This window comes from Lithobates pipiens, unplaced genomic scaffold, assembly GCF_037356315.1.
Source record: "Lithobates pipiens isolate NorthernLeopardFrog02 unplaced genomic scaffold, aLitPip1_a1.2 Scaffold_16, whole genome shotgun sequence".
In the NCBI taxonomy this organism is placed as follows: domain Eukaryota; kingdom Metazoa; phylum Chordata; class Amphibia; order Anura; family Ranidae; genus Lithobates; species Lithobates pipiens.
This window is the reverse complement of record NW_027507748.1, coordinates 552,255,890-552,377,551: the sequence shown is the minus strand read 5'-3', so window position 1 is coordinate 552,377,551 and position 121,662 is coordinate 552,255,890. Positions and strand designations below refer to the sequence as shown.

The 121,662-nt window shown below is 42.9% G+C and overlaps 2 protein-coding genes across 2 annotated transcripts; both read left to right on the top strand.

Annotated features, from left to right (window-relative positions):
- Window positions 1–21,988: 21,988 nt before the first annotated feature.
- LOC143984183 (aquaporin-4-like) lies at window positions 21,989–61,249 on the top strand. Its single transcript, XM_077484479.1, has 5 exons — window positions 21,989–22,018; window positions 22,943–23,296; window positions 27,888–28,052; window positions 35,734–35,814; window positions 60,922–61,249. Exons 1-5 carry the CDS (start codon window positions 21,989–21,991, stop codon window positions 61,138–61,140), a joined length of 849 nt encoding a protein of 282 aa, XP_077340605.1. The 3' UTR covers window positions 61,141–61,249.
- Window positions 61,250–82,761: 21,512 nt separating this feature from the next.
- Window positions 82,762–103,255, top strand: MIP (major intrinsic protein of lens fiber). The gene is made up of 4 exons (XM_077483460.1): window positions 82,762–83,409; window positions 88,766–88,930; window positions 90,246–90,326; window positions 99,846–103,255. The coding sequence occupies exons 1-4, from the start codon at window positions 83,050–83,052 to the stop codon at window positions 100,029–100,031; spliced, it is 792 nt and encodes a 263-aa protein (XP_077339586.1). The 5' UTR covers window positions 82,762–83,049; the 3' UTR covers window positions 100,032–103,255.
- The last annotated feature ends 18,407 nt before the right edge of the window (window positions 103,256–121,662 follow it).

Here is a 121,662-nt window from a genome sequence, read left to right as displayed (position 1 = left end):
AAGACTGCAATGACAAGGCTGCAAATGACAAGGCTGCCTGCAAATGACACTGGGGCAAGGCTGCAAATGACAAGGCTACACTGACAAAGCTTCAAATGACACTGACAAGGCTGCAGATAGATGAGCAAGGCTGCAGATGGACACTGATAGGGCTGCATTGATGGGCATTTAAATGTAATCTTCCCTCCTAAACCTGGAGTGCGTGTTATATGCAGATAAATACGGTAATGTATAGAAGGTAGGGCCCAAAAGTGACTCAATCCCAGGGGCCCCTACCACCCTAATTCCTGCCCTGGAGGTCAGTGCATAGTTGATACAGTCCAGGGTCAGTTCACGTGAAAGGCAGAAACATGACGGATAAACAATGCAGATGGCAGGCAGAGGCATAGTTGAGAAACAGGCCATGGATCAGTTCACATGGAAGACAATGATATGGTTGGTTGAGGCATCAGGGACATATTCAGGACAGAAATCGAAAGTGGGAGAAATGGCAATCTATTAGAAATATGGGCTAATAGTTTACAAGAGTGTGATAGTGTTTGAAGCATTCTCCAATGCAAAGGCCAGGTTGGGAGGGACATTGGGGACAATGGAAACTGGTGTCTTTCCTAACTCCTCTTTTGGTGCACTTTTTTTGGCGTTGTCTTCCAGATGCTGAATGGAATATGGTAAGGAAAATGGCGCTCATGTAGTCTGCTGACACAATCAGAGCGAATGCTTTCTGGAGGGGATACATGTTGATAGATCAGGGCAGTGACAATGGCTTCAATAAACTTTAGAAAGGTTTTGGGTGTTTCCATCGATTTTTGGTAGATTATGAAAGAATTATACATGGCCAAATGAAAAAAGTAAATTGCGACTTTTTTGTACCAGAAGAGGGATTTTCGTGTTGATAGATAGGGCTACGACATTTGATCATTTAAATCTACCCCCCGCCACCCCCCCCCCCCCCCCATAAATTTATTTTACTCAAGGATACAGAAAGGTTTTCTGCGAAGTTCCACCGATATGTCATCATGGATGGTGGACATGATGAACACATCTTTCATATCCCTCCACTTCACAGCCAACACTTCCTCGTTCCTCAAGCTTGTCGATTCCTCCCTTTGTAACCTTGTGGGGACTAGACTCAGTGGAAAGCCCTTTCTGTTTTTCCTTGCTGTACGGCAGGCCAAAGTTTTTTTTAGGTATTGGTGATGGAAAAGGGGCAAACTGGTGTAGTAGTTGTCCATGTAAATGTGATACCCCTTTTGGAGTAGTGGGAATGCCAACTCCCAGACAATTTTTCCACTTATTCCCATGTACGATGGACACTCAGGGGGTTAGTGCTGGGAGTCTTTGCCTTCGTACATGCGGAATGAGTGCACATATCCCGTGGAGCTTTCACAGAGTTTATTGAGCTTCAACCCGTACCTCGCCCTCTTACTGGGGGTGTATTGCTTGATTCCCAGCCGGCCTGTGAAATGAACCAGGGATTCGTCCACAGAGATGTTCTTGTCAGGGATATAAAGTTCGGAAAACCTCTTGGAGAAAAAATCAATTAGTGGCCGAATTTTATATAATTTATCAAAGTTTGGTTTGGGGGGGCATTGTGAGTTATCACTGAAATGCAGGAAGCACATTATAATTTCATATGTGGACCTGGGCATGATAGAGGAGAAAATTGGCATGTGGTGGATAGGGTTGGTAGACCAATATGCATGCACTTCATTTTTCTCAAGTCGTCTTCCAGGACGGCACCCTGAGAGATGACTGGTCCACCTGACAGGAAACACAATCAAAGAGGTTAAAAGCCCCCGCCCCTCCCCGTGCTCCTCAGTTTTTGATTGTGTTTCCCCACAGCGAAACCGTTTGTTATTTTTTCCTAGACCCGAAGCCTGGGGCTGGTGGTCTCCCCCTGGGAGCCAGACCAAATGCCTGGGAAGCCTCTGGGTCTGGCAGGATGTTCTCATCCTTCCTGGGGGGTTCCCCTATATTTTCCTCAGGGGGGGCAGCAGAAACTGGAAGAGCCCCCCTGAGCGCTGAAGGACCCTGGGTACAGTGGTGTACCCAGAACTTCAGGGGCCAATTTTCCTCTCCTCTCCTTACCTGTGCGGTGGCCGTGCAGAAAAGGAGCCTGGTGTCCCTTTTGGCTCAGGGTATCTCTCTGAAGACTCCAGGTCCAGCAATCCAGAGGGTTCTTGGTGCAGCTGGAGGCAGTATCTCCCCTTTGCAGCAGAGGTGCTCAGCTTTCTGGGGAGGTTTGGCACCATCTTCCTGGAGCTTGGTGGAGGAATGACATCACTTCCTCCACAGAACAGGAAGTGAGCTCAGAGTTCGGGTCATTTCCTGTCTACAGCAAAATGGTGGCCGTATCAGCATGGAGGTAACCACAGCCTCAGCCTCACAGCTGATTTGCCAAATCGGGGACATAAATCCAGGAGGAGCAGGCGCCCACTTCTCCCACAGACCGGCTGCCTTCGCCTGTGTTAGCTGTCCGAAGAAGCTCACTGGTGCCAGCAGCATGGAACGTGAGGAGAGACCCGCAGGGTCCATGGCCATGGAGGAGACCACAGGGGGTGAGTCTGACCGGCCGCCGGAGGTTTAGATGGGGGAGGGTACCCCAACTCTTCTCCTCTGGGTGGTACAGTGCTGTATTGTAATGCCTGTATGTTTTTGTTTCAGGGGACGATGCCACTGCCCTTGGGGTTGCCAGCCGTCCCGTGAAATCTTCCACCCGCTCTAAGCGTTGTGGAAACTGTAATGCTAGATTACCCCCAGATCATCCTAAACCCTTCTGCTTTAAATGTATACAGAAGCTGACAGGGAAGGAAACTTCTCAGATAATGGAGAAGTTTCTCACAGTACAAACTGAGATGCTGTCCACTCTGAAAGCCTTTCAGTCCTCTCTTAAGTCTAGGGATTCAGAGGCTCACACCAGCAAGGACGCCTCCTCCTCAGGAGGGCTCCGCTTCCTCTAGGGGGTCTAGACGGCGGGCAGACAACCCAAGGTATCTCCAGTCTCAGGATTCAGAGGAGGAGGATGAGTCCGAATCCCATGGGCAGGGATTCTCGGACGAGGGTGTGTTGGACAGCCAGGAGGAGGATGAGGGGGAGGACTCCAGGTCTAGCAGGCATATCTTTTCAGCCGATGACATGGAGGGACTACTGAGGGCGGTTTACGCTTCTGAAGGGATTCAGGAGCCCACGGCACAGGTCTCTGCCAAAGACAAAATGTATAGGGGCTTAATTAAACCACAGACCAGGGTTCTTCCGGTACATCCTGCACTCAAAGATATTATCTTAAGGGAGTGGAAGGATCCGGAGAAGAGGCTCCTAAAGTACAAAACATGGAAGCGTAGATGCCCCTTTACTGAGGAGGATGAGGAGAAGTTTTTCAAGACTCCTAGGCTAGACTCCTCCCTGGCACAAGTTTCTAAACAATCCGATCTTTCCTTTGAAGACACTGGGAACATCAAGGATCAGATGGATCGGAGGGCAGAAACTATTTTGCGCAGGGCCTGGGAGGCCAACGCGTCGGCTATGAGCCCCGCGTTGGCCTCAGCCTGCATCACTAGAAATGCGGACATGTGGATCTCTAAGCTGATAGACCACATCTCCCAGACTTCCAAGTCTAAGGAGGTCTTAGATTCATTGGAGGTCGTAGGCAGCGCTGTTGCATACCTAGCGGATGCGGCCGTGGAGACGGTGCGCACAACCGCCAAGTCCGGTGCCTTACTAAACTCGGCTCGGCGAGCCCTATGGGTTAAAACTTGGGACGGGGATGGCTCATCTAAGACCCGTCTATGTGGCCTCCCTTTTGAGGGTTCCCTCCTTTTTGGTGCTGGCCTAGACCAAGCCCTTGCTAGGTCGACCGAAAAGGGGAAGAAATTCCCTACTAAACCGAGGAGGGATAGGAAGAGGTTTTTTCGTGGCCCCCAGGCAAAGAACCGCTTCTCGGAGAAAAAGGTCTCCCCTAATAGACGTTGGGGGGCTGGGAAGGACAAGCAGAAGTCAGGCATTCTCTTTTCCAGCCAGAAGTCAGGCGACAAGACCTCCAAATGACATTCCAGTGGGGGGAAGACTTTCCCACTTTGTCCCTCAGTGGGAAAGGGTCACTCAGAGCCCCCATATTCTACAGATCATAAAAGAGGGTTACAGATTAGAATTTCTTTCCCCTCCTCCCACCAAATTTCTCTTGACCCACCTTCCCAGGGATCCTGGCAAGGCAACAGGAGTCCTACAGAATATAGAAGAACTGGCCAGGCAGGAGGTCATAGTGCCTGTTCCAGAGGGCCAGCAGGGTCAGGGGTTCTACTCCCACATATTTGTGGTACCAAAGCCCTCAGGAAGATATCGCCTCATCATAAATCTAAGGCATCTCAACGTCTTCCTGCGGTACAAGAAGTTCCGCATGGAGAGTGTTTATTCTCTCAGGAGACACCTTCTCAGGGACGTGTTCATGGTAACCTTGGATTTAAAGGACGCCTACCTTCACGTCCCTATATTTCAGAACCATCAGGTCTTCCTAAGATTTGCAATTGCCTCTCCAGAGGGAGTTCAGCATTGGCAGTTTGCGGCCCTCCCCTTCGGGCTGGCATCCAGTCCAAGGGTTTTTACAAAGATCCTGGCAGAAGTAGTGGCCTTCCTGCATCTCCAGGAAGTAGCGCTGATTCCCTATTTGGACGACATTCTGATTTACAATCAGAATCGGGATCAGCTCCTTTTGGATCTAGCCAGGGTAGTGGAGACCTTAGAATCCCTGGGATGGATCATCAGCAAGGAAAAATCCTCACTGATTCCGGCCCAGACGAAAATGTATCTGGGATTCCTGGTGGATTCCGCGCAACAGAAGTTAGTTCTACCCCAGAGCAAGGTAGAGGGTATAATTTCAGCGGTCCTTTCTCTGTTAGAGGCAAAGACATCTCCATACAGAGGGATTATGAGGGTGCTGGGCCTGATGACGGCAGCTATCCCAGCAGTTCCTTGGGCACAGCTGCACTCCAGGACCCTCCAGCACTTCCTCCTTTCCTCTTGGGACAGGAAAGGGGTTTCTCTAGAAGTAGAAGTGGCCATTCCGATCGAGGTAAAGGATTCTCTTCACTGGTGGCTTCACCCTCAGAGTCTTCAGGGGGGTCTCCTTTGGAGTCAGCTTCAGCCGCTCAGGATAACAACAGACGCAAGTTCCTGGGGGTGGGGGGCCCACCTGGAGGATCTAACAGCCCAGGGTTCCTGGGACATGAGTCAGAGAAAGACATCCTCAAATTTTCGAGAACTTTTGGCCATCGGGGAGGCATTAAAGGCTTTCGAAAGGAGGATCAAGGACCAGGAAGTTCAGGTCCTATCAGACAACGCCACGGCAGTGGCATTTGTCAATCATCAGGGGGGCACCAGATCTCCAACTCTACTGGCTCTATCTTTAGAGATCATGGGCTGGGCGGAGCATCGGATTATCTCCATTTCTGCAGTCCACATAAAGGGGTCCCTGAATGTAGAGGCAGACTATCTCAGTTGTCAGCCGATTCTTCAGGGAGAATGGGAGTTGAATCCAGAGGTATTCTTCCTGGTATGTCGGCAGTTCGGCGATCCAGAGATAGATCTGTTCGCCCGCAGAAAGAACAGAAGGGTAAAGAGATTCTTTTCCCTTGCCCGAGAGGGGGGCTCAGAGGGGATAGACGCCTTGGCCCAGGTTTGGGACTTCCGGTTGGCCTATGCCTTCCCCCCCCCCCCGGGGCTAATTCCGAGGGTTCTTCAAAAGCTGTTTCTCTCGGAAGGCGCCCTGATTCTGATAGCCCCTTGGTGGCCCAAGAGAGCTTGGTTTCCAACCCTGCAGGGTTGGTCCATAGCCCCGCCTCTACACCTTCCTGTTCGGCGCGACCTTCTCCTTCAGGGTCCAGTTTGCCATCCAGACCCCAGCTTCTTCAGGCTGACGGCCTGGCTCTTGAAAGGCAGAACCTGCGGGAGAAGGGCCTGTCGGACAGAGTAGTGGATACTCTCCTCCTTTGTAGAAAGCCGGTCACAAGGCATATTTACGCTAAGACCTGGGGGATTTTTTCTCGCTGGTGTCAGGTGAGAGGGACTTCACAGCAAGAGATCCCGGCCATTCTGGAGTTTCTCCAGGATTAAGCAGAGCAGGGGTTGGCAACCAAGACACTTAAGGCACAGGTCGCAGCCTTATCCTGTTTTTTGGAGAGACGCTTGGCACTAGATCCTCTGATCAAGAGGTTCCTTTTGGTCAGAGAGAGGTTGTCCCCTGTCCAGGTGTCTAGGTTCCCACCATGGAATCTTACCTTGGTGTTAGAGGCCTTAACAAGGCCCCCCTTTGAACCAATAGACCAGATCCCCCTCAGGATTCTCACCTTTAAGTTGGCCTTTCTGCTTGCTATTACATCAGCCAGGAGAGTAGGCGATATTCAGGCTTTTTTCAGTCAAGGAACCATACTTTCGTTTATTTGAGGACAGGGTTATACTTAGGCAGGACCCCCTGTACCTCCCTAAGGTAGCATCCAGGTTCCATAGGACTCAAGAAGTAGTGCTACCTTCCTTTTGTTATAATCCCCAAAATGAGAGGGACATTTCTTTTCACTGTCTGGACGTCAGACGTTGTTTATTATCCTACTTAGAAAAAGTTAAGGAGTTTCGAAGGTCCAGCCATCTTTTAGTTAATTTTTCTGGCCAAAAGAAGGGCCAACAAGCCTCCAAAGCATCCATAGCTAGATGGATTAAGCATGCCATTGCTTTAGCCTATGAGCAGTCAGGTAATGCAGTTCCTAGGGACCTGAAAGCTCATTCCACGCGATCTCTGGCAACCTCTTGGGCAGAAAGGGCCAGAGCTTCAGTGGAGCAGATATGTAGAGCCGCTACATGGACAAGCCAGAACACCTTCCTGAGGCATTACAGGGTGGAGTTACTGTCCCCTCAGGATCTGGCATTTGGCAGGAAGGTCCTGCAAGCGGTTGTCCCACCCTAAGGTAGGCCTGAGCTACTTGCTCCTCTCTCAGGGTGCCGTCCTGGAAGACGACTTGAGAAAATGACCAGTTACACTTACCGGTAACTGTGTTTCTGGGAAGTCTTCCAGGACGGCAGGCCTACTTCCCACCCGTTCTCTTTAGGTATAAATTAAGGTATAGAGTGTGGTGGTGTGGTGTGGTTTTCTTCACTCTCGTGCACTGGTGTGGGTCAATACTTTGTCACAACTGAGGAGCACGGGGAGGGGCGGGGGCTTTTAACCTCTTTGATTGTGTTTCCTGTCAGGTGGACCAGTCATCTCTCAGGGTGCCGTCCTGGAAGACTTCCCAGAAACACAGTTACCGGTAAGTGTAACTGGTCATTTTTTTGTAAGCCCCATATTGAGCGTTAGGCCTAAAAACTATTTAAGCTCCACCACTGTTAGGGGGTCTTCATTCAAAAGGGCGGGCATAGCTTGAGCTGGGATTGTTTTCAATAAATTGTTGGGCAAAAAGATTGGTTTGGTCCGCGATGCCTTGAACTAATTTGTTAGGGAAAAATAAATGTAAAAAAATCAATTTCGGAAAAATCTTCAGCATGGGCAAAAACCTTCAGTGTGGGCCTGCACACCTGGCTGTGGCATAAAAGGGGGGGTCGTGGCTGACTCTGTGCTAGAAGGCAGCCACAATGGGTTTGCCAAAGCATCTGGTAGCTGGGTTTGGGCCCCAATTCTTTGGCGGGCAATTCCCGCACTTATACTCGGCCTTTCCTCCTGGGGTTTAGCAGCGCTTGTACTGATGACAGGTACTCTGATGGGTACTGATGACAGGTACTCTGATGGGTACTGATGACAGGTACTCTGATGGGTACTGATGACAGGTACTCTGATGGGTACTGATGACAGGTACTCGGATGGGTACTGATGGCAGCGCTTGTACTGATGACAGGTACTCTGATGGGTACTGATGACAGGCACTGATGATGGTTACTGATGGCAGGTACTGTGATGGGTACTGATCGCAGGTACTATTATTATTCAGGGGGGGCAATCTGGGCACAGTGAAATCACAGTAAATGTGTAACTGACTGTTAGGTTGCTCTCCTCCTCACATTGGATCGGTGTGTGAGGAGGAGAGTCTCACACAAGCAGGGCCACAGGGTGGTACCATTGAGCTCCCTGTAGGGGGCTTGGGCACACAGGGGGGTCCGCAAAGCAGGGGGATCTCTGTCCCTCCTTCCAGCAGCTGAAAGCCAGTTTCGACCCCCTCTCCCTGGCACCCGCTTTTAACAGATGGAGGGAGAGACACATACATAGTAAATTGTTCTGTAATTGTTCTTCTCTCCCGCTGTACCAATCCCCCTCCTACACTTGTCAGGATAGAAGAAAAATGGATGGGGCAAAATAAAATCAAATTCTCGAGGAAAATATACTGCCCACTGCCGGAAAGCTGTCAATGGGAAGAAAATTTACCTTCCAACATGAAAATGACCAAAATCCCACAGCAAAAATTATCACACTGGTTGAAGGAGAGAAAGGTAAATGTCCTTGCATGGCTTAGTCAGAGCCTAGACTAAAACCACATCGAAAGTCTGTGGAATGACTTAGAGACTGCAGTCCACAGAGTTTTTCTGACAGATAAAATAGTGTGTCTGTCCACAGACCTCCTTGACCGGCTGACATTTATCAAAATGTATCTGTCCTGGATTAGCAGCAGATATCAAACCACTGATGCCGATGTTGCTGATTAAATGTTTTTGGGATGTGAAACCTCTGCAAGACTGTCTAAGCTGCCTAGATATCTGGAAGAACATTTTTTTGGTATAGGTTTCATGGGCACAATTAACACCCAAGGACCAATTTTTCCGCACCTGTTCCGGGCAATATATTTGAAATGTTTTACAGCAAAGCCAATTCTTGCTTTCATCAAGAGTACCTCTATAGGGTTATGATGTGAAGGCACCACCAACACCCAAGGACCAATTTTTTCACACATGTTTGACCAGGGCATATAATTAGAATTTTTGACAGCAAGGTCAATTCTTGCTTTAATCAAGAGTACCGCTATAAGGTTGCGGTGTGAAAGCACCAACACCCAAAGCCCAATTTTTCAGCACCTGTGAGGCCGCGTACACACGCGGGGACTGTTCGCCCAACTTTGTCCGTCAAACAGTTTCGGCAAACAGTCCGCTCAAAATTAGCATGGACGGACATGGCCACACACGACGGACGAACAGTTTGCTGAAACTGTGCGCGATGACGTGAACGGCACGTACGACGGGACGAAAAATACGACGTCCTATACACTGCATTATAACTTTCGGCGTGTAAATCCTTTCTGAGCATGCGCGGAACTTAGTTTGACGAACAAGCCTACACACGAGGGGACTGTTCGCTGAAACAAGGTTTCAGCGGACAGTTTTTCGGAATTTCCGAAAAACCTTGTTCAGCGGACTGTTCGCTGAAACTGTCTGCTGAAAGCCCACACACGAGCGGACTGTTTGCCGAAACACTGTTCAGCGGACAAAGTTGGGCGAACAGTCCCCGCGTGTGTACGCGGCCTTACTTCTATCCAAAGCCAGCAAAACAGACACCAGAATTTATCCAAAAAAATCTCTAGTCTTGTGCAGGCTTGTATCAGCCTGAAATATAAAATAACCCTTGAATTGCTGAATCTCTTCAAAAGTCAGCACTATGAAGAGTGCCAACAGCACATTCGCCAACTTTGACATTAGCCAGTTATATACAGGACCATCTTTAATAATGATTGGATCCTGGGCAAACATTTTCTTGGGCCATCCTGAATCCACTTATCAACTATTTGGGGGCAGTGCAGGCTCAAGATGCAGCTGTTTTGGGCCCCACAGCAATTACTGGGTCCGGGGCAGCTGCTCCTCTTGCCCTGTGTTAAAGACGGCCCTGATCAAATATCTGTAATGTTTACCAGCTCACATGTAAATCTTTCAAAACGTAGCTAGTAAACCATGAAAGATCATAGAACTTCAGCCCTGGAGGATTTTACCCCCTTCCTGACCAGAGAACTTTTTGCGATTTGGCACTGCGTCAATTTAACTGACAGTTGCGCGGTCGTGCGACTTTGTACCCAAACAAAATTGACGTCCTTTTTTTCCCATAAATAGAGCTTTCTGTTCGTGGTATTTGATCGCCACTGTGGTTTTTATTTTTTGTGCTATAAACAAAAAAAGAGGGACAGTTTTGAAAAAAAATATCAATATTTTTTACTTTTTGCTATAATAAATATCCTCCAAAAATATATAAAAATGTTTTTTTCCTCAGTTTAGGTCGATATGTATTCTTCTACATATTTGGGGTAAAAAAATTGCAATAAGCATTTATTTTTTATGAATAATGGCGGCGATCTGCGATTTTTATCGGGACTGCGACATTATGGTGGACACATCAGACATTTTTGACACTATTTTGGGACCATTGTCATTTATACAGTGATCAATGCTATAAAAATTGATTACTGTTTAAATGACACTGGCAGTGAAGGGGTTAACCACTAGGGACAGTGAAGGGGTTAAGTGTGTCCTAGGAAGTGATTCTAACTGTTAGGGAGCTGGGCTTTAACACATAAGACAGTGATCACAGCTCCCCGATGACAGAGAGGTGTGATCACTGTCCTGTCACTAGGCAGAATGGGGAAATGCTTTGTTTACAAATACATCTCCCCGTTCTTCCTCTCCATGACATGATCACGGACACCCGGCGGACATCGAGTCAGCAGGACCCGCAGTCACTGAGACCGCGGCAAGGCACGCGCTCTTGCCGCCAGCCGTGGGGGTGCACCCATGACACCGCTTCTTAAAGGGGACGTACCTGTACGCCCTTCTGCCTACCAGCGCCATTCTGGCGATGTACATCAGCACGCGCTGGTCGGCAAGCGGTTAAATTACATCCTAGATGCACTTAAAATAATGCATCACAACAGAGATCTTGAAATTTGGCATAAGAGTTTTTTTTTGCAATCCTTTTCTTTCAATCTTAATGTTGCTTTGAAGGGGGCCAATTTGCATGAACTGCTCCCCTCCACGTTCCCACTGAAAAAAAGCCCTGGTTGGGACTAAGTACCAAGTACCAGTACTTAGTCAACAAGGGCTTTTTTCAGCGGGAACGTGGAGGGGAGCAGTTCCTGCACCTCCAGCACTGAATGTATGTTATAGCAAGGGTGTGGGTGTGCTGGAGGGTCTATTGATGCTGGCTGCTGGGAGATTGATTGTCACTGGTGGGGATCTGTTTTTTGTGTGAGGTTCTATTATTGCTGGTGGGGGATATATTGTTGCTGGGGGTCTTATGTTGCTGGTACGGATCTACTGTCGAGGTAGAGGTCTATTGTTGCTGGCCACTGAGGGTCTATTGATGCTGGCTGCTGGGGTTTAATATTGCTGAAGTGGATCTATTGTTGCTTGGTGTGTTTGTTTTTTTGGGTGATCCACTGTTGCTGGGTGGGGGTCTATTGTTGTGAGGGGGATCTTTTGTTGCTGAGGTGATGTCTATTGTTGTGTGGGGTCTATTGTTGCTGGGGTGGGACCTCCTGTTGCTGGGGTGGAGTCCATTGTGGCTGGGGTGCAGTCCCTAGTTTCTGGGGGAGCCTATTGTTGCTGGAGAGTCTATTGTTGCTGGCTGCAGGGGATCTATTTTACTGCTTTTTTTGTTATCATTAACCATTTCCCACCCGGCCACTGCTCTCTCCTTCTGAGCGGACATTCAGGAACGTCCCTCAGAAGAAGGTGGATCGCACATGCCCGTGCACCGGCGTGATCACGATGTGCTTGTGTCACACATCTCTGATCGGCAGGAGGGCTATGTTATTGGCCCTCCTGATCACATGACGGCCGTGTCCAATCACAGCCATCATGTGATGTAAACAGAGAGTCGGTTGCTAAGCGATTGGCCACACAGAAGTTGACATTAGAGCTTTCTTTTGATGGTATTTGATCACCTCTGCGTTTTTTATTTTTTGCGCTATAAACAAAAAGAGCGTAAATTTTGCAAAAAAATCTGTATTTTTTACTTGCTATAATAAATATCCCAAAAAATATATAAAAAAACAAATGTATTCCTCAGTTTAGGCCAATATGTGTTCTTCTACATATTTTTGGTAAAAAAAATTGCAATAAGCGTATATTGATTGGTTTGCACAAAAGTTATCACAATGTCCACTTTAAATATAATGCAACGTTTTAAGCTGAAAAAAATTATATATGAGGAAATACTCATTCTTATTAACATCAATTATGCAAAACCTTCATATTATTTTATTTCATCTTTAGATCTTTAGTTCAACCTATTTACTCTACAGGAAACAAAAAAGCCATAGTTGCCAACAGTCTCGATTTTCGATGAAAAATCATGGGAAATTGGCTTTGTCCCGATGTTTTGCTAGAGGTCCGAGGTCGGCACTGATGATTTGTTCTCCGTCCCCATTTTTACGAAAGACCAGCTCTCGTGAGGCTGAGGGGAAAAAACAAGAGGCGGAGCCCAGATGGCAATGAAAGCAGCTGCCGATAGAAATGGAGCTGCCACCAACCCCCCGCCCTGTGGTCTGCTGCATCTGGTGGCAAGTGACACAAGCTGCATCTGATGGCAAGTGACGTCCTGCATCTGGTGGCAACTGACGTGCTGCATCTGGTGGAAAGTGACTCGCTGCATCTTGTGGCAAGTGACACACTGCATCTGGTGACAAGTGATGCGCTGTATCTGGTGACAAGTGACATGTTGCATCTGGTGGCAAGTGATGCTCTGCATCTGGTGGCAAGTGACATGCTGCATCTGGCGATAAGTGACTTGCTGCATCTGGTGGTAAGTGACACGCTGCATCTGGTGGCAGACGACATGTCAAGTGACAAGCTGCATCTGGTAGCAGGCAACGTGGCAACTGACGCGCTGCATCTGGTGGCAGGCGATGGTGGCAAGTGACACACTCAGGGCTTCCACTGATTCTGCATTATGGTGAGTTGAACCACCGCCATTGCTCCAGAAAATCGGCTGTGGAGATCATGTGTATCATGTCCGCACCCTCTCTGACTGTCTCTTGTACCATGTCCGCACCCTCTCTGACCATCTCATGTACCATGTCCCATGTCCCCACCCTCTCTGACCATCTCCTGTATCATATCTGCACCCTCTCTGACCGTCTCCTGTATCATGTCTGCACCCTCTCTGACCATCTCCTGTATCATGTCCGCACCCTCTCTAATTGTCTCTTGCATCATGTCTGCTCACCTGTATCATGTCCGCACACTCTTTCACTATCTCCTGTATCACGCCTGCAGTCTCCGACCATCTCTTGTATCTGTTTGATGGGATGGTGTTTGGAGTATCTTTATCTGCTGATTGGTAAAATTTCTAGAATAAACATATTGATATTGTGGTGTAGGATCTGTGCTTGCTGTCCCTCCATCCCTCTTTCTTTGCTTCTTTCTTTCTTTCCTTCCTTCTCTCTCCTTCCCTCCCTATCTCTTTCACCTTTTCTTTCTCTCTCCCTTTTTCTCTGTTTCTATCTCCCTCCATCCCACTCTTCCTTATCCCTTCATCCCTCTTTCATCTCAGACTCTAACCACACCCCCTTTAAATCACACTCAATATTAAGTTTAAACCACACCCATTTTTCCGCTGCAGAGTGCTATGCAATGAATGCCCCACCCTTAATTATAATAAGATTCTGCCTACAAGCAAAAAAGTGTCCCTAAAATATTTTTGATAATGTTGGCAACCATGAAAAGGAGGAATTTTATGTATGATTTTTACTAAAATTGCTCATGCCAAAGTACAGTACATGCGTTAGTGATGAACAATATTAGATTCTACATGCTGATTATATTTGTAATTACTTTTTGTTCTGTATATGACACTTGCATTGCAATTGAGCTTCTAATTTTTGTGAGCTTCCAACATAAGTGGCCCACAGAATAATGTTAAGGATTCCCACAGTGAGCGCAATCTGCTAATGTAGGAAGATCGCTCAGGTACTAATAGCGCATGCAATGTTATGTACAGTCCATCAATACAGCACTAAAATATATCATGTTGCCTTCTGTTTTTGACATATCGCTTATGTGGCTTTATATTGGCTGATCAGATACTTTACTAGAGAACAGCAGAACATTTTATGCAAAAGCTAATGCATAAAATCAAGCTGCAAACAAGTACCTGTGTTTGAGGTAATTGTAACAGAGCCTGACGCATCACAAAATAAGGTAGAGTGTTTGCGAGCATGTTTAAACAGGAGTAGACTAATAGGGATTTTTAGATAGGTTTAATGCTTATAACAGTTTTCTGATTGTTCTGGGTGTTTTCTATTTAAGAACCCAATGCATCAGCATTATAAGCACAGAGCATTGCTGAAATACAATTAGAAACTCCACAGCTCTGGTCACACTCCCTCCCTTTCGGTTACCCTCTATGCCAGGACTGAATAATAGCTTTTCTCGCTGTATGGCTCATCCTAATGCTGGACCTGTTTTGTTTTGCTGATGCTTGTTGTTTGGCCTAAAGCTACATTCACATTCTGTGACCTGGACTACTTAACAAAGTGGAAAATAATATTAAGAGATGTAATAAGGCATCTAATTCTCCTGAGTTTATGGGTAAATATGAAAATCAAATGTAATGTTTAGTGTACTACAATTGTAAGGAAATTGGAAAAAACTAAATATATAATTTCCAGGATGCCTTTAAAATTAACCTGTACTGGGAAACAATAAGGAGACTGCTATTGCTGACCTTAAATACTTTGAGAGTTATGGAACCAGTACAAGTCAAAGTGAAGTCAGAAATGCTTATTTCTATACTTGTACCAGGTCAGTCAAACCTCACATTTTTCTGAGGTGGTATGTAAATATGTAGACAAAGACCACTGCCACATCCATTTACCACGGTGCATGAATAATTAACATGCATAAAAATAAATGGTTAAACCCACAAGTGCTTTTATTCACACTTTCCTTTAGACTGACTTTTCAAACTAACAAATGCAATAATTCAGAGGGCAGTGATGGTGAACCTTGGCACCCCAAATGTTTTAGAACTACATTTCCCATGATGCTCACCTACACTGCAGAGTGCATGAGCATAATGGGAAATGTATTTCCAAAACATCTGGAGTGCCAAGGTTTGTAATCACTGGTTTAGGGTTTTTCACCTTAATGCATTCTATAAAGGGGGCTAGCTCCAAGCCCCTGAAGGAGAGAGTAACTGGGGAAAACTGCCAAAATATAGCCTGTTACCCTGCTGGTGTGATCACCCCCTTTGGGGGGAAGGGAGGTGATAGGAGCCTAATTGGCCTTCCTGGAGAGGGTCCCAAGCCTGAGGAACTATGGACTTATGGCCGTTAATCATGGACTTACTGCATTTGTGGATTACTGCCAATCATAGACTCTAAGAGACTTGTAGTGACCCCTGTGGCTTATTGCCTAAATGGACTCTTGCCTTAAAGGAGAAGTCCTGCCTGAGCTTTTTAGGCTGGGTTTTTCCTCTGGGTCACAGTAGCGCAATTAGTTTTGCACTCCTGTGACCCATTTTCAGCAGAGAGCGGTCTGAAGTCCACTCTCCGTTGATGTCAGTGCCATCAGTCGAGGCAGCGCGTCATGCTGACTTCCAAAGTCTGGATCTACCAGCTTCCTTGACTGATGGTAGTCTCAGTGAACCAGGCAAAAAAAGAAAACCCATACTTCTCTTTTAAGAGGGGTTGCTTTGAGGACCTGCCTTCTGCATAACATATGCACACTCTTTGGACAGAGGATATGTATAGAAAGGCTAATGGTCACATGAGTACATGAAGTAAAAAAGTGCCACATCCCAGTTGAGAAATTTTAGAAGAAAAGGGGAAAAGAATAAAGGGTACTGGAGGGTAACCAACCCCCGGGACTTTCTTAACAGCACCAGATATGTACAAACAATAAGTAAAATCAATAAAGTTTTATTCAATGTACAAAAAACATTTCTCAGAAGAAAAAGACAATTTTGTCCATATACATACAAAGTGGAAAATATAAATATATAAAAGTTGGTACAGAAGCCTACTGGACTCCACAAATTACCACATTTATATACGATTTAGCCTGCATTGTTTCTTTCCTACATGTTTCGCTCTTCAGAGCTTCCTCAGGACAATTGCAGCATACAGCAATCAATAGAAAACTGAAAATATGCAAAAAAATAAACATAAATAATTCTGTACATACAAGAGACCCCTGGGGGGCACGAAAAATGTCCACCCAACAGCCTAACACAAACAATTAAATGAATCTGGTAATGGATTCATTCAAATCTGACATTCTACCCAGAAAAGAATGAATCGACCACCTCTACAGTGATAAAAAACAGGACATAATTTTTATATAAATACTCAATAACAAATTAGATTCAAATTAGACCCCCAGGGGTCTCTTGTATGTACAGAATTATTTATGTTTATTTTTTTGCATATTTTCAGTTTTCTATTGATTGCTGTATGCTGCAATTGTCCTGAGGAAGCTCTGAAGAGCGAAACATGTAGGAAAGAAACAATGCAGGCTAAATCGTATATAAATGTGGTAATTTGTGGAGTCCTGTAGGCTTCTGTACCAACTTTTATATATTTATATTTTCCACTTTGTATGTATATGGACAAAATTGTCTTTTTCTTCTGAGAAATGTTTTTTGTACATTGAATAAAACTTTATTGATTTTACTTATTGTTTGTACATATCTGGTGCCGTTAAGAAAGTCCTGGGGGTTGGTTACCCTCCAGTCCCCTTTATTCATTTTCCCTTTTCTTCTAAAATATGCACACTCTTTGGCATATTAGAAGAGCTCTGTACAGGAATTACCATATTTATTGGCATATAACACACACTTTTACCCCCTGAAAATGGGGAGCAAATCTTGTGTGCATGTTGTACGCCAATACCTGGCTGCCTTGAAGGAAAGGGGGAGGGCGAGCACTGCCGGATTACACAGAGCCAGGATCTCCTGTATACTCGATGCCCGCAGTCACACACGCACACAGTGTTAATTTTGTCGACTAAAACCACTAAAACAACTGAGATGACCAATATGCGACTAAGACTAAAATGGAACTAAAACAAAAATACCATTTTAGTCAAAAGACTAAGACTAAAACTAAACTGAAATTTGACTTCAAAATTAACACTGGTCTGTAGTGCATGTTCATACCTCAATACCATAAATAATAACATATTTGATCTTTCACTCCAGCAGTATATAAGGAGTTTGGAAATTGCAGAGAAATGTTAACTAATGCATTAGACAACTAAAATGTACTGGAGATTTAGTCAATTAAATACGACTAAAACTAAAACAATTGCAGAAGACTAAAATGGGACTAAAACTAAAATGCCATTTTAGTCCTAAGACTAAGGCCGCGTACACACGAGAGGATTGTCCGCCCAACTAAGTCCGTCAGACAATCCGACAGACAGTCCGTCCTACTTTTGAATGAACGGACTTGACCACACACGATGAACAGACAGTCCGCTGAAAGCTTGCGCGATGACGTGTACAGCACGTACGACGGGACTAGAAATACGACGTCCAATACACTGCAATGCAACCTTCGGCCGTGTAAATCCTTTCTGAGCATGCGCCATACTTAGTCCGTCCAACTAGCCTACTCACGAGCGGACTGTCCGCTGAAACCAAGTTTGGACGGACAATATTACGGAAATTCCGAAAGACTTAGTCCGCCAGACTGTCCGCCGAAAAAGTCTGCTGAAGCCCACACACGAGCGGATTGTCCGCTGAAACACGTTTCAGCGGACCAAGTCCGTCAGACAGTCCGCCCGTGTGTACGCGGCCTAAGACTTAAACTAAATAGAAATTTGCTGCCAAAATTAACACTACAAACACTGTCCCACCTCTTGGACCGGCTCCTAGCATAGACGTTGCATGTCCTGGCATTGGGCCAGTGTTCTGTCCATCATAGGGGCCACGAGGAGGGACTGTGTGTGACTGGGAGCGCCAAATACACTGGAGATCCCGGCTCTGTGTAATCCAGCACTGGTGAAGTTGCATTGATGGACAAAGGCGAGGGTGCAGATAGCCACTGATCAGGTTGCAATGATGGGCAATGGCAGGGCTGCAGATGGGCACTGATCACACTGTAATGGGGAGGCTGCAGATGGGCACTGATCAGACTGCATTGATGGGTAATGGCAAGCCTGCCTATGGGCACTGATCAGGCTGCAATGATGGGCAATGGCAAGACTGTAGATGGGAACTGATCAAGCTGCAATGGTGAGGCTGCCGATGGGCACTGATCAGGCTTCATTAATGGGCAATGGTAAGCCTGCAGATGGGCACTGATCAGGCTGCATTGATGGGCAATAGTGAGGCTGCATTGATGGGCACTGGTTTGGCTGCAGATGGGCATTGATAAGGCTGCATTGATGGACACTGACCCTTATCTTGCTTCAAAGTTCTTTATTTAAAATTACATTTTTTTTTTGCTGAAACTTCCCTCTTAAATTAAAGTGGTTGTAAACCCTTACAACACACTTTGGCCTACAGGGAAGCCTAGATTAAGGCTTACCTGTAGGTCCAAGAAATATCTCCTAAACCTACACGGTTTAGGAGATATTTGCCGAAAGACAGGCACCGCTGTCTACGGTGCATGCACCGTAGACAGCGGCGCGCAAGCGCACTGAGTGCGCCGCCGTCAACGGCGATATGCTGCGTGTGGTGGCTCCCGTGCGCATGCGCGGGAGTGACATCATCGCCGCTTCACAAAATGACAGCGGCGGAGCAGCGAGACCCACCGAGAAGATGGATGCGCCGGACTACAGGGGACAGCGGTGACTTCGCTAGCTCCTGTGTCAGGTAAGTGACACATAATGGACTACTATGCAATGCATAGTAGTCCATTATGCTTTACCTTTGCAGGGAATGAAAGAGGAAGAAAACTCATCAGGGTTTACTTCCTCTTTAAGGTGTGTGTTATACGCCAATAAATATGTATATTAAAACTTTTTTGTGGCGCTTTTTGAGAGCTATATTGTTATCAGCAACTACCTGAATAAAGGATTTTTATTTTTTTATTTGCTTTGCCTGGTTTGATGTCTCTTAAAAGACTGCATGCACAGCGTATCAAAAGGACAGGGCTTTCAACACAACACCGGGACTGAGCTAGAGGAAGATGCAATACATGGGTCTTATGCCGTGTACACACGCCCGGACTTTCCAGCAGGCTAAGTCCGACGGTCTTCCTGACGGACTTTCCCAACGAACGGGCTTGGCCACACACAATCACACCAAAGTCCGACGGATTCGACTATGATGACGTACGACCGGACTAGAATAAGGAAGTTGATAGCCAGTAGCCAATAGCTGTCCTAGCGTCGGTTTTCGTCCATCGGACTAGCATACAGACGAACTGATTTTTCGATCAGCCTTGAGTCCGTCGGAAAGATTTGAAACGTGTTCTAAATCTAAAGTCCATCTGATTTTTCGACAGCAAAGGTCCGATGAAGCCCATACAAGGTTGAATTGTCTGACGAATTTGTTCCGTCTGACCTTTGCTGTCAAAGTCCTGCCGTGTGTACATGGCATAACACACAGAGTGCTATCCAGTGGAAGTTAATCACTTGCCTACTGGGCACTTTTACCCCCTTCCTGCCCAGGCAAATTTTCAGCTTTCAGCACTGTCGCATTTTTGAATGGCAATTGCGCGGTCATGCAGCACTGTACCCATATGAAATTTTTATCATTTTAGTTTCTGTTATAAAACTTTGCAAACAGGTAATTCTGTCTCCTTTACTGATGTGCGCTGATAAGGGAGCACTGATGGGCACTATTAGTAGGTAGCACTTATAGCCTGCACCGATGAAGAGGCACTGATGAGACTGTACTGATATGCGACACTGATGGGCACTGATTAGCACTGACGGGCATTGTTGGGGCCGCACTGATGATCAGGACCCTGATGATCAGTGCCCTGATTATCAGTGCAGATGTCTCTTTTCACACTAGTCGGTTACCGGCTCTCTCTTCTCCTCACGCTGTGACAGCATGAGGAAAGGAATGCTGATAACTGGCAAGTGTTTTTTACATTGTGATCAGCTGTGATTGCACACAGCTAATCACTGTGATTGGCTCTTTACCCAGATTTGTGATCAGCTGTGTCCAGAGGACACAGCGATCACAGAGCATGCCACCTGCACACGCCGCATCGGACACAATCATGGGGGGACATTATATGATGCCTTACCAGAACTGGCCAACCGCACTGTGGCGGTTATTTTGCTATAGAGCGGTTAATGTGTTATTGCTAAAAATTACAGTGTTTGTGTCACATTCAAGGCAGCCAATCAGCAAGGAGAGGCAGAGGCAATGGTTCTTCTGGTAGTGGAGGGGGTTAAGTGCTTGGCACCTCCACTTGTTGGTTCCACACTCTTTGAGACTGGACCCATGGCACAGAGTGTCTAGAAGAGAGATGTATGAGGTACCTTGGGAGAATAAGAGCAAGCATGGTGGTTGAAGAGGGAGAAAGAGAGCGCTTCCTGTATCCCATCGCAACAACAGGATGGGTCACTGGGAAGGGGGTGACATGCATTGCTGGATTGGTGGAGCCTGGTACATCAAAATGCTGCACACCTAGAGAGTGTCCTCTATGCATAAGGTTATCTGAAGTGTACGAGTGTCATTAGTGTAATGGAGTTAGTACGAAGAGCATGGAGTTAATGTCATTGCAACTCACTTCTAAGTCCGGGAGACCTGCCTTAATGTTGGCTGTCACATAATCGCACCTCCCAGCCTGAAGCTCAGGCATTAGCACAATTAGTGCAATTTCACTTCTCTTGACATGGGTGCCTCACCCACACAGGACAGTGTAATTGCATTATTTGTGTGGGATACCTGTGGTTACTTATAGATCTTTATAATGTTCTGCTCTTTTTTGGCACAATTTTTGAAAGCATACCAAAGATGCAGCATGCAGGGCTTTTGTGTGCTTTTAGAAAACGAGGCAAAAACACAGAGCATAATAAAAGTCTATGGAAAACTGCAAGTAACCCAGAAGAAAACCGTGGGTACACCCTGCTGCAGTGTGAAATGGCCCTTGCAGTTAAGAGTTTTAAAATTTTGAGCACCATTCACTCAGTAGTGAAGTAAGGCAAAGAAAAGACAGACCTAACTATCTGATGAGGTGAAGTCAACCTGTGTTCACTCCCTTCACTTTAGACATTCAGTCTCATAAAGAAGCTCTTTTTTCCAATTTTTCATAGATAAATGGATGTTTAAAGTAAATAGAGATAAAGTTCATCTCACTTTATTAAGTCGGTCCTTTGTGTACACAGACTTTGAAGACTACATGTGATGATTTGGTTGTGCTTCATTTCAAATAAGTGTGCTTACTATTATGTTCACACTGTAGAGGTCTGCAAACTAAACAGATACTATACAGAAATGTATTTGCCTATTCTCAATATCTTCAGCTTTGGAATTGTTTGCCTTTGCCAATTGTGCAGTGTAGTGTGCTTAGCTAATCAGGGAGGGCATCTTGACCTCCTGATCACTGATGAGGTTTTCTGCTGCAGTAGTACATTCCCTAAATTTCTGCAGGTTCTGCTGCAATAAGGACACTTTTTCTTTCCGCCCACCCAAATGATCTATGATAGTGTTAACCAAAGCTGTGCATTTGTTTACAGCACACAGAATTTTTCCTGGTGTAGGTCATTTAGTGTCATCAGCAGCATCTATGTCTTCTAATGGGCTGTCATCTAGTCCAATTATAGTGATGGGGGGGGGGGGTCCAGCACCATTGGAATGTCCTGCAATTTATTCCTTGAGGCCTCAAATGTAGATTGCCCCTGAGAGCCCAGTAGATCTGAGCATAAAACAAAATATTCCTTGTGAGCTTCTTCCCTGTTGGGCACAGAAATGTATTTGGATGCAGTATGTAAGATATTTTGTTTTTAAACAATTCTACAGACATGCATTCTGTTAATGAACATGTACATGGCAAATAACTATTTAAATTTGCTTCTGTTTATGGATTTGTGCAATATGTATTCCTGAAGATGAAAGCAGCTCATCAAACGTATGACAATAGTCACCAAGGTAACTAAAGAGGTAAGACCTGGCCCATCCAGCTGCACTGCTTACCATCCTATTCACATTGAAATAGGGGTCCTATCACCACAGTAACTGAATCTTTTCCTAATGGTTTGCATCAAAGAAACACATTTCCAATTTTTCTGTTGATTTACAACAAGGAAACCAAATCAGTTTCTACAGGTTTCCCCTTAGGTTGGAGAACCTATATTGAGTTATACATATAGAGAGCAGATTGAACGAGTCTAGAGCTTCAGGTTGTCTATTCACTCAACGCCCCGAAGCACAGCAGCAGGATGGTTATCAAAGAGGTAGGAGGATGCAGTTCTTCGTTACTGTTATATGTTTTGCTAGTCAAGTCTTCATACATTTAACTTTTGTTCTTTTTTTATCTATTTCTTGATTAATTGATTGATTGTTGCTTAAACCTTTGCTGTCACCATCCTATTCTGTGTTTTTTCATTATGACAATTGGTAAACTTTCACTTTTTTTAAGTTGCACGTATATAATACCAACAACACATTTCATGGTTTGAGGATCCAATTTGTGAAATCCAGAATGGCGCGTGGAATAAAGCAATGAGTCACCCTTTCAATAGCTATTCTTTAACAAAAACCCAGGTGTTTTGTGTTCAATATCTGCATATAGTTTGCATAGACTTAATTTGATAAATTTTTCTTCCGTTTCTCTGGTTTCCTCCCACAACCTAGAATATAATGACAAATCAATTACTGTAAATTGTAACTAAGTTGTCCCTAGAGTGTGAAAATGTGTGTGATTTCATGGCTGTCATGGGTTTGTGACATGTGAATGGTTCTAGGTACTCTGAAATTTCCTGTTAGAAAAATAGTACTTTTAAAAATTGTTTGCATGGTGTTTTTTATTCTTTCTATACATTTGCAAAAATATAAGAATCAATATTTCTTTATTTCATTTTCTAGGAGTTGAGGAAACATCGATTCTGGCGCTCAGTGCTAGCAGAAGCTCTTGGAACTTTTATACTGGTGGTTGTAGTTCTAGGGTCCTCAAGCTTGCAAACAAGAGCATCTCAGACACATTCTATGGCCCCAGCTGTGGCTGCAGGTCTGTCAGTTGTCAGTCTGGTGCAGAGTTTTGGGGACATAAGTGGTGCACAGTTAAATCCAGCCATCACATCTGCTCTTGTTTGTGCACGAAGGTTGGATCTGCTTCATGGATTGGCCTTTGGTGTAGCTCAGATTCTTGGTGCTACTTGTGCCTCTGCTATTTTCTATCTCATCCTACCAGCTTCAGTCTTTATTCAGCTTGTAACTAGAGTAAGTGTACCACCCCAGAGTATGGTTATTGACTTGCCAATAACTAATAGTAGTAATCAAGTGAAAATTGTATGTATTGTAAACCCCTGCCAGTTGTAGCTCTATTTCATTTTCCAAATATAATTTTACTTATAGATTCAGAGCATTACAGTTTCTAAAGATGGTCATGTATTGGTAGAATTTCTATCTTCTCTCAGTATTTGTGCTTTTTGCTCCTGGCTCTTCATCGTACTTTGACAACCTTTAAAGCCGTATTCTGGGTTTACTTTCAGTTTAAATAGTTTGGGCCAAGCTGGCCCAAACAAACTATTTACAATGAAAGTAAACCTGGAACCCAGCTCTAAGTATACTGGTTATCTTTGGCACTACACAGTCATGCACATTCAAAGCCATGTCAAGAGGCCTACCCATTAATTTTTCTCTTGGGCATTCAGTCCTCTGCAAAAAATATGTCACCTTCATCTATCTCAAAAATACCATTGTGTTTGCCCTTTTCTTACTCACATCACAGAAATAATAATTATCATTAATTTCCTCCTTGACTACTGTCACACTAACTAAAACTATAAAAAAGAAAAAGCAGTCGTGCTAATCCATATAGGATTGTGTAGATAAGAGAACCAAAATGGAGTAGTCAGCATGGGTTCTAGGGAATGTTTTATAAAAGTAAAATTAGTGGACTGTCTAGCAATTTTGAAGTATAGAGTGTACAACACTAGTAGCTCACTATTTAAATTTGCCTTTTGCCTGAAGTTCATTTTTAGTATGTATTTCTTTAAAAGTGTATGTCAGACCATAATACAAAAAGCCTATGCAATACATGCACATTTACCCATGTTTTATGACTTTGAGGACCTTGCAAGTATGGAAAAATATTAGTTTGATCTGCTAGAAAATGCAGCTCCTACATTTTGGTTTGACAAAGCTGTTTTTTTATGAACTGAATGGTGTCAGCCCTGTCCAGTTTTCTTTTGCAAAACTACTCAGATCTTCCTTCTCTTCGATCTCCACATCATAAAGAGTAGTCATTCTGTAATCCCAATATAAGGACTGGGAGGGCTAAACTAGACTTCTAGAGAGAACACAGAAAGTGTGCACAAGGACAGCTCAGAATTTCTGACATGAGTACCAAGCAGATTTAACAAAACTCTTTCATTTCTACAGTATATTTAACAGACCGAATGGGAGCAAATAAGAATAAAATAATAAATTAAATGTTATGGCACACTTTTATATGCATCTAATTCTTCACATTGAAAGCCAAAATGTTTTTCTACTTTTGGGTGAAGTACAGAATGGTTAGAACCTCTGCTGCCTGTGAGCCTACTGGGGAACATTACTCTCTCCTCCGGAGACACAACAGAGGGTAAATGGTAATCTCTCCACAAATCCCACCACTGATAGTAGTCACCAGAACAGGTGATTATTCAAGGAGACTGACATTTTTCCTCCTGTTCTGTTGACACCTGTTACATTTTAGATCTCCCTTCACTTTCTATTCTATTAACAGTCATTAGAGCAGAAAGTAAGAGTGGATCTTCCAAACTTGTATAGAGGCAGCAATAACAATCTGAAAGCGATTCTAACACTTTCCCCACTCTACCTGTTTGGGCTGGAGCTTTACTTTAATTAACAAAGCACCCTACCACATAGATCATCAGATTATAATCTGGTTGCCATTCAACATTTCTCATTATCGTAAACCTTTATTTATTAAGAGCATCAGACTTTCTAAGTCTGTGTCTGCACAATCCATTCACTAATGCTAATCATATTTTTTCAGTACAATTGATACACTATACACAGTAAGCTTCTGCTCATTTTTTTCTTACTTTCCTTTAGCTAACATGCTAGGACTTTGTTCTTTATTTACGTGTGTTATGCCTTTATGTTATTATATTATATTATTTGATCTCCTAGTATCTGAAATAACTATTGAAAATATTTTAATTGTTGGCTGTATTGTGAAACCTTGATTATCCATTAAATCTTTACAGCAATTAGTGATCCTGGCAGGAGACCCCACTGCTCCCCCTAAGAGCTATGACAGGTCAAGCAAAGCTCTTCAGCCAACAATTCCAATGTTTCTGGTTGATTAACACCTGCAAAGAAAGAAATTCTTCAAAGAGGTTTATATACATAATTCAGCTAAAAAGCTGATCTCACACATCAACAGTGGCATTGGTGAGGATAGGGAAATATTTCTCTTCTGGGCTTTCAGAGAGCACTTGGTGGGAATCGCACCCTGCATTATGCCATGTTGAATGTAAATGCAGTGCTGTGAAAAAGTATTTACCCCTTTCCTGACTTTTTTTTTTTTGCATAATTGTCACACTTAACTGATTCAGATCCAGGGGCGGACTGACCATTGAGCCACTCGGGCACTGCCCGAGGGCCCCGGGCCACTGGGGGCCCCATCAGGGTTGCCAGCCTCAGTAAAACCAGGGACAGTATGTAAAAATCTGTGTTTTTTTTTTTACATCTGTCTCTGAAATGTCCCTTACTGACATCCTTTTGGTCTAAAAATCCAGAGATTATAGCTACCCCGCCCCTCCAGTACCTTTTCAGCCAATAGAAACATGTCTGTGTATACTGTGTGATTATATACCATGTGTGTGTGTTTGTGTATACTGTGTGGTCCCATAATCTCCTATTGCCTGGGGGCCCCATAATCTCCTATTGCCCGGGGGCCCCATGAGTTGTCAGTCCGCCCCTGTTCAGATCCTTACATTTTATCATTACACAAAGATAACCCAAGTAAATACAAAATGCAGTTTTTAAATGATGATTTCATTAAGGGAAAAACGCTGCCCAAAGCTGCCTGGCTTTATGTGAAAAAAGTAATTGCCCCCTAAATCTAATAACAGGTTGTGCCACCCTTGGTGGCAACAACTGCAATCAAGCATTTGTGATAACTGGCAATGAGTCTTTTACATCGCTGTGGAAGAATTTTGGCCTACTCTTCTTTGCAGAATTGTTTTAACTCAACCATGTTGGAATGTTTTTGAGCATTAACATCCCATTTAAGGTCACGCCACAGCATCTCAATCAGATTTAAGTCCAGACTTTGACTAGGCCACTCCAAAAGCTTAATTTTATTTTTTTGAGCCATTCAGAGATGGAATTTCTGGTGTGTTTCGGATCATTGTCCTGCTGCTTTAACCCAGATGCACTTTGAGCTTGAGGTCACAAACTGATGTCCTGATATTCTCTTTCAGGATTTTCTGGTAGAGCACAGAATTCATGGTTCCATCAATGACTGCAAGTTATCCAGTTCCGGAAGTTGCAAAGCAGCCCCAAACAATCACACTACTACCACCATGTTGGACTGTTGGTATGATGATCTTTTTAGGAAATGCAGTGTTTTACCCTAGATGTAACGGCATGCACACCTTCCATAGAGTTCAAATTTTGTCTCAGTCCACAGAATATTTGCCCAAAAGTCTTGGGGATAATCAAGATATTTTTGCAAATGAGAGATGAGCCTTTGTGTTCTTTTTGTCAGCAGTGGCTTTGGCCTTGGAATTCTCCCATGGATGTGATTTTTTTTTTTTGGCCAGTCTCTTTTTTATTGTTGAATTATAAACACTGCCCTTAAGTGAGGCAAATGATGCCTGCAGTTCTTTAGATGTTGTTCTGGGTTTTTTAACTTCCTGGATGAGTCGTCGTTGTGCTCTTGGAGTAATTTAAATAGGCTGGCCACTCCTGGAAAGGTTCACCACTGTTCCAAGTTTTCTCCATTTGTGGATAATAGGTGGTACACCATGGTTCACTGGAGTCCCAAAGCCTTAGGGCTCTTTCAGACGGGACAGATTTGTGATGATCCACCCCGTGGATATCTGCTTGCTCAGCAGGGATAGCTCCGTCCATCCCTGCTGAGCAGGAAGATAACAGGTCCGTCTCTGCACACTGTGCAGGGATGGACCTGTCAGAGTGCCGTTCTCACCTATGGGAGATCGTATGACAACGGACTGCAGAGTCCATGGTCACCCGATTCGCAGACGGATGGAAAAGTATGTTTTTCCACCGTCACACTTTTTTGGATCGGAGCAGGTCGGATGTCAGCGGACATGTCACCGCTGACATCCGATGCTCCATAGGTGTCTATGGAGCATCCGTTCAGGTCCACCTAAAAAACTGACAGGCGGACCTGAACGGATCAGTCATGTGAAAGAGGCCTTAGAAATGACTTTGTAACCCTTTCCAGACAGGTTCTATTTAAGTGATTTCTCATCAGGTCTGACAGTAGTGTGGGTGTGGCAAGTGAAATTTAACTCAGCTTTGCAAAAAAATTTGGTTAATCAGTTCATTTATGATTTAGCAAAGGGGCAATTACTTTTTCAAATAGAGCCAGGCAGGTTTAGACAGATTTTTTTCCCTTAATAAATGAAATCACAAATTAAAACTGAAGTATTTTTATCTTTGTGTAATATTAAAATTTGATGATCTAAATCATTTAAGTGTGACAAATATGAAAAAAAAAGAAAAAATCTGAAAGGGGGAAGATACTTTTTCACAGCACTATAATTCGTTTTGAATGGAGCTTTGACTGCCTTTGCAAATGTATTTACTACAGGTCTTTTATCCACAGGTGAGTAGTGAAGGAAATGCAGGACAGGCTGTGGGAATGGAGATCCTCTCAACATTCCAGTTAGCTTTTACAATCTTTGCTGTGGATGATCGAAGGCGCAGGGACATAGCAGAGCCAGGGAGTGTTGCTATCGGCTTTTCTCTGATAGCAGGTGCTTTAACAGCGGTAAGAAAAACATCCATCTCTTTAACTGACACTGATTAATTGAGGCATAAACTGTAGGAATAAAACTGCACTTCAGGTTACAGACACAACCTATCAAGATGTTCAGCACACATTTCTGATATAATGTAGTATATTTAAACACGGCAAGAAGACCATGGAGTTTTAAACCAAAGGATGCTAGTAGGCAAAATACACAAAACTTAAAGACAGGCATGTATTACTTTGTAGGGACAAGAATCATGATTCTGCTTTAAAAAAAATGGCTTGACCTACTACCTATGGAGCAAGAAAATTATGCCTCCTGCTCACACACTCAAGTGCCCTGTGCTGACATAGCTGAGTAACAGGCATAATCCTCACACATGCTTCCTCCCAATCTTGGGAAAGGAGTGTGTCTGACCATGTCTATTACATTACAGACAGCATTGGGTACTATTTTTTGGTCTTCCTTTATGAACCTTGAGGATGAATTGCTGCACAGTTTCTGCAGTTCCACACATCAGTTACTGCTTGTTCTAAATCTCAGTTACTGCTACTACTACTATTAAAGTGACAGTGGGGTTGATTTACTAAAACTGGAGAGTGAAAAATCTGGTGCAGCTGTACATGGTAGCCAATCAGCTTCTAACTTCAGCTTGTTCAAAGAAGCTTACTGTTCTTGAACTAAAATTGCTAATACGGTAAATGGTGCACCTTAAAAGTAGATCATACATTTCTAAAAGAGGGGTCTATGGGACTTTATATGAGGAGATGACCTTGTCATCAGCCTCCATCCCTATTAAAATATACAAAGGAGAACAAGGAAGCAGGACTTTTAAATAAGTACAGTTAATGGAGTTATAATTAACATATCTATAATATATGTAAAAAAGTAGGACATTTGTCTCATAATAATTCATATTCGATAGAAAATTGATATACTACATACATAAGTAAATACCTGCATAGAGTAAAAAACGTTATTTCATACATAAATAAGTACTTCGTAAATAATCCAAAAAAAAGGATAGCACAAGATACATAGAAAAGCCCCAAATTTTCATAAATATTCTCCCTCTGCCCACACTGAAACTGACTCTTCTGAAAGCATTGATTGCCTGATCCTCCGCTGTGCTCAGTGGTTACTTTTGCTTTCACAGATGCAGTAATAACATATATATCAGTGGAAGGAACCACCAAATGTAGCAGGGTGACCAGGACACTAAAACTCTGAGAAGTATCTGTCTAAAGAGACCTATGGCAGCGATTTCACTTCATTAGAGTGTCATTTGATGCAGTAGACAGCTGGAGAGTCAAGTATTGAAAATCTTCTATGCAGGTAAATTGTTATTTAGGAGGTTTCCATTGACCTCTGTAGCTGCATTGTGGAGCACTTTAAGGCTTATACACACTGGGACGAATATGGGCTTTTTTTAAATCTAAATGCAGACCTTTGTTTTTAATGTGCCAGTACACACAAACATACACTACGTATAGATGAGTAAAAAAATAAATAAAGAAGGAAATATGAGTTTCTAGTCAGGTATTTTATGTGTGCAAATATGCATGTACATGTGTAAAATGTTAATTTGAATAGGTTGAAATTTTATTCTGAGATCTAGAATTTATTTTAATTTGCGTACATGCGTATACACAAATACACACAAACTAAACACAATTTTGGCCAGGAAAACCGATGTTCAAACATCTATACTTTGTGCAAGTACAGAACGGCTGGCTTCTGTCAGACGAACTACAGCAGACACGGGCTGCCCAACATTCGACCCATGTGTACTGTAGACGCTACGACAGAAGCCTGTTTTTCGGCCGGTTTCTGTTGAAGGGGCACGATGGAAAAAGCTCTGCCGATCAGCGCTCACAGCCAATGGCTGAGAGCACCGACTAAATTGTTCTGGAAAAGGGGTCACTTCCCACTGTTGGAACACAATAGAACAGCAGGTCAGATCGCTGTACTAATGTCAGATAGTACAACAGCTCCTTCGGAGCTGTCAGTTTTTTTTCATTCAGCTCTGCTGGGTTGAATGAAAAAAAAAACTACTAGTGTGTACTAGGCTTTATACTCAAAATTCATCATAGAAGCATTGACATTGTTATCTCTTATCAGCTCAGCTACCTGCTCTGCCTCCCAGAGCACCTGCACTGTGTTTACATTAGGGCCCTTTCACACGGATGTGTCCGAGTATGGGCTCCACTTTGCTCAGCGTTGATCCCCGATGAGCAGGCAGATGACAGGTCTGTCTCCGCACACTGTGCAGGGACCAACCTGTCAGAGCGCTGCTCTCCTCTATGGGGGATGGGATGAAGACAGACCGTAGAGTCCGTTTTCATCCGATCCGATCTGCAGACGGATGGAAAAGTAAGGTTTTCCTCCATCATCAGAAATGGAGCATAGCAGAGACTGATGTCCCTATCCCATAGAGATACATGTATGTCCGTTTTTAATCCGAATGAAATACGGTCCATCCGTGTGGAAAGGGCCTTAGTGATTAGAAGACTAGAAGGCTGCCAACTCATTGCTCGAGGTGGGAAAGGGGAGATAAGGTGCTAAGAGAAGGATTGTACAGTGTTTATTTAGAGACATACATCAGACAACTTCACTGATTATGCTGTGAATTCTGAAGAGGAATTGCTCCACAGTGCCTGCAGCTTGCAAAGGTCTTTGTTTAAAAGCCAATTTCCTGACACAAAGCATGACAGCATACACAAATGGGATTGGCTCCGCCTCTCACCCAATCAGGACTGGTTATACTATATTTAAATAAGTCGCCTCCCCCAGGCGGCATTCTATTTTTTTTCCTTAAACGCTCAACTGGTTATAACTGTGAATTAATGAAAATTTTTATTTTTGCTCTCACCTGCCGGAATTCATCTGGCCAGCCCCACAGGTTCAGCCTCTTTCCTGTGATGAAGCCCCTCTGTTCGGTTGTAAAGCTTCCATATGAGGGAGACACCCCCCCCCCAGGTCCAAATACTGGGGGGCTGGGATACTGGTCTCTGGATGCAGGTAAAACAGTTCTGTCTTGTGGTTAGTTGAGACTGATCCAGTCTCTCCTCCCTGGTGAGTTGTGGCCCCACACACACATTTTGTTGTTAGTTTGGCTTTGGATATGTTGGTTTCCCTTGCAAAGATGCTGGAAGTTTTTTTGTGGTCAGGGCTGTCCCTTCCAAGGTGGCTCCTTGTCTGTTTCCTGTGGCTGGATGCGGCTTTCAGTCAGTAGGGAGCAGTGAGATGTTGGGGTAACTTCTGGCCCACTGTAGCAGTGGCCTGGAGCTCCAGGTGGCTGCCTGGGAATAGATTGGTGTCCACCTGTCAGGTATGGAGCCTCTCCCATCCCCCCCTTAGAGCCAGTCAAGGAAGGGTGTTGCACAGAACAGGTAATCTTTCCAAGGAAAGATTACCCCACATATGAGACTAGTCCCGTCAATGGTGGCTAGGGATAGTTAATCTTATCAACTTTCATAAACTTGCAAACGTAACAATCATTAAAGTCTATTCACCTCGGTGACCTCCTAGCTCAAGTCAATGACATAGGCCAGTGGAGGACAAAGTGTCTAACCACAGGGGTACAGTGAATCCCAAGTGGGGAAGTCGTTTTGGGCAACACAGCCTAGGAGGCAGGTATGCTCCAAACAGACGGCTATAGGTAATCTCCTATCGTCATGGCAAGAGGCATCTCCTATTCAGGTTTGCCAATGGTAAAACCTGTCTCATCTCATCGCTCTGTGTTCTGGTGTCTCACTCAGAACTTCCTGTCAGATACGGTAAAATACGAAGCCTTGGATGTCAAGGGTGGTCAATAGGAAGAATGTTCACCTTAAAAGGGTGCTCAGAATGCCACCCTTAGAGACAGCTAAAAATATATTTTGTGTCATGTTGCTGGCTTTGCGAAGTGATAATCAACCTTGAACTCTGTAGCCACCATCAAAAGGTAGTGCATCAGCCACAGCTCAAGGAACCCCTAGCAACCTCTGGAGGGACCCCAGGTGTCCATGGAACCCTGGTTGAGAATGGCTGCCCTATACCAACAAGCAGTTCAATGAATCTCAACCTGGTAGTAAACACAATGGTCAGGAATGGAAGTCATTCCTGCAAGAGGAGCTTCCCAGAAGTGGAAGCAGTGGATGTACTAACATCCAGCTGGGCCAGCAGGTTTGCCTGTATAACCACCAGACTTGTGATCTCTAAGCTCCTCGTCAGGATCATAGTGCATGGTTGGGCAGGTTGAAAAAGAACACAAGTCCGTCTAGTTCAACCAGGATCCGTAGTCATACAGCTGGGATAAGGAGAATGATCTGGTAACCTTACAGGCCATGGCGTCCTCAAAGTACAGTCTTTGGCACCAGTTCCTCCTATTTTAGTCTTCCTGAGATCTCAGACCTTGCACAGCAGGGCCAAGTGTATCCAAATTCAGCCACGTTACATCAAGCAACTGGAAGACCAAGTTAGAAAGGCTGATTGCAGGCTCTCGCCTTCATTATTTGAAACCTTGTGGAAGCCGGGGGAACTGGCGACAAACTCCAGGTATACTAGAACATGGAAAATCTTGCAGAATTTAAGGATGAATCCTCTGCTCCTGACTGCAACTAGGGTCATTCTTCTGAACAAGACTACCTCAATAGGTTCATTGACACCAAAGTAGTATTTCTTAAGGATATCACGTATTTGAGAACTCTTCTTCACCAGCACCAGAAGAAGGTCTGCATCTTTGCTTCTGGGTCAAGACATAACCCTTCCGGCATGTTCAAACTAAGATGCCAAGCATCACCACAAGCTGGAGTAATGGACTCTATGTGGAAGAAATACATGGAAGTAGTCCTTCTCTAGAAGGTCAGACAGTGGCCTCTTCAGGCCTGGCAGAACCAGAAGAAGACTTACACTGTCCGCTAAGACAATAGCATTATCTTGGGTCAGAGTAGCCTAAAGGGCTTATAGAAGGAAGAGGAATTCATCAATCTAGTTCAGAACTCACTTTATCAGATGGGGGAGCTCATGGGCAAAATTCAGAGGTCCAGACTTTTATAGGATATCAACCAGGTTCATATACTACAAACCATTTTTTTGCCTATTGCAAAGTCAATCAGGCAACATTGGAAGCAGGGGAATCGACTTCAGTTCTAAACTGATGCTATGTTATTTCAAACGCTTCACCATGGCCCCCCCTTATAGGTTTTGTGGGCGTGCTACATCCCATTCGTGTATGCTGTCAAGCTTTGTGTCAGGAAAACTGAAAATGTTATACTTACCTGATGGTAATTTTCCTTTCCTGATGCAAAGCATGACAGCATACAGGTCCCTTGTGCATTTTGCATTTGAGTATAGTTACGAGAATGCTGCCGAGTCCATTACTCAAGCTTGTGTTGTGACGCTTGGCATCTTAGTTTGGACATGCCGGAAGGGTTATGTCTTGACCCAGAAGCAAAGATGCAGATCTTCGTCTGGTGCTGGTGAAGAAGAGTTGATACAAACGCTTCAGCATGGCCCCCCCCCCCCTTATAGGTTTTGTGTGCGTGCCACATCCCATTCGTGTATGCTGTCATGCTTTGTGTAAAGAAAACTGAAAAATTTTATACTTACTTGACAGTAATTTTCCTTTCCTGATGCAAAGCATGACAGCATACTGGTCCCTCCCTTGTGCGTTTTGCATTTGAGTATAGTTACGAGAATGCTGCCTAGGGGGAGGCGACTTATTTAAATATAGTATAAGCAGTCCTTATTGGGTGAGAGGCGGAGCGTATCCAATTCGTGTATGCTGTCATGCTTTGCATCAGGAAAGGAAAGTTACCGTCAGGTAAGTATAAAAGTTTCCGTTTTACTACACGCTAAGAATATGTAAATACATGAATGTCCATATCCTGGTCACAGGTTCAGCTTAAGGTGTATTTATTGTCAAAATGTAAAATCATATATTTATTTCCACATTTTACTTCAATTAGTTCTAACCTACCCCTATTAATTTGAATGAGCATGAAGTTTCTAAAATTACCGTATTTATCGGCGTATAACACGCACTCCAAGTTTAGGAGGGAAGTTTAAGGGAAAAAAACTTACATTTAAATGCCCATCAATGCAGTCTTATCAGTGTCCATCTACAGCCTTGTCCATAATTGCACCCTTGTCAGTGTCATTTGCAGCCTTGTCAGTGTCATTTGCAGCCTTGTCCATCATTTGCAGCCTTGTCAATGTCATATGCAGCTTTGTCATGCAGCCTTGTCCATCATTGCACCCTTGTTAGTGTCATATGCAGCTTTGTCAGTGTCATATGCAGCTTTGTCATGCAGCCTTGTCCATGGTTGCTCCCTTGTCAGTGTCATTTGCAGCTTTGTCAATTTCATTTGCAGCTTTGCCTTTTAAAAATGGCGCCGCCGGGATACAGAGCCAGATGTCCTATGTATCTCGTTGGCGCTCGGTAGCTTTTGGCGGCTTTCAGCCACTCTCTCCCGTTCTCTGCGACCGAAAGCCGCCGAGAAGGGACAAAGGCGGCTGAAAGCTGCCTACAGGCTGACAACGGCAGGGGACCGACGTATAACACGCACCCACGATTTTCCCCTGATTTTAAAGGGGAAAAAATGCATGTTGTACGCCATAAATACAGTACTTTGTGAAGATCCCCACACATTTATATCCTTGAATTCTGTGACGCATATTCACTAAGCCATGTGATTAGCTACTGCTGTGTCACATATTTCACAGAGCCTGCCTTCTGGACTACAGGGGTGCTGACAGGAGTTTCAGGGAGTGGAGTCAGTACAGAAATCACTGCTTGTAGATAGGAAGGTACCATGGATAACATTGTTCTTAAAATTTGAAAGTAAACAGCAGAGGAGAAGATGCAAAGCATGCAGGTAACCCAGGAAGTTGTGGAAAGAAATGGCCATTAGACAGGCAGCATTCACATTTTTTTCTTGTAATCTTACATTGGATTGTCAAAAATAAAAATTGTTTGCACCGTTATTATAATGCTGATGTTATAAAATGTAAGTGTATGCTGTATATATAGATCTTCTTTAAGGATTTATGTAGATGGCCAAAATTAGCAAATTAGCACTCATTTGCTTTGCATTTGAAATAAGCTTCAAATGCTTCTGAGGTTCTTGAAATGTATTGGAGACCTCCTTACAAACTGCAGCGAATATTTGCCATTTCAGAGGAAAGCAATTATTTTACGACAGGTTTGCTTTCACCATTCACTTATAAAAATCAATTCATTCAATCATAAAAATGAAAAAACAAAACAAAAACTGATTCCTACCGAATTAATATTTCTCAAGATCAACCCTCCTAAAATATTACATAGGAAATTGAATTAATGCATTCAGGACTTTCATGGTACAGTCCTGAATGCCTCAATCCGATTTCCTATGTACTATTTCTACTTATAGGACGTGGGTACAGATATGTCTTTTATCAGCGTAGCACATACTATATACTACCTTCTAAAATATTATTGCCAAATTGGCGTCAGTAACTGCTAGTCTTCCTCTGTGAGATATTTCATCATGCGTGGTAATCATGCTTCTAAGTACACTGATGCCTAAAAACAAATACCCTAAATCCAAAATGATAAAAAAAAAAATGTATTTATGTATTTATTTTACTTAACAAGCATTTAGGATCGTCATTGGTTCTATTAATAACATTTTATTATATGTATCTACAAATTCTTGCCATCAAAAATGATAGGGGCCATTCTCAGGTGGAAGTATGAACCCAGCCAGATCGTTTGGACCAGCCTTGCTCACTGGGTTTTGGGAACATCACTGGGTGAGTTTCTAAAGACAAACCAAAAACATTTCTCACATTTTATTTTATTGTGTTTTCTGATTTTGTAAACGTTCCTCATGGCTTCATTTTGGGTTTAAAAATAGCTATGAAAGCTTTAATATTGTCATTAATCCCTTTTTTAGTTTAAAAAGAAAAAATTGAGTACTGCCCATGATACTTTTTTTATTTGCACTAACATATCATTTTTCATGGACGAGCTTTCAGGGTGTGAACCCTTCTTCAAGGTCTAAGCAGTAGTTTTAGCAGAAGTGCACTAACATAATTTTTCATGGACAATACAACTGCACTAATACAGCTACAATCACCATTAGTTTAAAAAGAAAACTGTTTTAGAATGAAAAATCTATAGCATATCTGCAGCAATATAAAGAAGACCTTTTTGAACTGTTTTACACAAATATATACAATTTTGAAGGCCCTGGAGCACCAGTACAGTGGCATTACCGACAAAATGACTCAATTTTGGAAAGCAAACATCCCAAAGGTATATTCTATGAGGCATAATAGGTCTTTTGAACATGTCATTTTTTTCCAAAACTTTTTGGAAGACGTGGAAAATGAGGAAAACTAGGAAAATGAAAACTTATTTTGTTTTAAACAATTTATTCAATTTTTATAACACATAGCATTTACATAGAAATTAAAAACCCCAAAATCTATTCTACTACTCCTCTTGAGTATGGCGATACTACATGTGTGAGACTTTTGCACAGCGTGGCCACATAGAAAGGTCCAACATGCAGGGAGCAGCATTGTAGAAGCATAAATTACACATTTCATTTCCTGACAACCTATCACATGTTTGAAGGGCCTGGAGCACTGGGACAGTGGAATTACCTACAAAATTACCCCATTTTGAAAAGAAAACACCCCAACTGGTGACAGGTACTCGGGTACTCTGATGGGCTGGTGACAGGTACTCGGGTACCCTCATGAGCTGGAGATAGCTTCTCAGGTACTCTGATGGGCTGGAGATAGGTACTCGGGCACTCTGATGGGCTGGTGACAAGTATTCGGGGTACTCTGATAAGATGAACATAGGTACTTGGGTACTCTGATGGGCTGGTGACAGGTACTCAGGCTTGTGACAGGTACTCTGGGGCTGGTGACAGGTACTCAGATGGGCTGCAATGGGTACTCTGATGCTGGTGACGGGTACTCTGGGGCTGGTGATGGGTACTCTGATGGGCTGTGACAGGTACATCACTGCACTTTTTCTTCCAGGTCTCCTACGCACACACTGAGGAGAAGAACCCGGAAAATGTGCTACATTTGTTGACATTTGTGACCAGCTGTGATTGGACACAGCCGGTCATGTGGTAAAGAGCCAATTTAATTGGCTTTTTACCCTGCCTGGGGATGGGCTGTGTCCCGAGGGACACACCCAATTCCCATGCTGTGAGCCCCCGGGGGCCCACAGTAGTGGCGAGAAGCAGAGGATGTCATATGACGCCTGCCCAGGATGGAAATGATCAAGTGTAAAATTAGTTAAGTCATTGCATGCCTAAAATGTGATTTTTCTCTCATGTTTTTGGGTGTGTCTAGCTGCTAAAATTTCTTAATGCACATGCTATACAAGAATACAACTGCATTAAAGTCACTCTGCTCTATTTTTAAACTCATAGTCAAAAGGCATGCCTAAGTAAGTACTGGAGAAAGGAACCACGGAGTTGGTATCGGCAGACCAGGCATCCAACACATCTAGGATAGTTTATGAAAAAAAAGCCTAGAATAAGGCTTACCTATAGGTACTGTAAATACCTCCTAAACGTGCGCAGCTCAGGAGATATTTACGGTTTACTGTGCCAATGATGTCATTGGCACATGCACTCTGAAGGAACGGCCACTGTGCCATTTCTTCAGGTAGTGTGCTGTGACCAGTTGCACCAGCATGCATGTGCGGGAGTGATGTCACATGGCTCTGGCCAGTCACAGAGCTGGAGTCCACGGCCCCAGAAGGAAGATGGGCGAAGATGGATGCAGCCTACAGTGGGGACAACGCAGGCTTCATTTGGAGGGAAGTGTCACATAATGTGCTAGTATGTGATGCATACTAGCACCTTATGCCTTTATTTTGCAGAGAAGAAAAAAGGAAAAAAAATACCAGGGTTTACTTCCTCTTTAAGCCTTTTCATTGTAGGCATACCTTTGATTGTAAAATAACCTAATTTTTAAAAACCTTTGTGAACCTTTCTGAGTGAGTATTGAACTGCAAATGCATGTATTTTTATGCAAAAGGAAGATGTTCAGACACCAGCCAGAGTTTGAGATTCCAAGATTCCATACCCAGGTGCTTGGAATGCAAATTCTTATACATGTGATGATGTTGTCCTACTATAGCGAGTTGGTCAAATTATTATTATTTTTATCTCAAAGAAGTTTCACTGAAAAACAAAACAAAAAAAAACATGTACATATTCCTGAAAGCATGTAGCATATCCAACTATTAAGAACTTCCAACAATGACACATTAGCACATAAGTTCAAGGCCACGACACTAGCAACACGGCAAGAGTCTATAATGGTAACTAGGGTTGAGCGAACCCGAACTGTAAAGTACCGGACTTTTGGGTTTTTGGGTCCCGGACAATTTACTGTATGTTCGGGTTTGGTAATGTAATGGCGCTTTTTTAACAGCTGCAGGGCAGCTAATTAACCCTTTCCCGCCGAGCGTACGCAGATATGCGTACTCGGCTTCCGGGGGTTATACCGGGATGATGCCCGCACCTGCAGGCATCATCCCGGTACCGTTTTTTGCAGCAGGCGATTGGCTATCCAGCCATAACAACCGATGTGGCTAAAAGCCGCTCGGCTGTTATGCCGGAGGAGCGGGAGGGGACGTACCCCCCTCCCGCCGCCTCTCGCCGCTGTTACCGGTGCTCCCGCTCGATCGGGAGCACCGATTCCTGATCCGACGCCTCCGGCTGCTGCGGAGGAACTGGAACGAAGCCGTAATCGGCTTCGTTCCAGTCTCCTCATCGTAAACACGGAAGCGACGTCATGACGTCACTTCCCGTTTACTCGGCTGCCAATGGCGCCGGTTTTAAAAAAATATCCGGTATTCAGAATCGCCGTTTTCGGCGATCTGAATACATTGAAGTGTAAAGGAGGGGTGGGGGGTCTTTTAGACCCCCGATCCCTCCATAAAGAGGACCTGTCACCACCTATTACTGTCACAAGGGATGTTTACATTCCTTGTGACAGCAATAAAAGTGATCAATTATTTTTTTTTTTTTTTTAAACAATTTAGTCATTTTTAAATAAATAAAATAAATAAAAAAAATAAAAAATTTTTTAAAGCGCCCGCCGTCCCTGCGAGCTCGCAAAGCAAAGAAAACGCATACGGAAGTCGTGCCCGCGTATGTAAACGGTGTTCAAATCACACATGTGAGGTATCGCCGCGATCGTCAGAGCGAGAGCAATAATTCTAGCACTAGACCTCCTCTGTAACGCTAACCTGGTAACCGTAAAAATTTTTTAAAGCGTCGCCTATTGAGATTTTTAGGTACCGTACTTTGTCGTCAATCTACAAGTGCGCGCAATTATAAAGTGTGACATGTTTGGTATCTATTTACTCGGCATAACATTATCTTTCACATTACGCAAAAAAATTGGGCTAATTTTACTGTTTTGTTTTTTTTTATTCATGAAAGTGTCCCTTTTCCCAAAAAGTTGCGTTTAAAACACCACTGCGCAAATACCGTGTGACATAAAATATTGCAACAATCGCCGTTTTATTCTCTAGAGTCTCTGCTAAAAAAATATATATAATGTTTGGGGGTTCCAAGTAATTTTCTAGCAAAAAATATGGATTTTAACTTGTAAACACCAAATTCCAAAAATAGGCTTAGTCATGAAAGGGTTAACATTGATTTAACTTGTGTGCCCTTAGAAGCCATCACAGCCATGCCTACTAATGGCATGGCTGTGAGCTAGAGGCACATAGCACAGCAAGTCACTCTGCTTTAGATAGTGTAGGGAAAGGTTGCTGCTGCTGCTTTGAGGGAGAGAATTAGATAGGAGTCCTGCTTCAGAAATCTAATTACTCAGCGATCTACCTTGATTTTCTTGTGTGGGTGCAGTGCACAATCTTTTTACACTGCACTGAGCCCAGTGCCAGAGAAAATATAACTTTTATCCATCTGTTAGTTAGGTTGGAGTCGGCGGGCATTTTATGCAAGCTCAGTGCACCAGCACTGCATATGTTACTGTGAGATACACCGTTTAGGTACTGTTGCTCTATTCTGCTATTCTAAAAAAAAAACATTTAGGGCAAAGCAAATATTTTACAGTGTTTCCTGCATATCTGTATGTGTGAGATACACACTTTAGATACTGTTCTTCTATTGTGCTATTCAAAAAAATAATAATCTAGGGCAAAAAAAATTATTTTTGAATAGCATTTTCTGCATAGCTGTATGTGTGAGATACACCGTTTATATACTGTTGCTTTATTCTGCTATTCTAAAAACACCCATTTAGGGCAAAAACAGATATTTTGCAGTGTTTCCTGCATATCTGTACGTGTGAGATACACACTTTAGATATTGTTCTTCTATTGTGCTATTCAAAAAAAGAACAATTTAGGGCAAAACATTTATTTTTTTTGAATAGCATTTTCTGCATATCTGTACGTGTGAGATACACGGTTTAGATACTGTTGCTCTATTCCTGCATCCTGGTATTTCCCTATCCACATTTGTTTGCAGAGCACTTGCCATGCTCTTAACAACATTTTGCCCTCTAGACCTTTCCATTACGTTTTTAGAGCCATTTTAGTCCTCAAAAGTTCGGGTCCCCATTGACTTCAATGGGGTTCGGGTCCCCATTGACTTCAATGGGGTTCGGGTCAAGTTCGGGTCCCGAACCCAAACTTTTTTGCGAAGTTCGGCCGAACTCGTCAAACCCAAACATCCAGGTCAACCCTAATGGTAACCCAATTATGTTTTTTATGTTTTTCATTGAAGTTGCACATAGAGTAAACAAAGGGAAAAAAATAAAGATATGACAAGAAAGAATAACATAGATGTCTAATTCAGTTCAAAACAGAAGCAAAATTAAATAGTGCATATAATATCACCAATTCAGAGCATACCAAGTTAGAATGTAGGTGCCAGAGCTGTGTAATAAGCACACAATAGATGAAGGGGGGGGGGGGGGGGGTTATAGTAGGTTATAAGGGATGAAACAGATGACATTAGGTGGTTTTTGAAAGAGGAAAGTCACCATATTCGAATTGATCCCAGGTCATCCAACATTTATTAAACTGTATAAGGGAGTCTGTAGCAGTAGCAGTAAGGAATTCCATTCTCCGAATGTGAGCCACAAGGTGTGTGTAAAAGTTGGGGTGTTGTAGACGGGTCAGTGAACAACTAACGGAGGGGGGTGGCTCTCGTAGTAGCTAATGTAGACGAATGTATGAGATCAAAAGCTTGGCTGATTTAGGGACACCGGGAAAAGGAAAACCTAGTAGATAATGAACAGGGTCCAAAGGAAAGGGCCTTTTGAAACAGATGTTGAAGTAATGACATAACATCATTCCAAAAGGATTGTAATCATGAACACTGCCAGAAAATATGATAGTGAGACCCCAGTTCAAGATTGCAGCGCCAACACAACGCAGAAAGCAAAGGGTCTTGGCGATGCAAAACCTCTGGGGTTCTGTACCAGAACATTACATTTTTTTAAAGCAGTCTCTCTCTGCGCCACACTTCTAGATGATTTGAAAGGTAATGAATTTGGCCTCTGAAGGACATATTCCCATTTGTGCATGTATGAATGGGTTTCCTTCATAAGGGGAGTTGTATCGTGAAGGATTTTATAAAGGGAGGAAATCAAATGGTGTTGATAAGGGCTTTGAGCACAGATATTTAAAATTAGTAGGTTTATTCAAAGTGAGGGAAGGGGATAGGGACCAAAAAAAAATGCTTAACCTGTAGGTAAAAGTAAAACATATGTTTGGGGAGATTATATTTTTCCTGTAGGGACCTCAAAGGTGCACAGCCTAGCTGAAAAGGGGAGGACTGCTCTCAAGGTGTCATACGGTCTAAAGATAGGCTGTCAGGCAGGGACAGGTTAAAAAGTATATTAGAAAGGATAGGTCATGGTGAGAGAGTACTTTTTACAACACTTTTTCCACATTGTTAGAGTATATGACAGAGGCAATACAAATGCGTTTTAAAAGAGCATCATTGCATCGTGAGGGCGACCACACCAGAGAACAAGGATGTACTGGTTAAATAGAGCTGTTGCAAAACTACCATTATGCCTTTGCCTGTTGGAGTCATGCTTGTAACTGTCAGCCTTGCACTGCCTCATGGGACTTGTAGTTTTGCAACAGCTGGAGGATCGCCAGTTTGAGAACTCTGGTTTTCAGGCTTTAACCACTTCCCGACCAGCGCACGCCAATGTACTTCAGCAGAATGGCATGGACAGGCAAATGGGCGTACCTGTACGTCCGTTTAAATTTGCCAGCGTGTATTTACACAGGAATCAGTGCATTTGTATAGCACTGTATAAATGACAATGGTCCCAAAAATATGTCAGAAATGTCCACCATAATGTCGCACTATAAAAATTACTGATCGCCGCTATTACTAGTAAAAAAATTTTTTACAAAAATGGCATAAAACTATCCCCTTATTTTGTAAAGGCTATAACTTTTGCTCAAACCAATCAAACACTTATTGTGATTTATTTTTACCAAAAATATGTACAAGAATACGTATCAGCCTAAACTGAGGTTTTTTTTATATATTTTTTGGGGATATTTATTATAGAAAAATGTAAAAAAATTATGCGTTTTTTTTTCAAAATTGTTGGTCTTTTTTTGTTTATAGCACAAAAAATCAAGACTGCAGCGGTGAAATAAAAACCACATGGGTGATCAAATACCACCAAAGGAAAGCTCAATTTGTGGGGAAAAAAGGATGTCAATTTTGTTTGGGAGCCAAGTCACACAACTGCGCAATTGTCAGTTAAAGTGATGCAGTGCCGAATCGCAAAAAGTGGTCTGGTCTTTGGCCAGCCAAGTGGTCTGGGGCTTAAGTGGTTAAAAAGGACCCTAGCTAGGGCCAGTTTAGTGATATCTTCCACTTGAAGATCATCTAGGATACATTATTTTTTATTCTTAGATCAAGTGTTAAGACAGGCAAGCCTTAGTGCACTTGATTGAAACAGAAGGCATATACGAGTTATTTGGGTGTTTAATACTGATGGAAAACTAGGACCCCAGTGTACACATTATTAGCTAGACAGATTCAGGGTTCACATTCATCGTACACACTTGAATCCAAGCTCTCAGCAAGACATCAATGCACATGAAGTATAGCAATTTATGTGTCTGCTATTTTATGATGAGGATATTTTTCTTATGCCCTGAATTAGTAAGGTCTGGTTCACACCTGTGCGCTTGTATGTGCTTTTTGCAGCGCATAAAAAAAATGCATTGATTCCAATGCAGCAGTTCCCATCTGCACTCTGTGTTGTAAAAAAATGAGGCATGTTCAATATTTTATGCATTTACCAGTGTTTTTCTGGTCCATTGAAGTCTATGGAGGCATATTAAAATGCTTGTAAAATGCATGAGTACATGAAAAACCCATGGAAAATGCATGTAAAAATGCAAATTAAATGCACTAAAATGCACATTTAAAACAAACAAAACATCAGGGAAAATTCATGATAGTGAAAGTGGAGAGATGTGACCCCAGCCTAAGAGCAGCCATACATGGATCGAAATTCATCTGGTTCACCAGAGACCAGCAACATTTTTATCCACATATAGGAAGGCTGGTTGAACAGAATTTGATTGACTGATTGATTTCTGTATAACCAACCAGTCGGGTTTTTCCAGAGCGATCAGTGCTATAGTTGGCACCACTGATAAGTGTATTCTGATGGTAAGGTAGTCTCCTCCCTGTCAGAACACAATAGTACAGTGGGAGTGATTCCCCCATTCACCTTGAATGTGTGGATGGGGAAATCGTGGCTTTTTTTTTTGTTCAAACTGCTGGTTGAAGGAAAAAAATGAATGGCCAGCTTAACCTCCCTGGCGGTATGATTATTTCAGATTTTAGGTGCTGAAAGCGGTACCATTATTTTGCATGGAAATTTGGCGTTTTATATTGCAGTCCTGTAATTCTTAGGAACTCACTTAAATCTGTCCAAACCAGAGTCTAGTATGATAAAGTTTGAAAATTGAAATCATAAATTATAATATAATAAATAATTATACCAAATAATAATATAAGAATAATAAAAATGATTCAATAATGTAATCAAATCAAAAACACAGAAATTTTCTCAGTTTCAGAATTGTCACTATCATTACTTTTCAGTATTTGATAACGGATCTCCCCACAAATCGTTATCGCTCAATTCTGCGAGTGATTCTAATTTATTATCGCTGTTTTCTAGCTGGTCTAAAACCATTTTTGATGTAAAGGGACAGTTTTGGTTGCTATGGACAATCTCCAGTTTCCAGTCATAAAGAACAGTTTTTATAATATAAAACTGCATGCAGGATACTGGAGAAATCACTAGGGACAAAGGGGATGTGAAATAATTACCTACAGCAAGGTAATCTGTAAGATTACATTATACTGTATGTAATGTGTGTGTTTTACTTTTTGAATTTGGCGCAGTTCTCCATACCCCCGCGGCGCAACGCTCGCAGGGAACCGCGCCAGGCGATGTGATGAATTGAGTGGAGGACGAGCCGCTCGCAGTGCGGGGGGACATCGCTGGATCCAGGGGACATGGTAAGTAAACTCATCCTGGATCCAGCGATGCAATCCCGAGTCTGGCTCGGGGTTACCGTTTTTGGTTCTGAATTTTCACCCCGAGCCAGACTCGGGAATACCGCCAGGGGGGTTAATACTCAAAGCATGTGGAATTAAGTCCTAAAAAGATGCACATTTAGAAAAAAACTTCCTTTTTGTGAGCTCATTAACCACTTCCCAGCCGGCCAATGTACATATACGGCTGGGTGGGAGCCGCCTCCTTCTGACTGGACGTTCAGGAACGTCCTTCAGAAGGAGGGGGATCGCACGCGCGTGCCCGCGCAGCGGCGCGATCCCGATGCGCTCGTGTCACCCGGACACGGCGCATCTCGGATCGGCAGGAGGGCTCTGTGATTGGCCCTCCTGATCACATGACGGCCGTGTCCAATCACGGCCATCATGTGATGTAAACAAACAGCCGGTTGCTAGGCAATCGGCTCTCCTCTCCTCATACGGAAGTCGTCGCTGAGGAGAGGAGAGCAGATCGCTGCAGCCGGCTAGTGATCAGTGAGTATGAGCTGTTTTTTACAGCTTTTTACAAACTGATCACCAGTCTAGTATAAACCTACATTGTAAAAACACATATGTCACAATACACATGTCACCACACATGTCCCCAAAACACACATGTCCCCAAATAAAAAAACACATGTCCCCCACATATGTCCCACTAAAATCACATGTTTCAATGATTATCTGCACACATATGTACGTGATCACCTGCACACATATGTACATGATCATTTGCGTACATATGTCCGTGATCACACAAATCAATTATTATACACTTAACGGAATTTTTTTTTACCAAAAACATGTAGCAGAATACATTTTGGCTTAAATTTATGCCAAAATTTGATTTTATTGGATTTCTTTTAAAATAGAAAAAAGAAAATATTGTTTTTTTTCCAAATTTCCGCTTTTTTTGCGCTTATATCGCAAAAAATTAAAAACGGAGTCGTGAATAAATACCACCAAAATAAAGCTCTATTTGTGCGAACAAAATGATTAAAATTTCATTTGGGTACAGTGTAGCATGACCGTGCAATTGTCATTGAAAGTGCGAGAGTGATGAAAGCTGAAAATTGGGCTGGGAAGGAAGGGGGCGAAAGTGCCCTGTATTGTAGTGGTTAAAATTAGCTTGCAATGAGTGGAAGAATACCTACATCACTGCCACTGCTTTCCCGCAGTACTGGATTTCTGGATTATGTAGATTCCCTGCACGTTCTCTCCTGTTTTATTAACATTAGAAGGAGTACCAAAGAAAATACTGCTAGAATAATACTGGTAGAATAATTGTCTTTAGCACTTTAGGCTGTTACTTACCATGCCAATCATTATTTACAAAAATATAACTATTCCCAGAAAATAATAATTTTATATCAAACAAAATAAACAGATAATAAATTGTAATTTTGTAAATTTTCAGGATTATAGATGACTGCCTACTTTTTAATGCTGTATATTTTTTTAACTATTACTCCAGTTTTATAAACCAAATTATGAACTGTTATAAAATGGTGATCTCAGTCTATTTACTATTCAGTTCCTTACCATTTACATATAAAATTCATCCAAAATCTAAAGACTCATGGACCGTATTTAAAGAGAGAATAGGTCTCCCCAAATCTGAGCCAGGGTCAAGGCGATCTAATCTTTCTGATCAAAGTTCCATGTTACAGAGATTCTTTCTGACGTGACACTGATCCCTTGACAGTCTATGTTTCACTGATTGTTGGTATTCAATGTAGGAATGTGCACCATCATTGGTGCCTGTGGGAGGAATTGTGCCCCATCATTGGTGCCTGTAGGAGGAATGGGGCTCCATCATTGGTGCCTGTGGGAGGAATATTGTCCCATCATTGATGTCTGTGGGAGGAATAGTGCCCTAATCTTTGGAGTTTGTGGTAGGAATGGTGCCCGTCATTGATGTCACTGGATAGCATGGTGCCCCAAGGGCCAATAAAGGCAAGCAAAGGGCTGTGGTTTGGAGACCACTGGTATAAAGCACAGAATGATTAGAACTTCTCTCACGTTTTTAATGTTGTCTATGTCCCAGAAATGGAGGTTGACCCTTCCCTATTTGTCATGGTGATCATCACTTACCCTTGGTTCCCACCTATGCGTTTTTTCGTGCATTTTGCAGTTTGCAGAAACACACCACAGTCCATTTAACATGGTTTCCTATAGTACATGTTCACATCTATGCGTTTTGCGGCTGGTATGTTTCTGGAAGGGGTCGGGGACTTTTTTCCATGTTTAAGAATTAAATGAAATTGCACCAGTGTTGTGTTAGTGCTGCGGGTCTAGTATGGATTCGGAAGAGATCTCCCCATGCCAAAGAAACAAAAACAAAAAAAAAAATTGTGTGTGGTCCCCCTCAAAGTCCATACCAGACCCTTATCCGAGCATGCAGTTTGACAGGTCAGGAAAGGGAGGGGATGAGTGAGCAGCCCCCCCCCCCCCCCCCGAACCATGGGGGATGGGTGCTTTGGGGAAAGGGCCTCTTTTCGACAATCCTGGGCTGTGGTTGTCCAGGTCTGTGGGCAGGGGGCTTATTGGAATATGCAAGCACCCTTTAACAAGGGGGCCCGCATATCCCAGCCCCCACCCATTCACTCGAAAAAGCAGTGAAATGTTAAAAAAACAAGAGCCGGTTTTTGACAAGTCCTTTATTAAAAAAGAAGCCCCAAGCGGTCTTCTCCCCATGCTGTCTTCTTCCTCACTGCCAGTTACCTGCTAAAAAAAAAAGCAGATCATCTTTTTTTTTTTTTTTTTTTTATAATTGAAATTTTTATTAATTTTCATAGCAAATACACTATAATAATAATAACATTAACAGTGATTACAGAAGACAGAGAATAAGGTCCACATATGCAGGCACAAGGGTGAACTACATATCCATATCTTAAACAGTGAGTAACAAGCAGTTTAAATAAACCAAAATGAATAATTCCGTTCAACAGAAGGTCTGAGGCCAGAGAAAGCCAAAGCAACCAAACAATTACATAGTCATTATGGTGAATCCCCGAAGGGGCTGAGTTACCTGGAGGATTATATGTTGGAAGATGGGAGAAGTAGCCAACAAGGAGGAGCTACGACCGTCAGCTGCGATCAAAGGGGTCTGCAAGTAGGGTGGAACCATATTCCGCCCGATCCCAGGGTTCCCACACTTTGTCAAACTGGGGAACCAAATCATGCACCGAGGCCGTCAGATACTCCATTCTCCGAATCTCAGACACCAATTGAAGAAATCTAGGCCAGGGAGGAGTTGCACCAGACAGCCAACACAATGGGACAAGCCTCTTAGCAGCTAATAAAATGTAGGAGACCAGCCGGTTGGTATTTTTAGGTAGGCCCGGAACAGGGAGACCCAACAAACAATATAAGGAATCGATCGGGAGGGGCACCCCCGTCACTTTCACTACCAATGACCCCACCACTGTCCAAAAAGGTCGTATCAGGGGGCATTTCCAAAAAATATGGAACAGTGACCCAACGTCAAGTCCACAACGCCAACAACATGGGGAGGCTGAGGCAGGGGCGGGCTGGGCTGGGGGGCAGGGTGGCAATTTCCCCCTAGGCTGCCCTTACAATATACACATAATGGCCGGCGGCCACTGCTCACGATTTTTTTTTCTTTTCGGATCAGGGCAGGGGCTGCAAGCTGAGGCAGAGGGAGGGGCGCGGAAACTCAAGAGGCACTCACACTCACTTATGTAGTGGAGGCCGCTCTGTTCCCACACCTCCCGTCGGTCGCGCTCACACTAATCCACTGACAGTGGAGTGAGAGCCAACCTGACCTGTCAGTTCGTGTGGGGGATTCCCCCCCCTCCTCTCCTCCTCCTCCTCTCCTCCGCACACTGCAGCCTGTGTGAGCGTCCACCCACTCTGTTCCCTCCCCTGCTTCATCATTGGTAGAGGGAGGGAGCCCATCAGAGCCTCCAGCAGCTGCAAAGCATCGTGGGGCATGTAGTCCCGGTGGCCTAATAGCAATTCCTGGGCGCAAAAAATTCCCTAGCCTGACCACAGGAAGAGAACAAACGAGAGGCTGCGGGGGAGCAGACTGTCACCCCATGAGGCTGATCCTGAGGACAGAGCACAGATAATGTAAGTTTTTTGGTGAATGTGTTTTTTTTTATTTTTTATTAAAAAGAAAAGTCTTACACTATGAAGATTTCTCACTTCTTTCCCATTGTTTCAAGCTGGGAGCTGATATTATTAACCCCTTCATGCCTAAACCTTTTTGACACTTGTTTACAAGTAACAAATCTTTTGTTAGAAAATTACTTAGAACCCCCATGCATTAAATATATATATATATATATATATATATATATATATATATATATATATATATATATATATATAATTTTTTTTTTTTTTTTTTTTAGCAGAGACTCTAGAGAATAAAATTGCAATTGTTGCAATATTTTATGTCACACTGTATTTATGTAGCTGTTTTTCAAATACAATTTTTTTTGGAAGAAATACACTTTCATTAATTTACCACTTCAATACCGGGCATTTTCATCCCTTCCTGCCCAGGTCAGTTTTTATTGTGCGGTCATGCAACATTGTACCCAAATTAATTTTTTCCCACAAATAGAGCTTTCTTTTGGAGGTATTTGATCACCTCTGCGGTTTTTATTATTTGCACTTTAAACAAAAAAAGAGTGCCAACTTTAACCACTTTACTGGCCAAAGACTAGACCACTTTTTGCGATTCGGCACTGCGTCGCTTTAACTGACAATTGCGTGGTCGTGCGACGTGGCTCCCAAACAAAATTGACGTCCTTTTTTTCCTACAAATGGTGCTTTCTTTTGGTGGTATTTGATCACCCCTGCGGTTTTTATTTTTTGCGATATAAACAAAAATAGAGCATTTTTTTACTTTTTGTTATAATAAATATCCCCCAAAAATATATAAAAAAAATTTTTTCCCTCAGTTTAGGCCAATACGTATTCTTCTACATATTTTTGTTAAAAAAATCGCAATAAGCGATTATTGATTGGTTTGCGCAAAAGTTATAGCGTTTACAAAATAGGGGATAGTTTTATGGCATTTTTAGTAATCATTTTTTTTTACTAGTAATGGCGGCGATCAGTGATTTTTATTGTGACTGCGACATTACGGCGGACACATCGGACATTTTTGACACATTTTTGGGACCATTGTCATTTATACAGCAATCACTGCTATACAAATGCAGTGATTCCTGTGTAAATGACACTGGCAGTGAAGGGGTTAACCAGGGGGTGGCAGTGTAGGGGTTAAGTGTTCCTAGGGGTGTGTTACTAACTGTGGGGGGGGGGGGCTGGGCTTTCATTTAGTGAACACTGATCTCTGCTCCAATCACATGTAGCAGAGATCAGCGTCATTTGTTGCTAGGCAGAACGGGGAGATGCTGTTTACAAGGGCATCTCTCCGTTCAGCCGCCCCGTAAGACGATCGCGGGTATGCCCGCGGTGATCGAGTCCGCGGGACCCGCGACCGGACTCACAGGGGTCCCGACCAGATTGGACGTACCTGTATGCCAATATGCCTGCCTGTGTCATTGTGCCGACGTACATCGGCGTGCGCTGGTCGGGAACTGGTTAAAAAAAACACAATATTTTTTACTTTTTGCTATAATATGCCAACTTAAGCCTTAACAGTTTAGGCTGATGTGTAATTTTCTACATATTTTTGGTAAAAAAAATTGCGATAAGCAGTAATAAGGTATAGCGTCTACAAAATAGGTTATTGATTTATGGAATTTTTATTATTTTTTTCTTTTGACTAGTAATGCTGCAATTTTTATTGTGACTGTGACATTGGGGTGGACAGATCGGACACTTTTGACACTATTTTGGGACCAGTGACTTTTATACAGCGATCAGTGCTATAAAAATGCACTGATTACTGTATAAATATCACTGGCAGGGAAGGGGTTAACACTAGGGGGCAATAAAGGGGTTAAATGTGTTACCTAGGGAGTGATTCTAACTGTGGGGGAGATGGGACTGACTAGGGAGGAGACCAATCCTATATACTAGGAACATACGATCTGTCTCCTCTCCCCTGACAGGATGTGGATCTGTGTATTTACACACACAGATCCACATTCCTGCTCTGTCATGAGCGATTGCAGGTGCACGGCAGACATCACAGCAACCGGGTACGTGCATCGGCTCCTCGGTGACGTGTACCTCAGTGTACCGCCAGGAAGCCAAGGATGTCCTATGATAAAGAGCACACTGGTGACATCTATCATAGAACCTGGTCCAGGAGGCACGACTTCATATGACAGAAGCCGCACTGGGTAAGCGGGAGATCTCCGCTCTGTGTTATCCAGCAGCTTTTCTCTCTCTAATCCCCATGCACTGAACAGACTGCATTGATGGGCTATGGTGAGGCTGCATTGATGGGCACTGGTGAGGCTGCATTGATGAGCACTGATGAGGCTGCATTGATAGACACTAGTAAGGCTGCATTGATGGGCATTGGTGAGGCTGCATTGATGGGCATTGGTGAGGCTGCATTGATGGGCACTGTTGATGGTGAGCTGATTCGTGGATTAATGGGCCACTTGACTAGACTTGCCCCCCAGGCCTAAGGCTGCCAGCCCTCCCCTGGGCTGAGGGGTCATATTTGTGGATGACATCGGGGGTCCTATACCAAAACATGAGGATTTTTATTGCCGTTTCCCTTTGTGTGACACACTTGGAGGATTTAAAGGTAGAGGTCCAAATCCTATCCCATGTCTGTAGGGTGATAGGTTTGTCCAAAAACTGAGACCATTTACCCATATATAGATGTGTAAGTTCCGTTAAAGGAGTCGACTCATGGAGGATTCGGTGAATAGAGGAAATTAAACGTAGTTGATGGGGGCCCTGAGCACAAAGGTGCTCAAAGGCCGTGGGACTGTCAAGGATTAAAGTTGGAAATTTGGAACTAAAGAAGTGTCTAACCTGTAGGTAAAAGTAAAACGAGTGCTTAGGGATGTTATATTTTTCACGTAAAGTCTCAAAAGCATGAAGTCTACGTGAAACAGGGTGTACCAGGTTTCTGAGTTGGAAAAGGGGGGGATCTAGCCACGGAGAAATCCTACCCAGAGACAGACCATCAGGAATGATAGGGTTAAACAAGACATTCGTAAGGGGGGGGCAGGCTGAGGAGAGGGAGTACTTTTTGTTGCACTTTTGCCACAGATCCAAGGTAAAGGACATTGGGGCCGTGCATTGACGTCTAAGGTTAGGGTGTAGTGGGGATGGAATTCCCCAGATCAAGGAGCACGGGTGAACCGGATATAGGACTCCCTTCTCAATAGCAGCCCACCAACTCGTGGCCCTAAGAGAGGACCAGGTAGCAATGATTCGTAAGTGGGTAGCATGATAGTATTTCACGATATCCGGAGCCCCCAATCTTCCCCGATCTCTAGGCGCAAACACCACTGAACTGGCAAAGCGATGAGACTTGTCAGCCCATATAAATTTCAGAAAACGCCTTTGAAAGAAGTTTAAGCTATGGGGTTGGGATGGCAACTGGCAGTGTCTCAAAGTGGTAGAGCAGTCTGGGCAAAAGTGACATTTTAAGAACCTTGATACTGCCCAGTAAGGACAAAGGGTATTTAGACCAGGTCAGAAGGGAATTATTTATATCCTGAAACAGGGCAGGGAAGTTTGCACGGAACAGGTGGGAATAAGAGGGAGTCAAAAAGACCCCCAGGTATTTGAGGGAGTCATTGCACCATCTATAGGGATACGTTTCTTTCAGTCTAGAGAGTTGTGTAGCGGGTATGTGAATGGGAAGGGCCTCAGTCTTGGAGGTGTTAACATTGTAACCAGAGATACCCTCAAAGGATGACAATAACTTATGCAATGAGGGGAGGGAAACCTGTGGATTGGTAATAGTTAGCAAGATGTGGTCCGCGAAGAGTGATAGTTTATACTCCCCCTATCGCATCACCACCCCACTAATATCTGGGTGGGATCGCATGGCCTCGGCTAAGGGCTCTAGGCATAAGATAAATAACAGTGGTGATAGAGGACACCCCTGCTGAGTACCGTTTATCAAGGGGAAGCGAGGCGACAAGAAGAACGACATCTGTACCTGGGCAGTAACCGTTGAGTACAAAGCCTCAAGTGCGTTAAAAAAAGGGCCCTTAAACCCATATACTTTGAGCGTGGCGAACATATAAGGCCAGCTAAGCCTATCAAAGGCCTTTTGTGCGTCTAAGCTAAGTAAAAAGTGCTGATTTGTTGGTCCTGTCCAGAAGGTCAACCAGATTAATTGTGTGGCGAGTGTTGTCTCCGGCATGCCTGCCAGGGACAAAACCCACCTGAGCAGATCTTCTTCTAAGGCTGTCTTCCTCCATTGTGTTGTCACCCACTGTTTGGCATGGCCATCCGGTGACATTACCCAGGGAGCCCGTCCCTTGGGATGACACATGCCAAACAGCAAGTGACAACACAATGGAGGATCAGCCTTTTTTTGTTTTTAGCAAGTAATCGGCAGTGAGGTAGAAGACAGCTCTTTTTTAACCACTTGCCGACTGCCTCACTCCGATATACTTCGAGAGAAGGGCTCGTACAGGCAAACGAACGCACCTGTACATTGCCCTTTAAGAGGCAGCAAGCTACGTGAGTCGAGTCGTGGGTCCCGCGGACTCGATATCCGCAGGGATACCCATGATCGCCTCACGGAGAGAAAGAACGGGGAGATGCTAATGTAAACAAACATCTCCCCGTTCTGTCTAGTGAGCAGAGATCAGTGACGTGTCACACATAGCCACGTCCCCCCACAGTTAGAATCACTCCCCAAGACATACTTAACTCCTACACTGCCCTCTAGTGGTTAACCCCAATTCACTACCAGTGTAATTTACACAGGAATTAGTGCATTTGTATAGCACTGATTGCTGTATAAATGACAATGGTCTCAAAAATGTCTGCTGTGTCCGTCATAATGTCACATTATGACGGAAAAAAATCGCTGATCGCCTACTAGTAAAAAATTTTTTTTTATAAAAATGCCATAAAACTATCCTCTATTTTGTAAACACTATAACTTTTGCGCAAACCAATCAATAAACACTTATTGCGATTTTTTTTTAATCAAAAATATGTAGAAGAATACGTATTGGCCTAAACTGAGGAAAAAAACGTTTTTTATATATTTTTGGGGATATTTATTATAGCAAAATGTAAAAAATAATGCTTTTTTCAAAATTGTTGCTTTTTTTGTTTATAGCGCAAAAAATAAAAACCATAGGGGTGATAAAATACCACCAAAAGAAAGCTCGATTTGTGGGAAAAAAAGGACATCAATTTTTTTTGGGAGCCACTTCGCACGACTGCGCAATTGTCAGTTAAATAGACGCAGTGCCAAAACGCAAAAAGTGCTCTGGTCTTTGGCCAGCAAAATGGTCCAGGGCTTAAATAGTTAATAGATTACTTGTCAAAAACCACGTGTTGTTGTTTTTTTTTTACATTTCACTGCTTTTTCGGGTGAATGGGTAGGGGTGTTGACATACCCGATATCCATTCACATGGGGGGTATCTGGGGCCCCCTTGGGAACCCCGCTGACAGTGGATGACTCATCGGTTGTTAAGGACACGGCGGCCAGCTTCCCAGCCCCCTGTCAGAAACCATGAATCAGACCGAGACAGAAGTGCAGTTAAAAATTACACTTGTTTAACCACTTCAGCCCCGGAAGAATTTACCCACTTGCTGACCAGAGCACTTTTTGCGATTCAACACTGGGTCGCTTTAACTGACAATTGAATGCCCTTTTTTCCCCACACATAGAGCTTTCTTTTGGCAGTATTTGATCACCTCTGCGTTTTTTATTTTTTGTGCTATAAACAAAAAAATAGCGACAATTTAAAAAAAAATGCATTAATTTTTTACTTTTTGCTATAATAAATATCCCCAAAAAATATTTAAAAAACATTTTTTTCCTCAGTTTAGGCCGATACGTATTTTTCTACATATTTGATAAAAAGAAAAAAAAGAAAAATCGCAATAAGTGTTTATTGATTGGTTTGCTCAAAAGTTATAGCGTCTACAAAATAGGGTACAGTTTTATGGAATTTTTATTGATAATTTTTTTTTTACTCGTAATGGCGGCAATCAGCGATTTTTATCATGACTGCGACATTATGGCAGACACATCGGACAATTTTGACACATTTTTGCAACCATTGGCATTAATACAGCAATCAATGCTAAAAAAAACTGCATTGATTACTGTAAAAATGTCAATGGCAGTGAAGGGGTTAACCACTAGGTGGTGTTGTGTCCTAGGGAGTGATTCTAACTGTGGGGGGGAGGGGCTGTGTGTGACACATCACTGATCAGCGATCCCGATTACAGGGAGAGCTGATCAGTGACAGTGTCACTAGGCAGAATGGGGAGATGCTTGTTTACATTAGCATCTCCCCGTTCTGCCTGACCGCGAGGCGATAGCTGGTATCCCCGCAGATATTGGGTCCGTGGGACCCACGGTCATGGAATTCCCAGCGGGCGCACGCGCCTGCAAGCCGCCTCTTAAAGGGCAATGTACAGGTACGTTAATCTGCCTGTACATACCCTTCTGCCGCAGTATATCTGCGTGAGGTGGTCAGGAAGCAGTTAATAATAAAAGGTAAACAGGGCAACGTAGTCAAATCGTAGCCAGAGGTACAATAGCACTTCTCCAATTTACACTAGAGATTGTTCTCTCTCAGCTTCTAAAGCACACGACATACATCTGCGTTGTGGCTCTCTAGGGACTTGGAAAAAATTAGGATATCGCTGAGATAAACCACCACACATAGCTGCAACAAATCTCAATCGCACAATCATATGACTGGTGTGGAGGTAAACTACCGGCTTGGCCTTTGTCAAAGACATCACTAAAATCGCAGTACTCCTCTGATGGGGAGGAGAGTGAAGAGGTGCATAGGACCGTAGCCACATTCTGGAAACATGTCTTGCTGCATTGTGTCGAGCAGGAGAGAACCTCAGCACAAAGAGTGGTTGAGCCTCTGTAACCAAGGATAACAAATAACCAGTGGAAATAGCTTGGAATTGCATTATATCATGGCAAAGAGCCCCTACGGCCATGGACAATGGAACAGTCGCATGAGTCACATGAGCAGGCTGTAAATGTCTCCCGTCAAGAGCCTCAATGGCAAGTGGAGTGGCACAAAGGCAGCATCAATGAACAGGCCTGCAGCCCCAGAGTCGATTAGAGCCTGTATCTCGACAGACAAGAAAGGATAACCGGAACCAGGGGCTTATCCTCCTGGATAACTGGGGACGAAACAATGCCACCTAAGGTCTTTCTCCTACAGGACCTCAAGGTTTAGACATTCCCTGAACAGGTAGGACAAGACTTCAAAAAGTGACCTGCCTGGCCACAATAAAGGCACAATCTCTCCTTACTCCTAAAAGTTCTCTCATCCGCAGAGAGACGCGTGAAGCCCAAGTACATGGGTTCATCGTCACTGACCGTCTCGGTACGAGGAGGAATGGGAGGTGAGGGAGGCAAGGGTGGGACTGCAAAGCTCTGAGAAAAATGTATAGGAGACTTCCGCAAGTGTTCCTTAAAAGAGAGTCTTCTGTTCCTGGGAAACGCCTGGGGCAGCATCTCGATGTATACCTCAACCTGATTGAGAAACCCTCTGCATTGAACTAGATCACCCCCAAATCGCTAGGGAAGCAGAGCAGAACAAAGACATAATACTCGAGGCGGGTGCCTGCACAGAGACTACAGCAGCAGCAGGAATGGCCTGCAACACAGGTTGTACCGGAACAGCCACCGTGGGAGATCCGTGCGATTCAGGAGCGTTTAACGCTAAGGCAAACTGATCCATGCAGTGATCCTGCTCATCTAACCTGGAACAAAATATTACCAACAAGTGGATTGACTGCATCTTCTGAATTCATGGCCTTTGCCTACTGTCAGAAACCATGAATCAGACCAATACAGAAGTGCAGTTAAAATCACACTTGTTTAATAATAATAATAATAATAATAATAAATATTAATTCGCTAGTGTCACACAACTGGGTGGACTCGGAGTGCAGTGCCCTGTGCCCACTCTATGTTGAAGCCTTTTAGAGCCTCTGGCTTTAATCACATGCTTAAACCCCCCATTGGAAGATTAGGGGCTAAACGCATGGATGGGGGGGGGGGGTGGGCAGTTCCCCTGCACCCCTTATGGACGAAGCGCAGCTACAAAGATGTGAACCTAGACTTACAGGACATAAAGTGATGAAAAATCCATGTTACAGTTGTCCATAGAACAGGAGGTAAGGAGAAACCTTACAATGTGGCCTTTCTTCATAAATGTTCCCTCTCTTTGTAAAGATTTCTTCTCACTTACTGTTATGGAATTTAGGACTTGAAGGTAAAATTCTTCAATCGGATACAGAGAGCAAAAAGAAAAACCCTAACCTACTTTTTTCAAACCAAAAATACTTTTGTTATAGTGTCATACAGTAGATACTGTTTATCATCTCCCTACATTTGTATTCTGTGTTAGACTAATGCATATACCGTATATACTCGAGTATAAGCCGAGATTTTCAGCCTCTTTTTTGAGGCTGAAAGTGCCCCCCTCGGCTTATACTCGAGTCATCGCTGTCTGCCCGCTCGATCAGCGTGTCGAGCAGACAGACAGCGGCCATTCTATAATTCAAAAGCCGCGCCTCCGGCTCCGCCTTCGCCTGTGATAGGCGGAACACTGAATTTCCCAGCAGCCTGTGTTCCGCCTATCACGGACATCGTATCATCCTCGTACTACGGACGAGGATGATACGATGTCCGTGATAGGCGGAACACAGGCTGCTGGGAAATTCAGTGTTCCGCCTATCACAGGCGAAGGCGGAGGCGCGGCTTTTGAATTTTACAATGGCCGCCGAGGCGCCGACGAAGAGGGCACGGGACGGAGGCAAGGCAAGGCACAGCACGGGACGGGACGGAGGCAAGGCAAGGCATGACACGGGACGGAGGCAAGGCACGGCACGGGACGGAGGCAAGGAGGCAAGGCACGGGACGGAGGCTTGGGACAAAGGCTCGGGACACAGGTAGGCTGGACACACACACACACACACACACACACACACACACACACACACACACACACACACACACACACACACACACACACACACACACACACACACACACACACACACACACACACACACACACACACACACACACACACACACACGGATGGATGGAGACACACACACACACAGGGATGGATGGATACACACACACACAGGGATGGATGGATGGAGACACACACACACAGGGATGGATGGATGGAGACACACACACACAGGGATGGATGGATGGATGGACACACACACACACAGGGATGGATGGACGGACACACAGGGATGGACGGACACACAGGGATGGACGGACACACACACAGGGATGGACAGGCATGTCTCACCCTCGGCTTATACACGAGTCAATAAGTTTGCCAGTTTTTTTGGGGGTAAATTGGGGGCCTCGGCTTATATTCGGGTCGGCCTATACTCGAGTATATACGGTACTGTAGTTCACCGTAAAAGCATGCAACATACATAGGGGCCTTTTAGAAAAGAATTGTTGGAAAAATGTCCCAACACCTTGCCTACCACCATCCACACATTTCAAATTGGTCAGGAAGGCTAGTAATAGGAATCTATAGGAATGGGATGTCGTGGGCAAGCTCAGACACTACCAGGATGTGTTGGAGCTTTGCCCTTTCAGAAAAGCCTGACAATACTATTTCAGGTGTTTGCAGGTAGTGATGGACGAACTTCCGACGGGACGTTTCGTGAACCGCAAACGCGGCCAAAAGTTTGCGAACCGCAAAGTTTGCGGCGGACCCCATTGACTTTAATGCCAGGCAAACTTTAAAAACCTACAGGTCATATTTTAAGCCACAAATTACTTACTAGCTGTGCACACATAGTCCTACCACATGGACACTGACATAACAAAAGTATTAAGTGAATCTGGGATAGACAACGACAAGCATTCTTTTTTTTATCTGTGAAATTTTGACAATTCAGGAGCGCATGAAGGCCATGGAGGAGAGGCAAGGTCAGGGCAGGCTATGAAGGGGGTGCAGGAGATGATCAGTGCCACAGTCAGGGCAGCGCAGTCCTGTGCCAGTGTCCCAGTGTGCCAACCTGTGCTTGAGCCCCTGACCCCTCCCTCTGCCGGGCCCTTACCCCCACCTATGCAGGGCTCCACTGCGGTGGTCCGGAGGTACCAGTCCAGTGCTGATCCTCAGCCATGGTGCTGGCACTGCCTGCTGATTGGCTTCTCCGCTGCTATCTCCCTCACTGTCTGAAACCAGCACCGCGATAGAGACTGAGCACGGACACCAGCACCGATATAGAGAGCACTGACACCAGCACCGAGATAGAGAGCACTGACACCAGCACCGAGATAGAGAGCACTGACACCAGCACCGTGATAGAGAGCACTGATACCAGCACCGAGATAGAGAGCACTGACACCAGCACTGAGATAGAGAGCACTGACACCAGCACCGTGATAGAGAACACTGACACCACACCAGCACCGTGATAGAGAGCACTGATACCAGCACCGTGATAGAGAGCACTGACACCAACACCGAGATAGAGAGCACTGACACCAGCACCGAGATAGAGAGCACTGACACCACACCAGCACCGTAATAGAGAGCACTGAGACCACACCAGCACTGAGATAGAGAGCACTGACACCACACCAGCACCGTGATAGAGAGCACTGACACCAGCACGGAGATAGAGAGCACTGACACCAGCACTGAAATAGAGAGCACTGACACCACACCAGCACCGTAATAGAGAGCACTGAGACCACACCAGCACCGAGATAGAGAGCACTGACACCACACCAGCACCGTGATAGAGAGCACTGACACCAGCACCGTGATAGAGAGCACTGAGACCACACCAGCACTGAAATAGAGAGCACTGACACCAGCACCAAGATAGAGAGCACTATGCTTTCTATATGTGCAAGTATTTTATACGTGTATTACACCCCTATGTACTGCATACCAAATAGTACACTTATACCAGTCCTTAAAAGGACCTTTGTGGACCTAGTAGCTAGTGATTTGCAGACTGTCTCTCAGTCCCTACACTGATAAAAGACAGCTGCAGAATTGGTCAGCAGTCAAGTATAATAGGCTTTCTATATTTGAAAGAAAGTATATTATACGTGTACAACCCTATATACTGTACACCTATACCAGTCCTTAAAAGGACCTTTGTGGACCTAATAGTAATAGCTAGTGATTAAACTGACTTTCCCTGCTCCACACAGCGTCCTGTCCCTACACTGACAAAAGACAGCTGCAGAATCGGTCAGCAGTGCACTCAGCAATCAGCAGCACAGCAGTCAGCAGCAGTGCACCAGAACCCTATATACTGTACACCTATACCAGTCCTTAAAATGACCTTTGTGGACCTAGTAGCTAGTGATTTGCAGACTGTCCCTCAGTCCCTACACTGATAAAAGACAGCTGCAGAATCGGTCAGCAGTCAAGTATAATAGGCTTTCTATATTTGAAAGAAAGTATATTATATGTGTAAAACCCTATATACTGTATACCTACACCAGTCCTTAAAAGGACCTTTGTGTACCTAATAGTAATATCAATATATCAGTATAATAGTAATGTCCCTACACTGACAAAAGACAGCTGCAGAATCGGTCAGCAGTGAACTCAGCAATCAGCAGCACAGCAGTCAGCAGCAGTGCAACAGAACCCTATATACTGTACACCTATACCAGTCCTTAAAAAGGACTGGTATAGGTGGACTTAATAGCTAGTGATTTGTGTCACTACAGTCTGTCCCTGCTCCACACAGCAACCTCTCCCTACACTGACAAAAGACAGAATGTAAAATGGCCGCCAGATCAGGTCTATTTATAAGGTAGGGGGAATGTCCAATTGTCCATGTGCTGAAATGTTTCAATTGGCTGTCCGGTACCCCATGATGGATGTGTCATTATGGGTCAAAGTTCTTTCACAATGTAAATGCATATGTCCGACGGTTTGGCGAATGGTGAACACGCTGCAAACCGACCGCCGAGCAAACCGCAAGGCCATCCCTATTTGCAGGTTGCTCTAGATAGGGGTCTGAGCTTTCTACAGGCTAGCAGATAAATAACTGCAGGCAAGCAAGCTACTACATCTAAGATGGTATGGACAACAATATGTAATTCCATTTTTAGTACTTTTATAGGCAAATGCTATTTAGTCTTATTTATGGGTTCTTTAAATGTTCAATCTGTCTTTCTAGGTGTACTGGATTGGTCCTATTCTTGGTGCTTTTCTAGCAGGTGCTTCATATGAATTCTTCTTTGCATCAAGTGCCTCAAGGGAAAAGCTGGTTGCCTGTCTCACGTGTAAGGATATTGAGATAGTAGAAACAGCAAGTGTCTCTCGGTCTTCCCTCTCCATGGCCACACAGACTGCAGGACGCATGCGCCAAGTGGAGCAAAAACATGAGCCAAACTAACAGCAAGTGCATATGTCCAGGGAAACTGCTGTTTATGGACAGTGGACAACACATTTTGACATAAAATATGTGAATGTTATAGGCAAAATAAATGTTACATTTCATAAAGAAATAATATAACAGGGCACCATAATTGGTATTAATTACGGTATATTTGTATATTTATTGTATGTTAGCTAAATTGGAGCACTATTCAAATGTTAACAGTCTTTCCTTGGATATACAAAAGTATTGGGACACCTGTCTTTACACGCACATGAACTTTAATGGCATCCCAGTCTTAGTCCAGTCTTCTGGGAAGGCTTCCACAAGGTTTAGGAGTGTGTCTATGGGAACATTTGACCATTTTTCCAGAAGCACATTTGTGAGGTTAGGCACTGCTGTTGGACGAGAAGGCCCGGTTTGCAGTCCGCACTCTAATTAATCCCAAAGATGTTTCATCGGGTTGAGGTCAGGACTTTTAGCACTGGTGCGCAGTCATGTTGGAACAGGAAAGAGGAAAGGGCCATCCCCAAACCGTTCATTGTTCATTGTCCAAAATGTATTGGGATGCTGACTCCTTAAGTGTTCCCTTCCCTGGAACCAAGGGGCCAAGCCCAACCCTTGAAAAACAACTTCATACCATAATCCCCCCACGTTTCGTTTGTGCCATATGGAAATTTGACCAAAGCTCAATATGTTGACGTTTTAGGGGTTAATTTTTATTTTATTTTTATTTTTTTAGGAAAAATACAATTCACCATCCCCAAATAGCTTGATGTGTCTACTTTCCAAGGGTCATTTGAGGGGTTTTGGACTGTCCTAGCATTTTATGCACAACATCACTCACTTGAACTACCAAGTCCTTTCTGACACGTTTTTTTTACATGAAAAAATTATTATTGTTTGTTAGAAAATTACTTTGAACCTCCAAACATTATATATATTTTTTAAAGCAGAGGCCCTACAGATGGTGGGTGTTGCAATTTATTTATTTTTTTACACAGTATTTGTGTATAGTTTTTACAAATGTAAATTTTTTGGAAAAAAACACTTTTTTGAATTTTAATGCACAAAAACACACTATATAATGCCCTAAAAAAGAGGATTTTATTTTGAGTATATAGATATCAAACACAACATGCTTTAAAATTACGCACACCCGTGCCAGGGCAACAAACTACATACATTTTTAATAGCCTTTAACCACTTGCTTACTGGGCACTTAAACCCCCCTCAGTCCCAGACCAATTTTCAGCTTTCAGCGCTAATGCACTTTGAATGACAATTGCGCGGGCATACAACACTGTACCCAAATGAAATTTTTATCATTTTTTTTCCCACAAATAGAGCTTTCTTTTGGTGGTATTTAGTTACAGCTCGGAGTTTTATTTTTTGCTAAACAAACAAAAAAAAATGCAAAAAAAAAAATCATGTTTTAATAGTTTGTTATAAAATTTTGCAAACGGGTCATTTTTCTCCTTCATTGAAGTGCGCTGATTAGGCGGCACTGATAGGCTGCACTGGTGGGCACTGATGGGCTGCACTGGTGGGCACTGATAGGCTGCACTGGTGGGCACTGATAGGCTGCACTGGTGGGCACTGATAGGCATAGTTAAGGCGGCACTAATAGGCACAGATAAGGCGGCACCGATGGGCACAGATAAGGCGGCACTGATGGGCAAAGATGGGCACAGATAAGATGGCTCGGATGGGTGGCACGGATGGGTGGCACGGATGGGCACTGATAGGTACCACTGATAGATGGGACTGATGGGCACTGATAGGTGGCACTGATAGGTGGCTCTGATATGTGGCACTGCTGGGCACTGATGGGCGGCACTGCTGGGCACTGATGGGCGGCACTGGGGTGCAGCACCTTTGAGGCAGATTGTGGGCACTGCTGGTTGGCACTGTGGGTGGCACTGCTGGGTGGCACTGTGGGCACTGCTGGATGGCACTGTGGGCACTGCTGGGTGGCACTGACGGGGGGCACTTACTTTTAATAAGTGGGGCACTGCAGGGGGCAGGTGGGCACTGGCAGGGGGCAGGTGGTCGCTAGCAGGGCTGGCCATGATCGGGACTGATGTCCCGATCACGGCCGCCGGTGATCGGCTTTTTTTTTTTCTCCTCGCGCTGTCAGCGCGAGGAGGAATAATAGCCGATTATCGGCTCCGTTATATCACATGATCAGCTGTCATTGGCTGACAGCTGATCACGTGATAAGGGGTCAGGATCGACCCCTTGCACGGATCGGTGATCAGGCGAGTCTCATGGACTCGCCGATCCTCAGGGGGCGCGCAGGCCGCTCGTACACGGGACTACGTTAATAGACGTAGTCCCGGAAAAGGAGATCCGCGCTGTAGCCGTCAATTGACTATAGCGCGGATCTCAAGTGGTTAAAAGGCTTCACAGATTATCACTTTAGATTTACAGAGGAGGTCTACTGCTAGAATTACTGACCTCAATCTTATGTTCATGGGGATTCTTCACATGCATGGTGCAATTTCTGTTTACATATGACACAAGACTAATGCTTATGTTTGCCTTTGCACACAAGCACGTGGGGACAGGGGTAAAAAAAATATATATATTATTTATTTTGCTTTTTTATTTTATTTTTACACCGTCCCTTTCATTTTTTTTTTAATCATTGTTATTGTTATCACAGGGAAGGTAAATATCCCCTATGATAACAATAGGTAGTGTACTCTCTTTGAAAAATTTGGGGTCTTTTGGACTCTAGATTTCTCCTCTGCCCTTAAAGCATCTAACCACAACAAGATCGATGTGATAAGATAGGAAAAAAAGGGAGAAAAACAGCGCTACGGGATAGAAACAACAGTAGTCGGAAGCTGCAATTCTGATGTATACCAAAAATACACAAATAAACAGAAGGAAAAAAAGAAGAACTACGCTACCCTCAAAATCCCAAAGTGAATGGAACACATGTATATACCAAACAAAAGAACAAAGTCAAATGTTGTGCCTCTAAGATCACCTCAAAAGATGCATATAAACATATATGCATCAGTGTGCAGAATTAATTTTCTCAAGTGAAACACGATTAAGTGTTATTAATGTGATAAATAAAATCCAAAATATATAAAAAATAACTCAAAACAAGATATGCACCTAAAATTAAATACACACCAAAATTTAGAAATACATAAGATGAAAAACAAATGAAGTAATAATAAAGAAAATGTTCAACTCTATATAGCGTCCATATAATTATATAACTAGTTATTGGTGCAAAGTGTCCATATAATTAGTCAATCACCAGTGGAAAATCTTCATGTGAATAACTGGATTTAAAACACACAGATTAAATTTTCTCTCCAGAAATGTAATGTGCTCTTTCCCATCACCAGACAAATAAATTGGCTCCTTACCAACTCCAAGCCACCCCCCGTTACAGAGGGTCACCACAAGCAGAATGTGATTAAATGGATATCCAGGTTGCTGTTCCCCTTAAGCGATCCCAGATCTTCCGCACAGTGGGACTATGGCTGTTACTCCATATATCACTCCCAGCTCAGCATAGTGTCATATAGGGAAAAACATAGGCTCCAGATAGTGTAAAACCAACGACTTTAATTCACAATCAATAAATGTATGCACTTACATGAAAAAGTTTAAAAACAGGCTCGAACAGAAGCATGCGCCGGCCGGACACACGCCACAGAAAACCAACCCGTCCTTCCTGGTATGTAACAAACGAACATGACTGGGGTGACGTCTATACGTCGCACCGCCCTACGCGTTTCGTAATAACTTACGTCATCCAGGGGCACAGGCGGCGTGCGACGTCACCCCTTATATATCCATCCCCATACCCAAGCCTCGCTTTGGGTCCATCATCGTTCATATCCTCCGCAACTCCGGGAACGGCTCTGAACGTATCTAGTTAAGGTGAATGGGGAAAAGAAGAACGAAAAAAATACATAGGGGAGCTCGTGAACACTCCTTTAGTTCCTAAAAGAAACAAAAAATTTATTAAATAAAAATATAAAGGCTAAATTAGCCCTCATTGCGAGGTTCACTTCCTATATCCGAAACAAACCTGAAATGGATCCAAAGCGTGCAATGGAGACACAGAATGGAGTCAACCAATGCTGAACTAAAGAGTAAATAATTAAAAATATATATAAAAAATATGTAAAAAATCATATATATATATATATATATATATATATATATATATATCAAAAAAGGAACGATAAAATTATTATAAATTAGACCAAAATACATGTTCACTGCCTAAAAAATGGTCTGTATCGTTCTTTACCACATACCTTACCAAATTGAAGGTTGGGCGTATATACACTTGGGGAAACCATACATATACAAAGAACGTTTTGATATATGGAATTAAAAATAGGATATATACATAAAGTATAAAAGAATAAAATTGAGTTAAATGAAATTAAATATAAATGAATAAAAAATTTAATGAGTAAGAAAAATAACAAAAAATAATGAAATAATTTTTCCGAAAGAAAAATAACTTTTATGATGTGTCATGGGACAAAAGTCCCAATTCCCATTTGTTCATCCCCAGACGTATCATAATAACATCTCTGCCTAATTGATACAGGGAAAGGACAAAAACGGGAGAACATGTATGTTCTAAGTCTCATATTACCCCCGTTTCCTCGAATATTGACACTAGACATCTCCAACTGATGTTGTAAAATGTAGTTGGTATAAATCCCCTTGTCTAGATAGCTGGCCGACCCAAAGCGAAGGCTTACCCCTAAAACCAGAACAACGGAGAATAAATAAAGCAAAAACATACTCAACAGTTACTTATACAGAATCCGGATTAAAAATACAGCACAAAAAAGCTATCCACTTAAGAATTATTAATAAAGGCATTTACGTCAGTATCCACGTTAAGGCCAAACGGAACATACGTCTTTAATTTGTGGATCCAGGCCATTTCAAGCTTGGATATTTCCCTGACCAAGGACCCACCCTTCCAGTGGGGCCTATACTTATCTATACCAACAAATAAAGTGCCCGATGGATCTCTCTTATGTATTTGGTCATAATGTCTAGACACGGGATGTTTGTCAAACCCACGCCTGATGTTACCTATATGCTCGTTCAACCTAACGTGAAGTGCCCTTTTGGTCCGCCCTATATTTTGGAGGCCACAGGGGCACTGTAGAAGATAAACTACAGCCTCCGAAGAACAAGTAATAAAAGGTTCTATTTCATATGTTCTAGTGGTGCTTGAAGATACAATATTAGAAATCTTAGAACCCCTGTGGGAGTTCAAAGTGCAAACCTGACAATTCTTGCACTTATAGTAACCAGTTAGATTCTGAAAAAAACATCTGTTGGCCCTAGGTGGATCCTGTACACTGGGGGCAATTTTGCTCCCCAGAGAAGAAGCCCCTTTAAAAATGATTTGTGGTTTTTCCGGCAAGACCGTGTTGAGAACCTGATCACTAGTCAATAAATGCCAATGTTTCTGGATCAGGTTTCTCACACCACGGTGTTACACTGAGAAAGTCGTAATAAACGGTACACCACCTTGAGTATTAGCCCTCATGTCCTGTCTGTCTACCAACAGTGAAGACCTGTCTCTTATTCGGGCGGTCTTCATTGTCGTTTCAAAGGAGATAGGGTCATATCCCTTCTCCAAGAATCTCCTTGATAGGATCGCTGCCTGTTCATCATACTTTGCAGTATCTGAACAGTTCCGCCTGAGGCGTAAAAATTGCCCCAGAGGGACAGCTTTCAGCCAAGGTTGAAAATGGCAGCTGTCTGTAGGGATGTAGTAGTTCCTGTCAGTGGACTTGAAATATGTGGAAGTTATAAACTCATCTCCCACCTTCCTAATATTAAGATCAAGAAAGTTGACCTCTTCTTGACTGGCCTCAAAGCTTAATTTGACCCCCCTGTTGTTCTCATTCAGGTTGGTCGTGAATGAACGCAAGTCTGGCTCAGTTCCATCCCAAAGGAGGAGGATGTCATCAATATATCTAGCCCACAGGACTATCTCAGGTCTCCTAGGGGCATCGATGATGTCCTCCTCCCACTTGGCCATGAACAGGTTGGCCAAACTGGGGGCATACTTTGCCCCCATGGCCACCCCCCTATCCTGGCGGTAAAACTGTTGGTCGAACCAAAAATAATTGTGTCCAGCAGCATATTCCAAAAGTTCTAATAAAAACTCAATCTGGGGTGAGACAAGGCCCGAACCCCTCTCCAAAAACAATCTCACAGCCTCCAATCCTAAAGAGTGGGGGATGATGGTATATAATGAACTAACGTCTGCCGTGACCAACCATAGGCCTTCCCTAGGAGTAATGCCAGACAAAAGATTAATTATATGTTTGGTGTCCTTGACATACGACGGGACCTTTTGAACCAAAGGTTGTAAGCAGTGATCTATATATTTGCCCAACCGGGACGTCACAGAATCAATGCCACTGACAATCGGGCGCCCCGGGGGGCAAACTTGGTTCTTATGCAACTTCGGGAGGTAGTAGATCACGGGCGTACCGAATAAGAGACAGGTCTTCACTGTTGGTAGACAGACAGGACATGAGGGCTAATACTCAAGGTGGTTTACCGTTTATTACGACTTTCTCAGTGCAACACCGTGGTGTGAGAAACCTGATCCAGAAATATTGGCATTTATTGACTAGTGATCAGGTTCTCAACACGGTCTTGCCGGAAAAACCACAAATCATTTTTAAAGGGGCTTCTTCTCTGGGGAGCAAAATTTCCCCCAGTGTACAGGATCCACCTAGGGCCAACAGATTTTTTTTCAGAATCTAACTGGTTACTATAAGTGCAAGAATTGTCAGGTTTGCACTTTGAACTCCCACAGGGGTTCTAAGATTTCTAATATTGTATCTTCAAGCACCTCTAGAACATATGAAATAGAACCTTTTATTACTTATTCTTCGGAGGCTGTAGTTTATCTTCTACAGTGCCCCTGTGGCCTCCAATATATAGGGCGGACCAAAAGGGCACTTCGCGTTAGGTTGAACAAGCATATAGGTAACATCAGGCGTGGGTTTGACAAACATCCCGTGTCTAGACATTATGACCAAATACATAAGAGAGATCCATCGGGCACTTTATTTGTTGGTATAGATAAGTATAGGCCCCACTGGAGGGGTGGGTCCTTGTTCAGGGAAATATCCAAGCTTGAAATGGCCTGGATCCACAAATTAAAGACGTATGTTCCGTTTGGCCTTAACGTGGATACTGACGTAAATGCCTTTATTAATAATTCTTAAGTGGATAGCTTTTTTGTGCTGTATTTTTAATCTGGATTCTGTATAAGTAACTGTTGAGTATGTTTTTGCTGTATTTATTCTCCGTTGTTCTGGTTTTAGGGGTAGGCCTTCGCTTTGGGTTAGCCAGCTATCTAGACGAGGGGATTTATACCAACTACATTTTACAACATCAGTTGGAGATGTCTAGTGTCAATATTCGAGGAAGCGGGGGTAATATGAGACTTAGAACATACATGTTCTCCCGTTTTTGTCCTTTCCCTGTATCAATTAGGCAGAGATGTTATTATGATACGTCTGGGGATGAACAAATGGGAATTGGGACTTTTGTCCCATGACACATCATAAAAGTTATTTTTCACTCGGAAAAATTATTTCATTATTTTTTCTTATTTTTCTTACTCATTTCATTTTTTATTCATTTATCTCAATTTTATTCTTTTATACTTTATGTATATATCCTATTTTTAATTCCATATATCAAAACGTTCTTTGTATATGTATGGTTTCCCCAAGTGTATATACGCCCAACCTTCAATTTGGTAAGGTATGTGGTAAGGAACGATACAGACCATTTTTTAGGCAGTGAACATGTATTTTGGTCTAATTTATAATAATTTTATCGTTCCTTTTTTGATATATATATATATATATATATATATATATATATATATATATATATATATATATATATAGTTTTTTTTACATATTTTTTATATATATTTTTAATTATTTACTCTTTAGTTCAGTATTGGTTGACTCCATTCCGTGTCTCCATTGCACGCTTTGGATCCATTTCAGGTTTGTTTCGGCTATAGGAAGTGAACCTCGCAATGAGGGCTAATTTAGCCTTTATATTTTTATTTAATTAATTTTTTGTTTCTTTTAGGAACTAAGGGATTGTTCACGAGCTCCCCTATGTATTTTTTTCGTTCTTCTTTTCCCCATTCACCTTAACTAGATATGTTCAGGGCCGTTCCTGGAGTTGAGGACGATACGAACGATGATGGACCATCGGGAGTGAGGCTTGGCTTTCTTAACCTTTCACGATGGTCCATCGGGACCGAGGCTTGGTTTTCCAACCTTTTGCCATTCCCGTACGACACATTTGTTAGGTGGATTTGGGGAGATAGCATTTTTCGACATGGCCGCCGCTTGAAAGCGAGGCTTGGCCCGCGATCACAGGATGTGTGTTGTGATATACACATACATGATGTCCGCGGATTGAAAGCGAGGCTTGGCCCGCGATCATGTGATGTTTATCGTTGAAATTACATCTAAGATGGCCGCTGACCCAAAGTGAGGCTTGGGTATGGGGATGGGTATATAAGGGGTGACGTCGCACGCCGCCCGTGCCCCTGGATGACGTAAGTTATTACGAAACACGTAGGGCGGTGCGACGTGTCGACGTCACCCCAGTCGTGTTCGTTTGTTACATACCAGGAAGGACGGGTTGGTTTTCTGTGGCGTGTGTCTGGCCGGCGCACGCTTCTGTTCGAGCCTGTTTTTAAACTTTTTCATGTAAGTGCATACATTTATTGATTGTGAATTAAAGTCGTTGGTTTTACACTATCTGGAGCCTATGTTTTTCAGTATATGACACTATGCTGAGCTGGGAGTGATATATGGAGTAACAGCCATAGTCTCACTGTGCGGAAGATCTGGAATCGCTTAAGGGGAACAGCAACCTGGATATCCATTTAATTACATTCTGCTTTTGGTGACCCTCTGTAACGGGGGGTGGCTTGGAGTTGGTAAGGAGCCAATTTATTTGTCTGGTGATGGGAAAGAGCACATTACATTTCTGGAGAGAAAATTTAATCTGTGTGTTTTAAATCCAGTTATTCACATGAAGATTTTCCACTGGTGATTGACTAATTATATGGACACTTTGCACCAATAACTAGTTATATAATTATATGGACGCTATATAGAGTTGAAAATTTTCTTTATTATTACTTCATTTGTTTTTCATCTTATGTATTTCTAAATTTTGGTGTGTATTTAATTTTAGGTGCATATCTTGTTTTGAGTTATTTTTTATTTTTTATATGTTTTTGTATTTTATTTATCACATTAATAACACTTAATCGTGTTTCACTTGAGAAAATTAATTCTGCACACTGATGCATATATGTTTATATGCATCATCTTTTAAGGTGATCTTAGAGGCACAACATTTGACTTTGTTCTTTTGTTTGGTATATACATATGTTCCATTCACTTTGGGATTTTGAGGGTAGCGCAGTTCTTCTTTTTTTCCGATGTGATAAGATGCTTTCCCAATTTCCCAACGGCGCTGTTTATATCTGGCAAAATCAAAGTAATAAAATGCTTGTAGCTTCTGGTTTCTTAGGCCATAGAGATGATTGGAGCTGTTCTGATCTCTGATCAGCTCTATGGTGAACTGGAAGAACCAGTGGCTGCATTCTCAGGTTCCCCGGTGGGACAGGAGAGCCCAAGAAAACCATGGAAGATGGCTGGGGGGGTATGTTCCCTCCCACTTCTTGTAAAAGCAGTCTAGCGGCTAATTAGCCACTAGGATTGCTTTTACATGAAAGCAGACCGCAGCTGAAAAAAAATGATACCAAGATGATACCTTAATCTGCAGGCACTCCTTGCCAAACAAGGGTGACACCAAGTCCCAACCAACTGGCCACTGCTCCCTATGTAGTCTGGGCAGCTGGGGGGCGCCACGCTTCTATCTTTTCCCTCGTAAACCAGAAAACTATATGTATAGCCTGTTGCCCTGTCACCCCATATCTGGCATGCTTGCTGGGTGGAAACTTTGAACACAAGGCGGCCAGAAAACGTAATCAGGGACTCGTCAATGCAGACATATTGATCGGGAATAAACAAGGCTGCAAATTGTTGTATGAAGTGGTTTACGAGGGGCGGAATTTTGTGGAGCCGATCATATTCAGGGTCAACCCAAGGATGACAGAGTTCATTGTCGTTGAAGTGCATGAACCGCAAGATTTGCTTGTTTCAATTTCTGGCCATGGCAGCAGAGAACACATGCATATGGTGAATTGTGTCAGTGGACTAATATGACTGCAACTCACTCTTTTTAGCAATGCCCATGAGGAGGGATAGGCCCAGAAAGGTCTTAAATTCGGGAACCGTTATAGGTTTCCAGGCAAATTCTCTGGCAAGGGTCAAATTTGGATTTGCAGTGTATAAATTGCTTTGGTCCACAATAGATTTGTACAGCTTCCATGAAAAACAGCTCATAAGAGTCAAGGGAATTAAAATCCGCTGAATTCCAGGTTGGTCAGTGAACGGGAGAAGTATGGGCGCTGCAGAAGTGGTGGGCTGCCAATCAGGACCTGCAAACATACCAGGAAGGGCATTATGGGCTCTACGGGCCTTTGTTCGAACTCTTGGTGGCTGTTGGGCAATACTTGTGATAGCCACTGCACCAGCTTGAACTGCACTTATGGGACTTGCCATGTTACCAAGTGATACTGCAGTGCTGGTTTGTCTACGACCAGGATGTACTAGGCCGCTGGTGCTTGTCATTCATCAGAAGGTTGAACGGCACGAGTACTGGCTCTCTTCTGAATACGAGAACCATGCAGTTGTTGCACCTCAGCAACAGAAGAACAAGATAAGGTATGGCTGACATTAGCAGGGAACGCTACACTGTCATCAGAGCCACTGCTCTCTACATATTTTTATAGTCTGAAACAGATTGCGATTCGGACAGTGAGGCTTCCACTGCGCTCTCATCTGCCATGCTCAGTATCATGTAGGCCTCTTCACTAGTGTACCTTTCGTTTGACATTTTGGCGACTAAATTTATAGGTACAGTGTGAGTCACAGGTAAAAGAGCACCTGGTTGTCAGACTGCTTGAACAACAATTAACTGTTAGTGCTAGCAGGGTTTAGGAGTGACTCTGCTAATGCTGCAGTTGTGTGCTGTGTTTTGTAAAGTGACAGTGATCTATTGATACTGCATGGAGAGGCTAAACGCAAGTGCTGGCAGGTGTCTGGGCTGATCCTGCTAACGCTGCATATTTGGGAACACTAGTATAAATCTGGTAAGATCAAAGATATTGATCTGTTCAAACACTATTCTAGTAAGGGAGTTCTATGGTGTGTGTATTAGTGCTACTGGCAATCAAAGGGTTAAAATCTAACACTCTCTGGGATTGATGCTACCACTAACTGACCCTAACACCTAACTGATGTCACCCGTGACACTAATACAGTGATCAGAAAAGAGATCCGTACACTATACTAATGACACAGTGACAGGCAGTGAAAAGGTCAACTGGGGGGTGATCAAAGGGTTAAACCTTTGCTGGGAAATATATGGCGGGTACCCTAACGCTATACAAGACTGATGGTACACTATATTAGTGACACTGTGACAGAGGGTGAAAGAGTTAAATGGGGGGGGGGGGCGATTAAGGGGTTAAACCTTTATTGGGAAATATATTGGGGAATCCTAAACCTACCTGGGCCTACCACTAACTACCCTAATGCTGTTTAGTGTCACAAGTGACACCAGTACAATGATCAGTAAAAAATCTGAAATCTGCAATTAGTGACAGTGTGACAGGGGGTGCTTAGTGTGCTCACTGTGGATGTCTTCTCTCTGCTCGCTGGAACCGAAAAGGGCTCCAAGAGGGGAGATTACATCACTTTCTCTGCCTGAGGAGGCTTTTCATTCGCCAGAACCGATCAGCAGGTCCAGGCCAGAAATCACTGACCTGGACCTGTAGATCGATTGTTTCTGTAGCAAATCTGGGTACGTCGGTATGCGCAGCCGAGCCGCCTTGCCACAGTATATCTGCGGAAGGAGGTCGGAAAGGTTAAAGCCCAACTATGTTTATTTACCTTAACCACTTGACCAATGGGCACTTAAACACCCTTAATAACCAGACCAATTTTCAGCTTTCGGTGCTCTCACATTTTGAATGACAATTAAGCCCCATACACACTATCAGATTTTCTGCTGAGTTTTTCCTTCAGATTTACCAAAACCATGTAGTAGAAGGGTCTGCCTAATTGCATACACATTGAAACTCCTAAGGTTTGACCTCATATTATAAGGTTTTGGTAAATCTGAAGGAAAAACTCAGTAGAAAATCTGATAGTGTGTATGGGGCTTTACTCAGTCATGCAACACTGGACCTATATGAAATTGTTGTCCTTTTTTTCACACAAATAGAGCTTTCTTTTGGTGGTATTTAATCACCGCTCAGTTTTTTATTTTTTGTGCTATAAAAGAAAAAAGAAAATTGTAAAAAAAAGAATTTTTCTTCGTTTCTGTTATAAAATTTAGCAGATTAGTAATTTTTCTTCATAAATTTTTGCCAAAATTTATACTACTACATATCTTTGGTAAAAATAAGTACAAATTGGTGGATATTATTTGGTTTTTGTGAAAGTTATAGAGTCCACAAGCTATGGTGCCAATATCTGAAAACTGATCACACCTGAAGTACTGACGGCCTATTTCAATTCTTGAGACCCTAACATGCCAGAAAAGTACAAGTACCCCCCAAATGACCCCTTTTTGGAAAGAAAACATTCCAAGGTATTTAGTAAGAGGCATGATTTTTTTGAAGTTGTAATTTTTTTCCCCACAATTTTTTGCAAAATCAAGATTTTTTTTACTTTTTTTTTCACAAAATTGTCATATTATCAGTTTATTTCTCACACACAGCATATGCATACCACAAATTACACCCCAAAACACATTTTACTATTACTCCCGAGTACGGCGATACCACATGTGTGAGACTTTTATACAGCGTGGCCACATACAGAGGCCCAACATGCAGGGAGCGCCATCAGGCGTTCTGGAGCACCCAGGACAATTCTGACATTTCTCTCCTACATGTAAAAATCATAATTTATTTGCTAGAAAATTACATAGAACCCCAAAACATTATATATGTTTTTTTTAGCAAACACCCTGGAGAATACAATGGTGGTCGTTGCAACTTTTTATCTCGCACGGTATTTGCACAGCAATTTTCCGAATGCTTTTTTTTTGGAAAAAAAAAAACAGTTTTGTGCTTAAAAAAAAAAAAAACACAGTAAAGTTAGCCCAATTTTTGCATAATGTGAAAGATGAAATTACGCAGAGTAAATAGATACCTAACATGTCACTCTTCAAAATTGCACACGCTCGTGGAATGGCGCCAAACGTCGCTATTTAAAAATCCTTTAGGCGACACTTTAATTTTTTTACTGGTTACATGTTTTGAGTTACAGAGGAGGTCTAGGGCTAGAATTATTGCTCTCGCTCTAACGTTCGCAGCGATACCTGACATGTGTGGTTTGAACACTGTTTTCCTATGTGGGCGGGACTTACGTATGCGTTCGCTTCTGCATGAGAGCACATGGGGACAGGGGCGCTTTAAAAAAAAAAAAAAATGTTATTGTTCATTTTACTTTATTTATTTTAGTTTGCCCTTTTTTTCCCCAAAAATAAATTTTTTGATCACTTTTATTCCTATTACAAGGAATGTAAACATCCCTTGTAATAGGAATATGGCATGACAGGTCCTCTTTACAGTGAGATATGGGGTCAATAAGACCCCACATCTCACCTCTAAGCTAGGAAGCCTGAAATAAAAAAAATATTCTGGCTTTGATCGTATTGGTGAGTTGGTAGAAGCAGTGGAGGGCGGCGGGAGGGAATGTCTATGGCTGGGTATTGCAGGGTATCTCCGAGTATGGCTGGGTATCTCCGAGTATGGCTGGGTATCTCCGGGTATGGCTGGGTATCTCCGGGTATGGCTGGGTATCTCCGGGTATGGCAATTTATGGCTGGGTATTGCAGAGTATTGGCAGGATATAGCAGAGTATTGTCTGGAATTGTACTGCAGAGTATTGGTGGGTACTGCAGAGTATTGGCAGGTATTGCAGAGTATTAGCTGGTATTGCAGAGTATTGGCGGGTATTGCAGAGTATTAGCTGGTATTGCAGAGTATTGGCGGGTATTGCAGAGTATTAGCTGGTATTGCAGAGTATTGGCGGGTATTGCAGAGTATTGGCGGGTATTGCAGAGTATTGGCGGGTATTGCAGAGTATTAGCTGGTATTGCAGAGTATTGGCGGGTATTGCAGAGTATTAGCTGGTATTGCAGAGTATTAGCTGGTATTGCAGAGTATTGGAGGGCATTGCAGAGTATTAGCTGGCATTGCAGAGTATTGGCTGGCATTGCAGAGTATTGGCAGGGAATTGAGGGGTTAAATTTCGGTGAGCAGCGATGTGGGCACTGCAGATGCAGCCCACAGCGCTGCTGACACTGATCTCTTCCCCCTCCGCTGTACCGATCGGTACAGAGAGGGGGAGGGAGGAACCGGCGTCATAACATGACGCCGGTTTGTTTACAAGTGATCGCTCCGTCATTTGACGGAGCGATCACGTGGTAAACGGCCGCAATGAGCGGCCATTTACTGTGATCCGTGATGCGCCGGGTCCTGTGGACCCGGTGATCACGGACGCTCTCGAGTGCGCGCCCCAGAGTTAAACAACCGCCCTGTAGCCGTCATTCGGCTATGGGGCGGTTGTTAAGTGGTTAAAGAGAAAAAAAAATGACAATTACAATGCCTTGAAAAAGTATTCATACCCCTTGAAATTTACAACCAAAAACATAAATGTATTTCATTTGGACTTTATGTGATTGACCAACACAAAGTGGCACATAATTGTGAAGTGGAAGGAAAATCATAAATGGTTTTCAACATTTTTTACAAATAAATATCTGAAAACTGTGGCGAGCATTTGTATTCAGCCCCCGAGTCAATACTTTGTAGAACCACCTTTCACTGCAATTACCCAAAAAGACTTGCAGCTGTATGTGGCTACCAGCTTTGCACATCTGAAGAGTGACATTTTTGCCCATTCTTCTTTGCAAAATAGCTCAAGCTCTGTCAGATTTGATGGAGAACGTCTGAACAGCAATTTTCAAGTCTTGCCACAGATTTTCAATTAGATTTAGATCTGGACTTCGACTGGGCCATTCGAATACATGAATATGCTTTGATCTAAACCAGTGGTCATCAACCCTCAGGGCCCACTAACAGGCCAGGTTTTCTGTATTACATTGGGGAGATGCAGACTAGAATACTGCAATCACTGAGAAGCAAATGATATCACTTGTGATGTATTTCAGTTATCTTGCAAAACTGGCCTGTTAGTGAACCCTGAGAACAGGGTTGATGACCACTGATCTAAACCATTCCATTGTGTATGTTTAGGGTTGTTTTCCTGCTGGAAGGTGAACCTCCGCCCCAGTCTCAAGTCTTTTGCAGACTAACAGATTTTCTTCTAAAATTGCCCTGTATTTGGCCCCATCCATCTTCCCATCAACTCTGACCAGCTTCCCTGTCCTTGCTAAAGAAAATAATTCCCACAACTTGATGCTGCCATCACCATTTCATGGTGGGGATGATGTGTACAGGGTAATGTGCAGTGTTAGTTTTTTGCCACACATAGTGTTTTGCTTTTAGGCCAAAAAGTTACATTTTGGCCTCATCTGACCAGAGCACCTTTTTCCACATGTTTGCTGTGTCCCCCACATGGCTTCTCGCAAACTGAAAATGGGACTTCTTATGGCTTTCTTTCAAAAATGGCTTTCTTCTTACCACTCTTCCATAAAGGCCAGATTTGTGGCATGCACAACTAATAGTTGTCCTGTGGACAGATTCTCCCACCTTAACTGTGGATCTCTGCAGCTCCTTCAGAGTTACCATAAGCATCTTTGCTGCTTCTAATGCTCTCCTTGCTTGGCCCGTCAGTTTAGGTGGTTGGCCATTGCTTGGTAGGTTTGCAGTTGGGCCATACTCTTTCCATTTTCAAATGATGGATTGAATGGGGCTCCATGAGATGTTCAAAGCTTGGGATATTTTTTTTTTATAACCTAACCCTGCTTTAAACTTCTCCACAACTTTATCCCTGACATGTCTGATGTGTTCCTTGGCCTTCATGATGCTATTTGTTCATCAAGGTTCTCTAACAAACTTCTGAGGGCTTCACAGAACAGCTGTATTTATACCGAGGTTAAATTACACACAGGTGGACTCTATTTACTAATTAGGTCACTTCTGAAGGCAATTGGTTCCACTAATTTAGTTAGGGCTATCAGAGTAAAGGGGGCTGAATACAAATGCATGCCACACTTTTCAGATATTTGTAAAAAAGTTTGAAAACCATTTATCATTTTCCTTACACTTCACAATTATGTGCCACTTTGTGTTGGTCTATCACATAAAATCCCAATAAAATACATATACGTTTTTGGTTGTAACATGATAAAATGTGTAAAATTTCAGAGGGTATGAATACTTTTTCAAGGCACTGTATGTGTTGTCAAGGAGTCCACAGTCCTCATATCTCCAATGTCCTTTAGATACCATAATCAACTATATGAAAGTATGCAGAACATTTGTGCTTATTAGAGGGCTGAAGACTGAAACCCAAAATCATATTTTATCCCTACATTATTACTCATCCCCTCTGTAATTTTCTTTTTTTATGTATTAAAAGAAAAGAAAATTCCAATGTGGATCACTGCCACTGCAATTTTCATCTCCATGACAGTTAAAGCCAAAACCAAAGATATAATATATGAACAAACAACTCCACAACACTCCCAGTACTCAGTGAAAGCCCCCTTGGTCACTCAATCCCCCTTTTGCCTGGACCAATGTTAATAAACATCAGTTAGGTGAGGTATGCTTATGATTTCATCAGCACAGGAGATTTCATGATGTTCTTGATTGAATGACACCCATACATGGTCAGACCAATCATATGGAGTAAAGTGGAAATCACATAACATAAATTAGAAACTTCATACAATATAAAATCATTATAACCAATTTATTAAGATACAAATAAAATAAAAATCGCACTAACATTTTGTTTGTTCTTAGTACACTTTTAGACACTGTTGGATCCATTTCCCATTCCTAATGCTACCACTAGTTGGGCACCCATCCTCTCTGTCTTTCCACAACTTTTGGGACTGCGAGATTCAGTCGTTACTAGTTTGTGTTAAAATTATAGTGCTGGCAGCTGTGCTGCTTATTCGGGTGATAGGGTTAGTGTAAACAGATCTCAGCTAGAGATAGATTTATTAACAAACACAATATGGCCTCAATAACGTTGGGAACACAAAAAATAGGAATGACAGAGTTAAGCAAATTGTTGGGTCTTCCCTTGGTCATTTAACTGGAAATACGTACATTACAGTACTGAAAGTCAATCATGCAGTCATTGAGTTAATATATTTATTTAATAGTGCTTTCTGTGATTTTCTCTATTTATTACAGGTACTTATATAACACTGCCAATTTACGCAGTGCTTTACAAATATATGATACATTCACATCAATCCCTGCCTTCAAGGTGGCTAACTCATATTCATACATACACATACTAGGGCCAATTTAGATAGGAGCCAAGTAACCTACCAGCAGGTCTTTGGAGTGTGGGAGGAAACCAGAGTACCTATCAAAAACCCGCGCAGGGACATGGAGAACATGCAAGCTCCAGGTAGGTAGTGCCATGGTTTGCATCATCACGTTCTCTCTCAGGAAACAGAATAATATTTTCACTTTACTTGCATTTCTCTGCAGAACTACTCTGATCCTTAATGAACTCTTACTACATTTTTTAACCACTTGAGATCCGCGCTATAGTCAATTGACGGCTACAGCGCGGATCTCCTTTTCCGGGACTACGTCTATTGACGTAGTCCCGTGTACGAGCGGCATGCGCGCCCCCTGAGGGGCGCGCGCGGCGCGCTCTGTGATCGGCGAGTCCATGAGACTCGCCTGATCACCGATCCGTGCAAAGGGTCGATCCCGACCCCTTATCACGTGATCAGCTGTCAGCCAATGACAGCTGATCATGTGATATAATGGAGCCGGTAATCGGCTATTATTCCTCCTCGCGCTGACAGCGCGAGGAGAAAAAAAAAAGCCGATCACCGGCGGCCGTGATCGGGACATCAGTCCCGATCACGGCCAGCCCTGCTAGCGACCACCTGCCCCCTGCCAGTGCCCACCTGCCCCCTGCAGTGCCCCACTTATTAAAAGTAAGTGCCCCCCGTCAGTGCCACCCAGCAGTGCCCATAGTGCCACCCAGCAGTGCCCACAGTGCCACCCAGTACTGCCCACAGTGCCACCCAGCAGTGCCACCCACAGTGCCACCCAGCAGTGCCCACAATCTGCCTCAAAGGTGCTGCTCCCCAGTGCCGCCCATCAGTGCCGCCCATCAGTGCCCAGCAGTGCCGCCCATCAGTGCCCAGCAGTGCCACCTATCAGAGCCACCTATCAGTGCCCATCAGTCCCATCTATCAGTGGTACCTATCAGTGCCCATCCGTGCCACCCATCCGTGCCACCCATCCGTGCCACCCATCCGTGCCACCCATCCGTGCCATCTTATCTGTGCCCATCTTTGCCCATCAGTGCCGCCTTATCTGTGCCCATCGGTGCCGCCTTATCTGTGCCTATTAGTGCCGCCTTAATAATGCCTATCAGTGCCCACCAGTGCAGCTTATCAGTGCCCACCAGTGCAGCCCATCAGTGCCCACCAATGCAGCCCATCAGTGCCCACCAGTGCAGCCTATCAGTGCTGCCTAATCAGCGCACTTCAATGAAGGAGAAAAATGACCCGTTTGCAAAATTTTATAACAAACTATTAAAACATGATTTTTTTTTTTGCATCTTTTTTGGTTTGTTTAGCAAAAAATAAAACTCCGAGCTGTAACTAAATACCACCAAAAGAAAGCTCTATTTGCGGGAAAAAAATGATAAAAATTTCATTTGGGTACAGTGTTGTATGCCCGCGCAATTGTCATTCAAAGTGCATCAGCGCTGAAAACTGAAAATTGGTCTGGGACTGAGGGGGGTTTAAGTGCCCAGTAAGGAAGTGGTTAATATATATTTAAAACAGTTAAAATGTGACTTTATTTAATTCTGTATTTGTGAATAGGTATGGTTTTAATAGCATCTATGTACATTTTATGTGATATACATCTAAAAAAATGAGCATGACTTCATCTCACATGCTGTCTTAGGGCTTATGCATACAAGTGCATTCTCCAGTACCTCTTAAAAACAATCTAGCATATTTTTGTGCCCAGGAGTTCCTGGAGCTGCATAGACATGAATGGTTTCATGTGGTAGTATATGACTGTGCCTTTACTTACGAAAGGGGGCACATACACACAGGCATAGGTTCCTGAGCACAGCTAGTCTGAGTTCAGGAGCGTACACCTGTATGCATGAGCTGCTTTACACAAGTAGTGGTGCATAGCCACCTGCAACCATTCATGTCTATGGGGGGCTGTATAAAACACCAGGAACTCCGGAGCACAGAAATACTCTAATTTGTCTATGATGTACTGTTGAATGCTACCATGTGAATGGCTCCTTATAAAAAAAGATAGTGACTTGCAGTATTTGCAATGCCATCACATATGGGGGTTATTTACGAAAGGCAAATCCATTTTGCACTACAAGTGCAAAGTGCACTTGGAAGTGCAGTCACTGTAAATCCGACAGGTGGATCTGAAATGAGGGGGAAGCGCTGCTGATTTTATCATCCAATCATGTGCAAGCTAAAATGCTGTTTTTTATTTTCCTTGCATGTCCCCCTTCCAAGTGCACTTTGCACTTGTAGGTTGTACTTGTAGTGCAAAGTGGATTTGCCTTTAGTAAATAACCACCAGTGGCTTTCTATATCGCTCACTGCACAGCAACTCTCTCATTTCAAAGTTTAAGCCTGTCGTCCCCACTGCTAAGAAGTCTCGTTCATTTTACTGCATTCACAATGCGTTAAAACAGTGTGCAGTCTTACAGGAAGGTGAGATTCCTTCAGAATAGCATTACAGGTGGAGGCTGTGACTCAACCTGGGCAGTAGGCAAGAGGCTACCCTGCAATCCCCACCAAAAGCCCCTGTCCTGGTTGAGTCTGTCACGGAGGGCTTTATACTGTAGTTATTGTGTAGAGACTAGAGCTTTTAATATTACTTAAGCAATGGAACACAAAAGTTTTCAGTTTTGACATCTATGAAATCATGATGTCATCTGTACATTATAGTATATTGTATGTTCTTCATCCAGTGGAATTATTTACTCCTATGGATCTTTAAATAATGGGAAAATCTTTCTGCAAGGCTAATTAACTATTTAGAATGTTCTCTTGTCCTATCTAGTAGTAAAAACAGTAGCGTTTAAGCACCAACATAATCCTGTAGATTCTTCATCATTAAATAACTGGGATAGATGGAAAGATAGATAGATAGAGATACAGGTAGATAGATAGATCATTTTTGGGATCTGGGAAATGCTGACAGCACAGTACACAGAAATGGACTAGGATCTGTGCTGAATGAAATTTCGCACACAGCAAGTGCCTTTGTTCCAGAGGATGCTCGCACAGCGCTTTGCAAACAATCCCAACTGCACATGGGATAATCCCATAGGGGAGCTGTGGATTTAGGATGCCTCCCCAGCCTGAAAGGAGACAGATAACTGTACACAGAAGCACAATCCAGTTGTTAGATGCAACCTGCTTGTGCTACAAAATAAGCTGTGGAGGATGCGAGAGGGCAAGGCAGGGGCTTCACTTATCAGATGTATACAAAGTTAAAATACTTGATTAATAAAGTGTCACTGGTACTGCAGATACCCCCAATGCAGTTGTCATGAATACACAAATCCATTCAGGTTTCATATTGCGTTACATAAAACAGAATTTGGTGGACAAAGGTGTACATGGGTTGTGTCATGATGGAGAATTAGCAAAATCTGTCATTCTAATAAAAAAACATTTTAGATACACATTTCAGAATTGCTAATGAAAATATCAAGAAATACTTCTGAACTGACAGAAATAGATATATAAAAAACACAATAATTCTGAATGTAAGCCACCAGACTGATGCAATGTATATCATATTTTTTTTAGTACATACCAAACTTTGTAAGTGTACATTGTAAAAATAGACTTTGTGTATTCTGTATGTTGTCACGTTTGCATGAAGGGCAGCAGACATTTCAGTCTTATTCTTACATACTTATCCATTACTGCTTTATATAGAAATCCCTTTTTCACACTTTATTTTAGTTACAATCAAGTCACATTTGTATTATAAGAAATGTGTTTTAGAATAACATAAGCATTTCTACCACACACTGCCATTAGCATCAGGTTTAAACTAACATCTAGCCAAAACAATCTGGTGTGGTCTTATATTTTGAGCTGCCCAGAGGGAGGAGACAGAATACAACGGAAGAGTTAACTACTATCTCTCTGACTCTACCCCTCCCGTTAGGGGGTGGTGTGTCTCTGTATAGGGGGATTAAACATGTCACAACCTCTGCCCCTTATAAATCCCCCCGCCACTCTATAAACAGGTTGGGGGGGAAGTATCCACAGCAGTTGGGAGTTTGGAGTAGTTACTCTGTCCGTGGCTTTTTTAGGTTTTTTGTAACGTCTAGTTTTTCTTTGTACATTTTAATTTTTTGTTAACCTGTTTTTACCTAAATTTGGATTATCTTAGGTTATCATCTCCTTCAGTATTGGGGGGGACTTTTATAAATATACCGGGGCATCTCCCACCCACAGTGTAAATCTTCATTTACTTGCTGTTCTCTTCCTCTCTGGTATCACACAAAGCACCCCATCATGTGGGAGTTCCGCTCATTCTCCTTTTGGAGAGCCGTTTTTGCTGAATTTTTTGGTACTATGTTCTATGTTTTCTTTGGCTTGGGTGCATCTTTGAAGTGGGCAGCTGGCCCGGCTAATGTATTGGTTATTGCATTAGCATTTGGTCTTGTACTGGCCACTATGGTCCAATCTATCGGCCATGTCAGCGGTGCTCATATTAACCCAGCAGTCACTTTTGCCTTCCTTATCGGCTCACAGATGTCCCTGTTCCGTGCCATTTTCTACATTGCAGCACAACTGCTGGGAGCAGTAGCCGGAGCTGCCGTTCTGTATGGTGTCACTCCTGCAGCAATCCGTGGCAACCTGGCCCTTAACACGGTAAATACTCATCATAAAAAGCTGTGCTGTATTCTTGCAGTGTGTTTACTCTTCCTAGTGTTATATTAATTAACCTATCTACATTTCTGTCTTAACTGAGGTTTTCTGCCTAAGGCCTCATTCAAATGTGCAGTGTCAAACCTACGTTTATATGTGCTTAAAGCACACTTATAAAAGCATATAAGTGCAGGTTATGACTTCTCAAAGTTTATTCGAACTAGCCATTTAGCTGCATTTAGGGTCATTCGTTATAGCTGTGTTTGGAGATAATAGAATTCTTTGCATCCATAGTCTGATTAGAAACTCTGAATATAGCTATACCCTTGTAAAGGTTTCTAAACATACTTTTTTAAGCAGGAATTTCTAAGTGAAGGAAAAAGTGATCTGGAAACATAAATGTTGCTTGTGCTTCCCAGAGAACCAGTGTGCCAGTGTGAACAACACCTAAGACCACTGGAATAGTGCGTTGCCATTTTCACTTAATTTAGACTTGACAGTGTGGGTACAGAAAGCAGAGAGTATTAGCCACTAAAAAATATTACTTTAACAGCTAAGAGTAAGAAAAATGACTGTCCTTTAGAACACTAGGCTCCATTTACAGGTATGTTGATAGAAATTGAAGTAGCAGAGTAAAAAAAAAAATATACAGATTCTTAATTAAGCCATTGTACACAGATATAATGTATATATGATAATAAAAGGCGACATTTGGAAATGGGTTAACTACAAAATGACAAGAGTCAGAGAGTCATTTCATAGGTTTGCAAATTGAAAAGTGACCTTCTGAATTTTGTCATTTTGTAGCTTAACGCATTTTACTTTTTTTTTATTATCATATTTACACTTTATATAGGAGGTTATTTCCGAAAGGTAAATCCACTTTGCACTGCAAGTGCACTTGGAAGTGCAGTCGCTCTAAATCTAAGGGGTAGATCTGAAATGAGGGGAAGCTCTGCTGATTTTATCATCCAATCATATGCAAGCTAAAGTGCTGTTTTTTATTTTCCTTGCATATCCCCCTCAGATCTACAGTTACTTTACTTCCAAGTGCACTTGCAGTGCAAAGTCGATTTGCCTTTAGTAAATAAACCCCATGCCACTTTAGCTTTTATCGGTTATAATACTTAAAGAAAGAACCCAGTGATCTGAAAGCTTTTTTTGTTTTAATTTTTAGTTAGTCACTTTGACAATACTTTTGCCTTCTATATCAATGGTAAATCCTGGCTAACATAGTACATCAGTTTGTTTTCCAACTTCACAGCGGGAACAATTTTGCAGTCGTTTATAAAGCAGATAGCAGAGTTGGTTGTAAGAACCAGACCTTAGACAATAGGTTGCAGTGCAGTGTGAGTAGCTAAAATACCTTTAAAATGCAAAATTCTACAAATCATGCAGGTAAGTGAAACACTCCACAATATGCAAAAGTACCATAGTAATTAAAAATTTGGTTACATACATGAAACATAGTGTTACATAAAGAATATATACATACCTGCAAATGAAATGAAGAGATTTCTTTTGAACTTCACCCACTAGCACACATATGTATTTATCTTCAGCTAGAAAATAAAACAAAACAAGACACTTGCCTCAATCATAATATAAAAATAATAAATAATCATTTTAGCTTAAGATTGAATAGGGAGGGATTGGAACACCTGTCGAGTTTTTATTGCTGTCTTTGTTCCCATTAGGGAATGTACCCTCTATCCCCCCCCCCCCCCCCCCATGACGGATATAACTGAAGTAAGTGAAGATCCCAAATTTTGTGTGGTCACCAGAAAAGGAAATGAGGGGAAATCTTTCAGTTGGGACACTAGTTCTGGTGACTACCAGGGATTTTCCTCACTTTAGAGGGTGTTTCTCAACATTCCTGTAGTGGCTATGGGACTGGGAGCGATGGGAAATCTCCCCAATGGGACACAGATAGCAAGAAAAAAAGTCTGTCATGGGGTTATAACTCTCCCTAAGCCCCTGTACACATGGTCGGACATTCCGCCAGCCAAATCCGTTGGATTTTGTCCGACGGATTTTGTCAGACGGATTGTGTCCGAAACTGTTGCATACACACGGTCGGACCAAGTTGCCGGAAAATCTGATCGTTCAGAACGTGATGGCGTTATTTCGTTACGACGGGACTACGTTCAGGCTAGTAGCCAATAGCTTTGGTGTAGGAATTTGATCTGAGCATGCGTGGCACTTTGTCCGATCGGAATTCTCTACACATGATCGGAGTATTTCCGATCGGACCAGTTTGTTGGAAAATATTTCCAACAAGTTGGAAAATTGGGTCCGACGGATATTCCGACGGAATCAGTCCGATGCATACCACACACAGTCGGATTATCCGACAACACGGTCCGATAAGACACATTCCAACGGATTCTCCGACCGTGTGTACAAGGGCTTAGGCTAGGTAATACATTATACAATTTTCTTATTCAATTTCCTTTAGATTTATCTTCAATTATGTAGTGCATGGGTGCTCAACCTGTGGCCCTCCAGCTGTTGCAGAACTACAAGTCCCATGAGGCATTGCAAGGCTGACAGTTACAAGCATGACTCCCAAAGGCAGAGGCATGGTGGGACTTGTAGTTCCGCATCAGCAGGAGGGCTACAGGTTGAGCTCCCATGATGTAGTGCAAGGGCCTGCCTGATTGCATACAAATTGAGAGTGTTTACGTCTGACCTTATATTATGTGGTTTTGGTAAATCTAAAGGAAAATTGTACAAGAAAATTGTATAATGTATGGCCAGCCGTACTCTATTCAAAATGAAAGAAAAAAAAAATGTTGCTTTCAGTTCTACTTTAAATACAATATAACTTTGTTTGCCCTTGTTGACTTTCATATTGCACAGATGTAAATCATAAATCTGAAATGAAAATGTACACCAAAATCTGAGTTTAAAATGCATGCTTTGTTTTATGATATAGGGTTCAGTGTCACTGCCGGCTCTGTTTTAAAGGGACTCTGTTGATTTAAAAAAGAAAAGAAAGCAGCTGCAACCTGTAATAGAGGATGTAAACTTACGTCTCTCATGGGAGACATGTTCATTCTTTACTGTGCCGCAGAGCTAGCAGCACTGTTGCTATCCAACAGTTTTTGGTATGTTGGATAGTGTGTCCACTGATGGGTGCCATGGTACCCCTCTTTGGCCACTGAGTCCTTAGTGCCGTAGAAGCAGGCAGAAAAAAAACATGGAGACACACTAATGCCCCGTACACACGAGCGGACTTTTCAACATCTAAACTCCGACGGACTGAGTCCGTCAGACTATCCGATCGTGTGTGGGCTGCAACGGACTTTAGCTTCGCTAAAGTCTGACGGACTTTAGAAATGAAGCATGCTTCAAATTTTCCCGACGGAACTCCGCCGGACCCGGTCCCCTTCGAATAATTCGCTCGTGTGTGTGCTACTCCGACGGACTAAAACCGACGCTAGGGCAGCTATTGGCTACTGTCTATGAACTTCCTACGTCGAATCCAGTCGTACGTCATCACGTTCGACTCCGTCGGAGTTTGGTGTGATGGTGTGTGGTCAAGTCCGTTCGGTCGAAAAGTCCGCCAGAACTCCGTCGGAACTCCGGCGGAACTCCTTTGGAGGTCTGTCAGACTTAATCCCTCTCGTGTGTACGGGGCATAACCATCACCCAGAAGTGATAGCAATGATGCCAATAGCTCTGCAAAAGAATGAACAACAGACAGTTCGCCTGCCCAACGAAGAGGTAAGTATTCAACCTCTGCTATTACAGGTTGCAGCTGTTAGCATTTTTTTTTTGTGTTAATCATCACCTTTTCCCTCTGGGATTCTGTGTGTAAATTCAGAGAATAAACATACTTTTTTTTAAAGAAAATAATAATGCTAATGAGAGAGCTGGGTAAGCACCACAGGTTAACAGGTAAAGTATGTTTAAATGTGGTAAAATGTATAACTACACAAAGAATTAAGGATGGGTTAATTATCTTCTAGTTTTCTTTTGTAACAATTAAATAAAAAGTCCATAGATTTTATTATTGGGAAAATATATTTGTGGAAATATGCACATATTAGGTATATATGTTGTGCTATAAAGAAAACCAGCAGTGGCTGACGTATTCAATGACTCTTGACAGTCAATAGGGGGCTCATAGTAAAATTGAGGTGCAACACAAACTGTTGGTGCTTGCGCCTAGTTCATGCACCCGTCACGGACTTGTACATTATCCCACCCAATTATTTACATTTAACTTTCGGCCAGGTAATCGCCTGGCCAATGGCTAAATGTGGCTGGGGATACAGTGCTGTGCGGGAAGCTGTCACATACATGACAGCTTATTAGCATAGGCAGGGCTTACTCTGAGTACTGGCATACCTCTGTACGCCAGCTCACAGCTGGTCTTAATTTCCTCCAGTTTCTTAATCAGCAAAGTGGTGGTAATTCTTTAAAACTTTGTTGCTGCCATAGCAATAGATTCTTAAAGTGACAGTAGTAAAAAATAACTGAATTTGCCGTATGTAACAGTAATATTACTGACACTGGAACAAATGGTTACCTGAATTAGGTACAGGCAGTTTCTAAGGGGACAACCACCAGAAATGTGGCATTAGAGCCATTTTGAATTCCCCTGAATATGTTTAGCCATTTAACATCATGTCACATTCTATCCTCTTCGCTTTCAAGAATTTCAAATGTCTCACTTGTTATTTTTCATATACGGTTAATAGCTACTACCTGTTGATGCTCTAATACAAAGTTCAAAGCTTTTTCAGTAACACTCTGATGTAATAAGTGACAGCACATCACATAAAATGTAAAGATACAGAACCAGTGAAAGGATTACTTAATTGTATTATTTTAAGTTATTAATAGGTGTTCAATAGCATTAAACTCAAAAGTAATGTCCTACTTATGAAAGCAGATCTTTATCCAATAACATATAATATAATCAACTATTAGATGGTTGTTAGGTAGAAATTTGAGTAGAAACAGCAAAAGAACCTGTTTTGAGTAGAAACAGCAAAAGAACCTGTAATGATCAAACATTCTAGTTTCAAGCAAAAATTTCAAAAGCATTAAAAATGAATTGAAATTAACACTATAATCCTTTTAAGTCGCACTTGGCTTATATTCAAAACATGGAAAACATTTTTTTTTTTTTTTTGCAGTTCAGTGGAGTCAGGACTGCTCAACGTCAAACAGAATTCGTTTTCACCATCTATTGGTGGTTAATTCTCTGTAACTTAATTTTATCCTGAGAAGGTTACAAGGTTAAACATGCAATAAACAATATGTATTTGTGGTTTAGAAAAAGTGTCTTATTATTCATGGACTTAAAATGCTTTTAGGGTCTCTGATCTTACTGCCTTCTTTACAGCTCCATCCTGGTGTGAGTCTTGGCCAGGCAACAACAGTAGAGATTTTCCTCACCCTCCAATTTGTGCTCTGTATCTTTGCCACCTACGATGAAAGGAGGAATGGGCGCTTGGGTTCTGTGTCTTTGGCAATTGGATTTTCTCTCACTTTGGGACACCTCTTTGGGGTACGTAAGAATGTGTAACAAGATTCTAAGACTTCTATCCCTCCTACCACTGATTGTCTAGATACATATATATATATATACTAAAATAACATAGATATAGATGGAATGTTATTGGACCCAGGAATTACCAAAAAAATAAGTGCTGGTCACTATAAATGTAAAAGAAAAGAGAATGCCAGATAATATATATATGTGTACCATGAGTGACCTTAGCAACAGTACCCGAAGTATAGTATTTGCCATGTATGAATCACTTTTAAGGCTATATCATAAAATAAGCATAGGAAAAAAAAAACCATATATAGAGGACCTATAATGTGTAAACTGGTCCTAACAACATCTAAGGAAGGGCCAAGGACTAGTCACCAGTATAGGCTTTCTATAGCTGATCCTTTCCTCAGGAGTAACCTGTATGGTAGTGGCCATCATGATAAAGAAGCAGGACATTGCTTTATTTCCAACCTGCAGGCCCAGGTTGTAGTTAAAATTTAGACTTCTATCCAGTAGAGATTCACCAATTTGATAGTTAAATAATAGTCAAATGGCTATTTCATGCAAAGCAATAATGATTTCATGACACAGAATGTATTAATTCTATCATAATAAGTATCAAATAGTGATTGAGTGATGTATTTATAAGGAAGTGGTGTACTGAAATGTGTGTGCATATTTTCTCCTAAGGCATTTTTAAGAAATGTACTAGAAAATTGATGACCGTGAAAACAGAAGACAGACAGACCTATTAAAAATAATTGTGTCCCCATCTGTCATAGCTCTGTACGAACCATGGAAATATTTTTGTTCTCAAAGTCTAAATTTGCAAAGGCTGAGAATTTCCCCTGGTGTATCAAATAATGAAACATTTGTTAGGACAAAAAAACATTGTAAAAGACCAAAAGTTCACAAAAAAATGGTGAATACAGCTAATCAATCTTTTAGAAATAAACATGTCACGAGCAAGGACTTCATAAATATTCATTAAGGATCTGCAGTAATCGAATCAAACTGTAATATAAAATTAAAAAAAAGTAACTTCTGGCTTAGATGGATGGGTATGGTTGGGAAGTTTTTTAATAGTTTACAGCCAATCTAAGCATTTAGTTGATTATCAGATGACCATGAATCAAAGCAAAAGAACAAGCTAATCTTTGGTTGTAGAAAGATGTTGCTCTGTACTGGTGAGTTTTCATTGTCTAGTCAATATATACTGTTCTTAAATGATTGAAATAAAATATTAGCTATATCTGTAAATCATGTAAAACATACAACAGTATTTTTATCTTCTCACATGTAAACTCTTATTATGTCTCTTTAGTTGTATTACACTGGTGCCAGTATGAACCCTGCCAGATCATTTGCTCCAGCAGTACTCACCAGAAATTTCACCAATCATTGGGTAAGAAACTAAACTAAATAGTCTTGTGTGTTTATATTTGTTGATTAGAGGTCACAAATACACGTTCAGTTGCTGATAGATAGATATATGGATAGAACTAAACTAAATTTAAAGCCAAAGCTTTTTTAAACACCAATTCTAGCTTGGGAAAAAGAAATGCAACCCCCAGCAGTTCTTAAAATAAGAAATAGCTTTGACTGTTATACTAACCCCTGTGTCTTTCACTGCTCCCACCTACTCGCCTATCCAGCACCCCTCCTCTTTATGGGTTGAATGACACCCAGAATCATGCAACCCACTTCCCGTGAGCCTAGGGCATTATGGTTCTGCCCCACAGGCATAGCTCTCTGCAGCATTCATAATTCATCTACCGCCAGAGGAAGAGGGTGAAGAAGACCTGTGACTAGATCTGACTCAAGACATTTATAAAAAGGTTATATAATGAAAGGGGGAGGGGAATCCTGAGCCCAGAGTTACTGAGCTTTGACTTTTTGATAACATAGGGATTGTGTTTTTCTTTTGTGGTGTCTATGTCCCATTTGGAAAGCTTTTTCTTTACTTCCTTTATTCAGACAAAATAGTGAGAGATTTCTCTGATGGAAGGAAGTAGTCACTAAAACAACTGTGCCTGTTGGAAAATGTTTCATATTTACCTGTTCCTGGTCACCAGGATAAAAAGAGACAGCAGTAAAATCAAAATTAAAGAAATAGGCAGCACTCCTTATACTCTAGATATTGAAAACAGATGTGTTAGTTTTATATATATTTGCAAATCTAAGTAAAGGCCACAAGACTTGTCTGTGTAGTGTGGTCTCTAATCTAAAGCCGGCCATGCACTAAGGGCCCGTTTACACTTGCTTTAAAACATGGCATTGGACACTTTTTAAAGTACTCAATGCCAAACAAAGCCCCTGTCACTAAACAAAATGGTTACCTCAAAGTCTTGTTCACATGTTGTGTTTGCTTTGTTTTGCTTGCCTAAAATAATTATACCCCATGTCGCTTTCTTGGTGCTTCAAAGCATCTCCAAAGCTTCCACAAAAGTCTATGAGAACGCTTGTTTACAGCACCTAAAGCTTTCATTCAGCATTAGCTTCTCTTTGTTTTGGAGATATTGAAGGTATGAGATATCCCAAGAGAACTGGAATGATGTAATCACTAGTCACTTCCAGTTCTTGTGTATATATTCTAGAAGTATCTGGTGAAGACATCACATCTGGTGTGCAGTGAGGAGCAGCAGGAAGGTGAGCAGGTACTGGACTGGAGCGGAGCAACTTGCCGATAGCACATGTGGTGTGCAACATGATAACGTTATAATAGAAAGTGAACAGGGACCGAAGAGAGGACTGAGTGGCACATGTGGTGAGCAGTGTGGGAGAAATCTAGTGGGAGGCAAGCAAGGACTGGAAAGAGGAGGATCAGCAAATCAGAGGATCAGCTGAGCTGGGGGTTACTACTTAGTGGGGGATCAGCAGAGCTAGGGGTTATTACTGAGTGGGGGCTCAGATATCTAGTGATCTTGCCAGAAATGTGTCCTTGCCACTTTCTGTAAGCTGAACTAAAAGCAAAATCTTATTTTGCCTCAATATCCCACATTTAATGAAAATGAACAAAGGCAGACAAGTCTATCACAAACAAAAGAACATTTGCCATCACACTTACCAGCTAGCCTGCAAAAAGAAAACAAAGCCCTGTCTAATGCCGTGTGCACACGACTTTGACGGACTGAATTCCGTCTGACTTTGACGAACGTCCATCGAATCGGACTTGTCTGCACATAATCACACCAAAGTCCGACCGTGATAACGTATGACCAGACTAGAATAAGGAAATTCATAGCTGCCCTAGCATCGGTTTTCGTCCTCCGGACTAGCAAACAGACGAACTGATTTTTCGACCGGACTCAAGTGCGTCGGAAGGATTTGAAACATGTTCTAAATCTAAAGTCCGTCTGATTTTTCGACAGCAAAGGTCCGATGAAGCCCACACACGATCAAATTGTCCAACGGATTCGTTCCGTCGGACCTTTGCTGTTGAAAAGTCTGGCTGTGTGTACACGGCATTACAGTTGATGTAAAAGACAGAAGGTTTAGTTGCACACATTTGCAAATATATGTGAAAGCCACAGTGCCTCATCCAGGCTCCTCTATATACTGTGGTCCTAACTCTATAGTTTTGAGATTCTCTGAGTTGGAACACATATAGCAGTAATTAAATTAAGGGCAGGTTTGCCTGGAGGGAGCCGACACCTCCTTGGACACCCAGCAAAAGCACAATGGCAGCTGAAAGCATCCAGTGTGTCCCTATGCACAATTCAGCAGACAAGCTGTGCACCAATCCAATCTATAACTAGCCTTTACAGTACAGCTTAGTACATAATCAGAAAATTGGACGAAATATACAGCTTTCAAATATCGGATGATAATCAGATCGTTAGTACACAGCTTTCGAGAACCGAAAACGACAGTACATGGAAAATTATTTGAAGGGACAAACACAATCTTGGAAACTAAAGAGTACATCACAATACAGTACAACACATTTCATTACTTTCAAAGCTGTAGTCTGTCATACGAAAACTTTTGTAACTTAACCACTTGCCACCCGCCCTATAGGCAATTGACGATGGCAAAGTGGTTTCATAATCCTGATCGGACGTCATATGACGTGATCAGGATTATGAGCAGCTGCGCGCCCCCGGGGGCGCGCATCGCGGCGATCGTTGTTGCGGGGTGTCAGTCTGACACCCAGCAACTATGATCTCAGTAAAGAGTCTCAGACGGAGACTCTTTACCATGTGATCAGCCGTGTCCAATCACGGCTGATCACAGTGTAAATGGGAAGAGCCGGTGATCGGCTTTTCCTCACTCGCGTCTGTCAGACGCGAGTAGAGGAGAGCCGATCGGCTGCTCCTCTGACAGGGGGGGTCTGTGCTGATCGATTATCAGCACAGCCCCCCCGAGGATGCCCACACTGGACCACCAGGGACACCACCAGACCACCAGGGAAAAGGTAATCCTCCCTAGACCACCAGGGATGCCAGTCAGCACAATGGATGCCAATCAGTGCCCATAATGGATGCCAATCAGTGCCCACAATGGGCATCACTGATTGGCATGCATTATTGTTTGGCACTGATTGGCATCCATTAGTACAGTATAACACCAATGCCGTCTATGAGTGCCCACCTGTGCCGCCTATCAGTGCCCACCTGTGCCGCCTATCGGTGCCCACCTGTGCTGCCTATCAGTGCCCACCTGTGCCGCCTATCAGTGCCCACCCATGCCCATCTGTGCTGCCTATCCATGCCCATCTGTGCCGCCCATCCATGCCAATCCGTGCCAGCTATCAGTGCCAATTTGTGCCACCTATCAGTGTCCATCCGTGTCGCCCATCAGTGCCGCCTATCAGTGCCACATATCAGTGTCCATCAATGCCACCTCATCAGTGCCACTTCATCGGTGCCATATCATTGGTGCCCATCAGTGCCGCCTTATCAGTGCCCATCAGTGTAGCCCCATCAGTGCCCATTAGTGAAGGAGAAAACGTACTTATTTACAAAGTTTTGAAACTGAAACAAAAAAAAACATTTTTTATTTCAAAATTTTCTGTATTTTTTATTTGTAGCGCAAAAAATAAAAACCGTAGAGGTGATCAAATACCACCAAAAGAAAGCTCTATTTGTGGGAAAAAAATGATAAAAAATTCATTTGGGTACAGTGTAGCATGACCGCGCAATTGTCATTTAAAGTGCGACAGCGCTGAAAGCTCAAAATTGGTCTGGGCAGGAAGGTGTTTAAGTGCCCTGTATTGAAGTGGTTAAGTAACCCCTTCATTTTCGTAAGCATGCGCAAAAAAAAGGACGATCATTTGTCCGATATTCTCATCATGTGTATGAGGCTTAAGGTGCACATGGAAGGGGCTATGTACATTACAAGCAACAGAAAATTTCCCAGCATACTTACTAGCTAGCTTGTAAAAAAACAAATTAGCCCCGTTTGAAGTCTAGCCTGGGTAACAATAATGGCTTCCTCCATAGATACAGTGAAGGGGTGAGTATAGCCATCCAGGGGAAAAAAAGTGTTATTCACAGTATTCCCAGATGAAAATACAAGGAGAAGGGGAAAAGGACTAATGCAGTCTCATCTAAGAACTGGTAAGCTGCAATATATTTAAAGTTGTTCTAAAGTCTGTTTTTTTTTTATACCTTAATACATTCTCTGAACCATACTACTTATCCTACACATTCGCATCCCTGAACACTTGCCTGACTCCTCTCACCAGTCCAGTGCTGTCCCAGCTGCAGAACCGTTCCTCTCTCTTCCTGGTCTCACAGGAGACACTGAGAGCAGTAGAAGCCATAGGCTCCTGCTGCTGTCAGTAAAACTCCTGTGAGGAGGGAGCAGGGTCGTGCGTTCATGGTGCTGCATGTGCCTATGGGTGCAGACAGCCAAGCTCAGGAGCGCATGTGCACAAGTGCCCTCCTTAGCAGCCACCTTGCCAAGGAGCCACCCAGAAGGGGAAGGAGCAGACAGCACTAGGGGGGGACTGCAAAGTATAATCTCTTTTTTCTTTCAATTAAAAAAAAAAAAAAAACCTTTAGTATCATTTTCAATTTTGTTTTTGGGTTTAGATACGCTTGAACATGTTTCTGTAATTTCAAAAGTTGTTTTCACTCTTTGTAAATATTCAGCTTTCAGTAAAAGAATAACTGGTGATCCACCATGAAGGTATTTGTTCCTGCTGTTGCTGTGTCCTGCGATTTCACTTGGTCACATGTGCCCTTGTTTATGCAGTCAGGAAACAAGGGCACATGTGACAGAAAACATCAGCTTTGATGTGCAACTGATGCTGAAGCAAGTGTTTAAAGACAGGAAGTAGCTGAACAAGGTGGGATCAGCACTCAGCTGCAAAAAAATAAAAACAGTATTTTATAAGAAAAATAGCAATTGCTTATTCACAGTGCTTTAGCAAACTAAAAATGTATTCATTTAGGTTTTAGTTCTACTTTAACCCCTTCAATACCAGGCACTTATACCCCCTTCCTGCCTAGACCAATTTTCCGCTTTCAGCGCTGTCGCACTTTGAATGACAATTGTGCAGTCATGCTACACAGTACCCAAACAAATTTTTTGTTCACACAAATAGAGCTTTCTTTTGATGGTATTTGATCACTGCTGGAGTTTTTATTTTTTGCGCAACAAATAAAAAAAGACCAAATTTTGAAAAAAAAAAATGTTTCTTTGAATCTGTTATAAAATTTTGTAAATAAGTAAGTTTTCTCCTTCACTGACGGGCACTGATAAGGTGGCACTGATGGGCACTGATAGGTGGCACTGGTATGCAGCACTGATGGGCACTGATTGGTGGCACTGATGGGCGGCTCTAATGGGCACTTATGGGTGGCACCAATAGGTGTAAAAACAAATCCTGGACACCCACACACTGATAAGGCATCTTTATTGCGAATAAACTCCAGTACAGTCAGTTCATTTAGGCAAATGCAGGTATGAATGACTGACGCGTTTCACACCAGGTGTTGATGCTTAATCTTAGATCATGATTAAAACCACTTCAATACCTTAGGGCGTCATATGACGTCCTTGACATTGAGTGGGGATATCTTCTGCTCCCCCCCTCCCGCCACCATCCGGGGCTTCTCCGGGCTCTTCCGTGCCATTGGGAGCCCGGAGAAAGAATCGGCCGGTCCCGGATGACAATGATAGAGATTTCCGGTGACCAAATAGTCACCGGTCATCTCTATGACCGTCGGAGGCCTGGGTGCGACATTATGATGTCACTCCCGGGTTCCTGGAAGTAAACAAAGCCATGATTGCGGCTGTCAGTATGAGATCGGTGCTTTCCAGCCTGGAGGAGAGATGTGGGGTCTTATTGACCCCGCATCTCTACATAAAGAGGACCTGTCACACACCATTCCTATTAAAAGGGATTTTTACATTCCTTGTAATAGGAATAAAAGTTTACAATAAAAATGTAAAAAAGTGCAAATAAATAAATAAATAAAGTAAAAAAAAAAAAAACAGCCCTGTCCCCGGTAGCTCACGTTCAGAAGTGAATACACAAGTCCCGCTCACATCTGTAAACGCCGTTCAAACCACACATGTGAGGTATCACCATGTGCATTAGAGCATGTGCAACAATTCTAGCACTAGACCTCCTCTGTAACTCTAAACTGGTAACCTGTAAAATTTTTCAAAGCGCCGCCTATGGAGATTTTTAAGTACCGAAGTTTGGCGTCATTCCATGAGTGTGCGCAATTTTAAAGCGTGACATGTTAGGTATCTATTTACTCAGTGTAACATCATCTTTCACATTATAAAAAAAAACTGGGCTAACTTTACTGTTTTGTTATTTTTTAATTCATGAAACCGTTTAAAAAAACAAAAGGCGTTTGAAAAATGATTGCGCAAATACCGTGCAAGATAAAAAGCTGCAATGACCGCCATTTTATTCCCTAGGGTGTCTACAAAAAAAAATATAATGTTTGGGGGTTTTGAGTAATTTTCTAGCAAAAAAAAAGATGATTTTTACATGTAGGAGAGAAGTGCCAGAATAAGCCTGGTATTGAAGTGGTTAAGCACCAACACCCGGTGTGAAATGAGTCAGTCATTCTTCCCTGCATTTGCCTAAATGAACTGACTGTACTGGATTTTATTTATTTACAAAAAAGATGCCTCATCAGTGTGTGGCTGTCCAGGATTTGTTTTTTGCTCCTTGATTTACTGCTGAGTCTGCATCAGAGTGTTTCCACAGGGAATGTGCATTGAGAGGACTCGGGTTTAGAGTGGCAATTATATTTCTACTATTGGCACTAATAGGTGGCACGGATGGACACTGATAGATAGCACTGATGGGCATCACTGATAAGGAGACATCTAGCAAACATTAGTAATGGACACTCACTGGCACCATTTGTGGGCACTGATTGGCATATTTTGGGCACTGTGCGGCATCCCTGGTGGCCATGGGTGGCATACCTGGTCATCCATCCGTGGTGGCCATCCCTGGTGGTCCTTGTGGCATCCCAGGTGGTCCAGTGTGGGCATCTGTGGGGGGGGGGGGGGGCTGCGCTGATAATTAGCGCAGACTCCCCTGTCAGGAGAGTCACCGATCGGCTCTACTCTACTCACGTCTGTCAGACACGAGTGAGGAAAAGCCAATACATGGCTTTGACTGTTTACACTGATCAGCCGTGATTGGACACACCTGATCAGGTGGTAAAGAGCCTCCATCTTTACCTAGATCAGAGTAGTGGTGTGTCAGCTGGAAGTTATCCTGAAAGGCGTCATATGATGTCCAGTCAGGATAACTGAACCACCGCTTAGCCATCATTTTGCTATAGGCTGGGCGGGAAGTGGTTAATGTTGCAAATAAAGGTGCCTACAGCAATTGAAGTGTATGCAAAAGTCAAAAAGGTTAAGTTTTGGTTAGATTAGGAAAAGGTTAAATCATCTGCCAAGTGTTTATTGTAGCCTGTGTCCTTGCAACCTACATTCAACACTCTATTTGTCGTGGTGACCATTGTTACAGAGACAGAAAATAAAATGAAATTGTACATTTTAGAGTTGTCATTAAAGCAACGGGGAGGATACATTTTCTTCTGTTAATACCTGTGTAAAGCTGGGTATACACTGATTGGAATTTGGCAGATTCATCAGACAGGCAAATTTTTATTGGCGTGTATTCATCACTACTCAACAGAATTTGATTGTTTAAGTTGACTTCTGTCGAAGGAACATGCTGGAAAACTTTTGACAATCAATGGCTGCAGCCAATTGAGTTGCGCTGTCAGAATACAATTCCTGCCCTTGCGGGAAGAATTCGTCCATGCGCTTTGTTTAATGGAGGAATTTTTTTCTTCCATTCAGCTAGTGCATGGCCAGATTAGAATTTTGCTCACTTTGGGAAATTCCAGCACTTCCAGTTACATCTCCAAAACAGGAAGTGAGTGGAAATCTCCCCACTACACACAAGCAGCAAAATAAAATTACCTTATAGGAGTATTAACCCTTCTTAACAAAAAATGTTTAGGCTATAAGTACACTTTAATGATCTGGTTGCCGGATTACACAAAATTAAGGTTGGATTATTAATACTCCAAAGAGCATCTGTAAAGACATGCATGTTCATATTGGGGCTTTTTCCTCTGGAGAAGCAAGGGGGAAACAGTCTAAGCAGAAGCTTAGACTGGGGAAATTGGGAAAGGCCTACAAATGTTAGGTCTTGCTAGATGACTTTTAAAACATTAAAAATAAGTGCCTATACTATTTAATATCCAGTAATACACTGTCTGACCCTGCTCTGCACATGCTCAGTTTCTATCCATTTTCAGACACTGCCGAGTATGAAGAGGCTGATCTGCTGACAGCCTTAAAGCTGCATTAAACCCTCCTATACTTTACAGCTAAGGCAGCTTCTTCTATTTGATCTCCAAATGCTATGGTGCTGCACATGTGATCAGTTATGACACCAGCCATTTAATGGTTTGACAGTTTGGTTGAGGACACAAGCAAATGTGACAGTTAGCAATCCCAGCAATCCAGGGATGTAACTGTTTTTGGAAACCTTTAGGCCGGGTTCACACCGCTGCGATGCGGGAACGCCGCGAATCCGCGGCGTTTTCCCGCATCGCACACCTCCCGCCGGCAGTTCACACTGCCCTATGCGGACGGCTGGGAGTGTCAATGATATGTTAATGACACCCCCAGATCCGTCCGCATATCGCAGTGCGATCTGCCGACTCGCACAGGAATCGGATCGCATGGTGTGAACACCCATGCGATCCGATTCTGTTGCGGACCAAAAAAAGGGTCCCGTGCGAGTTTGCTGCGGGAGCGATGCGAATTCAGCCATACTATCTGTATGGCTGAACTCGCATCGCTACGGAGATCGGATGTGATTTGCGGTGCGAATCACATCCGGATCTCCCCCCGCAGCAGTGTGAACCCAGCCTTAAATAAATAGGTTTAGTTCTGTTTTATGATTTATTGCTGGGGCTCTGGGCTTCAGAAAAATGACAGCCTCTGGTAAGAACAAACAGGAGCAAGGCTGGAGGCAATTTATAGCACACACTAATTTTGGCAGCATATATATTAATGTGGAATGTATGTTCCTTGCTCAAGAACCTGATTTTTTTCATGATGTTATGGGTAAAGTTTTGCTTTAAGAACAAGAAAGTGTGCTAATATTCTTCAAATGAATGTCGTTTACCTGGATGGTAATGGTTTTTCCTTAACAAAGTTGGAGCTGTATTTCCTAAGTAAATGCCCTAGTGTTTGATATTTAGAAAATGTTCACAATTAAAAAAATGTTAGTTAGTGGACCTTTAGTACTAAATAAAAGAATAAAGTTCAGCTATAGAAAAAGAATGAGAGTATTATTCAATAAAATGCTGGAAAAAAAAAATATGAATGGGAACAGCATCAAGAATGTGATACCTAATGAAATTCCTAATTCACAATTGTTTTACCTTATTTCAATTATTTTCCAAATATGCAGGTCTATTGGGTTGGTCCTATCATCGGTGGAGCACTCGGAGGTCTTGTTTATGACTTCATCCTCTTTCCAAGAATGAGAGGGCTGTCAGAGAGACTTTCAATCCTTAAAGGAGCTCGACCTGCAGAGCCCGAAGGCCAGCAGGAAGCAACGGGGGAGCCTATAGAACTGAAAACACAATCTCTATAAATAAAACCTCTGCACAATTACGTAGTGACACACAAGCATTCACACACGCACACAATTTTGGCCTAGTTAGCGTAATATCCGTCATGGAAAGTGTGTTGGGGGGGACGGGTTATACTTTGAAAAATGTTTCTTTTCTTATCAGGCTGTGGGTATTGTGTTGAAATAGAGGCAAAAGGAGCGGTTAATGTGCTTGACTTTCTCACCAAAGTTGGGATGGGGTCGTTTGAAGGGGTCAAACAACTCAGGGGTAAAATATATTTATATCACACAGGAAGGAATTTACAGTTCAAATTAGAGGGATTCATCCTCCCTGCCACAAAAAAAATGTAGCACTGAAGTTGAAACCAGATGGTAATACAGCTCCTAAGTGCCTTAACATGTCAGCTTTAAGCATTTAATTAGATGTAAAAGGTCCCCATCAAACTTCCCATCCACTCTCCTAACTGTGCCTCTAATGCTGCTGTACATCTCAGACACATTATTTTCTTTATACTGCGTTTTACTTTTTGCTGGTTTAAGAAAATGTTTTCTTTTTTGTGTTTTTAGAAGGTGGAGGAGAATAATGGGCCAAAAACCCTTTTATTTTACAATGAACTCTATTAAAATATTCTGTAGGCATCTTGTAACAGGAAAGGCCTTTCCCCCATTAACGTATACTTACGAAATCCCTTTGTGTGATAATGTTTGCCCCATAATCTTTAACATAAAGACTTCCATTTTTATGCTGCTCAGGGTTAGTCATCCACCCTGTACATATTTTCCTTCCAACATGTAAGGGACAAATGGGGTTAACAACCCTTGATATAATTGAATGGCAGCTCCTTATTTTTAAAAAGGCTGGTATGGACATTTCATGTGAAACATCTACCCTTTATTAAATGTTTTAAAAAAAAATCTATAACTGGAAAAAACATGTCAACTGTCTTGGATTTCTCAGATCCAGTATATCTCTTTATCAAGTTATCTATTTTAAAGCTGCTTTCTTATTTCTTATACTGGTAATTAGTTAGGAACAAATTATATTTTAGTATGGAGAATGCAGCTTGGCCGATTTGTTCTATAAATAATGACATGTTTCTTTAACTTGATTAATGTAGCTAATATTATTTGGTTTGATCATAAATGCAATTGAAACTTGGGGTAAGTAGGTGTGTCTCTTAAAACTGAATTTCAATTTAGGTATATTATTATTTATTACTAAGCTGCATTGTGTTTAGGTCTGATCACATTGTTAATTAACTTAGCCCAGAATTCTACTTTGTGTTGCATATTTCCTCAGAATCAGCACCCGCACAATATACATCTATGTGACATATATGTTTATTGAATGTGAGGTAACACAAAAATCATACTTCTGTTTTATATATATATATATATATATATATATATATATAAAATCTCCCAGGGTGCATGTCAGTGACTAGGAACCTTACAGAAATATTGACATCTGGCACGGAGTGAAGCGGTTTTAAATATTTCAGTCCCATAGTGGTTATCTAATGATATCAACCACAGTATATACAAAATTGGGCAGATTTGAGTCAGAATCAGTAAAAATCTGCTGTATCTGGTGAATGCAATAGAAACGTGTTGCATTGTAACAGGATAACGAATACCGTTCTTTTTTTTATTCATATCACCTACTTCATGTTCATGTTAAACCCCCTTTGGGCTTTTAAGGCTGCAACATGTTTGAATAGTACCCTTTTTTAATATAGGCATAACCACCGAAGTCAGTAAAGACAGCAGTACACTTATTACATTATATCTAATGATGCTGTGCTGACCAGCACTGTATGAGGTTTACAATCAATGTGCCTTTGCTAAACTGCATACAGATCTACATGGAATAAATGCTAAAAATATTAGATAGATTTCTGAAAAGAAGAATTGAGATTTTATAGAAATGATTTACATGAGCAATAAAGTATCAATTAATATGGCCGTGGCAATACCGGTATCAGTATTCATCCTGTTTTTGAACCAAATGGCTCTAGTGGAAAGTTTTAGGTTAATATGGGTATAAAACTGGGGTACCATATAATATGTGCTACTAAACTGTAACTGCTGCACCTCACTGCTCTGAGCTAAAGCCAGGGTGAAGTTGCATATATAGATGAGGCAATGTGGTGCTTGTATGTATGGGGCTTGGGTGGGTGACAAACATCTGATCCGTAAGCGAGGTGAAAGTAAATGTGCCTCTTCTACTTTTGGCACAATAAAAATATTATAAAATACTAAATTCAATTAAGAAAGAGTATACTGTGGAGACCAAAGTCTACATTCTATGGCTTCTATGTCAAGGAATCCTACAAATAAATTCAGTATTTGTATGTATGTGTGGCACTGGTAATGGTTGCAATGCCAAATGAAGCAGGCCTGACTTGTCTGCAAATTTTGAGATTTGCAAAGCATGCAGTGCATTCTCAAGCACAATACCCTGGTATTTTCACTGCTTTGCCGTGGACGAATTTAGTACAACAAATCTTAATTTATATTAGTTTGCTCAGCATATCTTTCAAGTTCTGTCTAGTCTCTGCCTTTAGGAGCTTTTCAAATATCAATGGCAAAGGGAGTAAAAGAACAAAACGTGACAAAATGTTTATTTTTAAGTAAATAATGATATATTCAACACCAGGAATCACAGGTACAATTATGCCATCATAATTATCTGCATAAATAATTTACTTAATTATAATTTAAATTCAAGATAAAATGCGATGTTTACAAATTTTAATATGTATATAAGTATAGTTAATTTTTGCATTCTTTCACTGTCAGTGTGGTCATTTGTTCACAAATGATGTATGATAAATAACTTGTGGAATATCATTAAAGTTGGTTTTGACTACCTTAATTTAAGTATTTAAGTAATAAACTATGTAAACACAGTAATTGCCTAATTCAGTGAAGATAAAATACATTTCTGCATAAGAGTCTCTAATGGCCATTTCAGCCTACTATTAGTATAGTTATTACATGTACATGAGTCATATTACCTTTCATCTCTCTGGACATAATATATAAATATGTAAATATGAAATTCATATGTATATATGAGTGTGTATAAATAAATATACGCACACATACATACAGATATACATGTTTATTTTATCTGAAATTATGGGTTTTACCACAGGTCAGAGGGAGTTTTCATTTTATAGTTAAGTTATATTATATCTTTGGAACCTCCATCAATAAACATCTAAATATTGAAAAACTGATTGGTGGTGATCTCTGGGTAATATTCAGTATATGTTTGTCATCTGAGATGAGAAGGATAAGAAGGCAGTAAAACTGCAATAAAATGTTAAATACAGACACCAAGGGGTTGTAACTACAAACCTGCTCACTCAATCTACAAATATTGGCTTGTAGCTCCAAAAGATCTCTGGCACGCCTGCAGCAAGTCTGCCTCCACTATTCAGAAGGGAATGGTGCATTGAACAGAGGAATACAGCCAGAATTGAATGCAGAGGTGGAAACAGCTATTTGATTAATAAGGGTCTAATAGACCTAAGAACAATAAAGCTGGCATACAACGCAGGGCTAACAAAGAACACAGGATATCAGTAGACTGACAACATTTCTGGCAGGATCATTTTTTTGCACTTATCAAACAGATCAAACAGATAGAAGAAAATACTTTGAACATTATATTTAACTAACCAGAAGGCAGGAGATAAGATAAGTTCATTGCTAGAGTGTACATACACTTTACTTAACATATAGGAAATTTAAACATTTAATCAAGACAGCAATACAGATTGCTTAATCAATATATGACAGTGCTTCCAAGCGTGCTAATTAGCATAAATTAAACTAGTAAATATAAGCCTTGCTGGCTTGATTAACTTCCCGAGTCTGTTTAACTCTATGTAGAGATTATTGTAGCACAATAAAATTATTAGTGAAAGTATGAACTATGTAACAATACAATAAATAGCAATTTACTTCCTATCAAGACACTACAATCATATATAACCTATATTTCCAAAAGTATTGGGATGCTTGTCTTTACACGCACATGAACTTTAATGGCATCCCAGTCCTTAGTTCATAGGGTTCAATATTCAGTTGGCCCACTCTTTGCAGCTATAACTTCTTCAACTTTTCTGGGAAGGTTATTTTCAGTGAAGGGAACTCAAAACGTCAGCATACCAAGACATTTTGGACAATTTCATGCTCCCAACTTTGTGGGAGCAGTTTGGAGATGGCCCCTTCCTGTTCCAACATGACTGGGCACCAGTGCACAAACAAGTTCCATAAAGACATGGATGAGTGAGAGTTTAGGGTGGAGGTGACTGGCCTGCACAGAGTCCTGATCTCCCCAAAAGAACACCTTTGGGATGAATTAGAGCGGAGACTGTGAGCCAGCCTTTCTTGTCCAACATCAGTGCTTGACCTTGCAAATGCGCTTCTGGAAGAATGGTCAAATGTTCTCAGACACACTCCTAAACCTTGTGAATAGCCTTTCCATAAGAGTTGAAGCTGTTATAGCTGAAAAGGGTAGGCCAACACAATATTACACCCTACGGACTAAAGCCCCATACACACTGGTCTCGTAATTTTATCTGAGCATGCATGGCACTTTGTCCGATCGGAATCCTCTACAAACGATCGGACAAAGTCCGATCAGATCATGTTGTTGGAAAATTTTATATCCAGCTCTCAAACTTTGTTGATCGGACATTCCGACGGAAAAAGTCCGATGTAGCCCACACATGGTCGGATTATCCGACAACATGGTCCGATCGGACATTTTCCATCGGAATGTCCGACCGTGTGTACGGGGGCTATCAGATTTTCTGCAGATTTTTTCCTTCAGATTTACCAAAACCATATAATATAAGGTCAAACCTTTCAATTTGTATGCAATCAGGCAGGCCCTTGCACTACATGATTTTGGTAAATCTGAAGACAAAAATCAGCAGAAAATCTGATAGCCCCCGTACACACGATCGGACATTACGATGGAAAATGTCCGATCGGACTATGTTGTCGGATAAACCGACCGTGTGTGGGCTACATCGGACTATTTCCGTTGGAATGTCCGACCAACAAAGTTTAAGAGCTGGATATAAAATTTTCCGACAACATGATCTGATCGGACTTTGTCCAATAGTTTGTAGAGAATTCCCATCAGACAAAGTGATGCATGCTCAGATCAAATTACGAGACCAAAGCTATTGGCTAGTAGCCTGAACGTAGTCCCGTCGTAACTAATTTTGCCGACAACTTTGTACGACCGTGTGTATGCAACACCAGTTTCGGAAAAAATCTGACAGATTTTGTGGTCGGAATGTATGGGGGCTTAGTGTGTACAGGGCTTAAGACTGGGATGGCATTAAAGTTCATGTGCATGTAAAGGCAGGTGTCCCAATGCTTTTTGCAATATAGTTTATGTCTGATTTATAAAGCAAAACATAAACACAATTGAATCAATATCATGATACTTCAATGGTAATATGAAAACATATAGATTTGGGCCTAGGAACTGAGGATAAATTAATTATTTTTATTCAGTAGGTACCATCACCACCGTTTCAGAACACAAGCAAGACTACATTGGCAGAAAACAAGATCCACCCTAATCAGACCCTCCCCTTGAATTCTTCTGCAGCAAAATGCAAGGATCATGTCTTAACCACTTCCCACCCGGCCAATGTACATATACGGCCGGGTGGGAGCTCTCTACTTCTGAGTGGACGTTCCTGAACGCCCTTCAGAAGGAGGGGGATCGCGCCCGCGCATGCCCGCGCATCGGCGCGATCCCGATGCTCTTGTGTCACCCGGACACGGCACATCTCGGATCGGCAGGAGGGCTCTGTGATTGGCCCTCCTGATCACATGACGGCTGTGTCCAATCAGGGCCATCATGTGATGTAAACAAACAGCCGGTTGCTAAGCAATTGGCTCCTCCTCTCCTCACACAGAAGTCATCGCTGAGGAGAGGAGAGCAGATCGCTGCAGCCGGCTGATGATCAGTGAGCATGAGCTGTTTTTTACATCTTTTTACTCACTGATCACCAGCCTAGTGTAAACACACAACACACCACACAGTATAAACACAATGTCCCCACATATGTCCCCAAAACACACATGTCCCCAAAACATACATGTCCCCAAATAATAAAAACACATGTCCCCCACATATCTCCCACTAAAATCACATGTCCCAATGATTATCTGTACACATATGTCCGTGATCACCTGCACACATATGTACATGATCATTTGCGTACATATGTCCGTGATTACACAAACCAATTATTATACACTTAACCAAATTATTTTTACCAAAGACATGTAGCAGAATACATTTTGGCTTAAATTTATGACAAAATTAGATTTTATTGGATTTCTTTTAAAATAGAAAGAAGAAAATATAGTTTTTTTTCCAAATTTCCACACTTTTTTCGCTTGTATCACAAAAAATAAAAAACGGAGCCGTTAATAAATAACACCAAAATAAAGCTCTATTTGTGCAAACAAAATGATAACAATTTAATTTGGGTACAGCGTAGCATGACTGCGCAATTGTCATTGAAATTGTGAGAACGATGAAAGCTGAAAATTGGGCTGGGTAGGAAGGGGGCGAAAGTGCCCTGTATTGTAGTGGTTAATTACTTGATACTTAGGTGGGGATGATAACTTTGAAGATGATAATAGAATGCCAAAAATCGATCACCCAAAACTATAGAGTGCACATTCAGTTAATTTTAGAAGTGAGAGAAAGATTTTGCAGAGTAGTTATTAAATTATACCTCATCAACAAGTATAGTTGTGATGGCTTAACCACTTCAGGACCGCCGTATTGCCAATGTACGTCAACACAATGGCACAGGCAGGCATAATCACGTAAATGTACGTGAATGCCTTCTAGCGGGTGGGGGGTCCGATCGGACCCCCTCCCGCTAGATACGGCGGTCCCTTTCGGTGCCGGAGCGATCGGCGATGAGGGGATGGCCGTTGGTTTCCGCCCATCCCCTCTCGATCGCTCCTGGCCAGTGACGAACTTCCTCCCCTGTGAAAATGTAAACACAGGAGGAGGAAGTGATGTCACACTCCTCGTGGCGGTCTTTTTGAACCGGACAGCGAGGAGTGAAGACGCAAGTAAGTGCACCAACAGTCCACTGACACATAGGTACACACAGGCACACATTTCACCCCAGTCACCCCCCGATCACCCCCCCGATCGGCCCCCCGCCCCCCCCCCAGTCACAGTGTCACTAATGCAGTGTTCATTTATTTATTGATCACTACATTTAGTGTCAGTTGTGACTGTAAAAAGTGTCAGGGCAGCTAGTGTTAGGCCCCTTTAGGTCCAGGGTAGCCCCCTACCCCCCCCTAATAAAGGTTTAACCCCTTGATTGCCCTCCCAGTTAACCCTTTCACCCTCTTTTACCAGTGTCACTAAGCGATCGTTTTTCTGATCGCTGCAATAGTGTCACTGGTCCCGCTAGGAAGCTAGTTTTTTTTTAGGTTCAACGCCAGGTTTTTATACCGTTAGGTACCCCGATATATAACCTAATAAAGGTTTTAACCCTTTGATTGCCCCTAGAGTTAACCCTTTCACCAGCGATCGCTGCATAAGTGTCACTGGTGACGCTGGTTAGCCAGTTAGTTATTTAGTTATTTAGGTTCCCCGTCAGCTTTTTATAAAGCTTCAGGTACCCCCATATAAATACCCAATAAAGGTTTTAACCCCTGATTGCCCTTAGTTAACCCTTTCACCAGTGATCACCGTATAAGTGTTACGGGTGACGCTGGTTTGGTAGTTCGCTTTTTATAGCATCAGGGCACCCGCCATTTATTACCTAATAAAGGTTTAACCCCCTGATCACCCGGCGGGTGATATAAATTTGGTTTTAGGGTCAGAAAGGGTCTGCGTCGCCCCAGGCAGTGCTAGGTTAGTGCCAGCACCGCTAACACCCACGCGCAAAGCATACACCTCCCTTAGTGGTATAGTATCCGAACAGATCAATATCTGATCTGATCAGATCTATACTAGCGTGCCCAGCAATTTAGGGTTCTAAAAAAATGCATTGTTAGCAGGATCAGCCCAGATACCTGCTAGCACCTGCGTTTTGCCCCTCTGCCCAGCCCAGCCCAGCCCACCCAAGTGCAGTATCGATCGATCACTGTCACTTACAAAACACAACACACATAACTGCAGCGTTCGCAGAGTCAGGCCTGATCCCTGCGATCGCTAACAGTTTTTTTTGGTAGCGTTTTATACAGTCGCTGACAGGCTAGGTGCTTTTTTACCTGTGAGTCTCACTACTGTACCCCTAAATTTAGAGCCCAAAATGGCAAAGCGAAGGTACACTAGTGAAGAGGCCTACACGTTTCTGAGCATGACAGATAGTGAAGAGGAAGACACTGATCTGTCAGAATCAGGCTCAGAATACGAACCTGTAGAGGACAGCGCCTCCATGTCAGATAGCTCTGACGACGAAGAAGAGGTCCCTGCGTACCCGACCCCGATTTTCTGATGTTGTTGAGGTGCAGGAACCGCAAGTCCCTCGTATGGAGTATAGAGCCAGTACTAGCGCCGCTCATCCTTTTGGTGAACTGGCAAGCACCAGCGGCCTAGTACACCCTGGACGTACATCCAGCACTGCAGTATCACGTGGTGACGTGGCGAGTCCCATAAGTGCAGTTCAAGCTGGCGAGGTGGCAAGCACAAGTAGTGTCCCGCTGCCACCAAGAAGAAGAAGACAAAGACAGGCCCGTCGTACCCATAGTGCCCTTCCTGCAGAATTCGCCTATCCCAATTGGGTGCCCACCACTTCTGCAGAACCCGTACTTCCCCCATTCACTGCCCAACCCGGTATTCAGGTGGATACAGATGATTTTACGCCACTCGATTTTTATTCTCTGTATCTCACGGAAGATCTCTATAGATCTATTGTGGACCAAACCAATTTATATGCTGGTCAACGCATCGCCGCTAATCCCCAGTTGCCGTCTCTTGCCAGAGATTGGAAACCAGTTACGGTTTCCGAATTTAAGACGTTTTTGGGCCTTTCCCTCAACATGGGCACACACAAATTTATGCGGATGCGGGCTTATTGGTCCACGCATCCGGCTGACCACATGCCCCTGTTCTCTAACTCCATGCCCAGGGCACGATACGAGCAGATCTTGCGGTTCTTGCACTTCAGTGACAATGAACTTTGTCGTCCACGTGGAGACCCTGAATACGATCGGCTCTACAAAATTCGGCCCCTCATAAACCACTTCAACCAACGTTTTGCAGACTTGTTTATTCCCCAAAAAGTTGTCTGCGTTGATGAGTCCCTGGTTAAGTTTACTGGTCGCTTGTCATTCAAACAGTACATTCCCAACAAGCGTACCAGGTACGGGGTCAAGCTCTATAAGTGCTGTGACAGGGCCACAGGCTATGCATGGAGCTTTATGGTTTATGAGGGTAAAGATAGTTACGTAGAGCCGGAGAACTGCCCTGATTACATAGGAAGCGCTGGCAAGATAGTGTGGAAATTGGTGTCACCCTTATTCGGAAAGGGGTACCACTTGTACGTGGACAACTATTACACCAGCGTGCCACTGTTTAGTCATTTATTTGATAATCAGATTGGAGCATGTGGCACCGTGCGACCTAATCGCCGGGGCTTTCCCCAGCGGCTTGTAGATTCCCGTCTTAGGCTGGGGGAGAGAGCCTGCTATCGGTGTAATAATTTGCTCGCTATGAAGTGGAGGCATAATAAGAATGTTTTCGTTCTTACCTCCCTTCATGCAGACACGACGGTCCAAATTTCTACGGCGACTGGTATTGTGGAGAAACCCCTCTGTGTCCACGAATATAACAAAAATATGGGAGGGGTGGACCTCAATGACCAGATGTTAGCGCCGTATCTAACTTCCCGTAAGACCAGACGCTGGTACAAAAAAGTGTCTGCTTACTTATTTCAATTGGCTTTGCTGAATGCTTTTGTGCTATACAAAGCTTCAGGCGGAACATTAACCTTTCTTTTCTTCCAAAGAGAGGTTGTCACAGAGCTTCTGTTTCCAGACGGTTCTGTACCTCACCATTCCCAACCAAATGCAGTAAGCCGGCTGTATGAGAGGCATTATTCTTATGTCCTCCCGAGTACCCCTACCCAACGAGCCCCCCAAAAAAGATGTCGTGTCTGTAGCAAGCGCGGATATAGGCGTGACACCCGTTCTTATTGTCCACGCTGTCCTGGCAATCCTGGTCTTTGTCAGGGTGAGTGTTTTGAACGCTACCATTCACTAGTGAAGTATTAGCGTAGGGTACAGCATTTCACAGGCTAGGCACACTTACACAGGGTCTCCCAAGATGCCATCGCATTTTGAGAGACCCGAACCGTTACAGTTACAGTTTACAGTTCAAAAAAAAGTGTATAAAAAAAAAATAAATAAAAAAAAAGTAAAATAAAAAAACCAAAAAAAATATAAAATATAAAAACCAAAAATAGTTGTCGTTTTATTGTTCTCTCTCTCTCTCTCTCTCTCTCTCTCTCTCTTCTCTCAAATTTTTTATACTTTACTGTTTACTGTGTTATTGTTAACCATTTTTCATGTTTTCAGGTACGCCATTCAGCTGCAGCGTGGATTTATTTATCTTGACAGCAACAGCGTTTGCTCCCACGATACATAAAGCCGCGACTCCAGTGCTGTAGGAGGTGATTTCACCACCACAGTTAAAAAAGAGCATATATGCCGAAGCATGGGGGCATAAGGGGTGGAGGAGCGATTTTGCTCCTAATGCCGCGTACATACGGTCAAAATTCCGACGGAGGGCTTGCCCGTGGAAAAGTTTGAACGTATGTACGCAGCATAACTTTTTTGCGGGAGGATGCCCCCATGCTTCGGCATATATATATTTTAGGCACAGGTTGTGTTAAAAAATGTTTTATTTTTTACTGTTTTTTTTGGCAATTGCTTTGCAGGTATGGTATGGTAAGGTTTTACTGGGATGTTACTTTGTTTTAACGTTAACCATAATTTGCTTAGCAGGTACGCCATTCAGCTGCAGCGCGGATTTATTTATCTTGACAGCAACAGCGTTTGCTCCCACGATACATAAAGCCGTGACTCCAGTGCTGTAGGCGGTGATATCACCACCACAGTTAAAAAAGAGCATATATGCCGAAGCATGGGGGCATAAGGGGTGGAGGAGTGATTTTGCTCCTAATGCCGCGTACATACGGTCAAAATTCCGACAGGGGGCTTGCCCATGGAAAAGTTTGAACGTATGTACGCGGCATAACTTTTTTGCGGGAGGATGCCCCATGCTTCGGCATATATATATTTTAGGCACAGGTTGTGTTAAAAAATGTTTTATTTTTTACTGTTTTTTTTGGCAATTGCTTTGAAGGTATGGTATGGTAAGGTTTTACTGGGATGTTACTTTGTTTTAACGTTAACCATAATTTGCTTAGCAGGTACGCCATTCAGCTGCAGCGCGGATTTATTTATCTTGACAGCAACAGCGTTTGCTCCCACGATACATAAAGCCGTGACTCCAGTGCTGTAGGCGGTGATTTCACCACCACAGTTAAAAAAGAGCATATATGCCGAAGCATGGGGGCATAAGGGGTGGAGGAGTGATTTTGCTCCTAATGCCGCGTACATACGGTCAAAATTCCGACAGGGGGCTTGCCCATGGAAAAGTTTGAACGTATGTACGCGGCATAACTTTTTTGCGGGAGGATGCCCCCATGCTTCGGCATATATAAATGGTGCATGTATGTCCATCATTAGAAGTGGGTGGATGAAGGGAGGTATCTAATGGTGGGCATACCCACCGATCAATCTCTTTTTTTTCGTTCAGACAACATGACTCTCAGTAAATAGCTTGGGGTGTCTACTTTCCAAAATGGGGTAATTTGGGGGGGTTTTGTGCTATTTTGGCATTTTATGGCCTTTGCACCCTTAGAAATCCTGAAGGTGGTGATTGGTTTTCGGGGTGCCGTACGCGACTAGACTCCCAAAAAGTCCCACACATGTGGTATCCCCATACTCGGGAGAAGTAGCTGAATATATTTTGGGGTGCAATTCCACATATAACCATGGCATGTGTGAGCAATATATCATTTAGTGACAACTTTTTGTACATTTTTTTTTTTTTTTTTTTTTAGTCATTATTCAATCCCTTAGGACAAAAAAAATAAATATTCAATGGGCTCAACATACCCATCAGCAGTTTCCTTGGGGTGTCTACTTTCCAAAATGGGGTCATTTGGGGGGGTTTTGTGCCAGCTTGGCATTTTATGGCCGTCAAAACTGTGATAGGTAGTGATAGGTAGTGAGGAGTAAAATAAAAAAATTATGCCCTTAGAAATCCTGAAGGCGGTGCTTGGATTTCGGGGTCCCGTACGCGGCTAGGCTCCCAAAAAGTCCCACACATGTGGTATCCCTGTACTCAGGAGAAGCAGCAGAATGTATTTTGGGGTGTCATTTCACATATGCCCATAGCATGTGTGAGCAATATATCATTTAGTGACAACTTTGTGCAAAAAAAAAAAAGTTTGTAATATTCCCGCAACTTGTGGCAAAATATAAAATATTCCATGGACTCAACATGCCTCTCAGTAAATAGCTTGGGGTGTCTACTTTCCAAAATGGGGTCATTTTGGGGGGTTTTGTGCTATTTTGGCTTTTTATGGCCTTCGAAACTGTGATAGGTAGTGAGGGGTAAAATCAAAAATTTGCACCCTTAGAAATCCTGAAGGTGGTGATTGGTTTTCGGGATGCCGTGCGCGACTATACTCCCAAAAAGTCCCACACATGTGGTATCCCCGTACTCGGGAGAAGTAGCGGAATATATTTTGGGGTGCAATTCCACATATAACCATGGCATGTGTGAGCAATATATCATTTAGTGACAACTTTTTGTACATTTTTTTTTTTTTTTAGTCATTATTCAATCCCTTAGGACAAAAAAAATAAATATTCAATGGGCTCAACATACCCATCAGCAGTTTCCTTGGGGTGTCTACTTTCCAAAATGGGGTCATTTGGGGGGGTTTTGTGCCATCTTGGCATTTTATGGCCGTCAAAACTGTGATAGGTAGTGATAGGTAGTGAGGAGTAAAATAAAAAAATTATGCCCTTAGAAATCCTGAAGGCGGTGCTTGGATTTCGGGGTCCCGTACGCGGCTAGGCTCCCAAAAAGTCCCACACATGTGGTATCCCTGTACTCAGGAGAAGCAGCAGAATGTATTTTGGGGTATCATTTCACATATGCCCATAGCATGTGTGAGCAATATATCATTTAGTGACAACTTTGTGCAAAAAAAAAAAAGTTTGTAATATTCCCGCAACTTGTGGCAAAATATAAAATATTCCATGGACTCAACATGCCTCTCAGTAAATAGCTTGGGGTGTCTACTTTCCAAAATGGGGTCATTTTGGGGGGTTTTGTGCTATTTTGGCTTTTTATGGCCTTCGAAACTGTGATAGGTAGTGAGGGGTAAAATCAAAAATTTGCACCCTTAGAAATCCTGAAGGTGGTGATTGGTTTTCGGGATGCCGTGCGCGACTATACTCCCAAAAAGTCCCACACATGTGGTATCCCCGTACTCGGGAGAAGTAGCGGAATATATTTTGGGGTGCAATTCCACATATAACCATGGCATGTGTGAGCAATATATCATTTAGTGACAACTTTTTGTACATTTTTTATTTTTTTTAGTCATTATTCAATCCCTTAGGATAAAAAAAATAAATATTCAATGGGCTCAACATACCCATCAGCAGTTTCCTTGGGGTGTCTACTTTCCAAAATGGGGTCATTTGGGGGGGTTTTGTGCCATCTTGGCATTTTATGGCCGTCAAAACTGTGATAGGTAGTGATAGGTAGTGAGGAGTAAAATAAAAAAATTATGCCCTTAGAAATCCTGAAGGCGGTGCTTGGATTTCGGGGTCCCGTACGCGGCTAGGCTCCCAAAAAGTCCCACACATGTGGTATCCCTGTACTCAGGAGAAGCAGCAGAATGTATTTTGGGGTGTCATTTCACATATGCCCATAGCATGTGTGAGCAATATATCATTTAGTGACAACTTTGTGCAAAAAAAAAAAAGTTTGTAATATTCCCGCAACTTGTGGCAAAATATAAAATATTCCATGGACTCAACATGCCTCTCAGTAAATAGCTTGGGGTGTCTACTTTCCAAAATGGGGTCATTTTGGGGGGTTTTGTGCTATTTTGGCTTTTTATGGCCTTCGAAACTGTGATAGGTAGTGAGGGGTAAAATCAAAAATTTGCACCCTTAGAAATCCTGAAGGTGGTGATTGGTTTTCGGGATGCCGTGCGCGACTATACTCCCAAAAAGTCCCACACATGTGGTATCCCCGTACTCGGGAGAAGTAGCGGAATATATTTTGGGGTGCAATTCCACATATAACCATGGCATGTGTGAGCAATATATCATTTAGTGACAACTTTTTGTACATTTTTTTTTTAGTCATTATTCAATCCCTTAGGACAAAAAAAATAAATATTCAATGGGCTCAACATACCCATCAGCAGTTTCCTTGGGGTGTCTACTTTCCAAAATGGGGTCATTTGGGGGGGTTTTGTGCCATCTTGGCATTTTATGGCCGTCAAAACTGTGATAGGTAGTGATAGGTAGTGAGGAGTAAAATAAAAAAATTATGCCCTTAGAAATCCTGAAGGCGGTGCTTGGATTTCGGGGTCCCGTACGCGGCTAGGCTCCCAAAAAGTCCCACACATGTGGTATCCCTGTACTCAGGAGAAGCAGCAGAATGTATTTTGGGGTGTCATTTCACATATGCCCATAGCATGTGTGAGCAATATATCATTTAGTGACAACTTTGTGCAAAAAAAAAAAAAGTTTGTAATATTCCCGCAACTTGTGGCAAAATATAAAATATTCCATGGACTCAACATGCCTCTCAGTAAATAGCTTGGGGTGTCTACTTTCCAAAATGGGGTCATTTTGGGGGGTTTTGTGCTATTTTGGCTTTTTATGGCCTTCGAAACTGTGATAGGTAGTGAGGGGTAAAATCAAAAATTTGCACCCTTAGAAATCCTGAAGGTGGTGATTGGTTTTCGGGATGCCGTGCGCGACTATACTCCCAAAAAGTCCCACACATGTGGTATCCCCGTACTCGGGAGAAGTAGCGGAATATATTTTGGGGTGCAATTCCACATATAACCATGGCATGTGTGAGCAATATATCATTTAGTGACAACTTTTTGTACATTTTTTATTTTTTATTTTTTTTAGTCATTATTCAATCCCTTAGGATAAAAAAAATAAATATTCAATGGGCTCAACATACCCATCAGCAGTTTCCTTGGGGTGTCTACTTTCCAAAATGGGGTCATTTGGGGGGGGTTTGTACTGCCCTGCCATTTTAGCACCTCAAGAAATGAGATAGGCAGTCATAAATTAAAAGCTGTGTAAATTCCAGAAAATGTACTCTAGTTTGTAGACGCTATAACTTTTGCGCAAACCAAAAAATATACGCTTATTGACATTTTTTTTACTAAAGACATGTGGCTGAATAAATTTTGCCCTCAATGTATGACTAAAATTTAGTTTATTCGATTTTTCTTATAACAAAAAGAAGAAAATATCATTTTTTTTCAAAATTTTCGCTCTTTTTCCATTTATATCGCAAAAAATAAAAATCGCAGAGGCAATCAAATACCATCAAAAGAAAGCTCTATTTGTGGGAAGAAAAGGACGCAAATTTCGTTTGGGTGCAATATTGCATGACCGCGCAATTACCAGTTAAAGCAGCGCAGTGCAAAATTGGAAAAAGACCTCTGGTCCTTAAGGTATTTATTGGTCCGAGGCTGAAGTGGTTAAAGAACCACACCTGGGGATTTTGCAAGGCCGCTTATGTGATGGGATTGTTTGGAGGGATTCCAAGAGATTGATCAATAGATCCGATCGAGAGGATGTTTGGATTGAGAGAGCATGTGAGTGTTGGATAGGGTGTCTTTCAGTTGATAGAATGTGCTTGTTGGGTTGAGAAAGGTGATCTGTTAGGTTGAGAGAGTGATCCCTTCCTCTTGGAGCTTTTCCTTTTTATTCCCAAAATTCCATTCTCTAATAACTATCTTAGAAGGTGCAGTTCAGAATATTTACCCTCATCTGCTTGGAAGGCACTTCTTTTGATTAATCTAATGTTTGTTTAGGTGTTGACAGGGCATGTACGTCTTCTGGAAATAAAATGGAATTTCTTCAAATCAACCCTATCTGGGACATTATATTTTTATCCCTGGGTTAAATCTAGATATATGATCCCCCTGGTAGTGTGAATGGGGTCCCGGGTGATCTTAATTTGTTAATGTTCTGTCATTTATTCATGGGATATTTGCTAGATGCGTGACTCATTCAGAGATCATATTTGAGGTGATAATTATTAAGCCTCAAAGGATATCTGGATAAGTATCATAACATCTTATATTCATATATTGAAAACATACAGTATTTCACAAAAGTGAGTACACCCCTCACATTTTTGTAAATATTTTATTATATCTTTTCATGTGACAACACTGAAGTAATGACACCTTGCTACAAAGTGTACAGCTTGTATAACAGTGTAGATTTGATGTCCCTTCAAAATAACTTGAAGGGACTAAGATGGCCTAGGCTATAAGAAGATTGTCAAGACCCTGAAACTGAGCTGTAGCATGGTGGCTAAGACCATACAGCAGTTTAACAGGACAGGTTCCAATCAGAACAGGCCTCACCAGGGTCGACCAAAGAACTTGAATCAGCGTCACGTGCTCAGCGTCATATCCAGATGCTGTCTTTGGGAAATAGAGGTATGAGTGCTGCCAGCATTGCTGCAGAGATTGAAGGGGTGTGGGGTCAGCCTGTCAGTGCTTAGACAATACACTGCATCAAATTAGTCTGCATGGCTGTTGTCCCAGAAGGAAGCCTCTTCTAAAGATGATGCACAAGAAAGCAAACAGTTTGCTTAAGATAAGGACATGGATTACTGGAACCATGTCCTGTGGTCTGATGAGACCAAGATAAACGTATTTGGTATAATAGTGTCAAGCGTGTGTGGTGGAAACAAGGTGAGGAGTACAAAGATAAGTGTGTCTTGCCTACAGTCAGTCAAGCATGGTGATGGGATTGTCATGGTCTGGGGCTGCATGAGTGCTGCAGGCACTGGGGAGCTACAGTTCATTGAGGGAACCATGAATGTCAACATATACTGTGACATACTGAAGCAGAGCATGATCCCCTCCCTTCGGAGCCTAGGCCGCAGGGCAGTATTCCAACATGATAACGACCCCAAACACACCTTCAAGATGACCACTGCCTTGCTAAAGAAGCTGAGGGTAAAGGTGATGGACTGGCCAAGCATGTCTCCAGACCTAAACCCTATTGAGCATCTGTGGGGCATCCTCCAATGGAAGGTGGAGAAGAGCAAGGTCTCTAACATCCACCAGCTCCATGATGTCGTCATGGAGGAGTGGAAGAGGACTCCAATGGCAACTTGTGAAGCTCTGGTGAACTCCATGCCCCAGAAGGTTAAGGCAGTGCTGGAAAATAATGGTGGCCACACAAAATATTGCCACTTTGGGCCCAAATTGGACATTTTCACTTAGGGATCTACTTGCTTTAGACAATAATGGCTATGTGTTGAGTTATTTTGAGGGGGTGGCAAATTGACACTGTTATACAAACTGTACGCTAACTACTTTACATTGTAGCAAAGTGTTATTTCTTCAGTGTTGTCACATGAAAAGATATAAAATGTTTACAAAAATGTGAGGGGTGTACTCACTTTTGTGAGATACTGTAGCTGGAGACCTCAGTGTAAATTGGCTGGAGGACTTTGAGTGTCTTTGTCACTGCTGTGGCAAGGAAGCATTTTCTGCCCTAACAAAGTGATTTTTTCACTGATATTAACCGCTTCCCGCCCGCCCTATAGCCGAATGACGGCCTTAGGGCGGGCGGCTTCCCTCGCCTGGCCGTCCCTGGACGGCCTGGTGTTTACTTCCGCAATGCGCGCCGCCGCAGGCGCGCATCGCGGAAGTTCTGTGTTTGCCGTGTCCCCCGGGGACAGGCAAACACAGATCGCTGTAAACGGCCAATCACAGCGGCCGTTTACAGCGTGATCGGCGTGTCCAATGGGAGATGATCTCATATGTAAACATATGAGATCATCTCTCAGCGCCGCTCTCCCTCCTCACACAGACAGCGTGTGAGAGGGGAGAGAAGAACGGCTGCAGCAGCCGTCAGTGTACAAAAGAAAAAAAAAAAAAAAGTAAAAAAAAAGTTTAAAAAAAAGTGCCATCCTCCCCCAGAGCCATCCTCCCCCAGTGCCACCCCCCCCAGTGCCATGCCCCCCCCAGTGCCATCCTGCCCCAGTGCCATCCTGCCCCAGTGCCATCCGCCCCAGTGCCATCTCCCCCAGTGCCATCCTGCCCCAGTGCCATCCACCCCAGTGCCATCCACCCCAGTGCAATCCACCCCACCCCAGTGCCACCTGCCCGCAGTGCTATCTGTCCCCAGTGCCACCTGTTGTCAGTGCCATTTGTCCCCAGTGCCATCTGTCATCAGTGCCACGTATAAGTGGCATCTGTCATCAGTGCCACGTGTTATTAGTGCCACATAGTGCCATCTGTCATCAGTGCCACGTATTAGTGCCATCTGTCATCAGTGCCACGTATCAGTGCCATTTGTCATCAGTGCCACCTGTCAGTGTCACGTGCCATCTGTTGTCAGTGTCACGTGTCATCAATGCCACTTATCAGTGCCATCTGTCATCAGTGTCACGCGTCATTGGTGCCACGTATTAGTGCCATCTGTCACCGGTGGCACGTATTAGTGCCATGTATTAGTGCCACATGTCATCAGTGCCACGTATTAGTGCCACGTGTCATCAGTGCCACATATTAGTGCCACATGTCATCAGTGCCACGTATTAGTGCCACGTGTCATCAGTGCCACTTATTAGTGCCACGTGTCATCAGTGCCACATATTAGTGTCATCTGTCATCAGTGCCACGTATAAGTGTCATCATTGCCACGTATCAGTGCCATCTGTCATCAGTGTCACGTGTCATTGTCCTGGTGCTTCAAAAGTGTAATAAATAGTCAACAAGTTAGATGTGTAATTTATGCTTCTAGAACACGTGATGGCGCTCCCTGCATGTTGGGCCTCTCTATGTGGCCAGGCTGTGAAAAAGTCCCACACATGTGGTATTGTAATACTCAGGAGGAGTAGCAGAATTTTTTGGGGGGTGTCATTTGTGGTATACACATGCCACGTGAGAGAAATAACCTATTACAATGACAATTTTGTGGAGAAAAATAAAGAAAATGAAAAATCTTCATTTTGCAAAGAATTGTGGGAAAAAAATGACAACATCAAAAAGCTCACCATGCCTCTTACTAAATACCTTGGAATGTCTACTTTCCAAAAAGGGGTCATTTGGGGGGTATTTGTACTTTCCTGACTTGTTCGGGTCACAAGAAGCGAGATAGGCCACCAGTACATCAGATGTGATCAATTTTGTGCGATTCGCACCACAGCTTGTAGACTCTCTAACTTTCACAAAGACCAAATAATATCCACTAATTTGGGTTATTTTTACCAAAGATATGTAGCAGTATAAATTGTGGCCAAAATTTATGAAGAAAAATTAATAATTTGCATAATTCTGTCACAGAAACAAAGAAATATGCGTTTTTTTTCAAAATTTTCGGTCTTTTTTCATTTATAGCGCAAAAAATAAAAACCCCAGAGGTGATCAAATACCACCAAAAGAAAGCTCTATTTGTGGGAAAAAAAGGACACAAAATTCATTTGGGTACAGTGTTGCATGACTGAGTAATTGTCATTCAAAGTGTGAGAGCACCGAAAGCTGAAAATTGGTCTGGGCAGGAAGGGTATTTAAGTGCCCAGTAAGCAAGTGGTTAACCACTTGCCGACCGCCTAACGCCGATGTACGTCGGCAGAATGGCACGGGCAGGCATAAGCACGTACATGTACGTGATTTGCCTCCCGCGGGTCGGGGGCCCGATCGGGCCCCCGCCCGGTGCCTGCGGCGGTCGGTTTTCGTTCGGGAGCGATCCCGGACGAGGGGACGGCCATTCATTCATGGCCACCCCCTCGCGATCGCTCCCGACGAATAGAAATCCCCGGTGACATCACTTCCTCTCCTGTAATGTAAACACAGGAGAGGAAGTGATGTATTCTCTCCTCCGTGTCGGTATTTTTCGTTCCGACACGGAGGAGAGCGGATCAGTGAGTTGCACCAACACATCCCACACACAGTAGAACATGCCAGGCACACTCACACCCCCCCTTTACCCCCCGATCACCCCCCCAATTACCCCTGCCCCCCAGTCACAGTGACACCAATGTCATTTTTTTTTTTTTTTTTTTTTTTTTTGCATTGGTGTCATTTGTGACTGTAATAACTGTTAGGGCAGTTAGAGTTAGCCCCCTTTAGTTCTAATGTACCCCCCTAACCCCCCCAATAAAGGTTTAACCCCGTGATCACCCCCCGTCGCCAGTGTCACTAAGGCTGGGTTCACATTGCAGCGGTTTATGAGAACGAATGTGATTCGCACCGCACTGCAGTGCAAATCACATCCGATCTCTGTGCGATTCGAGTTCAGCCATTCGCCGCACCCGCCGCACCCGCCACACCCGCCGCACCCGCCGCAAATTCGCACGGGACCCTTTTTTTGGCCCGCAGCAGAATCGGATCGCATGGGTGTTCACACCATGCGATCCGAGTTTGCAGATCGCACTGCGATATGCGAACTGATCTGGGGGTGTCAGTAACATTTCACTGACACTCCCAGCAGTTCGCATAGGGCAGTGTGAACTGCCGCCGGGAGGCATGCGATGCGGGAACCCGCCGCGGATTCGCGGCGTTTCCGCATCGCTCCAGTGTGAACCCAGCCTAATAAGCGATCATTTTTCTGATCGCCGTATTAGTGTCCCAGGTGACGCTAGTTAGGCAGGTAGGTATTTAGGTTCGCCGCAGCTTTTTATAGCGCCAGGGACCCCCATATACTACCGCATAAAGCCCCCTGATTGCCCCCTAGTTAACCCTTTCACCAGTGATCACCATATAACTGTTACAGGTGACGCTGGTTGGTTAGTTATTTTTTTATAGTTTCAGGGCACCCGCCATTTATTACCTAATAAAGGTTTAACCCCCTGATCACCCGGCGGGTGTCATTTGTGACTAATAACTGTTAGGGCAGTTAGGGTTAGCCCCCTTTAGTTCTAAGGTACCCCCCTAACCCCCCCAATAAAGGTTTAACCCCGTGATCACCCCCCGTCGCCAGTGTCACTAAGGCTGGGTTCAGATTGCAGCGGTTTGAGAACGGATGTGATTCGCACTGCAGTGCAAATCACATCCGATCTCTGTGCGATTCGAGTTCAGCCATTCGCCGCACCCGCCACACCCGCCGCACCCGCCGCAAATTCGCACGGGACCCTTTTTTTGGCCCGCAGCAGAATCGGATCGCATGGGTGTTCACACCATGCGATCCGAGTTTGCAGATCGCACTGCGATATGCGAACTGATCTGGGGGTGTCAGTAACATTTCACTGACACTCCCAGCAGTTCGCATAGGGCAGTGTGAACTGCCGCCGGGAGGCATGCGATGCGGG

Excerpts from the sequence above, each read along its gene's own strand:
- LOC143984183 (XM_077484479.1), top strand. The coding sequence starts at position 21,989 with ATGACAATAGTCACCAAGGTAACTAAAGAG. Across the intron at positions 22,019-22,942 it reads TCACCAAGGTAACTAAAGAG|GAGTTGAGGAAACATCGATT; the intron begins GTAAGACCTGGC and ends TTCATTTTCTAG. Across the intron at positions 23,297-27,887 it reads TTATTCAGCTTGTAACTAGA|GTGAGTAGTGAAGGAAATGC; the intron begins GTAAGTGTACCA and ends TTTTATCCACAG.
- MIP (XM_077483460.1), top strand. The coding sequence starts at position 83,050 with ATGTGGGAGTTCCGCTCATTCTCCTTTTGGAGAGCCGTTTTTGCTGAA. Across the intron at positions 88,931-90,245 it reads CTTTGGGACACCTCTTTGGG|TTGTATTACACTGGTGCCAG; the intron begins GTACGTAAGAAT and ends ATGTCTCTTTAG. Across the intron at positions 90,327-99,845 it reads GAAATTTCACCAATCATTGG|GTCTATTGGGTTGGTCCTAT; the intron begins GTAAGAAACTAA and ends CCAAATATGCAG.